Below are 137,343 nucleotides of genomic sequence, written 5' to 3'. Positions count from 1 at the left end.
CTTTCAGTAATTATCCATCTTTTCTTTTGAATGCCGGAGAGTGAAATATGTGAACAGTGGTATGCTATGCTATGCAGGCTTATACGGTGTATATATGAATCTAGCTTAGTATTCGACACAGCAGTTACCACGTGACCTTGCAAAAAAAAGTTTTTACATCCAACATGTTAATAAGTAAACTATGATGATAAAAGAAATCAAAATTACATGTTTTGCCAAAACAGTTTTAATTATATTATGTTAGGTTTATATAGGGTAAACTACCAAAATAGTCACTTTTGTTTGAAATGTTACGTTTTAGTCACTTATGTTATCACGTTGTAACATTTTAGTCACTAAGCCGTTAGTTTCTATTAACGGTGTAACAATAAGCGATGTGTACGTTAAATCATCATTTCAAACAAAATTCTAGGTTAATTTATACAATCGGTCCCCATATTTTTTCGTTTGGAGAAATTTAATTTTTTTCTTTTATTTTTTAACTTTCTTTTTTTCCATTCTCTTATGCTTCTCCTTTGTTTTCCTCCTTCTCCATTTCTTTCAACGTAGTTTTTCTATGTTTTTTTTTGAACAATTTAATTTTTTCGAGTGAGGCGAGCTTGTGGACTAGTTACAAATGGAAAGCATAGAAAAACTATGTTAAAAGAAATGAAGAAGGGAGGAAAATAGAGGGAGAAGCATAAGAGAATGGAAAAAAAAGTTAGAAGAACATAAAAGAAAATTTTTAAATTGTTGAAAATGAAAAATATAGGGACCAATTGTAGAATTTAACCTAAAATTTTCGTTTGAGATGATGATTTAACGTGCCGCATCAACTTACCGTTATACCATTGTTGACAATTAACGACTCAGTGACTAAAATGTTACAACACGGTAACGTAAGTGACTAAAACATAACATTTCAAACATAAGTGACTAAAATGTAACCTAAGGTAAAAAAAGTGACTATTTTAATAGTTTAGCCGGTTTATATATTTTGAATGACAAATGCTTGAATTTCTAAAAACGGTAAACCAGCTTCAAGTAACAACCCAAACTGAAAGAAATAAAAAAGTAGGTGTAAAAGGCCACGTGCAATGTGAAACGTCGTGAACCAAAATTCAGTGCTCTACTGCTGGTTTGGGTTCGGGGGGTTTTGCGGAAAGTGCGTAACTGCCGCTCTATCTTCATTAACATCAAACTTGTAATTAGATTTATATTAGATGAGCTGACAGTGTAAGTATATTTATAGGTTTTGACATTCTTTTTTTTGAACGGTAACTGGCTTTCCTTAAAAAAAGAGTGAGAAGAAATCAATAACGTTGGAAATACAAGTGGTAGAACCAAATCCATTGGTTATCACCTCTTTTTTCTTTTTTTTTTTTACATTTAAATTGCTTAAAATAAATTAATTCTGGTTAATAACATAAAAAGAATTTGTATGCTACGTGATAAAGTACTGTTCCATTAATATCAGTTAAATTGCTTTGGATAATTTAATCCATCAAAATCTTTAATAGAAAACTATGTTAATTTAATATTCTCTTTAGACTATTTTTATTCTTGTTTTTTTATAAATTATAAGAGAAAATAAAACTTTAACAATAACACGATTTGAATCCAGGCTACATTTGCATACAGTCAGCATGATATATTTAATACATCAATTATAAATTATTAAGTAGAATTAAACATATTTAATAATTTATATCTAAAAAATTGCATATAAAAACATATAAAATAGAACAATATGTTGAGCCGAGTTATCAAATCTAACAGTGATACTGACATGTGATTGGAGCAAGTAGAGCAAAAGGACTTGTGGACCATCCTATTACAGTGTAACATGCTGCACCATATCCTGGGCATCATATTTTTGTACTTTATTTATAGCAAAAATAAAAGATAGAAGAATTTCTTAAAAATAGATAAATGAATAAATAAAGAGAAAGCTAAAGGTTGATGTAACCAGCAAGAAAAGGTGTTAAGATCATGGTATGTCTATTCCTCAATTATTTTACTATATACTTTTTTTTATATAAATTTATTTTTGGGTGAAAGTGCCCTTCTGATTTATTTATCAGATGTTACACGCAATCACCTCTTCCTTTTTTCTTGGTTTAAAAACCCACAACTTGGAGACCTTCAAAACTTGAAGCTTCATTATTTCATCTTCTTCCTCCATCTCCGCTCTTTCCCTGTTTTACAAGCAGCAAAGCTACACTTCAACTATGGAAGATACTAAAATGGAGGACTCATCAAATCAAAGGGAAATGTCTCACGAAGAAATGCCTGAAACACACAGCAAGGGTGGCCTCATTACCATGCCTTTCATAATAGGTACAATGCATTCCACTCATAATTTCTTTTTGCATTGTGTTGCATAAGTGTTTGTACGAGGTTTTCACCATGCCTCTGGTGTATCATCTTTTAGCTTTTGCATTTGTTTTCAACCTTTGTTTGTCGAGTGTTTGCTAAAGCGGCGAAGCGTGGCATGTCTTTACTTTTTCTGGTTCATGCAAAAAGCTTAGCATCCACATCAGATACTTCTACTCAAGTTTTAGACGAGTTTTCATGGTGATTCTGGAACACTTAAATGATGGGTTTTCCCTGTTGAAATGCAGCGAATGAATCATTTGAGAAGGTGGCGAGCTATGGGCTGGTTCCCAACATGATACTGTACCTGATTAAAGATTATCACATGGGAGTTGCTAAAGGCACCAATATTCTCTTTTTCTGGCAAGCTGCTACCAATTTTACCCCTATATTGGGTGCTTTCGTCGCTGATTCATATCTGGGTCGATTCCTAACCATCGGCTTGGGCTCCATTTGCAGTCTCTTGGTAACATTTTATTTTCTCCCAAGTTTTATATATGATGTTTCCTTGTTTCTTGAGATATAGTCGTATGATTTTCTTCTTAATGGTCATTGTTTCCATGTTTAGTCTAGTTGGAAGACTAACTTGTAAGTGAAATAACCAATAATTTATAGATGTTGACAACAACTAAAACAAATATTAATTAATTAGGAGATAATGGCCAGCTTTAACTTAAGGAAGAATGTCCCTTGGGATCATGTTTTATTTTATTCCATTTGCTAAGTTAGCACCTGTCACAAAGGATTTGTCCCGGCAGCCCACGTGAATATAGGAAACAGCTGACCTTTTTTTTTTGGGGCTCTGGAGGTACTGCTATCAGTTTATCATTATTGGGGATAAAGCCTGGTGCTAAATAAATGAGTGAGGACCGAGGAGACTGCACCCTTCTCTCTCTCCACTTATTCGGTTTCTTGTTCATATATATTAGGTCTAAATATCTGCCACTCCAGCTAAAAACTTTGGTGGTTGTGGTGGGTGGATTTTGTTGGCTATTGGGTCTAGACTAGACCAAATTAATGCCCCCTTTTTTGACCAAGTTCCCTTTTTTTTCAAACATTATGACCAAATAATTTGAACAAACACTATAATTTGTTCAAGTACTTATGTCTATGGGGAGTGAAATTGGGAGGAATTTAAGAAGTTTCATTTTAGAAAGATTTGATGATCAAAACTGTCTTTATAATTTACTAGAACTCATCATCACAGTCTAGCTCAATGTTTCCTTCACTTATATTTTCAAAAAAGAAACCTGTGCATGGTCCTGTTAATGCCCATTATTCTTCCTTATTCCCAATGTGGACAGACTTTGCATTGTCTCTTTCCTTACTAAAACCATAACAACATAAATAGTCATATACACTAACAAAAATTACTAATATAAAGGGACGCTTAAGTTGAGAATGATTTCTAAAGGCTGTCACCCTTAAGAGTGCATGTAGGCACAAAAAAGGTGCGGGTCTTATCAAAGCGTCTTGCTTAAGGACTTGGGACTTGGGAGTGCAATTAGCTAGGCGCTTTAGTTGATCTGTATTACGCCTTGGAACACTGGTGCAAGGTTTGACAAAAATGCTACCAAGTTTCTACTGGTAAACCCCGATACCAGCTCTGACAGCACTTTTACCAAAGCGAAAAGTAATAGAGACATTTTATGGTTATCAGCACTGGACCAGTTTTACTTTTTCATCATCTTACTCTATTATTAGTTTACAGAAGAAAAATCTGTATGTATAGCGTTTTTCAACACTGGTCCAGCCTGCTCGCCTGGTGCAATCCTATTCGAGAGTTGGGGGGTGAGCAACTTGGCTTCTGAATCATATGATTAGGTTCTCTATTGGGGCCAAAATGAAATAGTGCTAGTTTGCACTTAAAGTTCTTTTAGAAACAATTTGTTAAAGGAGTTGTGGTCCGATAATTAAATCTTCCTAATTCTTAAATTCAGAAGAACAATATTTTTCCATTTTGTATTGTCTTTAATTCGTTTTGGTTAAATTTATTGTGATCTCAATCTTTTTGATAGAATTCCTAGAGTTAGATATGTTCAAGCATATTATTCCACATCTCCAATACACTATCATGAATTCCCTCGAAAATGCTTTATCATGCACTGTCATGAGAATAATCCTGACCTCGAATTTTATAGGGGATGATACTTTTATGGTTAACAGCCATGGTTCCACAGTCAAAGCCTCCACCCTGCGACCTAATGACCCAGACCTGCAGTTCTCCAACATCGGCGCAGATGACTCTATTATTCTTCTCATTTGTTCTCATTTCCCTTGGAGCTGGTGGTGTTAGACCATGCTCCTTGGCATTTGGGGCTGACCAATTAGACCGAAGAGATAATCCGAAAAATGTCAGGGTCTTGGAGAGCTTCTTTGGCTGGTATTATGCATCTGCAGCTATATCTGTTTTAATTGCATTGACGGGTATTGTTTATATTCAAGATCAGTTTGGATATAGAGTAGGCTTTGGAGTTCCAGCAATCTTAATGTTGCTCTCCGCTCTTGTGTTTTTCCTTGCTTCTCCCTTCTATCTTAAGCAGCAGGCAAGCAAGAGCTTGCTTACTGGCTTTGTTCAAGTAATCATCGTTGCTTACAAAAACCGAAATCTGACATTTCCACTTCCAAACTCAACTGCAAGTTACCATCATAAAAGGGATTCTAACGTTGTTGCACCAACTGACAAATTAAGGTACGAACAATAATTGCAGTATCCTTCACCATTTAAATGTCGTTCTTGAATTTTTTGACTGACATGTTTTATTTACCATGTTGCTGCCCTGCTCTTAGATTTTTAAACAAAGCTTGCATCATCAAAAACCCCGAACAAGACATTGCTCTGGATGGCTCAGCCGCAAATCCATGGAGTCTTTGCACGGTAGAGCAAGTGGAAGAGCTAAAAGCGCTAATTAAGGTCTTACCATTGTGGTCTACTGGGATCATAATGTCCATAAATTTAAGCCAAAACTCATTTCCTGTGCTTCAAGCTAGCTCTATGGACAGACACCTTACAAAAAAGTTTCAGATTCCAGCAGGCTCTTATGGAATGTTCAACATCATCTCCCTTGCACTATGGGTTATTTTCTATGATCGTGCGATCCTCCCCATGGCATCAAAGATCAAGGGTAAACCAGTACGCATTGGTGTCAAACTAAGGATGGGAATTGGACTCTTTCTTACCTGCATTGCTATGGTAGTTTCAGCCATTGTCGAGAACGCACGACGAAAGGAAGCAATTCGATCCGGGTTTCAAAACAACCCTACTGCAGTTGTGAAAATGTCTGCTATGTGGCTTGTGCCACAGTTTTGCTTGAATGGTTTTGCTGAGGCCTTCACTGCAATAGGGCAGACAGAGTTCTTCTATTCCGAGTTACCCAAGAGTATGTCAAGCATTGCCGCTGCCCTCTTCGGACTCGGATTGGCTGTGGCAAATGTGCTAGCTAGTGTTGTTGTGAGCATCATCGACGATATTACTTCAAAAGGCGGTAAAGAGAGTTGGGTTTCGAGCAACATAAACAAAGGTCGCATCGACAACTACTATTGGGTTCTTGCCATATTGAGTTTCATCAATCTGTTTTATTACTTCCTCTGTGCCTGGGCTTATGGACCGACGGGTCGACAAGCAACAAAAGTTAAATCGATTGCAAGATGATGATTTGTCTAATATAAGGACCAAGGTTAAAACCTGAAGTGAAATGGGTTGAAGATTGTAGAAGATTACACTGATCGGAGAAAGCCCTTATATTTGTTAGCTTGATGAGTGCTTTGGAATGACTGTTGCAGTTCAAAATTTGTCTACATATAAAATATAGTTTGGTGTTTAGTGAGTAGGAAATATAGTTTTTGAAACCATATAACATCTTTTATGCATATCATTTACTTGTGTGAATTTCTTCTCCAAAATCTGTGTCATATATATCATTCTTTACCCTCTTTTTACATTGTATTTTTATCACACTGCTTTAGTATTGCAGTAAATAGTGGGTGGATCTGAGTCTGATGATGCCTACATTTTCCTTTCTTGTTTATTTGCCTATATATCAATGTATGTATGTTTTGTAAACATCACTCTAGGAAAGCGTGTTGTATTTATGTTGTTGACTTTCTTGGCAGCCTAATTTGATAGGAAATAGTACAATTATTCACATTAAAGGTTGACCACAATTTATTGGGTTTTCTTTCTTGGAGTATTTTGTTGTCGTTGTACTATTATAAATTCTTCTTTGCTCTGCAACATTCAAATACAGTCGTCAATAATGGTGCCTTCGAATCATTTGAAAATGGAAGGTACATGTTGCAATAAACAAATCCAAATATTTAATAGTACAAAACTTATTGATAGGTGGTGTTTGTTTTTTGTTCGCAAAACCAGAAGTCCTTGAAAACCTCAATTATTGACACTACCAAGATTGTTTGCTACTGCCATGACACCATTGATGATGGACCATTTACTTACCAAGAACCCCATTGTCTATAGAATAAATGGACTACATCCTGGTACCATATGTTCATTTTATTTCTTTTTTGCATCTTCGATTTTTTTATATTACAAAAAACATATCCGAAGACTTACAAAATAGAATTAAATTATAAAGCATAAACAGTATGATGAGATTGAAGATCTCAACATGCGCATAATTAACTTTTGCCAACTATACTGAAATCTATATTCTCACTTTAATCAAAACAATAAGAAAATGGATCATAAGAGTTAAAAGTGAGAAGTTAGTCCCCCACCATCTCTATCGAGCCAACCGTAAGCAAAAGTCCACATTTCATTGTCCTTATACTAAGTTGGTACCACCACCATTGATTCTGTCCTTCCAACAAACATCCCTCCTCTACATATATATATGGATGCTGTTAATACGTAAACATGCAAAACTTAACCCTCTTCTCTCACCCCACCAACGAACTCATAACGAAAGAAAAACCACAAAAGTAAATGGCTTGTATTGTGGTCGGTGACACGATTCCCGATGGTACTCTCTCATATGCTGATGAGGCCCATCAGATTCTAAACGTGTCCGTACACTCCCTTGCTGCCGCTAAACAGGTCATTCTCTGTGGAGTTCCCGGTGCTTTTACCCCCACATGCAGGTAAAACGAGCTCCCAAATAATTCGCTTTTAAAACAAGGTCTTTGTTGGTATTGTCACCCACCTGTTTAAATAATGATCCTACCATTTATGTATATTTTATAATCGTTACTTTGGGATTTTAATTTTCTTAATGTTCACAATTACCTTTCAAATATTGTTTTCACTGTTATTTGATTAGAAAACTTTACAGATGGGTCCTTAAATCGCATATATGTTGTTTCTTTTCCAATTCCCGAGCAGCTTGAAACATGTACCAGGTTTCATTGAAAAGGCAGAGGAGCTCAAGTCAAAAGGCATTAGTGAGATTATCGTCATCAGTGGTAACACTCAACTTGCTAACTTTCCACTACTTGTTTAATTCATTTTAAAATTGAAACAGGCGTTAATTTAAAACAAACATTGATCATAAATTTTACGACCAAACAAGTTAGACATTGATTATTACGGAAAACAGGCAACGAATTTTGGGGTTTCTGTTGCAGTTAATGACCCATATGTGATGAGGGCATGGGGCAAGTCATATCCCGAAAACAAGCACGTAAAGTTCTTGTCTGATAGCTCAGGTGCTTACGTAAAAACACTAGGGCTTGAGCTTGACGTGTCGGACAGAGGTTTTGGGATTCGATCACAAAGGTTTGCTTTGTTGCTTGATGACCTTAAGGTGAAAGTTGCTAACGTGGAATCGGATGGGCAGTTCAAAGTTTCCAGCGCTGAAGATATGCTTAAGGCTCTCTAACTTTTAAGGCTCTCCACTACTGTCTTTTTGTTCTGCAATTCTACTGAATAAAGTGTGTTTTAGAATCTTCTTGTAATAAAGTTAACTTTTCAGTGTACAACGGTTTGCTACTTTGTTGTTTCTTTTGTTTCGAAGGATGAAATTCCATTACATAAATCAATTTCGCAGGTTGAGATAAGAAAAGGGATTGCTGCTTAAAAAGTCTGATTACATATAAATTGGGTTTAGTCCGATTCTGACCTATCACAATTTGTATCATCGGAAGTTATTCCATGGTCTTTGTTTATAATTAGATCTGTTAGCAAGTTGAGTAATTTATTTGATTTGCAAGTTTGATCGAATTTGAGTAAATAATTTTCTTTTAAAAAGATTTGGGTTTGTTTGGTCTGATCCAAAGTACATTATAAATACATATTTGAGTAGCCGTAAAAATAATCAAATCAACACAAAAGCACAAGTAAATGAAAATTAAAATATAATCAAACAAACACATTCATAACAACCGCATACAGTGATATTAGAGACCAAAATATAATACTTGTGCATAATAAAACTCAAATCTTAATACTTGAAAGGACTCAAAAGTCCTAAATTTTTCCGGCAATGTCAAAATCTCATTAACTTGTATGTGTGTTATTTTTGCATTATAATCTAAAATGATATACTTGATAAAAATTTTGACACATTTTAACACATTCATATATTTATTTGGTATTTGTATTTATATTATTTTTATCATATTATATCTTAAATATATATTTTTGATATGGTGTCGATGTAATGTATATAATTTAGTTCTATATCAAGAAATTATAAAAGTGACAGCAAAATGCATTGACAAGTACTAAATACTGTCAGAACAGGCGATATGTTACACAGATACATTTAAAAGAAGCATTCCAAGGGAGGTTAATGTTTCCAACATATTATAGAAGGACCCCAGGATGAAATACCAAAAACAATATGGTTTTGGCTTATATACATACAGAATAAGTAAACGGAGAGAGATCGATTAAAAATTGAATCTGCGATTCCACACACAAGTGTCCTGCTAAAGGAGACAATGCACCCTTTTGATGCAGATCAAGACTAATCCTGTTTCTAAACCGCAACAAAATTAAAGGAGACCTTGGCATTAAAGTTGTCAGAATTGAGTCTAATTAACAGATTAAATCGATTGAATAAAAAGTTAATTGATCCGTCAATTTAACTGCTGTCATAATTGAAAAGAAAAACTGTTGTTAACCAGTAAAATAATTAGAAACCAAAATCGAAAAATCGGGATAAAAACTATTTGAATTAATAATTTTTTTTTATCTTATTTGTTTTTCACTTTATTTTCAACTTATGATCAAAAAGTGACAGTGATTGGTCTAATAGTTTAATTTGTTCCATTCATTTAATAAAAAACTAATGATTTAATCAATTTGATCATTGATTTAACTTTTAAAATATAGATTACGAGTACAATAAGACAAAGTTAAAAAGGGGGGGGGGGGATTTTCGTACGGGACCAACCTCGATTTCTTTTACCCTCTTATTTTGCCCTTCGGTTACAGGTAACACACCACCATCACAAATTTCCTGGTGCTACAGACTCCCAACGATGGGCGGCCTTCTTAAATTTTTATTTTACTAAGATGAAGTAACAAATTCTTTTTTGAGCTAGAATTAAATTATAAGGTTTCAGAGTGATTAAAAATATAATTTTATGATTATATGAATTTAAATTTTATAATTTTTAAAAAATAAAAATATTTTTTTAGAGGTCAACTAACCATTTTAACATCGCATCAATTATATAATTTTATAAAGTCAAATAGAAATTTATGATTTGGGGATTAAAGTTTGTGCACTCCTTAGTGTCACATTTACTACTAAAATTTTCACAACTTACATGAGTCAATTACAAAGCAATCAATATCTATTTATTTTTTGAAAATATCAATATCTAAACTTTTAAATCAATAAAATAAATTTTGAGTTCATCATGGTATGCTGTCTTTATTCCTTAATTTCTAATAATGTGTTTTAATCTAGTCCACTGATCATGTATGGATTTCATTGGTGTATCAAAATACAATCTTTTAACTTTTTTTTTGTTATATATATTTCTAAATGAAGAAAAGAAGAAAACAAATTAAGTAATACATAGTTGTTAAAGTTTGCTAGGATGGTTTATCCATGGTGCCCTAAATTCGTTAGAAGCAGTCCATTGTTTGGCAATTGCAATTAACTCTCCATCGTCTTTCTTCTTCACCTCCACTCTTGTTGAGCTAAGCTTTCCTTTGTTCCCTACAACTTTTGCCACTATCTCTACTTCTTCCTGCAATTTATGTATATACACAGGTAAACCATCGAAAAGTTTATATATATATAAATGGAATTTTAAAGTTTTTAGGAATATACTTGAATTTTAGCCGATGAATAATATGAAATGTTGTAATCCATTGTGACATTGCCTCGAATTATAGCAGTTTCGGTGCATATGGCCATTGATGCAACGATGTCAACTATCGTTGCAATTGCACCCACTTGCCAGTTTCCATGTGCATCCTATTATATTTGAAACAATTTTTAATCAATTATATATATGAGTTTGTTTTTAATGTATAAAAAAGTAATGGAATGAAACCTAAGTTGTGAACTATCTAAAAAAAACTTCGGTTTAAATCACAGTTGTACAGATAAAAAAACATAGCAGTGAAATATTATATTAGATGAAGAGTTAAGAATTTAACTGATGCAGAAGGCGGTATGATGAAAGTACAGCGCACAAATCCCTTACGGGCATGATCGATTATCAATCCTTTAGCAGTTATATTTTGTAGCTCCACATGAGGCATCTCCTTGTTCAGATATTCCTGAATCCCTTTCCGGGAAATCCGCGGCAACTTTTCCCCCTCCATGGTTGGACCTTTAATCTTTCAAAATCATACCATCAACAAATGCTTAATCTAACCCTTGTTTACATCATTACCAAATTCAAGCAACAAAAACGCACAAGCGAGCGAGAAATTTAACGAGCTGTCAAATGACAATTCATTTAAAAAAATTAATACTAGTAGATTTAGCATATCACCACCAGAAAATTCGATATTTCTTAAGCAAGCGGAACCGAAGAACAACGAAAAATCATTATCAGCTGCTTGATTTATCAAACATAAATTCCTTAAAACAGTTGAATTAGATGACCTTTCTTGAAGCTTACCTGAATCGATCTGATCTGATGTGATCTCAGCACTTGGAACAAAAGCTATAAGAAACAAACAATTTTTTAATTTCCTTAGAAATCCAACGTGAGAGTAACCGTATTTGATCAGCTTTCATCTCTTGAGATATGGTTGACCACTATAGTTTGATTTTCGTTTAATAGCGAGATTAGTTAATTATTGACCGTTTGATACGGCTGGACAATTAGGGATCGTTGGATTTTTTTTCATTTTTTAAATTTTGTTTTAAGAAGGGAGTAAGAGCATTAGCGGAGTAAGCAAAAGGTGAAGGCAACTGGCCAGAGCGGGAGAGGGACCGAAATTTTTAGTTAATTTTCGTTTGGGTTAAATATAACATTAGTACTCATCTTGTCCATTTCTTCCAAATTAGTACTTACAAGGCTTTTTTTTGTTCTAAATTGATACTGAACTTTTTTTCTATCAACTAATCCAGTAAAAATATTCAGAAAATTAACATCACCAATAAAACCCTTAAATATTAACATAACAGAAGTAAAGGCAAAAACCTAATTTTGTGGTGCTGGAACTGACTGAACAAAGGTCTGTCACCAAACAAATGTAATTATTGGAGCAGCAATGGCCAGTGAAAACTAAGAACCAAATAAAAGCGTCCGATAAACCAACCCAAAGAAGTTTCAAATTCGAAGATCCAAGAAACAGAAGCAAAACCAGAGCAAGAATGAGGTAGGGTATCGTATACATGCATCGTAAAATTAACATCAAAAGTTATACTATTATTAAAGTGAAATTGCATTTTATCTTTACAGAAAAGATAGGGTATAAAAAACACAAGTCAGGCCTATAGTTGATTATTGGAATTATATTATATTTGCATCTGTTCCGATTATCTCACCCTGGTCACTATATGAGATTATTCACCAATGAAAGAAACTTCAAGGTCCATCAAGGAAAAGATAGGAAAAAAACCCATCACCAACCTCGCCATCGACTCCACAAGGAGGAAGGAGTAACACCTTGTGGAGGAGGAGGTGTGAGCAAGTCTAGCATAGTTTCCTTCTCCTTTGGGGTCAGTGGAACACCTCTAACAAGATTCAAAGCCATGATGTGCACGTTAGTCTTTTGTCTGTGTTTATTGTAAGCCCACATACCACCAGCAGCACCTGCAACAAGCAGCTGTCCCCAACATCCTTCTATTTTAGTTTAAATATGAAATGTGGGTACAGATTACAATACCACCAGAGAGGTCTTAAGATTTTAGACTAACCGGTGATAGCCACAAGGCTGCAGTCTGCAGATCAAACTTTGGGGCATAAAGTACCGTCTCACCGTAATCCTCTTCAAGCTTTTTATAAATCTCTTTGTCACTCTTTCCAGCTCGAATCTCATCACGAATTAACTGCAATAATAAAATAAAAAGTTGGAAGTTGCTATAAGATAAGCACAAAAGTATAGACAAACAAAAATGAAAGCTAGCACATGTTTCATTTTGCAACACAAAAGACAGTCCATAGTTTTAATTACTAAACAGAGGGTAGATGAAACAATACTAGAGTTCCATGGAATGCAGAGAGTTCGGAGTTTTAGAAATATTAGAACATGAAGAAGCTAAACAACACACAGAACAAGAAACGATCCAATTGCAGATCTACAGATTAGAAGAAAACAAAATATGATAAAACAACAAAGGCGTAAAAGCAAGCCATTAACCGACAAACTACTAGTTCAATGAAGTAACCATTTCACCATGTTGACAAAAACTTGATCAACCAGTTCCACCACCCTCAAAAAAGTCCAAAGTGTGCAATAATATTAGAAGTTAGGAATTTGAGAACATTTAAGTGATAAATTCTACCAAGAAACTATTTTTATTTTATTTAATGAGAGAATAGCACTGAAAAATTTTATTAACAAGCACCGATTTCATCTGGATGCAAATGCAGAAGGAAATAACTTGGCTTTTTACATAACCATTAGGAAGAGAACAAAAGAGTGTACCTTTCTGAGGAGAATTGCGATATCTGCTTGTGAATCTTCAATAGACTGACTCCCACATTCTGTACATCGCACGTTGTGGCTGATATTTCTTGCCCTGGCTTCCACGACTTGCGCCTTCTTCACTTCATCATCTTTGATTTCCATTCTTATTATAAATCACTACATCCCAAACAAACTATCAAAATCAGCCACAAGATAAAAAACATCACAAACGTTAGAATTTGAAAGGCTTTCTTTTTCAACAGTGAAGGATTTTATCGAACACCTCGCTCGACGAAAAGATGAAAGAATTTGAAAGGCCTTACTTTTTCATCAGTGAAGCATTTTATCGAACACTTCGCTTGACGAAAAGTTGGAGGAAGAAGGAAACATTGTAGAACGACACCATTTTTCGTAAGCCATTTCTAATAATCAAATGATTTAGTTTAACCCCCAAGTTGAAAACCCAAGTACATGTGTACGTGTAAATTTACTTAAAAAATAGTGGACTTAACATCAATAACCAGACCCTTTTTTTTCAACTAAAGCTAATAACTTTCTGCTTCTAAAAGTGAAAAAGAAAAAAAACATTTTCAGCTTCTTAGTGAGAACCCAGCACTTGGGTTTCATTTACTTGGACATTTTCATCAACTAAAATTCTCAAACTTTTTTTCAGTTTTGTTTTCCAATTTTCTGGGTGTCGCAAGCGAGACAAGGAAAGCCTGTGACGTAGTAAGGAAAAGAATAAATGAAGACAAAAGAGAATACCTTGTCGGCTATACAGTCAGAGTCAGTGAGTGTTTGGAGCTGGGGAATTAGGATAAAAGGTTTAGCTGACCAAAGGGATTCTGTTTCGAAGTAGGGGTTTAAGCTATAAAGCTACTTGATACGGGAGCTGCTGCCCTCAGCATATTATAAACTATGATGTTTATTTTGCATATTTTATGCGTTTAAATTAATAACATAAGGATTAAACTACCGACACTTTATCAAAAACAGTTAAAAAAGATATTAGATGGTTACCAGTTAAATATATCAGATCCAAAAGAATGGTTACAAGACTATTCATGGTTTTTTAGCAGTGCAATAGAAAGTACACCAACTTAGAACATTTCGCAGGAAAAGACATCACATATAAAAGTAGAAGACAATCTTGACAGCTCACGTGATGGTCTTAAACAAAATATTGAATAGATGGAGATAAAGTGTTACAAAGCTAAAAAATAAAAAACAAAGATGATAGAAGAACTGAACTCACTTCTGATGTTAGTACAGACTATGAAAGTGATTAGATATGATTAGATATTTTATTATTTTATATAAGTCATAAAAGTAAGTTTGTTTGTTATATGAGTAATAAAAGTAAGTTTATTTATTATGTAACTATCAAGTTAAATTAAATGTTGAGTTTAGACTCTTTCGAAAAGGGTGTTTGACCTTTATACAGGGTGATTTCTGCGACCCTCTAGTGCTCCAAGTTTGCAAAGTAGCTCTAAGGTGTATGAGCCCGCCTCAAGGCTTTCGTGATTGGATTATCTTTGGTCTCCTATGTCACTAAATAGTCTCAAACGATTGTTTTGCCTCTGTGGATGACTAAAAACTTAGGACTGTTGTTAGTATTTGTTGTGTGAGATAGTTGAAAATTTGGTCGTTTGAGTCCTTTTTCTTTGATCTCTTTTGTTGGCTTTTTGTGATCTCTCATATTAGGTCAAATTGTGGGCCTCTATCAATAGACTAGCAAAGTAGATTAGGTTGAAAATTTATTAACGAAATAGCTAAAATCGGCGCTTGAGGTAGCCAACTTTCAAAGTCGGTGCCATCTTCTATGTATATATATATATTTTAGGCTCAAATTAGAAATGGAAAAATATCATAAATAGTCCCTATGTTTTACCAAATTTTCATTTAACTGATTTTAATTATTTTCAGTTATAAACAAAATTTAAAAAAAAGGGCAGTACCCAGCTTTGAAGTCGGCACCTCCGGGTGCCGTCTTCTATAATATTATGATTTGTCCCTATGTTTTATCAAATTTTCATGACAGTTACTTTCAATTTTTTTTTTCAGTTTCAATACAATATTTATTAATAGGTTTTAAGCCAAGAAATTGGTTGGAACTACAAGTAAATGTGGCATTTATTTTATTAAATTTGTCTTTTTTAAAGAATTTATCTTGAAATTTTGATAAAATTTTGAGGGACCATTTGTGATATTATTTCATTTTAGTCCAGCTGTTCTAACGTCAACTAAAAGAAAGGAATAATTTCACAAATGATCCTCATGATTTTATCAAATTTTCAAGATAAATTTTGAAAAGAAGAAATTAATAAAATCAATGCTATATTTACTTGTAGTTCTCACCAAAGTATTGAGTTGAAATTTATTAATATTTTATTAAAACTGGAAAAGTAATTGAAAGTAACTAAAATTAATTATCATGAAAGTTTGATTAAAGATAAGGATTATTTATGATATTTTTCTATGTTAACTATTTCGTTGATTAATTTTCAACCTCATCTAGAACGCATGATCTTGAACTCTATACACTATCTAATAGTGAAGGGTTGCTGTAACCGCCGATTCAACTATTTCAACTCCAATGATTTGAATCTGAACCTTGAGAGCGTCCATCAGGTTGGTATCATGAAGGGACATGGTAAAATTAGGAAACAGAGTTACCATGGCCGTTCCTGAACTGAGAGTGGCTTCAACAGTTCCAATGCAAGCATCCTGGTAGCGCTTGTATCTAGAATCTAAAAGTGCAATCCTGGAAACAACAGGTTTGCCTAAAGTTCCATGATAATTTAAGGCCAATCGAACCGCTCCAAAATGGATATGAGAATATTAATGTTGACTCCATTCTTGAGGAAAATTAGGAGGGATTTCGAGAGTGACTAACTGTTCTTCTTAGCCACCATAAATAAGATGCTTATCAAACTTAGAGGACTGTGCATACTCATGAAATTTTTTTCTACAAATTATCAAATTAAGGATCTTAAGATTCTCTTCTCATCTCTGTAAACACAAGAGAAGAGCCACACTGTGTTCATGTTTCTAAGCAGAAACTTTTAAAGCTTTTACCTGAAAAATGGGTAACAACTATAAACAGATCCACCAACATGACCAACAGATCCGATTTACAAAAAGTCAGATCATCACTAGAGCTGATGGAACTAGTGAGATCAAGTTTGACTATAGCCATCTGAAGCAACTACCAACTCATTTTTTCTACTCAAATGATGTTACAACCAAATGATGTTACAAACAGTTCCTTTTGATGGCTCAGTACCAAATCTCAAAAGTAAAAAATATTCAAACCCATGTGGATGTCTGTGCGTAGGAATATCCAGCAGGTAAATGTGGTCACACAGTATTCAACAACAAGAAACAACAAAAACGGAAACGCTGTTTGGGCCTGTGGAGAGTGAGCAGATCCGAACATGTTTCATTTCATTACTTCATCCATGACATCTTTTAGCAAGCTTTGGATTTGTATTCAGAAATAAGTTTGATTCAAAAGAAATGACTGCACCGCACTGCACTGAACTCAACAACAACAACTTCCTATTCACCACCTCCCTGCACAATGGCCCAGAATTCAGGTGGGTTTTTGACAGAAATCAAGTTGTAAAGCCTCCCCCACTAAAACTAATATGAGCATTGCTATACGTGAAAATGTATTTTTCAAAAGTATTTTGGAGAAATTTGATTAAAGATTTTGTGTTTAATATTGTTACGAAAAATATTATGAAAGAATTTAAATGTTGATTTTAAGTAAAAGAATATTTAATTGATATTCAAAGTTATTAATATTATAATTTATATGTGAAATATCGATTTTAAAATTTTAATCAATTAATATAAATTATTTGTTTTAATATGTAAATTTGTAACTCTTGTAAATTAATAAAAATTCATAAGTGATGAAATATAATCGATTCCTGCAAAGTATCATTATTTTCTTATGTCTTTATTATTATTACCATGATAACATATTATTGTTTTTGTACTAATAAATATTCAATTTATATTATAGTACAAATATAATAAAATAAAATAATTTCTGCTAACTCATTATTAATACTATGATATATGGAATATAAAATTTTCTACAAGAAATTGAAACCTCTATACTGGTGGAAGAAGTGCAATTTCAATATCTTGAAGCGATTTTCCTTTAGTTTCCAACACATTTTTCTTTACAAATATTACAGCCAGCAAACAGAAGGTGGCGAAAATTGTATTCAGGACTAACGGTCCAAGCAGCTCCAGTAATCGCAAAAACAACAGACCCACTAAGGAATTTATCATCTGTTACAAAGACCACTAAGTTAAGGAAGGAAAACAAGAGAAACAAATGAGAGAGAGATCAAAGAGTCAAGTGGCTGTTCACCATTCATCTTAGTAAGAAACGCATTTGAAATGGTTGTGCGATTATTTGCACATTTAAGAGTCAAAAGCAAAGAATAAAAATTATAAAATCCTGTCCAGCCACAGGATGTTAAAGAGGGAGAAAAGTTAAAAACTGGTTACCCAGTGGACAGCCATGCAAATTGACATCGCCTTAGCCCTGACCCGACTAGGAAACATTTCTGATAGGAGGAGACCAGGCACCGGTCCAGCACCCATAGCAAAGGTCAAGACAAACCTGCATCCTCACACCATCAAGTTTGTGTAAAGAAACTGCCACACCCTAAAATGATGTTGCTAAAGTTAAATGTTTCCTTTAAATAGCCTTCATAAAAGTCTGTAATAATGTCACCTTAGACGCACCGTGGCAACCTACTGAATGAGAAAGATTAAGTTAACTAGCTTAGATAGACATATCCCTCTCATTCGCTAAGATAGATTTTCTCAGGTGGTACCCATCATACCATAATGAATGAAAAGGGAATTTTAAAATATCCAAAAAGTGACACAAAGCCTCAAGAGTTTAATAAGCTTATCCCACTATAGAAACATTTTGATGTTCAAAGGATTAACAACTTACAACAGCATGCCTCCAACAGAGAGATAAATTACACTGCTGCCTGAGACTAGGGAACTAGCTGAAGTTGCCTGAATAGTCATAGCCACTGCCTGAAACACAAAAGCATAAAGCAAAAAATCAAATAAATTGTATTAAAACAGAATATGATGATCTTTCCAAGCAAGAACAGGCTTATAGCCAAATGTCTATTCTATTACGAAGACCACCGGGTTGTGAAGCTTATCCAGGAGATGTTTTTTATTTGCATTCGTGCCTTTCAGAAAGAGCTGCTAAATCAAGTTTTCAATTGGGTGAAGGAAGTATGACTGCTTCACCAATGTGATTTCCATTACAAATGGACAAATATTCTTATCCGCTGATCTTTTCAATGCTGGAATAAGACCTGCTATTAATGTAGGGATTTCCATCTTCAGAGTAGGACCCGCGGCTCAAATAGCTATGAAACAAGTCACTGATAAATCAAAATTGGAATTGGCCCAATTCGCCGAATTAGAAGCCTTTGTGCAATTTGCTTTTGATCTCGATAAAGATACTCAGAATCAAAATGTATGTACCATAACATCATAAGATTTTGAAAATATGTACCATAATCATCTAAATTTGCCAAAAAAGGATACAAATTTTGTAGGTCCAAGAAATTCCAATATTGCTTATGCTTTCTCTAACAGAATTCATCATTTAGATGCCAAATTATAAATGCCACAAACAGCTAGGAAATATAATCATATTAGGATGTGATATATATGCTACTAGCATGCACCAAACATTAAACGACAAGCCAAATCTTTTCTTCTTTACCATGCCTGAAAAACTTGCAATGAGGAGAGCCTTCCTTCCCAGTTTATCCATTGAAACCAATGCAAAAAGTGATCCTGAAGACGTATAAACAGCACAATTAAAGAAGCATTCCAAGATGCACAAGGTAGATACTTGGTGAAGTATTATACCTAACAAATTGGCAATTCCCACACATATGTTTGCAGACTCTGAGGGTACACCAGCACTTTTAAAGACAGTCGATGAGAAATAGAAAACAGCATTTATACCAGAGAGCTGTTGTAAAGCAAAAAGGGAAGATCCCATGAAAACAACTGCAATGGAGAAGTTCGTAAGTAATCATTTAGAACGAAATGTACAGATACTCTGACTTAAAAATCATACTGAGAATTATTAGCATGTTCACCTTTACGATGACGGCCATAAAATAGCTCCGAGAGCTTGACTGTATCAGCCTCATCCCCTCTTTGTGACTTTGACAATTCAGCCATTGCACCCTTGACATATGGTCCTCCCAAAAGTTTCTCAAACTCAGCTTCAGCTTCAGCACCTCTTCCTCTCTGAAGCAAGTTTATAAAGTTTATATGAGGCTACTTAAAAAATAGTTAATTGAAGATAAACAAAGAGAAAGGATATAAAACTGCTTCTATCCTTCCTTTTTTTTCTAGCTTAATAGATATAGGGTGAAATTCACCCATGGTAAGAAGAGGTGAAGTCAGGATATAGTAGCTTCCATAGCTCAGAAATGAACCTAGCTTTTCTGTTAGTATGTTTTACTCTCCCCTTATCCATCACATTAAAATTTCAGCCTCACAGACTATATTTATAAAAAAAAAAAAAAAGGTCTGTTGTCCTATCTCAACACATAGAGCACCTGCATTATAGACACTTCTTAGATCTTAATTATCTACTTCACATGTAAACTCCTGCATTCTCGAATTTCTGTTCAGTTGAATAAATTTTCAAAAAGAAGCTTAACTGTACAATGGCCTTATCTTCAGATCCTTAAATCTAATTACAATTGAAACCTGGCTTATTATTTAAGTGATAGTGCTAATGCATGATATATTGATATATGTAAAGCTAACTTTTTGCAGTTCCAGAGAACATAACAATATAAAATGTGAACACAATATGAACTCGCTTTTTTTTATGACAAGATGAAAGTTAACGACGCTGACCATGTAATGGAAGAACCTAAAATTGTTGTCAGCGAACATGAAGGTAGAGAAAATTACCTTGAAAAGCCAATGGGGACTTTCTACAGAAAACTCCATAAAAACAGTAAGTAGAGCAGCAGGAGCAACAGATGCCCAGAAACACATGCGCCACCTGCACACATCATCAAGTTATAAAATATGTTATTAATATATGAGTCAGCAAAGCGCAATCCAAGTTCTTAAATGTTGTTCCAATGACCTTTTATTTTTGAAAAAGAGAATGTGGAACCAAGCACATCATCTTGTGGTGGCAAGTGGTGGTGCCATCCTAAATATTGCTTTGCTTCAAATAACTATAAACAACATAATAGAACAATCTTTTTGTTGATTACCATAATCATAGCTACTACTAATTCGTTCATCATTTCTTACCAACCCTCAATTTGCTTAGCAGGGAACCCGATAAATAGAGCACCCATCAATCCTAAGCATGTTGCAAGTTGACTACAGCTTCCATATGTACCTCTTACATAAGCAGGAGAAACCTGATCATGGAACACATTAATATGTGTAAAAACGAAAAGAAGAGAAAAAGCTTGCAGTATAAGTATAACACAAAAATAGAACCTTAGTCGTCTTTTAGATACCTCTGCCACGTAAAGAGCTGCAACAGGCGGGCCAATACCCATTCCAGTCCCAACAAATAACCTCCCTAGAAGCATGCCCCAAAGGTTTTTTGCCGTTGCACTGCAAGAATATATATTTTTTAATGAATATAATTTAAGTATGTAAAGTGAAGACACAATTATCAATTTAAAAGATTGCAAGCATGAAGCCAAAAACAACCCCCTAACTTATTCTCTATAATTTTATTTGCTTTATGAGAACCAAAGGAAAAATGTAGGAGTGACGCAATAACTTTCAACAAAATGATTCTGGAAATTAACAAGATGAATGCATCAGTTAAACTGAAATTTGGCCTAGTGAATATTCGTTTAACTAAAAAAAAAACAAATTCAGAACAAACCCTCCAAGACATCATAAAATATAAAAGCATTTAAACATAATGGAAGATTTTAAAAAATAAAAGCATAATGAACGGCCTATTTGAGATAAATTCGAAACAAAAATGCTAGAAATTAATATTGCAATTACCTCATTGAAGATCCAATTATCAAAGGTAAAGCACACAGCTGGAATGCCCTACGACGCCCAACCCCATCTGCGATCGAACCACTGAACAGCGATCCAACAAAGGCACCCCCTAAACATGTACTTACAACCAGACCTTGATTTCAACAAAAGACAACATATAAGAGTGGTTTCTCAAATAAGACGAGAGCTACAAATTCATTGCTCCAGTACCTTCAGCCATGGTATCCCCATGAAAACCAAGGTCATGTGACATACTCTCTAGAGTTTCATTAACTACTCTGCATTAAAAATAGCGAGCATTAAGAATTCATTGTCTACAGAATTTCTAGATATACCAAAAAAAGAATTGTGAACATACCCAAGATGATAACCAAATAAGAAGGAAGATAAGGCTGCCAGGAGTATATACGGGAATGATCGTTTCCAAGACGGGTTTCCAATATCTTTCCCCACTCCACTCAGCAATCGTACTTAAAAACTCACATAAAGAATCAGAAAACTATCAGTACCTAATAAAGACAACTTTCATTCAGAAAATACAAAATCATATAAATTAAGCAAAAAAAGAAAAAAGGAATTCAAGTCATTCCAAATAGATCAAAATGCATGAAGATAGCTGAGGTACTAAAAACCCAACATAAAGAAGCAAAACCAAAGCTTTGAACTTCATGCAACTTGCAATGATTTTTAAAAAGGTAATATAAATTGCTTCCTGATTAGTTTACTAACCTTTTTTTTATCAACTTAATAACTTACAACTTGCAGCCCAAGAAACAAATTAATAGTAAAAACCTTTGCTTAATAAATTCATGATATAACCAAATTTAATACAAAATAACATTTCTTAATACCAATTAAGGTAAAAATAGAAAAAAGATGAACCCCCTGAACCTTGTTCTTTGTCATAGTCATAGGTATTGATTACGTGGTCTCTGGTACCACGCTTGTACATGGAATAAGAATCGACATGTCGTCCCCGCATTTCGACGCTATTATAAACACTCTCCCCAGAACGGAACGCAAAACTCTCAGATGTTAACTGCAAACCAAATTGAAAGAGCAATTATAAATTAATCCATCCCAGCTTATAAGTAAATCATGTGCAATGACAATTGAGAGGTAAAAGAAAAGGAAAATAAAATTGTACGGAATCAGAAACTAAAAATATTGCTAAACTCCAGATCTAGTTACAGTTTTCTTTTCTTAAAAAAAAAAAACAGATTTTGTCAGAAACTTAATATTTCGCCTGAAACAACCGAAACGAAGCTAATGGAAACGTTGTCGTTCTTGCAGGATCAAGCAATAGAGAAAGAACAGAAAAAGAAAACAAGATGATAAATGATAGAGAAACAAAGGAGAGGAGGATTTAGCTCAAAAATGGCAGCGTTCGCTACAAGATCAAAATTTAAAGAACTCACCATTTCTAACATTAAAAAGGAAGAAACAGATTCTAGAAGAAACGTAGAAAGGACACATTTGAATGTTCTAATAACTACAGAATTTAAAGATAGAGAAACGTCGGTGCATATATATAAATGATAAGTCGATTAAAGAAGAAATATTAACACCTGTGAAACAGAAATGAGAACATTCGCTATTAGCTTTGAATTTTGAAATGCTACGGCAATGGCCTTTTTTTTTTTTTTTTCCTTTTATGATTGCTTGGATTTAAAAAGAAAATGATTGAGAACTTAAAAATGAGGTAAAGGAGAGAAACCAAAAATGGAAAACAGAACTAAAATGTGCCGGGATGGAAGGCGACTGGATTTTTGGGGGTTTAAATTTGAAGAAAGAGACCAACACCGGTGCATAAGGAGGGAGTGGGAAGATCTGTTTGTTTTTGGTGCCAGATGTTTCCCTTTTTAACCGCTTTACATGTTTGACACGTGGAAAACTACTTTTTCATTTATTTCTTTTTACAATTTAATTTTAGAACTAAACCAGGAATTTTTTTTTCTTTTATAATAGAATATCAAAATAGTTGGTGCGTCTAAATTAATTCAGCATGTAGTTATGTATATCGGTAATTTTGAACATTATAATGATATGCTTACTGTACGGAAAAATTAAGAAATAATTTAAAATATGAAAATATGATCGTGATAGAATACTATTGATGAATTGTGCAATAAGGAGAAGAATAAAAAGTGAATGGTGAAATTTAAGAGGTGGAGAGTTAGGGATGAACAAGAGAATAGAGTAATTGTTGGAAGAGAGGATAATTGCTCAGAGTAACTTTAAGGGATAAAAATGTCGATTCCTTCTTCATCATTGAGAGGGTATTTATTATCGAAGTTCTCTTGTCTGTTAGCATAACGTGATAGGTTGTTATAAAGAATATTGTTATCATGCAATACGTGAAGGACATGCATCATGGGGCTCATTCTGTTATGCCTTCGGTTAATGTTACCGGTCACAAATTAAAATCCGTGACAAATGCACGCAAGTCATCCCATGGAGGTCAACTAGTTAAATGGGTCTCATTTAGTCCAATTGAACTGCCACGATTCATAGAACACATGGATAAATCTATTTACTTGAAAGCTTGATGGCCCGGTAATTCAATTGAAGACTCCAATAAAACTAGAATTATCATAATGAATATTGTAAATTCTAAAGGATGATATTGTATAAAATTTAAACCTTTTAGATAGGTTTTAATCTTAATTGTCGAGGTAATTTAAACTGTACCATTAGATCTGGGTATACATTATTTTCTTGTGGCTTATTTTTAGTTCTTTGGTTACTCTTTCACTCTGAGTTTGCTTCCGTTTTATTTCGGTGTCTTAGAGAAATTCCTTTGTGAATTCTTATTTGTGAGAGTAAACCTGACTTAAGTGGATTTGAAATAAAGAAATCACTTAAGTGGCGCGGTTTACCAGACTAAAGTTCCAATTGCTTAAAATTAGAGGTTGTTATGGTTTCAATTACCTAGAGCCATCTGTCTTATTGGCATGTGTCGGGGTATAACACTTGCAAAAAATGAAGGGGATAAATGGGGGAAAATAACTGTTATTCACACCGTTGGTGAACAATGATTGATCTGATTTTAAGCTCTGGACATATCAGAGAATAAAGAATAACACGATAGCGAAAATTGTCGAGGAAAACCATGTTTTATCGAGATGGGAGCAAGATAATGGCTTGATACCGGTTGTTATTATAGGGGAAATGCATCGGTTGAACCCACAAACACACACACACACATATATATATATACACACACGTATATAAGAATAATTAGTATCATAAAAGCGAGTAAATCTAACCAGCAATTTTGTCTACTGTAGGTGGTGGATACACACATGAACGGGACCTAATCGCTTCTAAAGGTAAGCAGTAAGCTCCTGTCCTGTTCTCCCTTTTTCTTTCCCCTGTTTTCTATGGTTAGGACTTGGAGGTTGCTTTGATAATCGGAATGTACATCCAAAAAAAAAAAATACGAACATTTTGAGAAAGCTACCCCGCGCATCGTTTAGCTTATGATGTGGAAACATTAACAGTACTTTGCTAGGGAAAGAGACAGCTTGTAAATTGTGTTTCATATATTGAACACTTCAGTCTTAATCATATTTAAATGTACTGTAACTTTTTTAATCATATTCAAAACTAGATCTATTTGGTAGCATAGGAAAGGTTCTTAATGGACTTTAAATCTTTTTAATATTGCCATTGTAAATATGAAGCAAGGTATCATATTCTTCAACTTTCATTCAAATTTATTCTCTCCTCGTTAGCTCATCATCTTAAATATTGCGAAGCAGGATAAATGCATAGAAAAACCTAGTTTGAGTCGAACGATTTTACCTGTGCATTTGATTTAGTTTTTAATACACATTTAAAATAACTTGGTAGCGATTTCTTTTTTTTTTTTTTTAAAGGTGGAGGTGAAGAGTGTTTTCCTACATTATCTCTAACAGATCAAATACCATTATTTTCTTTTATCAATTATAAAAATATGAAGTTCAGAGAAGTAATGTCAAAATCCTAAACATAAATATGAAACCTATAATATATTTGTATTAACTGTGCTTTAATATATCATGTTTAATACACTATTTTCGTATGTATTACACCCGTTGATTTTAGTGTTGTTTCCGAAACCATGGGGCCTAATCTATAGACAGAAATATGAAGCAGGATTTCTGTGATAGATGGCCTGGACCAGCATGAGCTAAATCATATTCAACCTATCCCGCTTGATGCAGCACAATCAAGTTATTATATATATAATGCACATAAAATATCCCCTTTATTAAGAAAAAAGATATATAAAAGAATTAGGTAAAATAGAGTTGTCATGTTCTTTACAACAAACTACAATACATTGTAGTGTTTGACAAAGGCACCTCCTCCCTCAATCTCTCAGGAGCCAACCGTTTGGATAAAGCACATAGTCTTGAATGAAAGATAATATAAAAACAATAATTTTTTGAATGACCACTGCATTAACCATATCTACTTCAGCTGTACTATGCACATTGCGTCTTGGAATACCACCAAAAATAATAAGAAAAATGCTTACGAGGTGTTACCCGCTGAAGAATTCATTCTTTGGATCTGTCAACCACAGCCAGGTAGCTTTTAGCATAGCATGTAGAATCAGCAAAATAAGTAAGTAAATAGTAATGCTTACTTATAATAAAGAAAGTAAAAAGGAATAAAAAAGGTACCTTATTCACAAGCAAGTTAACTTGCTCTCTGTACATCTCCTTCAGGTCTACAATATCAGCTCGGAGTTCCTCTAACTGGAAAGATGATGCAACCACTTATGTATACGCACATCATGGATAACAACAGTATCATATAATGTTCTCATAACCAGAATAGGGTCAGAAATGCAACAATTCAATGAAACCGGATATTCAAAATGTTATTGCCTCTCTGAACATTCATTTTCATCATAATATTTAGTTCAGAAAAGCACATTTTGTCTCTCAGCTTTAATATTCTAATGATGCCGTACATGAAAATAACATCTATAAGCTTCATCACGCATCCTTGAATATGAAAATTTGTTTGCCAGCAATGAGAAAGAATCAAAATTAGAAAAGGCATGTACCTCCTCATCGCGTTCACCCATTAGCTCCAGAGCAGCGGAGTGTCTCCGCCTCAAAGCTTCTAGCTCTGTCCGGATTCCAGGCAACGTGGCAGCCTCTGCCTTCAACTTTTCACACTGCAGCAAATGAAGATAAGGTTAAATTCGGCAAATTGATGAAAACATAGAATATTATATCGACGAGTAAAACCTCTCTCGCATTTAACAAGGCAGCAGATTAAGAAACCCACCTGTGCAGTCATTTTCACCAACTCTTCGGATAAAGAGTCACGGATAGACTCCAAGGAAGTCTGAAGGGAAAAAAAAAAAAAGCAAAGCCAATAAATATAAGCTATTTAAATAGTAAGCAAGATATAATCCACACCTAAAATCAGGAAATCTCTGGTATTGAGCACACAGTTTTAACAATCAGTTACAGATATATTTGAATTAGGGAGCTCAAAGAATAATTCATACCAAACGTGACATATAGGATGCAAGTTCACCCTCCTTTTGACGAAGGGCAGATTCAAAAGCACTAGGTGTCATGCTCTTCATGTAGAGTGGACTTAATGCTGTCTCTCCAATATTTCTTTTTTCAGAGAAACCATCAGATGAATCCAAAGATGCTTGCAGATAATAGCTTTCCTCCATGCTTTCCATGCTGCTAGTAGTAGAGAGTTTCCGGGACAAGCTTCCTGTGACATGGTCACACAATTACTACAGAAGATCATAAAAGATCAACTATGTCATAACAGAAAGCACCATACCATTCTCCAAAGTGGAATTATGCCTTGCTATTGGAGCTAGCTCCGTAGATTGTACACGCACTGTCCTTTCCAAGTCTGCCCGAGCAGCTTTCTCCCTTTCTACTTCCTGTAAAAAATTAAAGGCTTCCTTACCTTAAACTGAACCAAAATATCAAATCCAGGTACTATCAGTTCAAATGGTTCCTATGTTCATATGGGCATAATAAACTTTCAAGGAATGCCTCATGTAACATCAGCAGATAATTTGAAAAATGTTTCATAATGCTAAACCATCTGTCCCTTCTGTAATCTGCAACCATTTTTGTAGAATACTAGATGGTCTCTTTTTTATCAAAGTTAAAAGGAAAAAGAATTCAAGAAAACAATTCATCCGAAGTGAGTTTTCTTTGAAGCTACAGACATGAGAATGGGAAATGATCCACTTGATCAACTCACAACCAAAGAGAATGAACAGTAATTTTACGCTAATGAATCTAAAGCAAAACCTGTTGTAGAAGTTCTCGATGCACAAGAGCATCTTGTAACTCTTGCTTATGTTTCCTTCTTAGTTCCCTAATTTCTTCCTCAAGCTGGTTTGCCCGAACTTCTTGTGTATCAGCTTCCTCCTTTGCTGCTAGGTATTCCTGTCTCTGCTCAGCAGCTCTCTGTCTCTCTTTCTCAAGGGACCTGCTTAGCTGTGTTTGTTCTGCTCTTAGACATGAAATCTGAAGCAAAGCAAAGGTTAAGCCGATATCCAGAAATGTTTCCACAAGTAAAACATACATCAGCCACAGAACTACAACCTGAGCTTCAATAACATTAATTCGTGATAAGGTTTGAGATAAGCGTTCATTTACAGATCGCTCTCTCTCTTCAGCAGCTGCTGCTTTTGACTCAGCTTCCTGTAAATTTCATATAGATAATTATGAGAATATACAACTTTATATGATATCATAAATGCAATAACATTCTAAACACCTGGAGACGAGAGTTTAGAGATCTCTCCACAGCAGCCCAAGCTTCTGCTCTTCTGGAAGTTGTTTCCTATTAAAATTGGAGCACAAAATAAAAATAAAAAAGCAAATCAATTTTTCTTTTTATCTTTTTAAAAAAAAGAGACCATAATCCTTGAATCTTTTTCAGAATGCACTAGAAAAACATATTTTACCTGCATGGCTTCAATCTGCCTTAAAAGTGGTCTTGTAGACTCAGGTACTTGTGTAATCAACTCCTCACACCGACGCTCACTTGCCTAGAAACAAAAATTAAAGTTGTGAACTACCAGAAACAAATTTCTGAAAGGAAATGTATCAAGGAAAGATTTAATATTATAGTCAGCATAAACTCAGAATACTTGATAACGTTTTTGAAGATCTTCAATGTCCCTGCGAAGCATGTCTTCTCTAAAGACTGCCTACATAAATAGAAAATAACAATAATCATACTTTTCATATGTTAGCATGATAAAATCTGAAAACTTATTTAATACAACGAAAACCTGCTGCTCCTTTCTGCTTAAGGTTTGCCTTAATTCTTCAAGTGTCTGTACTAGCATAGATTCACGTTCTTCAGCCTCTCTTAGACGACTCTCCAATTCAGTTCTTGCTTCATTATTGGCACGTGCCTCTGCTAGTGCTTCAGCCTCCCTTGCTGCATTCAGAGCATTTGTATAGAAGTCTTTCTGAGCTGCAAGTTCAACTTGGTGTTTTTCAATTGTTTCTTGCAGCAACTTCTCTGTAGCTGTCTTATCCTTCTTGATGCTCTCTACCTTGTTCTCTTCAACCTAAAAGCAGGACAAAGAGCATAAACTATCAACAAGTCAAAAGAACTTATACTTAAGTGGCAGAATTCCTTCTATGAATTCGAAGGAATTCAGGAACAAAACTATGCCAAAAAAATAATACATTCTAAAGGTCAAGAATAAAATACCCCACAGGTCTAGAACTTATTAGGAGATTTCCACTTCCTCTCAGGTCTTACTCGATTTGAGTAATATTTTTAATATGTTCAGATCACTCAGACAAAATGAAGTAAAAAGGAACATTAGTTAAAAGTAAGCAGTGTTTCTTTTTCATTTTTTCCCTTTCTATTTTTAAGTTCTGATACGTGTATAAACAAACCAGTAAGGCAGCACCAACAGCATGGTAATCCAACCACAAGGCTAACTGGGTCTAAAAAAATAATAGCATCCTGTATTTCTATGATGTTCTGTCTATTGAACCAAAAACCTCAAGTTTAAAACCAAGTATCCAAATGACCAAAGTGTAAATACAGCATAACTAAGAAGTATTCCATGCAGTTTTCACTTTTCACAATTATATTAAGCAACTACATGGTAATACAGAATCCAAACCTTGTATTACTATGGAAAAACAATTAACCTGGAAGGTGTTGTTTTGCTCAAGGGAGGATAAAAATAGAGCACAGTATAGAGTTTATATCTTGAACTCAAAAAGTAATATAAAGAACTTTTCAATTCTAAGGCATGCACTTGCCTGAAGCTTTGTAGTCAGACCTTTCTTCTCCTCTTCGAGCTCTCTAATCTAGTATGACAAGATATGCAAAGAAACATGAAAGTAAGGAAGTGAAGAAAAAGAAAGAGGAGTTCCAGAAATATAGATAAACAATCACCTGACACATTGCTATACCTGAGCCCTTAGTTTCCTGATCAGTGATTCTTGAGTAGCCTGCTTCTTTGAAAGTTCTTCACCTGAGAGGATAGACAAATATCTTGCATTAAGAATGCAAAGGAACAACGACACTAAAAAATGCACCCAAGAATAATCCTTTTAACTAAAATCCCATACATGGTAAATCATATGTCTCCCTTAAATTTTAGCTCCATTAGAAAGGCTAGGTGGGCAAGGAGTTGAAGAATTCTTCTATATAGAGAACCTATACCCTGCACACCTAACCTTCCTCTAGAATGTATTGCGTAATAATCCTATTCAAGTTATTTCTTAACAGCAAAGTGTGTCCCTATATTCTCCAATATAGGTGGGCTCTTTTGTTGCAGAAACTCCAATACAAAAAAATGATGTGAGGACTATCCAACAAGTGCCAACAAATCTAAGACAAGAAAAATATATGATTTTGAACAAGAAAAAGAACTAAAGTGCGTTGCATCAAACATAAACAAGAATTTTCAGGACTCACCTTCAGCCATTACTTGTTTAATTATTTCATCTTTTTCTTTCAAAAGAGCAGCAGCATCACTTTTTTTATTCTGCTCTCTTCGAAGAGTATCCCTTTCCTTAGTAAGGGCATAAACCTGGAATAACGTACACCAAGAGAAAACTGTATATTCAGCATAAAAGGACAACCTTTTCCCAGAATCTCATTCCAGTTATGATCAACTGCTACAAAAGCAACAACGCATTGGCACATTTTCAACTAATTGCAACCAGAGTGGGTAGAAATCAATGACCTCCTTTTCTAAACCACCCTAGATAAATCATATCTCATGCAAAATAACTACTTAAATAATGAAAATTACTTCACAGTTAAAATAAGGCAAAATATTATTGGGTGTAACCTTTTAGTTATAATAAGGGACTTCAAGCAAGATATCACATCATTATTGATGCTACTATGAGAATGAGAAAGAGAGAAAAAGTATCCTGAAAACTAGAGATCAATGCATGTATAACCTCATATAATACTTAAATCTCAAATATATAGTCAATAACACCAATTAATCCAATAGACAACAAAGATGCTATTTTTCCATCACAGTCAAGATATTAAAACAATTTAAATGTGCATGTCAAGATATTCCATAAAACTAGATTATAAATTTATAAACTAGGTACATGGTTACAAACAGTGCAAAATATTTAATAAAACTTTTCTAGAATCACTGTTGTCAAGGCGAGAGTCCATAGGCAGATGGCAAATTTTAAGAGATTGCTTGGCGAGTGCCAAGGCAATACAGTATACTCAAACTTTAAAAGCATGCATAGCATTTAAAAATATTTTATTTAGTTCAAAGGAGGACATCCCGATAATAAGATATGGGGCTTCTGCCAGGAAGGACCTAGATTTCAGTTTCAGGGATCATGGATTTTATGTGATGAAATAGGGCTAAAGGAGTCATGTCAAGCCCAAGTGATAGTTGGTCTTCCTACAAACCCAAGGATATGCTATTGATATCAGTTCATCATGTTCACTCATTAAGAAACAAGAAGTTTAATCATAACTCCTAACTTTTTGACAAAAAAGGTTTACTGATTCAAGCTTCAGCAAAAGGTCCTAAAATATCTCAATGATGGTATAGCAAGGAGGAATATAAACAAGAAATTAATACAGAAATGAAAGAAAAGAAAGAAAGTGATTGAAGACTGGAACGTACCTTCCTTTCCAGAGTTGAAACCCTTTGATGATATTCTTCTTGCAATGACTCCATTTCTGCTTCATTGGATTTTCTCTGTTCCAAACTTTCATGAGTTAAATTGCAATCCTTTATCATTTTTTTTATTAGGAGAGAGACGGTGAAGGATCCATCTAAATATCTAATTAGTAGTTATCACTTATTTCTTCAACTGCTAGATGATTAATGTAGAAGAAACAAAAAGGAATATGGGTAGAAATTAATTGACTTATATTTTAACAAAAATGAAGAATAAAAATTAGTAGAACACTTATGATTTATGATGTAGATTCCAACCATTGGAATGCTATATCATGGAAGCATGGAAGCATTGGCAATAACATAAAGTAGTTATTACTCATTTCTTGAAGTGGTGGATGATTGTAAGTGAGTGAGTGAGTGTGTGTGTGAGAGAGAGAGAGAGAGAGAGAGAGAGAGTGCTTTAACTTATAAATATATATATATTAAAAAAAGATGAGAAATAAAAAATTAGAAGAATTAAACTAAATGACAATATCATAACAGTTACGAATTAGGACGTAGATTCCAAAAACCTGACTGGTATAGCAAGGGAAGCACGGCAGTAACATAACAGAGTCAAATTACATATTTTTCCCATTGAAATGCGATTATAAGTATTTACAAGATTAAATTAACTCAATCAAGAACTGAACCACACACTCCCTGCCACCAATTTTTCAAAGGAAATTTGGCTATAAATATGAAACAAAGAGAATAATAGTCCCCCATCATTGAGAACAAATTGCATAAACAAGATTCCAACTACTGCTATGACCCACATTTATCATCCATATAAATCAGCATTTTACAGCAATCAAGATTATACAAAATGTATTAGAGACCATGAGGGCTCACCTCAAGTCCAATACAAACACCATGCAAATTTATATAGAACACAAATTTTCTCGACATGAGAGATTCAATCATTTTTCATCTATAAGATATCCAGTTCAAAAACTTTTATAGAAATTGATCATTCTAAAGTGTATACAGGTTTATGCTAAATTTTACACATGGAAATAAAACCACATTCAGACAAAAGAAACTTGACCACGGACAATAAAACAGAGGAGCATATGATAAGAATATTTGCACAATATATTTCTAGATCTAATCTAACACACTTGTACAGAACAAAAAACAATCAGCAAAACCATCTAAGCATCAATCAGTTTATCATGCATCAGCCATATACTGAATTATATGATAACCCATGTTTCTAGTCGGATCTTCTAATTGATAACTTTGACATTGTTCGTTTAATCTCTAGTGAGATGATCATTTTCATTCAAGAGATTAATGTGTATACAAAGCAGTACGCACTTGAAACAACAGACAGAAGAAAATAAATCTCTTAAGTGTCGCAATCACAGAATGCCAAACCTTGTTAAATATCTAGGGGGAAGAGAAATGCCTGTACATACCTTCAAATCCTCAATTACAGCTTTAAGTTGCTCATTTTCGTTCATCAGCTTTGCAATTTCATCAGCTTTTGCCTGATAAAGAAACAAATTGAAGTTAGAAATTCAAGAACCATAAAACTTAAACCAAAACAGATAATATAAAACAAGATTTCATTTCTTTAGTGCCCTCTCTCTTGGACAAATATAGCATAAGATACCATCATCAAATGCATAGAATAGACATTAAAGTTTATAGCTAAATAAATCAGAGGAATATAAGCTTCCCTTCTAAATTTAGTGGTAAAATCATCTACATATAGGAGGTAACGGCTGAAGCCTGAAGTTCAATCACAGAAAATTCACCTTGCAGAGAATGATATATACACTACCATCCACAACCTCCCAAACACTCCCCCTCTTATCTTAAAATCAAAAGAAATGCACTAAAAAGGTAATGCTGCTGGTGTTATGGAGCATCATAAAGGATCTAACCTAGTAATGTTATTTGTTCACACTAGGAAAAGTGATATGCATGAGAGAAGGAGAACAAGAAAAAAGAAAAACACTCGTGAGCTTCAGCCAATCCTAGAATGGCATCGGTCAACTTCCAATAGAAATAGTAGGATGCATCAAAGTCAATCTCACACGTGCATGCTTCCTACATAAAATTATGGAAAATTTGAAATACCTGAGCTTGCCTTGCAGCACCTTGCAATGCAGATTCCATCATTTTCATTTCCATCATCACCTTCTCCAATTCATGCATAGAATCAACTGAGGCGGGCATGATAGTTGCAGAACTCATGTGCATTTCTTCTTTAACATCAGTTTCACTATCATTGGCCTGCTCATTCACTTCACCTTTTTCAGTATTTGCATCATTTCCAACAAAAGCTGATTCAGAAACCGTCCCTTGAGCCTCGTATGAAGGAAGCACATTGGGCAATGGAAATTCCTGATCACTGTTCGTCTCCTCTACACTGATAGAATGTGAATTTGAGAGCACCGACTCTTCAGGGCAAGCACCGGCATAATCTTGCCTATCACTTGATTCCTCCGATTTAACTGGAGAACTTTTATCTGAAATCTCTTCCGTGTATGTCTTTTGTTCATCTTTACTTTCAAGTATGTCAACAGCATCACTTGACTTTGCTGGCACAGGCTCAGCATCCTCAACTTGGTCTACTTCTGCATTATCTAATTTAGCTTCCTTGGAGTCAGAGTCATCAGAAATGACCATAACAAAGCTTTCTTTCTGTTGTTCAGTGTCAGGGGAATCTGATGACCCAACATTCTGAAAGGTAGTTTCAGACGGCTCGGTAGAAACTGGTTCTGGTTCTGATTCAGCTTTACCAGAGTCTGAAATGGCTGTATCAGCTCTCTCCACAGCCTCTGAATGTTTGTTCTCTTTTTCTAACTTGACAGCTGCTTTATCATCTTCAACAGAGGTTTTCTCATGAGGATAAGTTGAACTGCCAGTTTCAGCCTCTTCCTTTTCCACAGCTTTGGGTGGATCCTGTGAAGATTCAAGTTTTCCTGATGACTCAACAGCATTCTCCTCACCTTTTTGACCCATAAAGGACATAACTGGATCAAAGAGTGCCTTTCTGTCTGAAGGCCACAATCCTGAAGCTGGAATGAATATAGACAGGAAGTCATAAGTATGATACAGGTGCAAAACCCACATTATAACAGGAAGTCTAAGCAGTTATTAGATAGCAAAAAGGCTTTATTTTCTAGTTATTCCAAACTCGAATAAAATAGTAAAGGATTAACCCTTCACAGGATTGTTTAGGTATATTAGCCAACAATGCAAACCTTTTTCATGAATTTTATTTTTTTGACATTTCTATCTCCAGCAATAAGATTAGCATGGGTAAGTAGAGACAATTTCCTAATTGAATTCCCACAAAAATGGAATCAAAGCAGCTAGCTTTACTAACAAACTTTACAATTCTAGGTTAAATGACCAAATAATTTACAACCACCATTACTATTCACCAAAATCAACCTAATATCTTAATCTGAAATTTACGGCAAACAGAGGCTTGCGCTAGGAATTAGGGTTCAGATACATAAAGATTGCACAAAATTTTAGGAACGTAAAACATAGAAAAAATATCACCTTCATTGCTGTTTGATTCAGACTTCTCTTCAAAACCGAGAGCGTTATCGAAATTCTTCTCAATATTCTTCACGCTCTCCTGGAATTTATTAACTGCCCCAGCAATATCAGGAAAGCCTCCTAAGGACACCTTCCCGCTAAACCAAGCCATCCTTTTCTCTCTTTTTTTCCCTTTTAACTCTATATACATAAAACAACTCGATCTGAAAACTCAAGTCCACCGTTTTAAGCACATCAGAACCCCTACATTGACATAGCGCCAATAAATAATCAGAAAAATGCCATGATCTCAAGTTTTCAAATCACAATCTAACAAGATCTAAATCGTGAATTGCGTATTAGGAACGAAATTAGGATCCATTCCAAGAAAGTAAAATACGACGCGAATTGAATGAAATTATGAAAACTTACTGTCGTAACTAATTAATTAATTAATTATTATAAGCAAATTAAAGAAAGTGAAAAAGACACCAGAACTAAGAAGGATACGCAGTTAAATCGATTTGAAATAAATTATATTCCAAAGATAAGACGAGATTCAAATTACGGAATTAAGAATTTTTTTTTAAAGCATGAGAGAGAATTGAACCTAATAAAAATGGGCGTGGATTTGAGGTATCAAATCATTGAATTTGAGACTCTGCTTTCAAAAAACAAAAGGTCTACGGACTGAAAGAGAGGTCCCATGGATCGAGAGGAACCCAAATGAAAACCAACGGGGTCCATCTACTTTGCTCCGTAACCTTTTCTCTTTTCTTTTCCTTTTTTCTTTTTAGTTTTTTATGGCTGATTGATACAAGACTATACGTCGTCGTCTGCTGAATGTCTTTAATGCAAGAAAGAGATTTCAATGAATTATCTATGAAATTCCATTGTTAGTATTTCTTTTCTTCCATTTATTTTGTGTACTTACATTACCTATCGTACAAGATAGCCCTCTTATTTAGCTGTTAAGAGGCATTGTGAACCCATTATTTATTTGTTTTTCCTTAATAAAGGGACCAAGACTTCTTTTGTATTTATATATGTTGTTAAAAATGATTTTGTAGAAGATTAATTATTGGATTTGTTTGGTTAAATACTTTGAGAAATCAAAAACTATCTTGCTTTTTATTTTTATTTTTATTTTTATTTTTATTTTTGCACATTTTTTTCGCAGAGTTAAAACTTAGGTAACTTGAAGGTTTAATTGCATGTACACCTTAATCCATTTCTTTATTTTTTTCTGAATGTTGATTGATGTAGTGGATATTAGGATTACAAATAAGTTTTTTTGGGAATACGGGTTGATCTTCCAATGAAAGGGGATGAATAGACGAGAGAACATGCTTCAAATAATAATAGAAGTGAGAATGTTGGTGTTTTTGTTCCAATATGTGTTGCAATACATGCTTAAGCAAATGAATTTAGATAAAGAGTAGGATAATTAAAAAGAAAATCATGCAATTTTTTTATACAAATATCATATTGCATGGGATTACCTAGGAGGGTTAATAAAAACTAGCATAAAAAAGAAGTAAAGGCAAATAAAAAGCTAAGGATTTTCCCCTGCCTATGTCTTTATAACACTTCAACGATAACATGTTCCTTCATGGTTGAGTGTGCACAACCTGAATTCATGGAACTATTCGAGGTCGCTTGCACTTGGCCCGTCTTTTCTAATGCACCTGAAGGCAATTTGACTTGAGAACTTTGCCCAATAACTTGTCTTTTGCCCATACCATGCACTTGATGACGCCCAATTTCAGCAGTTTCGCAAGTCCTAGACGCATGATGATAAGCTTCCTTGTCGACTTATTTTCTTGGTTGAAAACCCGGTTCTTCATCCACATTTAATGATTGTCTAGGGATTTTAGAAGGAATGCCCCTCCTATGTCCGAATTGCAGCGTTTTCAATCGATAAACAAGTAATATGGTTCCTATCATGCTCTTTAGACTGGATAGCTATTATAATTGTTTACCCATTAGCTTGTACGATCAAATTACGAGTCATTCTTTTTCAGGTAGATGTTATTCTCTTGAAAAAGTGTGACTAATAATACTAAAACATCATAAGCGTCCTTTATACCATTTTTTCTCTGTTCTCTCTATAGGACATGTGGTTTCGTCTTTAGCTCTCATCCTTTGTACTTTTCACCTTGATGTTTTTCTGTTGCCCAGTTCTTGAGAAGTTCGAAAGTTTCATGAAGCAAGGTGGAGTTTTTCATGCACTGATTATGAGCATGTTGCGCATGGCCTCTAACTTGGGCTGCCGCTAATAGTGACATGATTTGTTTTGTTAAAAAAAAAATTCTTTTATATTTGATCTTACAGTTCTGTCGTTCACTCGTTCTTCTTGTTTTGTTACAAGTTTCATCATATAATAAATTCAATGATATTTTCTTGTTTTGTTGCAAGTTTCATCGTATAATAAGTTTTATGATATTTTTTATTGTGCTGAATGTCACAACCATCACATCAGGCGAGTTTTGATAGTTGAAGCTTATTCATATCATAGCTTTTAAGTATGACCTCTGATTTTCACAATCATTCATATATACGTATTGAACTCTACCAACAAAAAAGAATTGAAGATTATATTTAGATCCATACGTAATTTCACTTTATTTCTTTGTTTGTTATCTTCTAATTTATGAATTTTTATTTGTTTGACTTTGCCTTTTTGAGATTTGAATGGGATTGTTAATCTCTTAATTTACTTGCTCTTAATGTCTTTTACAGTAAAATATCTTTTTATGAGAAAACAAAAAATCATTTAAGAACTTTTAGGTTTTATCCCAGCTTTGGGTCTTAAATATGAAAATATATCCATCCAACTCTAAAATTTATGCCTCAGCTGAAATTTTGTACCCCATCATTTGTCTGATGGATATTTGTAAATGAGATATAAATATCTACCTGCAGATAAGAAGTACAGATTTGAGGTGTATGGTCTCACAAATCTCTAGAATGAGCATATTAATGTTATTTGTTTATTGTTGTTTCCCTTAGCATCCTTTCTTTCACTGTTCCTAGGCTTTTCAACGAGACATTGACAATTGCCGTGGAATTATACAAGCAATGTACAAATGAAATTTAATATCATTTGACAGTGTTTGTAAGACAATGAGTAGAAATAGATCTATCAAATCGGCTAAGGGCTGAAAATTAAATTTTGCAGAAAATTTGAAGCTATTGTGCTACCTGTCACACATGCTCTGCAAAATTCATGTATCTTCCATTCGGCACTCGGCACAAGGCTGCAGCCATTGCTTTTTAGCAGCACGACTTAAACAAAGCATATAAATTATATTATATTAATAGGTAAATGTTGGATTCTTTATGCCTTCTTTCGTAAAATTCGACAAATAACAATCAATTTTAATACGACAATGAAAAATATAACAAAATTGGAACCCAAAATTTAGCTTACAAAGTATAGAATCTTTTAGAATTTTTGCATGCAGCAGGGAATGTTCCATTCTTCTGTAAGCTAGCTATTTCTTGGCCGGCACCGAAAGCCCAGTGAAAATTCTAGTTTTGCGTTTGCAGCTCTTAATTGGTAACATTTCTTGGATTCACAATTCACTCCTTTTTCTTTTTTTTTCTCATTGAGCTTTTTAATGGATAAATAAATTGAAAAGACAATTTTGGCAGCAACGAAAAGCAAATCCCGTCTACTTCTTCTCGTAATAAAGCAATAAATATTTACATATGAAAAATCATCTGCCATTGATTGATTATCCGCTTGGCTTAATAGTAATGAATATTTAGATGTGCGAGTTAGTTGTGGACTGGTGGTTGCCCAGGGCCATTAATTTGAACTGTCAAAATTGAAAGCCACCGCCATCGTTCAAACCAAATGCAGATATATATCCGGAAAAGACGACCGAGATTTGTAGTTGATGAATCTTGTTATATGTGTTAGGATTTTTCAAAACAATGTGAAAAGTTTCCAGGTTTTTGGCCTAACTTTAAGTTTACACGTAAAGCAATATTGTCCGGGCTGCGCCTCATTTTCATTCATCGAATCAATGTCTCCCCCCACTGTTTCTCCTTCTTTTTTTTTCTCGGATTTCATGGAAGAAGAGATCAAAATAGAATCATTTTGAGGCATAACTTCTACGTCTCTAAAATGCAGCAAAATCATAAATTTTTTATTTAGGTTTATATTTAGTTCCATTTAAATAGACAATAAGATGAGGGTTTTGTTTTTTACATAAAGTTAAATTATACAAAATTGATTTTGGAATCATTACTCTCTTATCAAAAACATGTTTAATAGGATATACAATACATCCATTTATATAAATAAATACCTTCTTTAAGATAAATTCAGTATACCAAACTTTTAAAGTGACAAATGCAACCTCACTAAATATAGTTACTTCAATTACTAAGAAGGGACAAATTGGATAGGCAAACTATTTCCCGATGAAAACTTAAAATGAGTGAGTGAGTGACGTGAAACTTTTGCAAGCAAACTACTTTCTTTCCTTTTTATGTCGTTAGCAATTATGTTCCATTTAGTATTTTCAATTTAATATATTGCATGGTAGGTTTTCACCTTACTTACAAAACCACCATTTTCACCTACTCTTCTACAACTAACTGTCACTAAAACTTGGATATTATACGAGTTTGAAGCTTCCCCTTCTTTTTTTCGGTTGAAGTTTGTTGAATAATATATATTAATAGTAAGGTTAAAATGTGCTACAAGTCCCTATACTTTTCTAAAATTAAGAATTTAGTCCTTGTACTTTTATTTCATGAGATTTAGTCCTTCTACTTTTTAAATTTCAAAATTCAGCTTAACTGTTAACACTGTTAAATATTTTTTTGTTAAATCAAAATTAATTACATGGTTACCAAGTAAGTAAATTTTTTATTTCAAAAATGTCTTAGTGACAAATCTAACAAAAAAACTAATAGTACTAACAATTAGACCTAAATTTTGAAATTAAAAAGTATAGAGATTAAATTTCATGAAATGGAAGTATATGGACTAAATTTCTAATTTTAAAAAGCACAAAACTTATTACATGTTTTAACTTAATAAAATTTATATTTGATACTTGGTACAATTTTATATATGATCGATGATAAGACATCATTAAGGATGAAATCATTTGGAATTTTAGTTGAGTGATAGCATACTTTAAAATCATCAAATATAAATCCTAACAATGACAGGGTTTATGGGTTCTTATTTTTTATTTCGTAAGTAATAGGTTTTGTGTTTAATCTACTGACAACGTACAATTATGTATACTGTCATGCAAATATAAATTCATAATAATTTTATTAAATTGAAATGAGCTTAGATTTATGCTTGTAATAAAAATGGAATGAACGAATAATTATTTGGGACTGCATCTTAAAAAGATAAAATAATAAACGCAGCCTCATAAACAAGAATATATTTACAAATATAAAAAAACCAAATATTTAAATTTGAATTTCAACTTCGAAAAGTCTAATAACATAATAAAATAAGCCGCAAATTATTTCAAAATTTTAACGACTTAAAAACATTTTATTATTAGAATTAAATTCTACAAACAGTATGGTAGTTTTACTTAAACATATCATCATGGCACCCTTATTTGGCTCCTCTTAATTGTCCGTGGTTTTATGACTTGCCTAGGACTATGGGGCCAGATGTATTAGGATGCATGGTTAACTTCAATTGGAAAATTGTAATCTCATCAATGTTATCCCATGCTAATTAGTATACTGAAGATGTTGATTCATTTCGTGCTTAATTGCAAGAGTTTTTGTTTTGTTGTGTGATAGTCATAAATACCTAAACAACATACGGGAAGATAAAAAGAAAGAATTAAATTGACATCAAATACCTTCGTTTAAGTTGATTTGTTTTTTTATCCCGTATCTAATATCAATGATACTTTAATTATTTAAGATTATCAAAAAAAAGATACTTTAATTATTTAAGACATGTGGCAGTATGAGATTGCAACATATGGCATTAAAGATATTAATTTCAACGACATTATCATCTGAAAATTAAATAAGTATAAAAAATTTATAATAAATTAAAATGAAATATATATTACAAAACCAAGAAGTTGTAAAAATAAGATACAACTTTAAAAAATTGGGTTTCTCATTCGTCAGTTATATTTACATTTAAGAATAAAAATATTCTTTTATTTCTATTTTCATTCTTAAATTCAATCTCAGTATAAAAAAAATCATTTATCTTCTCAAATTCAATCTCAATGACCAACAAAGAACCTAGTGTTTTAAACCCGAAATCAAACTATTATCTTCAAACTTTTTTTTATTGAAAAATAATAAAACTAAAAAACATAAAAATACTATAACTATCGTTTTATTCTAAGATTTCTCCTACTGGTTGCCCTGAGTCCTCATTTGACTCTCTGGTTGGATCCCATATTCTGTGAGTACTATTATCTTCAACTTTAAGCACAATTAAGCAACCCGGAATAAGAGCAAGAACAACCTAGTTAAATAAATAAATAAAATATAAGAATTCAATAAAAACCCTAAAAAATCCAACGAATCCAGTGAACAAGTGGGGAAATTCGCCCCTCGAATCTTTCGACCCTGAAATCCATGACTTCATCGTGCTGGTGCTGAAGATGGGTACAAAGAAAAAGAGAAAATTATAGGTTGGGATTTAGCTAATATATGTATATATAATTTTAGAAATTTTATTTTTCAATCATATTTATGTGTCGTAATTTCATGCTACCATCTGTAATGATAATACAAAATAAACTAAACTAGATGATGAAAGAAAAGTTTGAGTACAAATTTAAAGCACAGAAAACTTAAAGAACTAATCTGAAAATTAGAGGTCCCAAGGACCAAATTCATATTTAAATTTTCATTAAAAATAACAAAAGTATGAATGTTTTCTAATAAAATTCCTAACAGTTAATAAAAAATATGAATTTCTTAAAATGAAATACGCTCGACAAATGCAAGTTTCGTTACTCTACACGTGGTCGTTTAGTGTTTTTCTAGTTAGTTAGATTATATATTAACAAATTATTTTATATTTATTTATGATTTTTTTTGAGAAATCTTGAGAAAAAATCTAATATTTTAAAACAGAAAACAAAAACTAAAAAAAAAAAAAGCCACCACATGTAAAGCAATGAAACTCAACGTTTGTGGAGCATTCACAATTCAATTTTAAATGTAATTTTTTTAAATATGAATGTAATAGTTTTAATTTTATATTTTGTAAATTTATTTGATGAAATGTTTTTTGGGAAATATTTTTTATTAGTAGATTTGTTAATTATTAGTACTTTAATTAGAAAATAGTGTTACTTTTAATTTTAAATTAGTTTAAATATGTACTTTTAAAGCAAAAAAAAAATAAAACTTAGGAAGTAAGTTGAAGTAGTGCTTTTACATTAGGAAATAGTAAAAATTATTGTTGATTTTTTATTTGATGCAATTTATAATTTATGACTTAAAATGATTCACTTTAATCCAATGGTTGAAATTATATTAATATCCATTATTCTCATTATAATTTTCACTGTAATTATTGTAACTTCAAAAAAATGGCTAAAACAATAAATATTGAAGCCTAATTATTAAAACTAAGAATCCAACATTTATCAATAAATTAAAGTAGGTGAACTCAATTTCACATCCAAATAAGATTTAAGGTATGAAAATAGTACCTGATCTACCATGGTTATAGTTTCTTGCTTAATTGTTTATACTTTAATGATGTTTCTTTGAATGGTTTAATCATATGCTCAATTTTTCAGAAACCAAAATCACTTTGTCAACTTTTTAAGAATGCCATTTCTTTTTAAAGCATTTCATGTTTAAATACTAATTTGCAAACTATGCCGCTTTCTTTTGTAGCCTTTTCAATAACCTCATCATTCTAATATATTTTCCTATCATAAATCAATTGAAATTTCACATTATTTGGCTCCCCAAAACTTACATCATAAGAAATCTAACAAAAGAAAAAATAACTTTAGAAATTAAGAAAGCAAGATGTACACTTCATGGTTTCCTCCTTTTGCATTCCCCAATAGGGGATGAAAAATAAATAAATAAATAAATATAAAAAGAAAGGATAAAGGAAAAGAAGGAAATCCAAAAGAAACCTCAAATCAATTAATACTATACAATCTTGTTGTGTTAATATTATTACCTTTCCATATGGGGAACCATGTGATTGCCTCATATTTCTACCACTCCCAACTACCAAAGCATAAAAAAAGAAGCTCATATATATCTAAGTTGAATTGTAGATGAAACTTAATCATAACCATTTCAAACAATATGTTAATGATTAAGGCTAACAATATACTCAATTTTGTTCATAAAAACTATTCTTCATTATCAGTTAAAGTTTTTAGTTGTGAAAAGAAAAGGAAAAACATTTCAAAATCTATTTTCTAAAAGTGCTAACATATAAAAGCATTTCTAAATAATCATTGAAATTAGGATAAAGGTAAGCCCTCGTATTCATGCCTACATATAAAATTGAAAATCTACCTCTACTTTGATAAATTAAAAATTAATGGTTAAAAGTTTAAGTGTTAACTTTATTTAATATAAAAGATTGTAAGTATTTTAAATTTAAGGTGAGCTTTAGTACACTAACATATATGACTCCTTTTTAAATAGTTGTTTTTAAAAATATTTTACCATGCCCTTATAAGTAGTGGTGGAGTTAAATAGTGGTCACCGGTCAAAATTTTGAAAAATCTCATTTTTCCCTTGAAATTTTTAATTAAGCTCTCTTAAAATTTTCAGAAATTTCCATTAATTTTACAAAAATTTTAAGATTTTAATTAAAGCCTCAAATATATATATATATATATATATTTTTTTAAATCTTCATTTAACTCTTAAAATTTTGAAAATTTTACTAGGCTCTCCCAAAATTTAGTCCCAAGATTCGTCATGGCCTATAGAACACTTGTAAACCCTTAATCAAATAATTTCCTCACATTTATCAAATTATTTGATATATCAATAAAAATTAAGTTTTAAATTTTTAATAGTAAATCTTAATTTTAAAATGTATTTATTTTATTTAATCATATTAATATAATACTTTAAATAACTTTTGATAAAAGTTAAATATAATAAATTGAATATTTAATTTTTAACAAAAAGTGATAATTTATTTTAATATAAATGTTTAGATAATAAAACAACATAACATTTTCAGCATTAGTAGCTATTGATCTACTTATCCTAATCTAAGACATTTTTAAAATTTTTTATTAAATAATATTTCAATATAATTATAAATACATTTAATTAAATATTATATTATAATTATAATATTTTTATATTTTATCAAAATCACGCTTAATTTCAATTAATTTCCAATCTGTGAAAGAAAAAGAAAAGAAAAAAAAAAAAACTTTCCTGAAAGTTTAATGGCGACCTTAGCTAAAACCAGTTTTGTCGGAATTTAAGGGCCCATGTACTTAAAAGATTATCTTATAAAATAATAGCATGATGATTGATGACAATGCCATGGGATTTCGAAGACGAAAGGAAATTCTCCTTCATTCCTCTGTCTCTGCTTTTTTTTTTTCGTGAGTGATTTAGGGTGTTTTTGAATCAACGGTATATTTATTTTCGATAATATTAAAAATAGTAATGACGATGAAGTTAATTATTATAATTATGAAGTAAAATAATCTACTGCACCAATAATCCATTTGAAATCATACTAACACCATAAAAGCTTTTCATATTTTATTATCTTTTAGAGAAAGCTTTGTTAAAAAAGAAGAGTACTTTCATTAGTTTTCTCCATCTTAGAAAACCCACTTGAGGCCAAAGAATAACAATAAATGCATAAATAAACAAAAATAATCTTTGACTTTGAAGAAAGAAAATTTGGGATGGGAAAATCACCAAATTTCTTTTCCTATTGTCACCTCCATTAAGGTTTTGTGAAAAACCTTTTGTATTAAATATTTCATTTATTAATTGCAAGAATAAGAAATCCTTAAATATATATATATTTTAAAAATAAAATATGTTAAATATTTAAATACAAATACAATATTGTATTTCTTAAATATATTGCATTTATATCTGAAATATTGTATTTATACTTTTTCAAACATAAATTCATGATTAAATTATTCAGGAGATTACCGTATTATAAAAGTAAGAGTTATTTAATTTCATTCAAAATAAGTACCTTGGTTAAATGTTTATTTCTTTATAATTTCTAAAATTTATAACTTGAATTTTTTGAATTGTCTTCTTTCTTTCTTATTTTATAATATTTTCTTTAAAAAAACCATATCATTCACGCCAATATGACACGTTTCTAATTTTATAAGGTTTCTTGAATTTTCGGAATTCTTTTTAATTTTTATAATCATTTCAAAATTTTTAAAAATAATTTATACTCTTTGTTTTATTTTTAAAATCTCTATTACCATATAATTCATGTCAACATAACACACGTTGGCATTTCCTCGCAATTTAGGTTTTCTTTTTGTCGTCAACATTTTTTAATTTTCATTTTTACTCACTTTTGAATAATATAAAGATTAAAGTGCCTCATTCATTTAAAAAAAAAAGACTAAATTACTCAAGACCCCGTATTATAGGGACTTCTCGAATATTTTAGCCTAAATTCATTCATAAGTAGTATAATTGCATGATTTGACTATCCTCAGCTTTTTCACTATTTGGTTAAACCGAAAGTGGATTATTTGCCCAATAAGATTTTAGTTTGATGCTAAAAATTTTTGCTGTTAGAGGGATGTCATGTCACTTTCCCTGGTGGCCAATATTTTATTAAAAAAATATTATTGGAAAACAAGGGTTTGGCTTATCAAATAAATTTAATAATTAAAAAACAACAACATACAGTAATTCCTTGTTATTTTAACTTTCTTAGAAAAACAATGAACTTTATTAGATAAGCATTTAAATAAATAATAACAGGATTTAATTATCAAGGTCGTGGTTTCCTTCTTCGTATTTTTAGCCAAAAGAAATTCTCTTTTCATTAAAATTAATTTTAATAATTAGTGCAATTTGTTGAAAACAAAATTGCCCATATTTGATAGTGCGAGCTAAATGTTTTGTGGAAAACAATGTTATCGTATAATAAATTTGCAGTTATCTCCCTAAGTCTATATATTAAAATATCATACAAATGTTTCATGTTTGAAACATTGTGATAGGATTGTTTTGAAATTTTGAAAAGTTTGAGTCAAATACATTAATTGCCTTCACTTATTTCAACCCATTAAATTATATATATAAAGACACAGAGAAATATAATAATAAATAATCATAATAATTAAATAATAATAAACTTATTAATAATAATAAAAGAGTAACAGACAACTTACATAGCTCACAAACTTCACAAAAATATTCATATTCAATGACTGTACTTGTTTGACCTTTACTGATCAAGTGAAGCCGCTTCCTTTCTATCATGGCTCAGCTTAGCGGCTAAGCTAAGTTGAGCTTAGCTAATTCTTTATCTTTGGGTAAACTACACTCAAGGTTTCTAAACTATCAGTGAGTTTACGTTTTAGTCACCTAACTTCATACAATTACAAAATAGATATTGAACTATTCGAAAATTTTCATTTAAGTCATTGAGTTGTTAAGTTTTTTTTTTTAAGTCCGGCAGGCGAGTTCTAAGCGGTGATTCAACGATTGGTACGGTGCATCAATACTCATCGACAAGTACAATAACATACCTTAGATCCAAGTTAATTTTATGACCAATGACAGAGATTGGAGAAGATAGCTATTTGGATTCTGGTTCGCAGATTCGTAATGCTCAAAATTGTTTCATGAAAAAAAAACCTAAACTGTAGTAGAGAAGAGGAATAGAGCTTTTGATTGATGAATGTGGTGCAAACAAAAAAAAAGCTATACAATAATGATTTTAACAACCTAATAACTTCAATGAAAACGTTTGAATAATTTAGTGACAATTTTGTAACTTTTTGAAGTTGAGGGACCAAAATATAAACTTATTAATAGTTTAGTGACTTTGGGTGTAGTTTACCCTTTTTGACAGTGTTAAGGAATCTAATTCTTATATTTAAGCCCTTTACTAAGCTGGCGTCACTCTTAACTCAAGAGCGAAGCCAGAAAGTTTTTTTAGGGAGGCCGAATGAAATTTTAATTTTTAATAGTCTATATCTTTATAATTTTTAAAAGATTAAATCAAATTTTTATAATTTTGGGGGGATCAAAGTGCATTTTTACTTTTATTAATTTAAAATTTTTTAAAAAATTAAAGGGCTTAAATAGTAATTTTCCATTTTAGGGGGGCTGGGGCCCCTGCCAGCCCTCCTAGATTCGCCTCAGTCTTAATTGGATCACTAACTTAGTTATGAAATTACAGAAATACCTCTTCATCTAAATTTTAATTAATAATATTGTTATTATGACGCTTTTGTGTCTTCATACTTTTACATCATCTTTAAACAAAAGAATTTAAAATTACAAATTTAATAATTGGACACTTGTGCAATTGTCTTAAAATATAAATTTATTACCACTTTACCTATATTTGTTAGCTAATACTTACATAGTTGGTGTCACCCTTAACTAGATCACCACTTAGTTATGAAATTACATAAATACATCTTCTTTTAAATTATAATTAATATTATTATGATACTTTTATCTTTTCATATTTTTATATCATCTTTAAATAAAAATTACAAGTTACAAATTAAAGGATTGAACATACATTCAATAATATTAAATTTCAAGTTCATTACTCGTCTACCTATTTTCATTGTCAAATAAATTTTTAAAAATGTTTTTACATAAAGTATTTTCTTCCACCCACATTACGAAGCGTGACAAAATTTAATAATTTGTAATTATTTTTCTATACTAGAATAACTTATGGTTATTTTTATGTTTAAAATATTATTGGATTCATTGGATTTTAGTTTTTATTTCTTGAAGAAAATTGATAAATTACATTTATTTTATTCATTAAATTGACTTCTTGAAGTAGTACCAAAAAAAGTCAGAATATAGTAATTGAACTCACAATGTTATATTTGTTTGGTATCTCAAAACATGAAAAAAAGTGTAAAATAAAGTAACCCTAGTCAATTTATGAGTCGCTTTGTTAGTCTCCCTTTTCGTCCATTGAAAAGATAAATTCGAGAAAAAGGAATTGAGGTGAACACAATTTTTAACACGATTATCAAATTCAATTACATCAATACTTGGAAGATTTAAAACATTGACCATACTTTGACAACCAAGTTCAATCACAATATTATTTAACCTTTGAATGCGAAGTCATGATAGCACTCCTGAATAGCAAATATCTCAATAAAAGGGGATCCCAAAAAATTATTAACATGATCAACCAACCCTTTAATAAAAGCACGATTATGGTCCTAAACAATGGCCGCAAAACTTCAACACTACTCCTCACAAAATAAAATACCATCTACGTTACATTTGGGAATGCTGGTAGCTGATTTTTTCACATAGAATTCGTCGAATCTAACCAATGAGTAAACGTTGAACCAAAAACAAACTGAACCTCTATCCAATATTGCATAGTAAAAGTATCTACAAAATTAAGGGTGGGTTTGGATGGGCGGTGGGGGGCGATATAATGCGTTTAACTTACTTTTTGTCTCACGCTACAGTATCGCTATATTATCTAATCTCACCGCTACCACTATTTTTACACAAACCACAAATAAACACACTATCCATCCAAACTCACCCCCACATGCCAGGAAGAATGAGCCTCACCTTTTCAATAAAGCAAATTACGATAAAACTAAATAAGGTATCTATACCATTAATGAATCGTACATATTTAATTTATATTCTAAATGCATCAAATACCAGCTTTAAACTCTTAATTATTAAAATTTAAAATGCGAGAGGTTAATGGAATGCATAAAAGTGTATAAGTTTTAATATTATACGGTGTTATCAACACACGTTTTAAATATATATTAATATATTAATGGATTATAATTAGATAATGTGTTTTGCGAATATTTTAAGCAATCTGTAGATGTGTTCATTGTCCTCTAAAAGAGTATAATGTATTAAGACCAATAGGTATGAAATTTACAGTAACAAAGAAGAGTAGTTTTGATCTTCTTTAGAGGCAGCCAAAACAATGAGTGAAACCTGCTTCTAGTTTTGGTTTAATACCTTTATCTTTATCTGACATTAAATTTTAAAATAATAAATTATTTACAATTGCAAAGAAAAATAATGTAGGATGAGCAATTCTTGTGAAGTAAAGATGATTTTGGATTGGATTTAAATTTAAAAAATTAATACAAAAATAAAGTAGTTCAGGCAAAAAGAAAATGGTATGCCCTATAGTATTTTATCTCAAAAAAGTCAGTGATCATTACGGTACATTATGAGAGAATATAATCAAATTATGGATTACTCAGCTAAATAAGTTTTGGCTGGAAAAAATGACTTGCAGGTTTTTAAATCTCTCTCATGATGATTCGCGCTTTTCTCAATATGGATAAGTCTAAAGACGATTTTTCTTTTCAAAATATTACTATGTAATTAGTTAATTTTATTTTATTATCACCAAAAAAATGTATATCTCGACCAATAAAATTTCAAATTCAGACCTATAATAAATCATTATTCTTTTATTTTTATATATATAAATATTCTATTGGCATGTTGATATACTCATAAATGTTGGATTTGTCAATTTCTAGCGACACCTTTTTGAGATTCACTAAAATTTAATTACATTGCATTTAAATTTGTAATTACTGTTTAATGATCTTGGCAAAATCCGAAGTTAATTACTCTTTTATATATATAATATATATTCTATTGGAGCCCATAGTTGAAGCGAGCAAGCTGGAGCCATAGCATTATATATAAACTGAAAATACCGTTGGTGAGCTCAATCCAAGCGTTCAACAGCTTTAAAGTTAGTTGGGTCTTTCACATTACCATTTACAAATATCTAACAGTCAACTCCTACCAGCCTTTTTTTCCTTTTCTTCTCCTCTCTGAGCCTTACTTATGAACTCAACCATGGCAGAAAATCTCCTCACTCTAATATTTTACTATTTGAAACGAATAAATAAAATAAAATAAAAAGCGATGGGTGAGTTCATTTTTGTTTTATATCCTTAAAATCGATGAGACCCCACATTTAATTCCTCTCTCTCTATCCCTTTCTTCCTGCCCCTTAAAAACAACCATTTCATCAGCTCATCCAAATCCCATATTGCCATGGGCGTCGTCGACATGACTAACCCACCCACCAAAGATTTCTTTGCTTCTCCCGCTCTCTCCCTTAGCCTTGTAAGTAGCTTTTAACTTTTCTTCTTCTTTTTTTTTGTTTCTCAATATCATGTATATATATCTCATACGTATGACTAGCTAACTCCTTTTTCAACTTGTATGTGTTTCTTTTTCACGTCTGTGTTTTTATAAAGGCCGGGATATTCCGGGATGCCGGTGCTACGGCGGCAGCTCCGACTGCGAGTGCGAGTATGGAGGTGGAGGAAGGAGATGAAGGAAGCGGAGGAGGAGGAGGATCAGGTAGTAAGAAAGATGACACTGTAGAAATCAGTAGCGAAAACTCGGGCCCTGCAAGATCAAGATCCGAGGATGACTTGCTAGATCACGACGATGACGAGGATGACGCCGATAAGTCCAAAAAGAAGAAGAGAAAGAAGTATCATCGTCACACCGCCGACCAAATCAGAGAAATGGAAGCGTAAATCTCCCATTTTCATCTCTTCCCCCCCCCCCCTTTTCCTTTTATGCAATTCTCATAAGTATATTAAGGACTTGAAAGCAATGATATTTAGTAAATCTGAAATCCGAATCCAAGCTACAATGAAAACCGAGTTACTTTGGGTAATTTTAATTCAAATTCACCAAATGTTTTAATTACGATAAATTTGGTACATATGCCAAACTCTCATATATAGACATACACTACCATGCATGGAGTAGTTTGGAAATATTTTAAATTAATTCTGAGAAAGTTAGTGACATGCTTACAGAAGAAAACAAGATTATAAAGTTAAAGATGTCCCAAAGTTTTATGGTGACTTTAGTTGCCTTTTATAGCTTTGTTTTTACATGAAAGATTGATAATAAAATCATATGCACCAAAAGCCATATTCTTTGGTTTTTTTTGTTTTTTTCTTTAATCATGGCTGAAGTGATGTCTCTCTTGTTCTCTAATTGCTTGACATGAATTATTATCCTCATATGATCGAAGTTTATGATGAGATTTGTTGTATTTCTGTCTGTAACAAATTAAAGTACCGTTATTTGCCTTGTATGAAGAACTGAATGAAATGTAAAACTTTTTCAGGCTGTTTAAGGAATCACCCCATCCAGATGAGAAGCAAAGGCAGCAATTGAGTAAACAATTAGGCCTTGCTCCAAGGCAAGTCAAGTTCTGGTTTCAAAATCGTCGAACACAAATCAAAGTAATCCCAGTTTTTCTCTTCTAAAGTTTTCACCATACATATAGCTTTAGTTGAAATCAGAGTATTTCTTTGCTGGTGTTAATGGAGTTGCGCCAATTTGCAGGCTATACAAGAGCGCCATGAAAATTCGTTGTTGAAGCAAGAGCTGGATAAGCTCCGAGATGAAAACAAAGCCATGAGGGAGACTATAAATAAAGCGTGTTGCCTCAACTGTGGCATGGCTACCACTGCCAAAGATGGCTCCATTACAGCTGAAGAACAACAACTACGAATCGAGAATGCCAAACTCAAAGCCGAGGTCTTGAGAGCTAATAATCAATAGATTTTTTTTTCTCTCGTAAAAATCTTTATTTAATGTCCATAATATATTCAGTTTCAAAATATTTGCAGGTAGAAAAACTGAGAACAGTAATAGGAAAATACCCTCCGGGTGCATCAACGACTGGTTCATGTTCATCTGAAAATGACCAAGAAAACAGGAGTTCATTGGATTTTTACACTGGGATTTTCGGACTTGAAAAGTCGAGAATCATGGAGATTGTAAACCAAGCCATGGAAGAGTTGCAAAAGATGGCTACGGCTGGTGAACCGCTGTGGGTTCGAAGCGTTGAGACGGGTCGGGAGATACTTAACTACGATGAGTACGTCAAAGAGTTCTCTGTTGAAAGTTCAAGCAATGGGAGGCCAAAAAGATCCATTGAAGCCTCTAGAGAGACTGGGGTTGTTTTTCTTGATCTCCCGAGGCTGGTACAAAGCTTCATGGATGCGGTAAGAATCAATATGCGCATATATATAGAAGTCATTTCTATAGTTAACTGTAAATATGATTTTAATTTGTTCTCTTTCAATAGAATCAATGGAAGGAAATGTTCCCATGCATAATCTCAAAGGCTGCTACTGTTGATGTGATTTGCCATGGGGAAGCTCCGAATAAAAATGGTGCTGTACAGTTGGTAAGTTGCCTAATTTCTCTGTCCGCAATTCTTGTTGCCGTGTTTTTTTTTTTTTTTAATGTCTAAAAGCCAAAACACAAATATTTATGTTTTTTTCAAGTACTTTATATAATAATTTTGAATTAAACTATTTTAAAATACAATATTAAAGATAACATTATAAATAAATAAATATATTTCTAAAAAATTAGTTTTATATCTACATAACTTGATACGTTAGAATTTATGTTATATAAAATTTAATTTGTTCATATATATGTACACGTATTATCTTAAAGAGTTTTCTTTTTCGTATTAAATTTTACTTTATATTTTTCTTTAATTATATTTCTTTTATAACGTAATTATGTCATATTCAGCATTTCTAGATCTACCGTTTACGATGTTACGATCTGCTTTTCAAGATAATGTGGAGTAGCAGTTATATAGCATTGAAATAGTAACCTCGATAAATTTCAGCCATATTATAATATAGATTACATTGATATAATGTGAAGCCACTTTAACAACAATATTTCAAAGAATGAGAAGATAACAAGTATTAATGTATATAATAAGGAGCTGAAAATATAAATTTACTCAAGAAAATGTATATTTAATTTTATTTATAACTTTTAAATTATCTGTTCAATCATAATATTTATATGTTTATTATAATTATACTAATAATAAAGTTATGTTGTCGTTTTGGAACAACACAAAACAAAACAAAAAGAAGTAAAAAAATTAACAGAATTATATAAATATTTTACTTTGAAACTACTTTCTTTTATTTTTATGTATTATTTTTATAATAATCACCATATTAACTTTTACCTATTTTTTATTTTTATTTATTTTCATCAACAGAATGAATGTCGTATATATATATATGTTTTGTGAAGTACTGGTGATAATAAAATTGTTAAATAAAATTTTATTTTCAATTTGAGCTATCTTGTTATATACGGTTTCCTTCTTTAGGAGACAGTGGTCCACGTCAAAAGTCGAAACTTTTTTTTCCTTTTTTTATGTCTCTAACCTACAATAAACTAATCTACAATCGTACTCTAAACGCAGCGGAAGACCAAGGTCTTTTGACACCGACCCTTCGCATTATTAGTTATTTTTTCCAGTAATTAGGGATCCCAAAAAATATTTATAGTTTAGTCTTTTGAAATAAATAATTCTTACTAATAAATTTAGAATTTAACCATCACAATAAATTTGTTGAATTATTGTTGAAAGGAAGTTAATTCTTTCGAGATAAACTTTTATAGTGTTGATCATCGGGAGTTAATGGATCCAGTGAAGATTTTGTCTCTCAATCTTATAAAAACTCAAGTGTGATGAATATAATAAAATAAAAGTCTCTCGTTGGACGCTTTGAAGAGACAGATCATAAGTGCGTGCACAACCCTTGCTAAAAATATCTCTACATTTGTAAATATTGAGATTTCCTTAGTGGGTGGTGATTTACACTGCACCCAATAAGACACTTTCATTCTATAAAATTAAAATTAAAATTAAAATTTCAATATTAACCATCACTTTCGATCTGTTAATTTGTTCCGAAACTGCAATCTCCTTGTAAACAGAAAAAATAAAGTTAATGTTTTTAACTAAGTTTTACACATTGCATTGATGGTTGGTACTCTGAAATGGTTGCAGATGTTTGCTGAGCTGCAAATGCTCACACCCTTGGTGCCTACCAGAGAAGTGTACTTTGTCCGGTACTGCAAGCAATTGAGTGCTGAACAATGGGCAATTGTCGACGTTTCTATTGACAAAGTTGAAGAAAATATCGATGCATCCTTAGTGAAATGCAGAAAACGTCCTTCAGGTTGCATCATCCAGGATAAAACCAATGGCCATTGTAAGGTATACATACAAATGCATATAGCTCTTTTCGGGGAAATTCATGGTTTGCCAGCAAATTTAGAACTTTCTTTCTCGTTTCACTTGATAGAGTTTCATTTCGGAAACAAGCTTATGAATCCACTTTTTAACTAATTTTCAGGTGATTTGGGTGGAACACCTTGAGTGCCAGAAAAACACTGTTCACACGTTGTTCCGTACCATTGTTCGCAGTGGACTAGCATTTGGTGCAAGGCATTGGATGGCAACATTGCAACATCAGTGTGAAAGGCTCGTTTTCTTCATGGCAACCAATGTTCCTACCAAGGATTCAACTGGTATGTTTAAATTTTTGTCCATTGTGTCATGTAATTTAACAAATGGCATTTATTTTGTGTGCAAAGAAAATTTTCAGACGAATGCCTGTTATTAAAATTTTAGGTGTTGCAACATTGGCTGGGAGGAAGAGTATTTTGAAATTGGCCCAGAGAATGACATGGAGCTTTTGTCATTCAATTGGAGCATCAAGTTATCATACCTGGAATAAAGTCTCTACAAAAACAGGGGAAGACATTAGAGTATCTTCCAGGAAAAACTTAAATGACCCCGGTGAGCCACATGGGGTCATCGTCTGTGCTGTTTCTTCCGTTTGGTTGCCTGTCTCTCCGACTCTTTTATTTGATTTCTTGAGAGACGAATCTCGTCGCAGTGAGGTACTACTACATAGTGTAGCTTTTGCCTTAATGCAGTCACTAGAATAAGCCATTAGGGAATCTATAATTTAGCTCAATTAATTTATGCAATCACGTTTAAGAAGTCACAAATAACCTGGGATTTCTTTGTGCCAAAAAAAAATATTAGAATTATAAAATAAGAATTTCTATGAATAGTCATTTACCCATTTTTTTTCTGCAAACTCTAGTGGGATATCATGTCAAACGGAGGTCCTGTACAATCCATTGCAAACTTGGCCAAAGGAAAGGATCGGGGAAATGCAGTAACAATTCAAGTAAGTTCTTCAGGGTGTTTCTTTCCCCTGTTAACCGTATACAACATTCTAAGCTGCATCATGTTTTCTGTTCAGGCAATGAAGTCAAAAGAGAATAGCATGTGGGTGCTCCAAGATAGTTGCACTAATGCTTTTGAATCCATGGTGGTCTTTGCTCATGTGGATGTAACTGGAATACAATCAGTGATCACAGGATGTGACTCTAGCAACATGGCCATATTACCTTCAGGCTTCTCCATTCTTCCTGACGGACTCGAGTCAAGGCCATTAGTGATTTCTTCTAGGCACGAGAAAAGCAATGATACCGAAGGAGGATCATTGCTTACTGTAGCTTTCCAAATCCTAACAAACAGCTCCCCGACTGCCAAACTAACCATGGAATCTGTGGAATCTGTCAACACAATAGTATCTTGCACATTACGAAACATTAAGACAAGCTTGCAATGTGAAGATGGGTGATCAAATACCCTTCTTGATTAGGTAGACATTAACTGTAAAACTCATAGTTCTTTTTTTTTTCTTTCCCCCACAACTTGCAGGTTTAAGCAATGACCTATTTTTGTTATGTGGGTTTGTTTCTATTCCTTGTTTGGTTAGCACAGATGGTTTGGACACCAGGCATGTTTTGGAGGGCAAGCTGGATTCAGAGAGTTTGGATTTAAAAATCATTTTAGATGTAGGAGAGTGAAATATTCTCATGTATAGAATTACTATTCATTGATGCAATATTGTGGTTGTCTTGATTGCTTTACCGACTTATATATGCCCTGAAGGACGTTGATTTATCCACTGTTTTTTAAAGGAATTTAAGGTTTTTACACTACTAAAACTATCTCACAGCATGCCATTGCCAAGATGCTGCAGTCAACCATAAACCAATCTTAATTACTTATGGCTCAATACCAACAAATAGAACTATGACCTTTGAAGCATCAATCATCACGGAGAAGCTTACGTGAGGTTTTTAAGGACTAAATTTATTGGATAATCACTCACAAATTAAGTATTTTCATTTTGCATCAGCAATTGGAATGAGGTAGTATTGTTGCTAGGGCGGATCGGATTGGCTTCGGGAAAATTGGATATCCCCTCTCCTTCTAATAAATTGTCAAGCGTGGAACATCTTTGCATTGCTGCTGAAGTCTAGGACCCCAAATTAAATTCTCAAACCAAAACTACATCAGAACAATCCCAATGCAGCTTAACTTGATGATCCAAGTAAATCAATTCAAAAATATTTTATTCTTAAGGCAACACACATTATAGTGCTACCACAAATTATAATGTTGTTTTAAATTTCCTCGGCTTCTTCAATAGCATCTCGATCCTGGTTTTATCACTAGAACATCAATTTCTTAACCAATAAAGAAAAGAAACCCAATTCAAATAAACCAATCAAAAATAGAGCAGAGAATGAATGTCATGACAAACTCAAAAGACAATCCAGACCCTTGAAAAACGACAATTATTACATTAAGGAAAAGCAGTTTTTGAAACAGTGAAATCACTTGCAAAAGATCACAAATTTACCAACAACAAAAGGAGCCCACGCGAAGGGCTTAACACTAAGCCTGCGGCTGCTCTTGAGTCTGTTTAGACTCCAATGGAATCCCAAGCTCCCCTGCCTCCTCCTTCTCCTGCTTCCCATTCCTACTTGGTACAGCCACCGCAATGAAAGTCTTGGTCTTGCTAATAGGCCGGCTCTTCTCAAGCTGCACATAATCGCCAACTTTGAATTGGTTATCTGGGTCGTGAGCCTGAAACTTCTTCTTCTTCCTAACACGCCTCTTGTACTTGGGATGCGGGGCTAAACGCACCACTTCCACTGCCACTGTCTTGTCATTTGTGGCACAAACGACCCGGCCTTGCATGGATTTCATTGCCCTGATTGGAGGGAGAAAAGCCGGGGATCGGAGGGGTTGGTGAGGGGGAGAAGAGTTGGGTTTTGAGAGAAGAGGGAGGGAAGTTGAGCCATGGAGGAATGGGGATGAAAGCTTGAGAGATTGGAGAGAAAAAGTTATCGACATTTTGGGGTGTAGTGTCGAAGAAGAAGCGGATAAGGACTTGTGAGTTCTTTATTCTTATCTGTTATGGATTGGGCATGTGGGTTGGGTATAGGAGTTGAATGGTTGATAGACTTGATTATGGGCGGTTTATGCCCAGTTATTTTTTGAGCCCGGTTCTGTTCTTGGTTGATTCAATTATTGTAAAATGGGGTAAACTAGTACAGTATTCGTTTGAAGCAGTGACTATCATCATTATAAAATGTGATTTTTATATCTTTTTAAAAGAAAACTTCTTTTTAAGAATGTTTTAATGAAAAAGGATCTTATATTTGGATTGATATTAGTCTTGGATTCAATTTTTGAGTTTTTTTTATAGAATAATTAAATGGATTTATGTTTTAATAGATACCCAACAATGAGAATATGAAATAAAAGATAATTTAAACATAACATAAATATGTTTAATAAATTTAAATATAAAAAGAAATTATATAAGTTATTGGAAAAATATAGTCAAAATTTTTCCCTTAAATAATTATTAAATAAAAAAGTTTATACAAATGAAACATCTCCAAATGAGATTACTTACCTAATGTGTAGCTCTTTCCTGTAAATGCTTGAAACTTTGGTTTTTTCTCAGTTTTCTTTATATTTCCTTCATCAACCTCCTTATTTAGGTCGAAACTTTAGCTTTCTTTGAATTTGTTTCATGAACCTCCCTATTTCTGCCTAATATACTTTGACTTATTCTCATTTTTCTTTTAATTTGCTCCATCAACCTCTTTATTTTTGCCGATTTCAGCTGATATTAGGCAGATAAGTACTGCAACATGTTTATTCGTTTCTTGCCTAATATACTTTGGCTTATTCTCAGTTTTGTTTGATTTTGCTTCATCAAACTCTCTCTTTCTATCGATATTAAGCAGATAAGTACTGCAACATGGTTCTTCATTCAATTTTCTAGCTAAACCCATCAAATATTTTAACTCGGATTTTTTAGTTTCTTACCGCTTTTCTTCTTTCCAAGGGTGAAATCTACTTCACAATCTATATCGACAATACTAATAGCATCTAGGTTAATATAAAACCTTTTGCTACCATAATTGATAATTATGGTATCACTCTTTGTTAAGCAATAGGATTTCCATAAATTTTCTTCCAACACAGCTTTCGGGTTTGAACTGTCAATAAAATCACTTGTGATTCTATTCTAGCTTTTTGTTCTTCATATACATGAAGCATGTTTTTCTTCATCCAATACGGTAAGAACAATACACTGAAAAATTTCCTTTCGATTAGTTATGAATCTCACTCGAATTGTAAAGGCAAGTAACTGGATTTCCAAGATACGTTCAAAACTCATGGTGGACATAATAATTATATTACCAACAATTTCGACAAAGAGTGATTATTAAAATAAGCATGATTATTCTAATTATCTATTTGAGATTGATCATAATCAAAGTAATCTTTATCATCACCATCACCATCACCATCACCATCATTATCTTCCTTTTCTTCTAAAAGAAACTCATAATTATCATCATCTTTGTCGTCGATTTCTTCTGAAAAATTATTTATGTCGTTAGTATTACTATCTACAAATTTTTAAAGTGAGATTGAGAAATTTCATCAATCTTATCAAGATGATTTGAATCATGAGATGTTTCCATTATTTGCTTTCTTGTAGTCGGAAAACATGATTTTTGTAAAAGATTAAAAGAAAAGTTAAAACCTAGACTTAGGGTTTTGAGTATAATGATGTATTGTGAGATTAGATATTTAATTTCAAAAGAATATAAATGTAAGTAGGAGAAATTTTTCAAATGAGAGTATGAATGAGATGACGTAATTAGATATCTTGAAATCTATTCCGACGTTATCTCAATTTTATAAGATAACAATTTATGTATATTGTGAGATTTGAATATGAAATAATTGTGTTGATAAAAAATATTTGAAATTATGGTTTAATTATAAAGTATCTTATATTTTGATTGATATTAAGTATTAGATTTAGTTTTTGAAAGTTTTATTTTTTTATAAAGAAAAATTAAATGGATACTGCTAATTAATTCTACGTGGGATTATATATTTTAACATTAGATACAGAAGTATGAGAATATGATATAAAAGATAATTAATTGTCAAACAAGATACATAACATAAATATGTCTAATAAGAAAACATAACATAAATTTAAATATATAAATACAAAAATCTAAACATAGCAATATTTAATTTCTTATTGGTTCTTTGAGGCGATGAACGTGGCCCATTAGTTTTTTGAGGATCATAAAATGGATAGCCTTATCTGGGTTTGATCCACGTGGCAGGACCTAAATGGAACTCCATATCTCTCTTGAGAAAACCCAGTTTGCCACGTGTCCTGTTGAGATCCATTTCAAAGATCAAAAACCCAAACACCCCACTGCCAACTGAACTGAACTGAAAAAAAAAGGCAGTTAGGAACCAGAAACCAAGGCAATGGCTTCTCTTGCAACCTTAGCTGGTGTTCAACCAACGACCATCAAGGGCCTTGGTGGCAGCTCTCTCAATGGAACCAAGCTCTTGGTGAAGTCAACTCGCCAGAGTTTCAAACCCAAAAACTACAGGTAACCCCAAAAGCTTAATTTCTTACCTGCAGATCCCTACTGTTTAAATTCAGCCCATTTGTGTATAAATTTATTTTTAAAATAAAAAAAAAGTGTACCTCCTTCTTTGATAGGGCTGGTGCTGTGGTAGCAAAGTATGGTGATAAGAGTATATACTTTGATTTGGAGGATATTGGCAACACAACTGGGCAATGGGACTTGTATGGGTCCGATGCACCTTCACCGTACAACCCACTCCAGGTTTGACCCTTATTCTCTGTTTTGATGAATTTGGTATCTGAGAAAAGATTTGCAGAGTAATTTTATACAGGCCATACTGTAATATTTGGTGGCTTTCTTGCTTTAGTTGATTGATAACTGAATGAAGTCTGATGCTGTTTGGTTTTATTGATTGTGGAACTCAAGAAACGAATTATTTGCATTAACTAACAGAAGTATGGTCAAATGTTTGGAATTGCAGAGCAAGTTCTTTGAGACATTTGCAGCTCCATTTACCAAGAGAGGATTGTTGCTCAAGTTCCTGATCTTGGGAGGCGGTTCCCTCGGTCTTTACCTCAGTGCCACTGCTTCCGATGACCTTCTACCGATCAAGAAAGGTCCGCAACTCCCACCCAAGCCTGGGCCGCGTGGCAAGATCTAATTTAGTTAAACTCTTTAAGCTTTTCATTGTATGTATCTTGTTTCACTTTTCAAACATGTAATCCTAAAATGTGACCTTGGCTATCGATCCAATGACATTTGTTTCACGCTTAACTGGTGCATTGCTTTCAGCTTTAAAATTTCTTCTCTTTGACAACGATCCTATCCCTTCTGATTACTGATCTGAACTGTCATTGAAGAACTAATAATATGTCCATTGCCATTGGATTTAACAACTGCCTAATTCTCTGGACAAATTGTAGATTTGAATGCTGAATTCTTGTAATATATCAGAAAGCAGATCTGCACTACCAAGTAAGTGATACACTGTTTGAAAAATCTAGCAAAATTTGCCAAAATGTACAATTTCACAAACAAATAGAAGAAACAACCACGAAGAAACATGATTTCTTTCCATGGCTATGAATCTAGAAACACCTTTTGTCTTGGTTTCTAAAGGTATTAATATATGGAGTGGCTTTAAACTCCAGAGTTTTAGTTGTCTTCCCTATTTACAAGAGGAAGAATAGAGCATACATAATGAAACAAGCAGCCCACAAGTCAAGAGTAATCCCATTTAGGTTGAAAAAAACCTATAGTTGAAGGTCAAGCTTTCTCACACTTAATATTCCTCTATCTATAACACACACTCTCTCTATTCTCTATCTGCTTCCAGTTTTTATAGTCTCCTCTATTAATGGCGTTCCGTAGGGCTTCTTACTCCGGCCAAGCTCTCAAGATAGGACTTCTTGCTAGTGTTTGTCACTACGTTTAGCTTTTGCATGCTTGGTTCAACATCTATGGATCCGTCATCTGAGTCCATCCTATCGTCGTAGTCATTTTGATCCATGGTCCAAGTAAGTAAATCTGATAGGGTTTTTGCGTTCGCTGTTTCCACATCATATCTTGGACTTGTAGACACTGAATTAGGCTGGCTGTCGTCCTTTAAACTGTTGCGTTTGCATGGCTGTGGATTAGGATTTTGGGTAATATTATCAGCTTGGAGGACATCTTCGATTCTCGATAAGACTGTAAAGGCCAAGCTCTCCAGTATTCTCGAATAGCTCTCTAGGAGAGCTTGCCCAACATCCTGCGATCCAAACAAGAAATCCTCAAATAACTTGAACTGCCATTGATGTCGTAGGATACTAGGGAAAAAGCAACAATACATAACAATGATGCAGTGCTTAAACAAAGGGGGTCATCACAATGTGTTATAAAGTTTCTATCTGCAGTTGACGTACAAGTACATACCCGGTTGTATTGGATTTTACTGATGTCTAGTGAAGATTGAGGAAGTCCAGGGAACCGATGTTTGATAATGTGTAAGATGGTTTCAGCTCTCTCCTCGAATAGCTCTCTCTTCTCAAAGCTAACACCAGAACCCCAACCCGATTTTCCGTCCTTTTGGGTCATCTTTCTCTTCCATATGACTATTGATGCCTCAAGTCTGTTCTTGAGGTCTAAAATCTTGTGCTCGGACGATAAGTCCAGGGAGGAGAGAAATTGATCAGGGTCAAAGAATTCAACTGTGATACTCCTGTAAACTAAATCACCAAGACTAGCTCTCCCATTCTAGCAAAACATAAGTAAAATGTGATGAGGAAAGGGATTATGAGAACAGATTTTCAAGCAACATTGGATTATATTAGAAAATTTTTAAAGCTTTTACCTTAGGGAGGGCTTCAATGTAGTTTTCAGGGACCTCCATCTCTGAAAGAACTTGAGCATTAATTGACATTGCTGCTTTAAGCACTTGAGTCACAGATTCTTTTTGGCTCTGCAGATTTTTTCTGCTCTTATCTGAAAGTCCGTCTTCGGGAACTTTAACGGTAGGCAGCCACCATTTATCATCTTTTCTCTTGTGTTTTCCTTTCTCCGAGTCCGAGGCATCTTTTGACAAATAATAGAATTCATTCTGGTCCTTGAAGTTATCTAGACAATCCTGACCATTGTAAGTTATCATTAAATCAGGTTCTAGTTTGTTGCTTATAATCACCGAGAAAATCTAAGCTCAAATTAGCTTTAAAAAACCATAGACTCTATGTCCTTACAATCAGCATTGCATCAAGTTTCCGCAGGGCCGGAATGTTCATATGAAGATCTATACGTTGCTTTGTGACCATTATCTAAAAAAATTCAAGAAATAAAGATAGTTATAATAATTGACCCCAACAGAAAATGCATGTAGAGATATATCGCCTTATAATTACTCTGATGCTGGGGATGGGAGTTCGGATACCTCCATGTTGGATCCATCCTTGCCCTTCTGTTGGGAAGGAACAAGTTCAACAATGTGATCAGCGACAGACAACATCCAATCTATTTCTTTTCTCCACCTTAATTTCCTTTCAGGCGTCATAGGCTCTAAGCGGGATTGCTCACCAAAAACGGAAGCTGAAAGCCATTTAGGAACGAAAATCAAGCTAATTCTCAATTTTGTTATCATTCATATGGGAGAGACTATAAACATTCAGAAGGAGGAAATACCAGCAAGGTTGGTAATGGCGTTAGACAGTGCTAAAGCCGATGAAACTCCCTTCCCTCCACCTGACATATCCTCACCTAAGAGTAACTTCGCAAACTTTTCCTTCATCTGGTCCATATCTGAATTAAAAACCATTTCAGAATTTCTAAAACCAGCAAGCAAGCAATCATCTGTGCCAGGAACTAAAGATAGTTTATCTTAACCACTTTGTACTGTAAATATACATTAATGAGGACAACAATAGCAGTATAAACTAATACGGAAACTTGCCAGCTAAAAGCTGCTTTTCTCTGGCTTGGAAGGCAGCAGTTATTTCTTCAAAGGTTCGATTCAACTTGGGACACCTGTCGCTTTGAGGTTTCGAGTTGTGATCAAGAGCTGCTCCATCAAATTTAACAGCACTGTCAATGCTCAAACTCTTTGCATGTCTTCCTTTGTTATCATGTGAGTCCTTAAGACCAAACATATTAGACCAGGATCTGTCTTCTTCTTGCTGAACCATGTTCAAATGTTCTGTTTTTAGGTTTCAACAAGAACTTGAGGCCGAGGAGTCAAAACAAAAAGCAAGGAAGAGAATGGTATTGTGGTGGTGGTTTTTCGAGAGAGGTATGGAAGAGGGAAAGGAAGGAAAACATAAAAGTCCCCTCTTCCAAATGAATTTAGGGACGAAGTATGTTTCTTGGGGAATTTACACCTGTGAGTTGTGATTGTTTTGTTTGTTTTTCCATTTATGAGCAATGGCTTGAACGTGGGGTGCATGTTTTTTGGGACACTGGGAGTTGAGTAAAATGGTGGTTGCAAATTTAGATTATTCTATATATGTTGAAGGTTCTAGTTTCATTTCATTAATCTAAATTGGATGGTTCGTTTTCAATCTCTCAGTCAAATGTCTGCTAAATACCAGGAAGGATAAAACCGAATGCAAGCATTCACATATAGACACATACATTTTTATATTGATTGATAAGTATGGTTTCTCTTTCTATGATCTAATATTAGAACAAGCCCTGAACATCCCCACTAGGACCAGATGGATGGTTTTGATGGGTTGAAACTTGATAAAGGAATAAGTCCCAAAAACAGACTCAATTAACATACCAGATTCATCTAATATCCTAAAGTTGACTTGCAATGGTAATTTCACAATGAAAGTAAAATACAGATATATGTTTGACACGTATATATTTTATATACCAATATGTTAACAAGAACATGCTAGCCAGGGTGGATAAGAGATATATCACCTTGACTTGCAGAGTTGCAGTTGCTTCCTTTTCTCTAAAAACAGAGCTTTTCCTTGGCTGATGAAAGGCATTGGATTGTGGAGTCGAGTGTAGTTTATGATCCACTTCTAACCCACCAATTGGCCATTTACTCTAGTTTTGTTTCTCCTAAATCCTAATATTCAGATTCCTTTGTCGGGTGATGTTGCAGGCAACTAAATAAATTCGAGGGAAGTGTTGAAAAATGAAATAAGCAAAACAATGACAGGCAGGCAAGCTTAACAGATCCGTGAATCAACGCGATTGCCTAAATAAATAGTCACGGGTGTACTGTAATCAAATCTTTCACCTTTGCATTTATTCTTCATCATCAATCCTAATTATTTTCCTTCATATTTTCATATCTTTTAAGATTTTATCATCCTTATCTTAGAATATAAAAGAGTGAATTTCGAGGAAGAGAATAAAATTTTATTAAAATTTAAAATCCAGACCGAATCATTTATAGAAATAATGCAATAAATTCATTTTTGATAAACCATGAAACACATCAATATGATGGACACGTTCCTAAATAATAATAAAATATTGCTCAAATAATAATAATACTAAGTAAGTTTACATGTTTTTTTCAGTAAAAGCTTATTCGGGACAAATACATCAACCTAACAATCAGAACAAAATCAAACTGTAAAATAATCTAATAGTTGGAAAGAAAAGAAAACCCTTTTACTATCCATACCAGCCACCTGAGGTTAGGACGTCGCTGCAACATTTTCATCACTCAACTTTAAAAACTTACAAATCATTACTAAATTATTAGTAAATTTATATTTTAATCATTAAATTTTAAAAAATTACAAAATAATCACTAGAAATATTCAAAAATTCTCATTTAAGTAATTGGTTATTAAATTTATTGTTGTATGGCCTTTTTTATTCGTACCACCTACATCGATCAAAAGCTCTTGTTCCCTTTCTATTCTACAGTTCAATTTCTTTTCATATACAATTTTGAACATCATGAATCTACAAATTAAAATCTAAACAATTTTCTTTTTCGATCTATGACACTAATCGTCTAAACGACCTGGATTTAAAGTATGTTCTTCTACTCATCTTTAGGTATTGATCCTAGGTGCCAATCGTTGAATCGTTACTTAAAGCTCACTAACTAGATTTAAAAAAAAAACTTTAATAATCCAATGACTTAGAATAAAAACTTCTGAATGATCTAATAATATAATTGGATACTTTTAAACAATTTAATAATTATTTTATAAGTTTTTAAAATTAAATAACTGAAACTTAAATTTATTAATAATTTAGTGCGGTTGGGTATAATTTTCGGTATAATTTACCCAAGTAATCATTCATTTAAATCGGTAAATTAATCCAACAGCCCCACCTATCCTTTTTCTGAGCATTCTCGGCCTTTCATTTTTTCAACTGGTTCACAGCCCGCAATCAATCCCCATCGCTGCTCTCTTTTCACTCTCCAGGCTTATTGGACTTGGAAATTCCACCTTACTATCTCTCACAATTCAATCAACTATGGAATCCATTGGAGTTCTCATGGCTTGCCCCATGAACTCTTACCTCGAACAACAACTCGAGAACCGTTTCAAGCTATTCAGATTCTGGACAGTGCCGGACAAATCATCCTTTCTGGCTTCTCACAAGGACTCAATCCAGGCGGTCGTCGGAAACGCCTTTGCCGGTGCCGATGCTAAGCTGATCGAGGCGTTGCCCAAGCTGGAGATTGTTTCCAGCTTCAGTGTGGGGCTTGATAAGATAGATTTGGCCACGTGTAAAGAAAAGGGTATCCGAGTTACCAACACCCCTGACGTTTTGACTGAGGACGTGGCGGATTTGGCGATCGGTTTGATGTTGGCGGTGTTGAGGAAGCTCTGTGAGAGTGATCGGTTTGTGAGGAGTGGCAAGTGGAAGAGAGGGCAATATGTGTTGACTACTAAGGTTTGTTGGCTATTTTCCTTGGCATCATTGTTGAGTTTGGGTTTGCTTGCTTCGTTGAATACGTTTCGATTTTATTGGTTTTTATGTGTTGATGATTTTTATGATATTGGTATTTCTGTTGAATTTGTTCTTCTTGACTGTTTATCTAGTACCTTCATTTTGCAGAACTCGGTAATTTTTTATAGTCAAGAACTCAGTTTGTTTTTGAATCTCTAATTTGTGGGTTTCTGGAATAATTTAATCTATGGAAATGGAAGCAATGAAAAGAAGACTGTAGACTTGTATTGTTGGAAGTACATTTGTTATAATTGTTCTGCATTGAAGAGGTACATTTGTCACGAATCCTATTTGAAGTTCATAATGAATTAACTGCACATTCTGCATGCTGATAAATAAAAATAGATGCCGTTTTGTCATTCGTGGTTTTCAAGTTGAATCTGTATATATCGCATTAATATTGTATATAGGCTCTGGGTCTGAAAGATTCTGGGGATGAAAGTCTTGCTTACGCTATTTTTAGTGCATACATTTAGTTTAAGATGCAATTGTGTCCTTGTAATCACAATTGGTTAGTGGTTTCTCTAGCCCTCTCTAGTAATTGCTTTGTGGTGGCTGCATTAGTTGACTTGGTGTTTTCAGGTATCACAAATAATCAGTAGACTTTCTTATCTTTCTGCTCGATGATTATGCAAGCACTACTGCTGCATTACTAGTTTCCTCTCTTTGTACTTCAGCATGATCAGTACATACAGTAATTTTTAATTGTCTACAGTGATTTTTGGTCTTCTTAAAATTGAGATGCATTTGGCTTTTATCTCATGTTCACAGTTGATAGAAAGCACTAGTAAGAGTGAGGTTTTATGAGCAAAATGTTCATCACTTTAAACACTTATAGTTCTGCAAATTGGTGAGATATATGATCTTTTTTTCCCTTTCTATTCTTGAATTGTGAGTCTGAGCCAAGGATGTGTTAGTTTAAGTCTGGTTGATTAAATAAATCTGGTGTTCAGGCTGCCATTACCATCTTATTCATTTGAAAGATAAAATAGGCCACATGTAGCACCATAAGGCATGCATCTGTGGTACTATATCGCTTTATTGTTGTCCTATTTCTATCATATTTGGATTTTGGACATTGAGGTAGATACATGTTTGAATGCAGCAATCAGACATGAGTGACTATTGGACTTCTGTGTGATCTCTGATATGTATTGCAACTCGGAACGATACTTTGTAGTTATGGTTGTTCCCTTACTTATCCGGCTAATGAAACTCAAACGGTTTTAGAAATGAGCACAGAGGTGGTATAAACTGCTTAGGAGATAGGGTACAAACTAATTTTGATATTATTGATTCTTCTACAAACGGTCAAAGTTTTGTGAATTAGCTAAATGGATTACTGATTAGCTATTACGTCGTGCTTGATTCCTCCATTACATGATTATGTCCCTCATTATATTTCTTGCCATCGGTGTCTCCTGTTTATTTAGATAAATTAATTTCCTTTTTCAACTTAGTAGAAATTAGTGCAGAAAGCAAGGGCATTAAGCTACAAGTCCTGCAACTGTGGCCCTCACTCTAATGATAATATACCGTTTCTGCTTTTCATGAGGTTTTAATCAGTCTTTCATGCAAGTAGGACAATAAGTCTGTAGCTACTTTGTCCATGCTTTGTACTAAAAATCATTCATTTGATTTCCATGCTCGACTATGAGCATCTGCTTGAGAAGAGTACAACGGTGTGTGCATATTGTGTCGTTGAATTTGCTTTTTGAAGTGCTTTACTCACCTTTGAGAAGTTTCCTTCTCAACTTTCAAAAGAAGTGAAGTGTTTGCCTAGACTTTATTCGGTTCCTAAGATTAAGAATGATTGAATTGAATCCTTATTTACTTGGTTCTCCTTGTATATATGTCTGCGTTACTTTATATTTTAGTATACCAGATTAAAGGGTTCCTTTTTCCCTTTGTTCACTTTGTTTCCGTTCCTTTTTTAACAAGTACCATTTTTCAACTATTTCAGTTTACTGGAAAAAGAGTTGGCATTATTGGGCTGGGAAGAATTGGCATGGCAATTGCTACGAGAGCTGAAGCATTTAGCTGCCCTATTAGTTACTACTCTAGAACAGAGAAACCAGAAATCAAATACAAATACTATCCAAGCGTTGTTGAGCTGGCTGCCAACTGCGATATCTTGGTTGTTGCTTGTGCACTGACTACAGAGACCCACCACATCATCAACAGGGAAGTCATCGATGCATTGGGTCCAAAGGGTGTTCTCATCAACATCGGGAGAGGCCCTCATGTTGATGAACCCGAGCTGGTTTCTGCATTGGTTGAACACCGGTTAGGAGGTGCAGGGCTTGATGTGTTTGAACATGAACCCGAAGTACCGGAAGAGCTTTTTGGGCTTGATAATGTGGTGCTCTTACCTCATGTAGGTAGCGGTACGGTGGAAACCCGCCAAGCTATGGCTGATCTTGTGATTGGGAACTTGGAGGCACACTTTCTGAAGAAACCACTATTAACTCCTGTGGTTTAGTTGTGCTATATTAGTTGATTGCCATTTTCAGATCGGCGCCTCTCATTTATATTTTCATGATTATGAGGACATTGTACGGTAGAACCTTATTCCTATGGGGCATCAATGTTGATTGCAATTAGAATAAAAGTTTAACCATCCTTTGTTGATTAATTATAACTGATTACATATTACCAATTTAAACATAGAAGATGCCAAAGTTTTAGATCTCCATTGTCATGATTCGACCTGTTTAAGAATTGGTTGGATAGGTTTGTTCTGTTCGGTTGGGCCTTTTGACAAAGTGATTCGTCAATGTTTGAGTTAAGGATCCCTAAAATTACCTCTCTGATGGACCTTCCCTCGTTTTCCTCCCAAACAACCGTCCTCACCGACGAGTGGGAGCTCTGCAACGACGATGGATTCATCTACAAAGGCGAGAAACGCCACCGCGTTCTTACCGAACCATCTTGTTTCCGGCAGATCCCGAGGAAGAAGAGAAACGAAGGAGAGAGTGGAAGAGGAAAACTCTTATCTAAGTGAAGGAGAAGTAGAATAAAGAGATGAAGCAGTGGGAGGCTTTGGAGAACGCTTTGAAGTCAATGCAAGAGAAGGCTTTAGATTTTCAATTTCAACAGCAAGAAAGAAGGAAATCAAGGGAGAAAGAAGAGGAAAAGGGAATCGCGTCGTTCTCAGGGTCGGAGAACATAGATAAGGATAAGAAGGATAACGACTTTGGCTCTTTGGTTGATGAGCTTCTTTTGCTGGTAAATTATGGAATTAATTTTGTTACCCTTTTTTGTTAATAATCTTTGCTAATTTTAGTTAATTTTTCAAAAACTAAATTAAGTATTACTATGAAATCATTAGAATGTATATTAATTCTGAGTTCTTCTCCTAAATATGAGTTTCCTTGTAAAATCTGAATCGCAGACAGAAGCTCATGAAATGGTAATTCATGATGTTTCGAATCTGTGTGACATAGCAGAAGCAGTATGTGATGCACAGGAGTAGCAAATGAAGCAATCTTATTTCGATCTTCATGTTTGGGCATTGCTTTGTGATGAGTAAGTCTTTTAGGATTGTTCTTATCTGTTAAAAAAAGAACAAATTTGATCACGGCGACCCTCTAGCTATAATTTTTGTGTAACATATAATGTTGATAGATAGTAATGCTCTGAAAAGGCCTCATTTAATATAATGTTGTATGAAATTTTGCATTTTGTGATTTTCTTCATTTAAAATTTTATGTTATTTAGATTCATATAAGTGTTGGATATGAATATATGTCCAACATGAATATTTTTTAATTTTTTTTTATTTAAAGAAACATGCTTATATTTATACTAACTCGAAGTTTTATCAAGATAAATGTCTCACCCTCTATGTAGAGCTTAAAAGTTTGAAAATTAAGAAGTTTTGTTGGGTATATCTTCTCAAGGTAAGTAAAAGCCTTCTTGGTGTGCATTTGGGATGTTATGGCATGGTAAATATAGTTGTGCCATGTTCTGCATTTGGGTCATGATGGTACCAGCCAGGATGAGAAATTTGTGTTCCCATGCAACTTTGACACAGCGGTGTGATTGAACTTTGACACACGAAGAATGAGTTTGAAAAAAATTGCATTTCTCGTGTAAAATAGTCTTTTGCATTTTGCACACTAGCAATTGTATATTTTATAAACTGCAATCTATAAGTAACAATGCCACTAATTATAGAGACTATTGGAATTTAAACATCAAACATTTAAACATATATTTTTAAAAATGGTTGCATGAACCAATAAGATTAAGTTACGATTTGGAATTGTGTTGCTTTTTATCTTAGATTTTTTTTAAAGAATATCATCTTTACTTGGATCAAACATGCAAAATGGTGCTGAAATTCCATTGACACTTAAAAGAGGAACATGGTCGTAACACTTGTGAGGATGAGGCAGTAGAGGCAAATTTCTTTGCCTTCCGCTCGACGACGAGGCGTGCACACAATGACCGAAGTCGTTTCTGTATGAAGATTTGCATTTCTAAACATGCACCATTTCCGAGTTGTTTATTTTTTATGACAAGTTACTCGAGTTTAGTCTCTTTTTTTTTTTTTGGTCTGAAGAGTTTACTCATTTGATTCAGCCATATTTCATAATCTAATATTTACTATATTTTGCAAGATTTCGAAGTCTTTTTATACATAAAAATAGCGTTGACCATCCCAAGAGCCAAGATTTACAGTTCATTTCATTCCCTCTATAAAATAACTCAAATTGGTCCAATTTAATTTATTTAATAACATATAAATATTTTATAGATAAAATAAAAAATACTATAATACAAAAAAAGAAAAAATAGAGGAAGATATGAAGGGTCCACCAGTGTCCAAACTCCAAACTCGAAATAATTTCAGTTCATTTTTGACCGACAAAACTCTTTACAGTTACAAATCTCTCCTCTAATTTAGCTTCAGCTTCGCCTAAACACGCGCTATCCTTTAAAGCCTGTTTCTGAGGGAAAAGAAAAAACCCAGAAAAAAAAATCGCTTCCTCCTCAGATCTGATCCAAACCCTCAGATTTCTTAACCCCCATTGCAAAAATCTCGAAAACCCTCCTTAGAAACTAAATCACCATGCTTTTCTCCAAAAACCCCCCTTCAAGATTCCTTCTTCTCACTCTCACCTTTGTCCTACTACTCTCTTTTTCCATAAACATCAATGCATCTGATCCCACCAACTCTGAAGATGATTCTGATGACCTCGAACAGCTTTTAGCCTTGGATGAACAAGAAGATCAGCTACCAGAAGACCAAGACCAAGAGTCTAGCAGTAGATTTTCAGAAGCAGAGGTGTTAAGTAAAGCACAAAGGATAGTTCTTGAGCTTAACAGTGATAATTCCAAGAGGGTCATTGATGAGAACGAGTTTGTTTTGCTTTTGGGTTATGCTCCTTGGTGCGTTAGGAGTGCTGAGCTTATGCCTCAGTTTGCTGAAGCTGCCACTTCTTTGAAAGAATTGGGAAGTCCGGTTTTGATGGCCAAGCTTGATGCTGAAAGGTACCCAAAGGTGGCTTCTCTGCTTGATATTAAAGGCTTCCCTACTCTGCTTTTGTTTGTTAATGGCACTTCTCAAGCTTATACGGGTGGATTTTCAGCGTAAGTTGATCTTTTTTTCTTCGTTGAATTGTAAATAAATTTGGAGCAATTCATTCGCCTAGGAGGATTCATATAACAGACAATTGTGATTAATATATTGTTGGGCTGTTTTTCTTTTCAGGGAAGAAATAGTGATATGGGCAAGGAAGAAGACCGGTGTGCCTGTCATTAGAATAAACACGGTGACAGAGGCAGAAGATTTTCTTGAAAAGCACCACATGTTTGTGATTGGTCTTTTTGAGAAATTTGAGGTATGTTTACTTGAAGCATTTTCCGGATCATGTCTAGATATGGTTTATGAGTTATACAGTAAAGCCTGATTTGGGGCTATTAAATTTCAATGTCCCAGTTCTACGCCCTAATGATGCATCTTTAATCCTATGTTTTATGTAAGGAAATAATTTTCCTCTCTGAAAGTTGTTAGGTGAAGTCCTTGTGTTTCTCGACTATTCTGTGCTGCAGTCCTGGGTAATATTGAACCTATTGATGTTCTAATTTGGCTCTTCTGAAGTTGTCCTGTAAATTCCTATGTGATGGTTCTGATTTTAGAATAAGTTGATAGCATATGAGTACAAATTTTATGGCAAGATAAGTCATCATTGAGGCATTGCCTAGGTTCTCCTTTACTATCACTTTCTTTAGCCCATTCTATTCTCTTGTATGGAAATCTTCTTTGATGTGGAAAATAAGAACTTACAAGCAGTCATTTAGATGCATTGTTCCAAAAGATTTAGTTCCCGGAAAACCTAGTTTCAATTCTGTCGTACAAGTTGATGCAGACTAACAACCTCATTGCGCACAGTCACTTTGATGTCAAGTAGGGATGCAATTCTAGACTTTTAACGCATTCAAATTCAAATTCATATTGTCTTTTATTTTAATATTTCTTCTCACACTCCCCATTCTCCAAGTTGCATTGCTTATATTTACATATTATATATTAGATGTTTTCTACTGCATCGATTTTTGCTAATGCACTAGGGGAATGTACTTATCATGGTATTCTTGCAGGGATCTGATTATAAAGCATTTATAAAGGCAGCTATGTCTGACAATGAAATCCAGTTTGCTGAAGCAAGCAACATTGAGGTGGCTAAACTTCTCTACCCAGATATCAAAGCTACTAATTTCCTTGGGATTGTTAAAAGTGAACCAGAAAGGTACACTGCTTATGGTGAGTTCGCAATCTGGAAAACTGCTTTTTGTGAATGGTTCATTAGTTATTTAGCTTCTAATTTTACATCTCTTTCCTTTGAGTGGTTCATATTTGAATATGAAAATTATTGACTTATAATCAGTGATTGTCCGGAGTAATACCAAGCAAGACAGTTCATAAAATTATGGACTAATGACTTCCTCTGTTCTTGGCTTCTTTTTTATTTTATGTCGGTTGCTTATATTTATATCAGCCAACCAGAATTATTGATGAGATTAGTAACATATACGTTCGGTTTTACAGACGGTACATTTGAGATGGAGAACATTTTGCAGTTTCTGGACTACAACAAGTTTCCCTTAGTTACTAAATTGACTGAACTGAATTCTGTCAGAGTTTACTCCAGCCCCGTCAAACTTCAGGTTTCCATGCTTTGAACTTGACCTTATCTTTAGTTGTTTACTATGTTAATGGTTTCTTTTCCTTTCCGTATATAACTATTTCATCTTTTATTTTTTTCAAATACAAACTTAAAAAAAGCAATGGTATGAGAGTGAGTAAGTAAAGTGCTTGGATTTTGCATAGTGATTAAAATTTTCATGAGTGTCTATTTGTAAAAATATGTTTACAATTTGGCTAGTGTTACTACATCATTTGGCCTGATGAGTTGATTTGGGTGTAACTGGAAAAATCTGTATTGTTGTATTTTAAATATTCTACCAACGCTAATGTGCTGGGACGTTAATCAAGGACGAGACAATGTTATGGAAGTCAACGTGGGTTTGTTTTCTGATATGTACTCTTTTTTTTAGTTATCTTATGGTTGTATTTTCGCCTTCATACAGTTGCATAAAGTTTTCACCATTTCTCTTGGAAACTCAAGCAGTGTTGTGAATTTACCTTTCCTTACCCATCAGGTTTATGTCTTTGCGAAAGCTGATGATTTCAAGACTCTTCTTGAGCCTCTTCAAGATGTTGCAAGAAAGTTCATAACAAAGGTATTTGGATTTACTACTTGACAGTTTGAGATTTTGGTGCAAAAAGATTCATATCTTTTTCTCTTGTGATGCAGGTGATGTTTATTTATATAGACATTGTTGATGAAAACCTTGCAAAGCCTTTCTTAACCTTGTTTGGGCTTGAGGAATCAAAAAACACTTTGGTCGGTATTTCCTTTTGGCAAATGATCATCTTTTAACTGCAATTACATATCTTTTTGGTAAATTGATGAAATATATTTGTATCTGCCTGATAGGTGACGGCATTTGATAACAAAGGCAGCTCGAAGTACTTGTTGCAGTCCGACCCAACCCCAAGCAACATAGAAGTAACAATTGAGCTCTATAGATATTACCTTTAAGGAAATATTTATTCAGAAAACTAATATGGAGTTCCGAATTGGTTTTACAGGAATTTTGCTCTGGGCTTCTGCATGGTTCTATCTCAACATACTTCAAATCACAGCCAATACCAGATAACGTGAGGGTCAAGTTTTGTGTTTCTCTAATTTCTCTTACGTAATGCTTGGTGGATATGTTTAGACTCATCTGATTTGTAATTGTTCTGTTTGAAACTATAACTTCTATTAAAATGTACATGTATGCTTTTGAGTCTCTTTTTCAGTTATTTGAATTCACCTTTGAGCAGCATTATTCCTACGATTTTGCCATGCATTGAAAGTTGTCATCCTATAATCCTGGCATTTCTTGTGAATGTTGAAGAAAAAAGAAAAAATAAATGCGTCATCAAAAGCATTATGTTGATGCAAGAAGTTCCTTTCTGCGCATACAAAAGATATCTTCTGTCTAAGCTGCTGAAATTTGAATTTATATTTTATCCGACTTCCAACAAACTTTTGTATTTTGAAATTTGCAGAATAATGCAAGTGTGCTAGCTGTCGTGGGAAAGACATTTGATGACTTGGTCTTGAACAGTCCCAAGAATGTTCTTTTAGAGGTATCAATCTTCTGTACATCCCATGCTTTATTAGTATATGCCAATGAGATGTGCAAACTAACTTAATCCTTCTAGAGTTCCATCTGAAGAATGAAAATACAGGGTGACTGGATTCACTTGCATGCATGGCATCCATGTCCGTTTCTATTATATATATAGATAGATACACAATTAGATTGATGGTAGTAATTTGCAGCATTTTAACTATATCACCTGCTATATACTAATTTATATCTGGACTCGACAAGTTTGCTGTAATATATGCTTAACTCTAAAAAAAGGTCTTACTCTTTTATTGTTACAAAACAGGTATATACCCCGTGGTGCATCAATTGTGAGACCACGAGCAAGCAGGTTGAGAAATTGGCTAAGCATTTTAAAGGCTTGGACAGTCTCATCTTTGCTAAGATTGATGCTTCTGCTAATGAACATCCAAAACTTCAGGTATGCTTTATAAGAAATCGATCAGTTTCTATACCTTAAAACTGAATACCTGTTTAACTTTCCTCGAAAAGATACCTTGATTGTTGAAAGACTGTCAATTATGTTCTATGTCCATTTTTTAAACCATTCCTTGGGGGCATTCAGCCTTTATTATCTTGGATCAAGAGTCATAAATCAAGCCAAATTTGTATCTTATCTGAGCCTATCTCATGGATTTTGCTCCTACTTGCCATGTACCAATCTATTATGATTCTGTGCCTTAGATGAGATCAAAACTCTTGAAAGAGATATCTGTTCTTTTTCTAGGATCCTTAGCTCCCATATACTTCATGATTCTCGAGTGTGAAAAAAACAAAGGAACCAAATCAATTACATATGGAATTCTTTGATTGTTTTTCATTTACATTCAGGTTGCACATTGATGACACCAAGATTCTTGTCATTGTTTATCATTTCAGGTTGACAACTACCCGTCACTCTTTTTATACAAAGCTGGTGATAAAGACAATCCGGTAATCATTATTAACAATATTCACTTCGTCTTATTTGTTTAGCACCATCTGACATAGTGATCCATTTTACTTTGCAGATCAAACTTTCAACAAAATCTGGTTCAAAAGAACTAGCAGCCTTCATTAACAAACAAGTGAGACCCAAAGATCAAGCGGCCAAAGATGAACTATAGGACATATATAGTTAAGAATACCTAAACACTTTAATCGCAGCCCTCAAGGCCACCCAAAAATACAGGGAAAAAAGGGGCTCTTAAGTTTTGCAAACTCCCTTTGGTATATGTTAGGATTGGTTACAATAGTCAATAAGATTTAGGTCCTGAGATTCTTCCTCCTGTTGGGAAAGTTTGACAACTTGTAATTTGATTATGTTAATTTGACAAATTGATGTGTAAGGAAATTATACTAGTGTTATAGCAACATGCCTACAAGGAACAAGGCTTGAGTTTTATATTCATTAGTTTGAATTCTGGTGATTGGTGATAGATGCATTTCTATTCATTTATATGGGTTATATTAATATATATTAATTTAAAAGTGAAATAGAAATTATATTACTATTAGTGTAATTAAATAATAAAAAGGTTATAAAATAAGACTATATTAAAACACTTTTCAATTGGAAATTATAACTTTCTTTACGGAGGACCAAACACATTAAAAGAAATAACATTGAAGTTTTCTATTGTTTTCCTTATTGTAGGCTTATGAGTGTGTGTTACTTCATTAAACGTAAATTTATGCAGAATTGCTGTTTAAACTTACAGTCATTTCTCGGATACCATTCATGAAATTATAGAAGTGTACTACATACGTATCATAAAAATCATTATTCTAAAAAAAACAAATTGAATATTTGACAACACATTCTGTTTCTTGCTAAAAAATGGATCATGCATTATCATAATTTAATGAAATCTGATTCTCTTATTTTGGTAATGGAGGCTTGGCCTCGTAACACGAAGTAGTACATCTATAATTGTGATATGTCTTGTTGTACAGGGGACTTTTGCAGTTAAATTTTCACTACTCTTCCAATTCAAGCTAAGGCTGATAGGAGCAAATATCATCAAGTCCCATATACTCCTTTCTTTCAATCCGTTTGATCATCTTAGCAATGCCTATCCCACCTGTTTTATTGCCATTTTTTTTTACATAATTTAAATCAAATTTGTCATTTCAATAATAATAATGACAGCATTAAAGAAAAAGGCAGTTCTATTGCAGGAATGTGAGAGTTGGGAAAAAAAAAATACCTAGTGAGATCGCACTACCAAATATCATTCCAGATAGAATGAAGATAATTATAGATGCCCTTCCCAGTATTTTGATCACTTTTCCCACTACATGTTGCCCAGCAAATGCTGCTATTGTGGCCACAACAGCCAGGTAAACAGCTGTTTCAACAACAAAAACGGTGAATAAGTCTCCCCCTAAGGTTTTTCAGTTAACCTACCATTTATTCGGACTGAGATTATTATTGGATATATGTGTCAAATACGAGAATGCTTAAATTAAAATTTTAATATTTTTCTCACATATTTAGATCATCATTTCTCTGTATTTACACTTGAATATTTAGAAAAAAAGAAAGGAAAAGAATGAAGACATTGTAATAACTTTCCAACAACATTATACCATAAGGGACTGGAAATCTTTTCAGAAGATAATATTCAATCACTGACATCGATGCTGAAAAAAACATGGCAAAGGTGGTCGTTGCACTTGACACCTACATAAGATCTCGTAAATCAGGTCAAAGTCAGTAGCTTTACAAGATTATTCACGATTATTTATGTTATCATGGTCAATTATATAATAAATATTGACAACAAAAAAAACTGAAATCGTAAAATGGCGATGCTAAACATTTTGGAAGGATTAAGATATCAAAGGAAGCACCTGAGGGGGGATCCCCATCTCCAGAAGAAGAGGACCCAAAATAAATCCTCCTCCAAGACCAAGCATCCCACCAAGTACACCAGCCAACACACCAAAGCCACAGTAAATCAGTAGCTTGTGGACTCGCCAAGTTGCCGCAACATCCCCCTTTGATGCAATTTTTCTCCTCCCTTTGTACAAACAGATTGCCTCATATGAAGATACTCCAACAGCTACTGGGATCTACACAATGAATCAAACAATTTGTCAAACAAATTCCCAAGAACAGCTCTAAAGATTTAATAGCTTACATATGAGCTTGAAATTTGAAGTAACCTGCAACAAATTCAATACCCAGTATTCTACTGAACATGTTGTTGAATAATTCTGCAGGTGAAACATATAGGGTTTGTGTTAGTTCCTTCAGCCTCAAGAATGTTGTAAGAGTAAATAATTCGTGAAAGGAAATTGATTGACCTTAGCCATCTGTAAAGCAAGGATTACCACCCAGACAGCAGTTAGAAGTCCAAGCTCTTTCCAGCATATGTTATCAATAAAAGACACCTGTGAAAATGGAAACCATGATATGATTGAGATAAAGATTGTGGGAAAATATATTTAGAACTAGAGTTTCATGGGACTTACCTTTGATTTTTTTGATTCATTGCTTCCTGTTTGTTTGCCATTTGTAGTAACTTGTTCTTCATTTTGGGTTTTGACTTCCACTGCATTATCGTTAGTATTTAATTCCAGCTGCCTTCCTGCTTCCTAAGAAAATAAAGATGCAAGTGAGAGAAGGGCTGAGCAAGAATAAGTAGCACAGAAAATGAGATACAAACATATTTAAGCACCTTCTTCTTGATGGTTTCCTTTTTCCATGTTTGAACACCTTTGAGGAATGACTTACTTGACATGACTGCATTTATATACAAGCTTATCAGAATACTTGTCGAAGAGACGGAACATGAAGAAATATCAGACTTGAAAACATTTAAATTATACCTAAGAAGACAATAATTAGCAAAATTGTGATCATCCAATCCGGAAAGATCACGTTGAATCCAACTCCAATACTAATTCCCAAAACCAACATTGGCTGAAATAGAAGTGCTAAGTCATAGTCAATCAGAGGCAGTTCAAGTGATGGATGCCTTTGCCTTATATTGTAGCATACTGTTGCAGCTGCCGCACCAGTAACCATACCTAACCACAACAAAACAACCGATTTCATTTCGTCTTCTTTCTTTTTTCTCTATCAAGGTGCTAACTTTACTTGTAAAAATTGGTAAGGAAAGGATTATTCTTACATTTTGAGATTGCTGTTGACGATTTGGGATCAAACCCAATAATCAAGGTAAGCATGGGAACAAAAATACCGCCTCCTCCTACGCCTCCAACGCTACCAAAGGCTGCTCCAAGGAATCCAAGTATGGAACCCACCACAATTTTCCAACCAAATCTTATGTCCTGTAATTAAATTAACAAGATTTCTCAAATCACAAACTACTTTTTTTAAACTGATTGCAGACAGGAAAAGAAAATGTTCAAAATCTGGAAACGACATACGTGAAGATTGAGAGTTGAGACTTACAGGCCATTCATGTTCATGGCGAGGTTTATTGTTCTGTTCTAACAACTTAAATGCTTTTCGAACGTAGTTTTTCTCATTATAACCTGATTGTTCATGGTTCGAACTTGGTTCAGCTGTAACAAGCACTGAATCCACTGCAAGGAAACCGACCAATATTATTCCCGCCAATATCAATCGCCATCCTTTTGACGGAGCAGCCATTAAATGCCTTAAACCGATGAGCGTCTCTCTTTGTCTCTATCTCAATTATATAGGCATAATATGAACAATAAATACACAAAATTAATACAAATAAGGCAAAATAATTAATGGCATACAAAATATCAAATAGATGAGCAAAAAAACATTCCTTTAAAATATAAATGAAAACAAAAATAAATAACGAGTGAAGGAAATAAACAAAATTATAAAAAAAAATATAAATGATATAAGAGGTTTATATAATATATACATTGAAATTATGAAGAATAAAAAAACATACATAAGGATTTATACATACGAATGTGGATTATGAAATTAATAAAATATATAACGTATTTACGAAAATAAAGAAAATATATAAATATATAAATATATATAAATTAAAATATCTATTAAAAATATAAGTATATATATGCACATATAGATTATAAAATAAATATAGAGATTACGAAAATAATAATTACATATAAGTTATTTTAAAATAATAATAATAATAAAATAAATAAAAATTATAATTATATTGTCGAAACCATCTTTTGAAATTTTGAAAAATGGGGATTGACTTTAAAAATAAAATGGGAGTCGCCACCGATCTTTTATTGTGGTGTGATCGGATCACCTTGAAAATAATTTTAGGTCGGCGAATTTTGAGAAAACAGGTTCGAGAGTCGGTTACGCATGAGGACGGGTTAGCACCCTTGTGGCGCCCAAAATTGGTACCGAATTGATTGTTTAATGTCTTAATGTCGAAATTTTGAAAAGATTTTAAAATACGATCATTTGAAAAGAAAATTTGAGTAAAATGAATTGAATGATGAGACTCACTTATTTCAAAGAAATAAATTGTCACACTCAGTAAGTTAGAGTGCAACATCTTAAATCCTCAAAATTAAGTTTATCTCTTGACTTTTAAAACCTATGCATTTTGATAAGGATATCCGATTATTTGGGTTAAATTAAAAAATCAAGACCCAGTAAGTTAGGGCTCGGTTTCACAAAATTCTTAAATATCGAATATTGCCTTTATTTTTATTTGTTAGAAAAATCCTCGTCTCGGGAAAACAATACGTCATATTCAATGCGTTAGGACACAACGCGTCAAATTCCCGAGAATGAGCTTTTATTTATGTGTTTTGATTAAAGCATATTCTCGATTATTTAGATTCGACGAAGAGAATTGGAACCCAATACGTTAGGGCTCAATTTTCGAAGATTCCAAATGTCGAGTATTTGCTTTATTTTGAAATTTTTTTGAATAAAACGATTTTGATACTTAAACGATATTAGACGTAAACTTTTGAACGAAAAAAACGATTGAATAATAATGTACAACGCGAAAGAATAACTCATAATCCTAAAAAAAAACATGCTAATGAACTTGAGTAATCTATCAACATAAACGAAATGATATAATGTACATAACCTCCATAATCACATATCTCAAACCATGCAAACATAATTACCAACATTAAAAAAAAACCATAACATTAATAATTAATCCTTAAGTACCAAAAAAAGAGAATAAATGATAATCAATAAATTACAAACATCGAAATTTAAAAGAAATATATATGAACTTGTATTAGATTCCAAATAGAGTTAATAAAACATACTCTATATAAGTAATAGTTTTAAGGTTTACAAAAATAAAGTATGTGTATATATAAATGAATTGAAAGAAAATATATAAATGAATCTAAAGGAAATCTAAAGGAAATCAATGATATATATATAATAAAAATAATTTAATATAAATTGTATACATGAAAATATAAAATATTAAATAAGGATACTATCATATAAATCTTTGAAGATGAAATATATACAAGTGGCTTTTTAAAATATATTATAAAATAGAAGTTATTAAAATATATTGTATTGGATTAAACAATGAAATAATTCATCACAAACTTAAAATAATAATGTATGATAATAATAAAATAAAAGAATTTAAAATAATAAATTGCATAATAAAGTGATATATATGAAAATAATAATAATAAGTAACCGAATGTAACTAAGTATGACAATAATGTTAATAACAATAACAAACAATAATAATAATAATAATAAATTAATATTAAACTAATTAATAAAACAATGGACTAATTTGGAATTAAAACAGAAATCTAGGAATAAATCTGAAATAAATAAAAAAGAAAGGACTAAAATGAAGCGTGCGAATAACACGAGGGATCAAAAGGGGAAATAATCCCAACACCTCGGAACGCTGTGTTATGAGAAGGACTAAAGTGAAACAAAAATGAAATAAGAGGTTAAATTTAAAAAGAAATAAAAGAACTTGATTGTAGCGCGCAATAAAAGCGAGGGACTAGTGGCACAAATGGATCAATTAATGAAATTACGCGGATCCTCCCCGGGTCGGGTCACACGCGCGGGTTACAGGGCCAATACGGCACCGTTTTGGAGCCACTGATCAGACTCCGAACGACGCCGTTTAAACTTGGGCCCAAATGAAATCTGACTCAAATATGCGGTACAATTTAAATAATTGACGGAAATCCAATTGAAACAATACAAAACACAGAGGGGCTCGCTGCGAAAATAGACCAAAAAACCAAAATGCGCGGATCCTGCCCTCGGGTCGGGTCACCGCGCGGGTTGCTGGGGTTAGTCGGCCAGTACGACACCGTTTTAGGGCCACTAAAACAGGCCCTAAACGGTGTCGTTTTACGCACTATATAAGGCCCCCATAACCCTAAAATCAGCCTGATGAAATCAAACACCAGCCTCTACCCCTCTGCGCCGCTCGAATATTCGAGAGTTCTCCGATCTTTTGAACCGCCGTTCGACTCCGATCACAACGGAGCAAACAACGATTCCAATTAGGATAACATAGAGGGGCTGGAAAGGAAATTATCCCTTCTACTCTAAAACGGCGCCGTTCAAATAGGACTAAATTAAAAGTAAAAATAAATTAAAGGGGCAAATTTTAAAAAAGAAGGAAAACCTGATTGAGAAAACATTAAAAAGCGGAGGGGCTTAAAGTGCAATTTACACCTCCGTATGAAAAACACGCGGATCCTGCCCGGGTCGAGTCTGTTTCGGGTCGATCCAGGCCAAAACGATGCCGTTTTCAGCGTCTGGGACCACTCCAAAACGGTATCGTTTTGTTACCCTTTATAAACCCCCAAATTTCCAAAAAAACCATTTTTACCCTTTTCTTTAAAAAAACAAAACACCCTTTCCCCTCTTTTCTCTCAGCCCACAAGTCCGACCAGGGGTTTGGGCAACTTCCGATAGTCGACCACTGCGCCGACCGCTGATCTCCGGCGATGGCACTGCAGTCTGCGGTGGTGAGAAAAAGGAGAAAATCCCCTCTCGGTCCTTTCGACCTTTCTAAGCCCAAATCCGAGTTCAAAACCTTCAAAAAAATAACAAAAAATGTGAAGAAATCAAGAAACCTTTCAGTTTCCGGCCACCAATCCTCGGGGTGGCTCCCTCGACCGTCTCAACGTCATTTTAGAATCAAAAGAAAGGTTGTCTCTTTCTTTCTTTTATTTATTTTTATTTGTATGTAAATAAAAAAAATATATAATGATAACAGTAGATTAATGAAAAAGAAAAAACTGCTGATATCAACCTTTTGAATCGATTTCTGCTTTCTCAGTGTTGAACTCTCCGTTTGTATTTTCGATTGCTCTTTTTGTGTGAAAATGCTGCTTTTTTATTGATTTTCTAATACCCTTTTACAATATCTTTAATGGCTTTTTATAGCCGTAATAAAACAATAACATAGAAAGCAAATCTGTTCACATCGATTTGGTTCGCAATCTTTTAGTTTCCTTTCCATTTTTGTTGTTTATTTCTTGCTGTGCAGGTGTAGATTCAGCTCGTGCGGGCTAGGTGGCTGCGGCGCAAAGGTTTACCCTAGAAACCCTAAGGTTTCTGAAACTATTTTGGGCCACTGTAATTTTGGGCCTCTGTTTATTTCGGGTTTGGGCCTGTTTGTAATTCGGGCCTTTTTAGACCCGGGCAAAATCGGGTATTACACAAACTATAGTAACCTTTTTTTGGTCATTCTTCAGTACTGTTCCAATCCAACCTCTCACGTTCAAAACTATTTGGAGTAGACATAAACAGCTTGTTCTTGAGTGGTTTTGTTTAAGCTTTTATATGGATCACAAAGCAAAAAGAAGTAAGCAAACAAGGGAAAAAGAAAGGGGCTTTGCTATCGTCTTGAAAATTCTGTCCTTTAAGGAAGTGCTTCGTGGGCGGACAACCTAGCCATACATGTGTTCCATGCCATTTCCAAGCAGTAACACAACTAAACTAAACTATACCATAAACTCAAGTCAAAACTAAACTAAAGTTATAAATGAAGATCCTGAACTAAAGAGAGAGCATGCAGAAACCCCAAGTTCTGCAAAGCACATTAAGGGCGTTATGGTCATTCTTACTTTGCTGTTCTTCAACTCGAGAACATATCCCTCAAATGAAGCAATTTTTCCTGGAAACTAAATACAGAGATCGGGTTTTTGCGTGGAAGGATGGAATAGAATCCAATACCAGTAAATTGTACAAAAGAAAAAAAAAATCAATACTGGTAAAATAAATAAAAATAGTAGCACGTGGTCTTGGAAATGGACAAAATCTAGACATGGTCCATAGCAGATCACATTCCTTGCGATAAAAAGATGTTAAATGTTGTTTATGTTTAAAAATAAGTAATTTTTTTATGGGAATAAAAGTAGGAAATTATCTTAAAAATTAAGGTTTTTACTCATCAATAAAATTTTGTTACATCGTTAAAATTTGAAAGACATGAAATTATTATTATACACCTATCCATAGGGAAATTATTTTATGGACTCTTCCCACTATATTATTCATTATTCTTTTCCAATTATTTAATTACATTTAGATAATTTTTTTAATGTAATTGACACACGATTTTGATAATCTCAAACCCTAAACCCTATAAAACCCTAAACATGAACCCCGAATTTGTAGCCATGAATTCTTAAACTGGAACCCTGAATCTTGAACTCGTAACTCGCAACCCCTTAACCCTTGAACCTTAAACATAAACCCTAAACTCCAAATCTTTGAACCCTAGACCTAAACCTTGAATCTCGAACCCTAAACCTTAAATCTCGAACCCAAATCCTGAACCATGGGGTTCAAGGTTTAAGGTTTAAGGTTCAAGTTCAAGATTCGAGGTTCTGGGTTCAAGGTGAAATAATTACCAAATTTATGTGTCAATGACATGAAAAAAAATTGCACAACAATTATTGTTTTTTAAATTGGTTGCACAAAAATAAAAATATTAACTTATGGAAAAAATAAAATGATTAAATTTTGTAAAAGAAGAAAAGATTTGTTTATAATTTAAAAATTAATTATTTTAAGTAATTTAATTAAAGTTAAATTAAGTTGGAGAAGATATTAGATATAGATGAGTGGATAATAATACTTTGTTATCTTTAAAATATAATGACGTTGCACTATTTTATTGATGCCTAAAAACTATACTTTTAGCATGATCCTAATATAATTTATTTCTTTTTAAAAATTTTAATGCTTATTTATTTTAAGGATAAATATAAAAAATATATATGAAGTTTGATTCAATGTGCAATTTGATATATGAATTTTAATTTTGTGCATTTATACACATGAAACTTTGATTTTAGTTCAAATATATACACGAAACTTTAATTTTGATTCAATCAAGCATATTTAAAGAAAGAAATACATTAATTTATTTTTATATGGGATAAATATAAATATTTCGTGTGCAATATCAACAATTGTGTCGTGAGAATTTGATCAATAAAAATTCATTTATAAAATTACATAAAATCAAAATTCATATATATAATTGCACATTAAATCAAAGTTCATGTATTGTTTTTTTAATTTAAATACTTTTATATTAGATTATTTTGAATTTATTACTATAAATATTTTGAAAAGCATGGGTAAAATCGAACTAATGGGAAGAAGAGACATTTTGTTGGTTTGAAGTTGCTAGTAATTACTAGTACAATTAAAGATACAAACTTAGAGTTTAATTTATTTTTAGATAGTAGCATCCGATAAATTTAATTTTAATATCTGAAATTCTCATTTAAAAACATCTCGGTTTAAACGAGGAAATCTTGAAAGTCAAAACGTTTTCTTTTATATAAAAAAAGGAAAGAAAATAAAAAAATGAATTAGTATTTTAAATGTAAATCTCATTTATTGGAATATTATATTTTTTCGTATATACTCTGATATGATTATTAAGATTCGGCTTAATCCAACATATAAATATAAATATTTATATTAAAGTTTAATTGTTAACATTATTTTATGTTACATTTATATTGATTATAACCTTAGTTTTTATTAAATTATTATTAAATAAATGTTATTTTAATTTTAAAATGTTATTTTAATAAATTTAATAGAAAAATTATTTAAATTTTGAGATTGAAAATATAGAGAATAAATTTTAAAAGATAATAAAAATTAAATTTCAAATTTATAAAGATTTAGAATATATTTTAAATTTTTTCCCTTTATTCAAGGGATTCGAATATAAAACTTAAAATTTGACGGAAGCTCAATAACGTGGTCGGTTTTAATTAAAGGTTGAATGTCATGCACAATACTTGGGACATTAAATATTGGTTTTGAAGGCTGGAAGATATTAGAGGACCTAATGTAATCAGAAAATTAATTGGACAATGTTGCATTTATCATATAATATAAAAACGTGGAAACAAATTATTATGACAATATTTTTGTTTGTGCATATCTTCTATATACACATATAAATCGCATATGTATTGTAATATAATAATTTGGCATTTCAGTTTAATTTAATAATTACGTTTTTTTGTTAGATTTATTATTTTAAGTGATAAATCTTAAAATTATACATGATTTATGGTTTAATGTGTAATTGTATACATGAAATTTTGATTTGATCCAATTTTTATAAATTATTAACACAATTATTAATATAACATCATTTTATGTTTATATATTTATCCAATATAAAAATAAATTGATGTATTTATTTCTTTAAATGTGTATGATTAAGTCAAAATTAAAGTTTCAAGTATATATTTGAACCACAATTAGAGTTTCACGTGTATAATTGTACCAAATTAATATATATATATATATATATAATTGTACATTAAATCAAAGTTCATTTTAATTTTAAAATTTTTCCCTTATTTTAAATTTTAAAGTTTACTATTATAAACACGAAGATTCACAAATACATTTATATGTTCAATTAATTATAATGTAGAATATTATTAGTATAAATATATCCAATAATGAACCGAACAAAATACATACATAACATATGCATACGGTCGACGGAGATTCAAACATCAATTTAAATTTAAATAAATACATTTAATGGATGCTAATAATCTATCCTTAAATGTGGGAATATTTTAATCATCACGCAATGCAGTGGGTAACAGATAAGTATTATTACTTTTGACGTATTGAAAGATGACTCAAAAAATTGGGTACCAAAACACTAAAATATCAATAGTTAATGATTCTTTGGGGTGATTAGCTTAAAACTAATAAATGGGGTTTTATTTGTTTAAATTAATTTATTAATTGAAATATTTTAAATACATTTTTATAATAAAATTTTATATTTTGATTGTTTAAATGGTAAAGCAAGTAACCTGTTTTGAATTAGGAATACAATAATAATGGGGCAATAGATGGAGTATTATCAAGAGAAAAAAAGGTAAAGATGAAAACGAAAAACACGAGTGAGTGCGCGACCAAGTAAATGTGACTTTTGGTACCGAAAGTAAACGTGACTTGTGAATGTAGAAATTGGTGCGACTATAAATAACTTCAAATATGACAGTGAGAATCTTGATTATGAAAGTGTTCGGAAGATAATGTAATTAGAGGAGTTGGTAGGGCACGACTCTTTCTAAAATAGAATTTTTTATTTAAGTATTTTAAAATTTTTAAAATTTTAAATTAATAAAAATAAAATTGTATTTTGGTTTCCCTAAAAATATAAAAATTAATTTAATCCTTTAAAAAGTATGAAGATATAAACTATTAAAATAGTCAAATTACATATTTGCTATCCTAAAATTATAATTTAATTTCGACCCTCTAAAAAATTTTCTAGTTTAGTCCTTGAGTTTAAGTATATTTAAATGTGCTTTTCAATAATTTAAGGGTTTAGGAATGATTTGATTATTTTCATATTTTATTATAACATTTTCTTTCTTTTTATTGCAAGTCATAGAAGAGAAATTTTGTATATTATATTATTATTTTTAATAAAAAATTCATTTATTCTACGTAAAAGAAAGAGTAAATTCTCATGTCTTTAACGAAATAATATTAGATATGATATAATTATATGACACAAATAAATAAGTTAAATTAGACAAATATGTAATATATAAAAGACGAACAAACAAATTTCTAAAATTTCTAAAAATGTAAAACACTTTAAATAAGATTACGATAAAAGAATAAAGTAGACATATTAAATAGAATATAAATTTCAAATCTGATTCAGTCAAGAGACACAAAGAGTGATGTTATGGCGTTGTTAAGTTGTTATAGGCCAGCTAAACATGATTTCAGTTGGACAATAGAAGGAAAAGCTAATGTTTCACGTGAAAACATAGAAAAGAAGTTGTCGGGCTATGTTAAATAAAAGATTTAACCGCTGTTTGAATCAATTAGTTTTAGGAGTAATGGAGTCCAAATTCCGCAACCATTGCAAACTTGGGCTACAACTCTGGTAGCAAAATCCAGGCAAGAGGCCCAAAATTCAGTTTCCCCTACATGGAGGGCCTTGAAATAGAACTAGCCACGTATTTGAGAAAGGATTAGGGTAGATAGCACTATAAGATATTGGTTGGGCACGATAATTGGACGGGTCTTGGACTTTGGAGCCTTGTTTTTGGTTTCTTCATCCCAGCCATTTGGCTCGCAAGAAACTCCTCCATCTTCACTGGAAGAACCAAAGAGCGAGGGAGTATTTCATTCTAGCTGCTAAACCCTAAAAGAATTGCTAGCCCTATGTTATAAGTATTTCTTGGAAACCACCGATGAATGGATGGCAAAAACTCGACTCAGATGGGTCCTCTATTGGTCACGCAGACAGAGGGGATGCCGGCTCCCATATCAGGGACCATAATGGGCAGTGAATCTTCGAACTGGAAATCGAACTGGATGCTTTGGTTACTAGCTGAACTATTGGATACTACAGGACTCTCCTTATCAGGACCGAGATGGCACCTATCATGCAAATAGCAGTGTTGACGCTCTTGCAAGATGCAATTCCCTGCTAACTCAAATGTTTTGAACTTAAATGATTTCTTCAGTATTTGCATTGAACCTCCTGATTGCATTAAGCCGGTGTTGACAGCTGAAGCCACTGGTTCCTTAATTTACCCAACTTTGAGGTGATTATTTGCTATTTTGTATATGAATGAAGGCCCATTTTTCGAACAAAAAAGAAAATTGATATCAGTTCAATTGACGGACCATTCTTTCATTATAACCATTAGCCCAAAGTCCCACTGATAATGGGGGCGGGCGGGGGGCTTCACCCTGGCTATGCAAATTTTCCAGGACGAGCAATCCCTACTTTCTTGAGACTAGAGAGAGAATTTATGATTATATAGATATGACCCAACTGGTTTAAATCTGAATTCCAACAAGTTATTCTACTAAAAACCTTCCACGAGTTTGGTTAAATAGACAGCAGCGAGATTCATAGTAAAGATGAAATATATCCATGATCCTTAAACTATTCAAAAAGAAACAAACAAAAAAAAAAAGTGCAAAAAAGACAAGGAGCTACATTCTTCTTTTTTCTCTTCATCATTAAGCATCAACAAGCAGAATCTTACACAAAACCCTCAACCAGAATTGGTTTTTCCTTTTCCCTCTCATCATCATCCTCCTGATTTTGATTCTTCTTCTTTTTCTCTTCACCCTTAATCTTCAAACCCTTGAGCTCATCATCTAAACAACCCTTCCCATCCGCGGCTTCTCCACCATCACCACCCACAATCACCATATCCTTACCCTCCTCTACCTCTTTACCGCATCCCTTTTCCTTTACGCAGCCCTCCACAGCGTCCGAGGTTGGATCCGACGACCCTCCGCCAACCACTACCGCGTCAGACATGTCGGGACACGGTGGCGAAACAAGAACATCGGAGGAGCACTTACCCTTGTCGGGAAATGGGTCATCTAAGCATCCGCGTTCAACTTCATCTTCATCATCAGAGTGGAAGATGTTGGCTGCTCGTGACTTGACGGCGGAAGCGGCTTTGAGGAAGGCCTCGTGTATGGAATCTGGCGGAAGAGCGCAATCCTCGAGTCCGGCGTCTTCCAGGCGTGGAGGGAGGATCTTGTCTAGTAACCCTGTGGTTTCTCGTTCTCTCGTTGCTTCCATGGATTTTTACACAATGTTTCAGACACCTGATCCTTATGATTCAGAGAGAAGAAAAGCTTTTCTGATGCAGGAACCTTGGATTCAAGAACAGAGAGAGCAAAAATGGAAAATGGAGTTGTGTCTGAAGCTGGGAATGGTAAAAGTGGATATAGCTATAGTTACCCTTACCCGCAAAATCCCTAGAGGTTTCGTTTTGTCGGCCTACCCTCTCCCACACCCGAGCCCAAAGGAATATGAAAATTGGGGTTCAATGTCCAAAGTTCATGCCGAAAACCATGAATTATTGGCATGTGTCGCTGCTAAGTAGCGCTTCAATTTGACACCTAACCAGATGTACTTGCACTTTACCCTAGGAGAAAATAAATATTTAACATATAAATATTTGAATTCGTTAATATTTTTAAAATATAATTATATATTTATTATTTGTTTTTATAAATAAAAAGGAAATGGATTTAAATAAAAAATTTAAAATAATATATTTATTAACATTAATTAAAAATTATAAAAAAAATTTGAAACAATATGAAATAAAAAATACCTATTAAAATATTTATAAGAGAAATTTAATTTAGAACTCAAGAATGAAATTATAATTATTTAACCATCTAACTAAAAGAACTAATGTGTCAAAAATTATAATTATTTATGCGTTCTATAAGACACGTTTCTACTGACGTGGCTGAAAGAACATCCTATAAGATAGGTTTTCCTTTTCTCTCCAAAAACAATATACATCGTAAATAGAAAAACATAATTTCTCAAAAAACACATATTGATAAATTAGCCTGCATTTAACTTCAATTTAGTATTTCTCTTCTTCTTTTTAACTCATTTTAAACTTTAACAATTAAATCTATTTTAAAGAAAGTATTGAAACAAAAAATCAATCAATCAATTGAATCGATAACCAATTAATATACTAATTTAAACAAAAGAATTAAGCCGATTAAATAAAAACAGCTTGAAACTGACAAAATAAAAACAAAAACAAACAATCTATAGTTAAACAGGTTGAAGGAGTTTAATTATTATTGTTAGTCTAATAACTGAACCAGTTAAATCAAAAACCAATAATCTAATCAATTTAACCATGGAATTAGGTATTAAAACATGGTATCATGTCATGAATAAAAAATTATATAATTTTTTTAATTTTCAAATGATAATATAACATATTTTTATATTTTTTAAGCTCAAGAACAAAAATAATCTAACCACCAAAGTGAATAAAAATTACAAGACCAAAATCATCTACTTGGGCATAAATTATATTATCCCTAAATTTAAAGCCTCTCCATTTTTTGTAGGATAGATGGTTGTTTCATTCACGACATTTAAACTTCAACTCTAAAACATTGCGTCGTCGAAAAATTTCCCATTTTTACATGCTAGAGGAACATAGCAAGGACGGAAACAGAGCAATGACGGATATGAGCCTCTTAGCAACAGCGGTTTCTACAACATTAACTTTAAATACTACAAAGCACCGAAATAAACCCAGGTTGCAAATGTTCCAGCCACAAATAATGGGGCCTTTAAGGGGAAACAAATAAAACCCTAAATAGCTACCGATGTATGCTACTAGTAAACTGGTATCTTATGGCTTCCACCCTCAAAAATCAGCATATATGGAAGTGTTTTCTCCGAACACAATATTCGACTAGAAGTAGTGTTGATAATAATAAGCGAAACACAAATGACTTTAAATTTTAAACTATCTTGAAACAATATTAGGGCATCATTTATAACCAAAAACAAGAACATACATTAACTTCATCCCAAAAAAATGTATCAAGTAACTAAGTGTCAACCAACAATAGCCTTGTCCATCCTCGTTCAAAATTTGAAGCAACTCCTCAAAAATAAACTAGAGAAAAACTAAAGCATTCATCCTTGCTCAAAATTTAATGCAACTCCATAATCATAAACTAAAAACAGCTAAAGCATTCAATGTAATGACACCCCTCAAGAAAAATGTTCTCGTAAAAGTTTTCCTAAAAAAAGAAGGCTTCATCCAAAACAACCTCGTAATACCTCAAGCAGAAGCTGCTGCAACCTTCTTCCTCGGTGCTGCTTCAGTACCTAGACCATGATCCAACACCGGAATTGAAAATAGAAACAAAATCCAAAGATATGCTTTGAACAAAACAGAAAGAAAAGAAGCTTAAAATTATAAACCCGTCAGCAAAAAGAATTAGCAACTCATTACCTTCTCTGAAACCAGTCTTGAACCTGCGAGGGACATGGCGCAGATACCTCATCCTACCGGTTCCAGTGGTCTTTCTTCTGATTGCCTTCACACTCCAGTTATCTGAATCCCACAATAAAACAATTCCCCTTAGATTTAAGGACTAACACCAAATTACAATCCAATCGTAACATATAAACACATCAAAACACATGTTCATTCAAAGTACTTGAAGTATTACTACTGGTATAAGCACATTTCATGTAAAATTACAACTAACAAATCTATGGTTCAGGAAGAAAACACATTGATTCGAACTACAAGTCCATAGTTTTATATAGAAACATCTTAAAATTTTAATCACACCATTTTTCCCACAATATTCAGGAAATTGAATTCTTATCTGACTAAACGCATTCAAACTGAAACCCAAATAGATATTCATGTCAAAGATATTAGCTTTAATATATAAGCACATAAAGAAAGAAACCCCACTAGTCAATCCGAGAAATCTAGTTGCAAATTAGACTTAGGAACAAAGTTAACAACAAAAACGAAAAACACAATAAACGATCTTGATAACAAAGAAAAAGGGGACGAGGCACTTACATGTCCTCTTACGAGCAGCAGGGAAAGCACAGGCAGAGCAACGGCTCTTCTGGAGATGGAAGCTACGGCGGCCACATCTAACGCAGAGAGTGTGGGTCTTGTTCCTTCTTTTACCAAAACTCCCTGTTCCCTTTCCCTGCACATTACCACTTTTTTTTTATTTCATTTTCAAATATACAAGTAGATCAAGGGGTGGAAAAAGAGAAATAAAAGCAGGGTGTGTTGGTTTGGTATATTACCATTGGAGCTGACGCAGGAAAAACCCTAACTGGCTCTGAAGAAGAAAGAGAGCGGCGGAGGTTTCTAACAATACCAGTTGGAAGCGAAACAAGGGTTTTTTTAAGGCTGAGATGTGCCACACTTGGACTTAAATGGGCCTATCTGTTCCTCCTTGTTCATGCTTTTGGTCCAATTACTATCACTCAATAATTTGCTTGGGTTGGGCTAGCAGGAATATATGGTTGTTATTGAACTGGCAAAAACAAAATTGGGTAAATAGTGTTGAACAGGAATCAGGTTTTTTTATTTTGGTATTTAAATTTTGTTTTGGGAAAAGAATAAATAAATATTTGCGTGAAGTTTTTTTAAAAATTTTAAATATTTTTTGGAAAAGAATAAATAAATATTAAATGAAACTTAATTAAGTATTTTTTACATCTTTTCCACATTTAAAATTACTTCATATACAAGTGTCATGTGTCGATTATACATTAACTACTTGTATAAAAAATTAACATTTTTAGCATGTTAGAAGTAACTTATATAACTTTTATCAAATTTAGGTACCATATTGAAAAAAAAAATTTAGATATCAAATTTAACCTCTAACATTGATAAAGTTGGAATCAAGGGCGTTCAAACTACGGTTAAAATCGAATTAATCGACTGAACTTATCTAATTTGGTTAATCGGTTGGTGGCCGAACTTAGTTATCGATTAATTTGGTTAATGACTTTTTAGAATTTTAGTTATCGATTAATTTAATTCGAGATAGGGTAATTAATCGAATTAATTGAAATTAATATGTTTCAAGACTTAAAATTTCAGTTAACTTTCAAGACAAATGAACATTATCATTGTATTTTTTTATTTGTTTTATAGTTGTTTTAACCAAAAGAAGAAAACATATAAATTTCGGTTTGGTTAAATTTTTTTAAAAAAATTTTGATTCGATTAATACTAATTTGGTTGAATACCGTAGAATTGTAAAATTTAAAATTAATTCCTTTAGCTGAGGCCAGGGAATATTTGAAAACCAATCAATTAGTAGGTGCTAAGCATTATGAATACTACAATCAAATAATTGTAAGGTACATGTGTTGAGGGATATTTATTGTGGCCACAACTCAGAAGAAGGATGAAGGTGGGAATTTAATTCACTTGGATCATTGTTCAGTGTTCAGTTTCTCAGAACTGCTTCTGATACTCTTTTAATTGATTTCATCAGTCTCAGGTAGAGGAGAAATTGAGCAGATAAATGATGACCATGCTTACTTGAAACCTGTTCTTATGCATCACATTCTAATACGGTGCACTTATGCTCATTCAAAGCACATTGTATTATACACAAGGTAAAAATATCATATCAGACGTGAATTAAAAATATTACCAACACAATCGTTCCAGTGGCCTAACGCTATCTGAATGGGCCAATGTAGACCTAAACATAAGGGACCAAAAAGCTATCCTCTAACCATATCTAACGGCTTTTGCTTTTCTCCTTTTCATTTATTTAGGCTTTTTCCCCCTTAAGATTCTTACAACCATTTCGATTTTCGAACACTTCTGGGTTTGAAATTATCAGGTAAGAGCGGAAGGCTCTTCTTAAGCATACTGTTAAGTGAAGTTTGTTGGCTTGGTTCCTTTAGGCTTATCTTTATGTAAAAAGTAACAAAGGCTCAAGCTCCCTGTTTTAGGTTGGTGGAACGACTTTATTTCAGTGATGGCAACTGTGAGAAAGTGACTTCACCATGCAAGCATCAACATGTACCTTATCTTTGCATTAATATTGGCAACTGAGTTTTGGGTCCTTTAGATGCCATCCCCCCCCCCCCCCAAACAAATAGGACCATTTCTTACTTATGTTACTCGAAATCATGTATATGTCTGACATGGATATATTTCACAGTTTTGGATGATTCATATCTCAATACCTGTATCTTAAAGTGTATAAGAAACAAATATTGAATTTAACTACTTTATGAGTCAAATCAAAAGGAGGACTTGTAGATGATGAAATGATGAATGATGATCGCACCAAAAAATCTTAAAGAGATGTGGTGTCAAATACCATGTTGATATCAGATTGATTGTTGTGAAATTCAACAAAAAAAAGAGTTTAAAAAAAGAAAGAAAGTAAGAAGCAACAATATGGGTCCTTCAGTTTGGTCATCATAGTAAACCAAAAAAGGGTAGTAGTTGAAAGTGTGGACTATATCAGTTAAATTTCACCCAACCTAATGCCTTTTGCTTTGCATCTTAATCAGTAGCACTGCACTTTAAACAACAAATAGTCAAAAACAGAAAAACATTTGTGATCATTAGATTCCTAAGACCTCAATCTCTTAAATCTTTAACTTTCATTTAATTAATCTTTTAGCCCCAGATATTGGAGGGTTAAGGAGAAAAACAAGGAAAAGTGCAAGCGGTTGGGAAGATATTTGCACTTTTGGCTCCATTAGCTTTGTCTTGTGTTATTTTAAGTCTTCATTTTTCTAACATACTCATGTGGGACACGTACATGAATCAGAGACACACCCGAGTCTAAGTAATATAAGTTTTGTTTTTAAGTAACCTTTAAGAAACATCTCTTGTCTCAATCCGTCTGACCTGTATATTGGACACAACAGTTGGAGGAGAAGAAGAAGAAGCTTAGAGCTGGTCTTTAGTTGCAGATAGAGACATCAAAGAGCTTAACCAAGCCTTCCCCCATACAAACATCACTGGCAAAAAATGCTGGTGATGGAATCCACACAAAAGACCAAGAACATGTTCCACAAATCAGTTGACAACCTTAAATCTTTCTTCTTTGTGGGATACCAAAAGCTGTCCAAACCAACCCTCCCAGACCCCTTCTCATGCACTGGTTGCAGCAGGAGGAAAGGCCAAAAAGATCGATCCTTGGCAGACTTTTGTAACGGCTGGGAAGTTGGTGTAGAGGAATCAAGGATGGGGAAGAAAGATGCCGTCATGTCCATGTCGTTGAAAGAACAAATGAGGGAAGAAGAAGAAGAATGTAATGGAAGCTTGATGAACTTTTCAGATACGAGTGTAGTGAAGAACAGAAAGGAAAATGGAGGAAAAGAGGAGAAAAAGAAAGTGAGAAGCTCAAAACTGAGCAAAGGGGAGGAACAGTACTATTACAAGAGAAATGGAGAAGGAAGTTATGCATTGGCTCAAAAGATGAAAGAGCTGGAGATGATGGATGTTGGTGATATGGAACATGTATTGGATGTTGAAGAAGCACTCCATTATTATTCTCGACTAAAAAGTCCGGTCTATCTTTCAATCGTCGACAAATTCTTCATGGATATGTACTCAGAATTCTCTCTTCCACAGGCCTCTGCCAGCATCAGCCGTTCGAAGCGAAGATTTGGGTCGATTCGGCTGTAGATCCTTGTCTCCCCATACATACTCTTGTTCAGATGAACCTGTGTTCTTATCCTAAATACTTTTCTTTTAAATCTGTTTTGTGTGTGTGTGTGTGTGTGTGTGTGTGACTGCATTCTTCTGTTTCTCTTGGATTGTTAAAATTTGGTTCAGCATCCATTGTCATCAGTAAATCATAGAAGTTTCATATCAAGATTTAAGAAGTGTATATTTGCATGTAATTCGTATCATAATATCAAATATTGCTTTGAATAAACTTTGCATCAATAGAAAATGGATGTTCATAGTAAATTTGTTTGAGTTTTGGATGAAAGTGAAAACCAGTGACTCAAGGTCGTTGAGTCCAGTTATTAGAAAAGCTGTTCAACTTTTTCAAAGGAAGGTTGTAGAGTTGATTCCGATAACAGTATGTTGTGAAATGATGGTGAACCGTCGAATGCAGTAGGTGATGTTGATGAGTGGCTCTTGGGACGTTTGACCCCAAATTCAGAATCAGGGTTTGAGTCTGGTTCAGTCATCAATCCCATCAAAGTTATTATGAAAGAATTTGCGGTGCTGTAAGCACCTGGAAGTAAAAATCGAGAGGATCCAGTTCTCTTATATTTTTTATTCCATAGCTGATTTTAATGTATTAATTTCATTGTTAGTTTCATTACACACGACATTTCAAACATGAATTCTCAAAGTTCATAAGACTTTATTATTATCATAAAACCATCATTGGCCAATATTTTAAAGATGACATAACCTGAAAGGGAAAAATGTAATGAGTTAAAATATGGGTGACAAGTTCAAATAAATTTTTTCTTATAAATTAGAAATTTAGAATTTAGATTTCAAGGATAAAAAGTCCTTTAAAAGAATTAAGTTGTTTTCTTAGTCCAAAATATAGCTTCTCTTAGTGGATAATTATTTTTAAAATTAAAATACTTGATTATCTCTAATTTTATTTTATTTTATAATTTTAATTCATATCATATGCAATTTTAATTAACTAAATAAGTGTGACTAGCCCATGATACTAAACTTACTCACCCTTTAAATAAGATTAGATTGTTACGAAAAATTATATAATAAATTTATTAAAATTAAAATAATAAATTGAATGTTGTCTTAACTCAGTTAAAGTTCTTGTCAAATATTTATTTAGCATAGACTTAAATATGTTATCTCCATCTCTTATCCCTAATGTTATATGAGACTTTAGGTTAAACTCCCATTATCTATATATAATTTTTACCATTTTATATAATTATAAAAACAAAAATACATTCATAATAATATTTATTGTTTAATAAAACTAATGAGTATTTGGTAATTTTATAAATGAGTTGAATCCCAATTGAAGAACTCAACTAATCTCTTAAATAGTAATAGTATGGATTAAAAAATACATAAAATAAAGAGTGTTGTGACATATTCAAATAATGAATCCGATCACAATGCTGCTGAACTTTACAATAGCATGCTAAAAGGCATGTAAATCCATCACTTCCTTTGCCTATTGCTTGAAGGCTATATATATAATTTAAAAGAAAGAAGGGAAGGGTGTTATATGGCAATCAGTGAATCATCAATCAAACCCATGGTTGCACCACTCTGACTTACTAATCTTCATCCCTGTACACCAATAGCCAGAACAAGATACTAAAATGTTCTGCTCCTGTAAAGCTTCTCGAAATGAGCAATTTGTGTTTGTAACTGCACGACATCGTCAGCCTTCTGCGAAAAAATAGCATTCAGTATAGATATATAACCGTCCTGCTGCTTCCCAGGTCGGTCTGCTTCAACCAGCAGGTTCACCTCCTGTAATGTTTATGTGTACATTCAATAAACATGAACGTATCAGCTCAAACAAACGTAATTAGCATGCCTTGCCGAAGATAAATACCACTTTCTGAATTACGATAATATTGAATCAACGTGGAATATTCAGAGCTCGGATTCTAGTCAGGTGAAAAACAAAAAACTTGAACATGGAATGGTCAAATCGTTTACCTCTTTGACAATGTTCATAGTCTCCACCTGTTTTCTATGAGCATTTACAAGATCCTCCTCTTCCTGGGTGAAAGAAAACACTAAGGATTGAACATATGAATCATTTGCGCTGCATGTCTCTACTCTCTAACAATAGAATTCTATTACAAAATTACCTGTAGGAGGGTATTCAAATCATCATCCGACTTTGAATGTTTAAACTCGGATTTCAGTGGGTTCCTTCCATTTTGTCTGACCATTAGGCTTCCACAACTTGTCCTCGGAAACAGAGGAACTGTATTGATCTGGCTTCACATTTTTCTTCCATGTCATTTTCTCCTTCTCAAAAGGATCTTCTGATGCATCAAAATCATCTCTTTCATTTTGGTCAGCCCGTGTGCCATTAATATCGTCTTCAAAGGTTGATGCTGTTGGTAAAACCGAAGATAGGGGTTGAGCAATCAATTCTTTCAGGTTTAAGGTTGAAGATAACAGATCTTTCTTGGGATTTCTCCCTTCCGAGAGGCTCTTGACCCCAGATGTAGCTTTACATTCAATAGAAATCATAAATGAGTCCCTCACAACCTCTGTGACTCTGTCAGCTTACTGCCTCGGAAAGGTATGTGACCCTGATCATTGTCCAGAGCTCTTATGCACTCCTTCAAAGCAAGCAAGCTAAATTAAACAGACATAGCTAAATTAAACAAAATCCTGGAAAGAGCTGAACATCATGAACTGGAAACAAATTTCATCTGCAGGTGCATATAGACTTCTGAACAACATTTAACTTTGAAATGTTTGTCTTGATAATAAATCATTAAGTAAAATTAGTTAAGAAGATAAGACACCAACATGACAAAGAAAAGTTGAGACGATTCAGAAACTGTTGACTATTTGGCATAACATCTACTTTCCAATATTGTCTAACAGACAAATTACAATATATATCAGATACTAAAAACACTTCCTTTTTATTTCAGCTATAATCACCAGTGCATCAACATATCCAGCTCTGCAACTCAATCTGGTCTATATCATTTTGCAATTGAAAGATTTCTCTGTACCTTGTCTGCTTATCATTATCTGTAGCATCTGCACCTCTTCCACTTCCAGCCAGATCTATAAACGAGGATTTGCATAAGACGGGGAGGCTTTGATTCAGTACCATCAACAGATCTCTTGATAGCAAGCTTAAGTATGGCATGAGAACGGGAAGATTCCTCATTTGCACCACTGGTACCAGTACTTCTTGTGGCACTTCCTTTCTCAATAAGCTCCTTTATAGTCTCTACATCTGATACTCAGTAGTCAGTACTCTTGCAGACCTACCGTGTAAACTTGTTGCTTACCGTCCTCCAGCATGAAAAGTTTTCAGCAGAACAAAAGCTTAGCTATCAGCGAATAAAACAAATAGCACTGATTAGATGAAGAGAATGCTTACACCAACTTACTTCCTATCACTGAGGAGATCAAATAATTTCCCTCCATATATCTCAAAGAAGCTCACAAACAACTGAAACCCTTGGTTCCTGTAAGTATGGTGCATCAACCTCAAGATATCCCGAGAAGCTTTAAGGGGAAGTGGCTTTATAGTATAGGTTTTTCCACTCCCTGGACAAGAGAAATACCTATAAGTGCAAGATAGCTTAAAGCAATAATCCAAAAATATGAGATGACTTGATGAAGAAGGTAAATTTTAATGTCCGTAAGAAAAAATTGCAGTGGAAAAAAGACCATAAGGCATCCCTCAACTTTGCCAAATTTAGGCTCATAAGAAGCTAACAACCAACCATATAGATAAAAACAGTTATCCTCAGTCCTCACAAATGACAAAGGATATGCAAAAAAAACTTACTGATAACAGCATATATTCATAAATATTTACAAATATACAAATATTACAAATATACAAATATTACATTAAAACAAATAAATTCAAATTCTGGGTCATGCAAAACTAACTCCATAGTATCTATTCGATATTTTGGTAACAGCTATTCACCGGTTTGGTCATATGCAAAACAAGTAGCTTTTGTGCGCTGAAAAAATCATAGGAACTACGGGCTCGACAGTTTCACGATAAACCGACGGAAAATAAGCTTGACTAAGTTAAGCTAAAGAAAACAATCATTCTAGGAAATCCATGTCTCGTAATATATGCCTCCTTTATCCACCAATAAGCACTCAACTCATCATTTGAGACCTCCTCCTTCAGCACAGCATCAAAAACAAATTCATGCTGCTCCAAGTGCTCTGTTAGGTCAACCTGCAAAATATCAGGAATAAATTGCATCAAGAAAATGTAGTATGAAGATAAAGCAATACCAGAAAATGAGTGATTAAAGTATGTCAAAAGCCAAGTGATAAATGATGACAACATAAAAATAAAATGCTAGTTTTTTTTTTTTTTTTTGCATGCTATTGCAGGGAAGGGCAAACATAAAATATTCCTCAAGAAGACTAAAATAATCATCTTTGAGATTGCTCATTCCCGCGTGTAACTACTTCAAAATAATTAAATTTGAAACTCAAGGGATTCATCCATTGCAATTTTCTTAATTACCTCAGGGGGAAAAAATTGGGATAGACCAGATTCTCAGGGTTCATTTCGGATCCCTATTCATATTTCACCATTTTAATATGGTATAGTGTTGAGCTTGTAGAGAATAAACAATTGTTACCTTAAGTTTAGTCTCATGGACTACTAGAGAATTGGAAACTGTCTCTATAATATCTTCCTCATTCCTTGCTAACCCCTTTTTATTAAGAGGTCTTTTGCGCACCTGCAGGCAAAAACCAATAGAAACTCTAATCAGGGCAAAAGCAAATTTGACGCCATACAAAGCATATGCAACATATCTTTATGTCATTCAGCATCATATCCAGAAGTCCAAATACTCGCACAATTGAATCTCAAATGTTTAACCTGCATAAATCATGGGGGAAACAAAAGTATAAATACCTTTCAAGTTCATTGATGGTTTATATTTGACGAAGAAAAAAACACGACTTGCATTCATACGCAAAAATTTAACTATAAACAGGGTGCATATCGCACATAAAGATGAGCTGTTAAATAAAATATCCATTCCCTAAATGACATTAACTCTTTAAAGAAATGCCAAGTGAAACCAACCTCAGGCAGAAGCTCCGTAACAAAAGAATGCAGATCTATGAGACCAGGACTAAAGTCACTAGGTGATTCTTCACCATTCTTCCTCTGGCCTGACGGTAGAGAACTAAATGGAGGAGTCGTATGCTCCATGGAAAAGTCATTGCCCGCATTAGAACCCCTCCGGACATTTCTATACATTCTAGATCCTAGTCCACCTTCTTCTCCTCCTCCGCCGCCATATAAGGCACAATCCTGCTCTCAAAACAAATAAGAAACTCACAAACAATGAGTCTACGGGAACCTGAAGTGGAGGAGCAGAGTTGTTAGGAGAGTGAATATGCTGAAACCAGTAGACTGAAGCCAACTTCCGTATGACGTCGTTTGGAATAAATTATCCGAATGTTGTCTTATCTCTGATGGTGCACCTGTAAACCCGCCGCAGTAGATCTCTGCCCCTGTCTTCCTATTCCGTTCATCTCCCAACTCTCTCCCCCTTCTGAATTACTTGATATCTAATAAAAACCTCGACGCTTCGATCCAAACCTTCCCTTACTCTGTCCCTTCTTAAATCGACATGATCAAATAAGAAATCAATGAACCCAATTAATATTTAATCGGATCTATAATCGGGTTTTTTTTTAATTATCTTTGTTTCAGACAAGATTCAACTGGAAGAGTGAAAAATAAGAGGGATCGGCGGAAGAGATGGAGTAATTTGAAATTTGTGGGACAAGTGAGGGACGTGGCGCGGGATAACGAGGGGGAAGATTACGCGATGTCGCATTGAGCCTTGGTGGTGGTAGTAGGATCCAGTGAAATTTGGTAATTTGGATTTATTTTGAGAAAAGAAAACGCGCCTATCAACCATCACCGTCCTACATGGCAGGGGCCCACTTGGAGAAATTAATCCACTTTCGTTTTTGGGGGATCCCTCTAACTACACGACACGTTTCATCAAACTTAGTTTTTTTTAGGCTAGGAAGTTATTAATTGATTGGATTTTTTAAAATTTATGTGTGAGTTTAATTTTTATGTTTAATTTAATTTTAATATTCACTTTAATAATTGAATTTTTAATAAAAAAATTATGTTTTCTTTGTACTAAATTCATACTAGAGCACAAGTGTAATATTCATTGGATCCAACAACCTCTCTCAATCCGACTTTCCATTTCGTCTCCACCATCTCTGATTCCTACCATCGATTTGAGGGGATGAAAAATTGAAAAAAATTACTTCTCATTTTCAAGGAGAAGATAAATTGGAAAGAGATTTCAAGAATTTTATATTTGAAACTCAAATTTTCAAGTAAATAAATATCTAATAAATAATTAACAAATAAAAAGACAAAAGAAGCATGAAAAAGTTTTCAATAATTTTTTAAATAATCATTTTTGCATTTTGTTAATATGAAGAATCTATAATAATCTGCACTCATCTTTAAGCATAAATTTTATTGTAAATGTTATTTTCATCTAATTTGTTTCTAATTTATTTAGACAAAGATGTAATTTTCTGAGGGTTTTGAATTTTTTAACTTCAATTTTAGATTTTTTTGTAATATTTTTGTAATTTTAGATACAGATATTTTATAATTTTTAATTTCTTTTAGATTTTAAACTAATGTATATTTTATATATTTAGTTTTGAATTTAAATATTTTTTATTAAGAAAATTATATCATTATTAATGTTACGAGTCTGGAGTGTTCCATATTTAACAGGATTACAAAAGAAAATACCAATTCTTTTATGGAATGACAATTTGGATAACAATTTGAGAAAAAAATTTATAAATTCCAACTGGGAGAATTTGTTAGTTGGTGGGCTAAATGCAATATCGGAATCAAGCAAGTGAGAAAAAAAAAGTAAAGGTTAAAGGTAAAAGGCAAAAGGCAAAAGTTCGGTATATTGCAAGCAAGATTGTTTAATCCGAACGCGGAGCCAGAACTGGAGAAGAAGCCTGCATAAATTTCCTGTGTCTATGACTAATGAATGTTCATAGAAACTTCTCGAACTAACAAAACACCAACAGCTACCCCTCTTTTATTCCCTCTTAGGCTCCCACCCTTACAAGCAATCTACCAGACACCAAAACTAAAAGTCCGAAATACGCTTCCTCGTTGGCTACTTCCTTTGAAGCATTTCCACAAGCATTTGGCAGCCATGGCAGAAGACGGAGCCGTAACACTCTACAAAGCCACGTCCATAACCGACGCCAAGAAGAACTCCTTCTCTATCAAAGCGGGGCTTGCCCAAATGCTCCGTGGCGGCGCCATTGTCGAAGTCTCAACCCTCAGCCAAGCAAAAATTGCCGAGGAAGCCGGTGCCTGTTGTTTAGTCATCACCGAACCCAACCGCCAAGGCATTTCGCGCATGCCGGATCCTTCGATCATCAAACAAATAAAACGCTGCGTATTAATCCCCGTTATGGCTCGTTCCCGGGTCGGCCACTTCGTCGAAGCCCAGATTCTCGAACGAGTAGGAGTCGATTACATCGATGAAAGCGAGGTTTTAGCAATAGCCGATGAAGATAATTTCATTAACAAGCATAATTTCGGATGCCCTTTCGTTTGCGGCTGCAAGAACCTAGGGGATGCGTTAAGGAGAGTGAGGGAAGGAGCTGCCATGATTAGAACGCAGGGGGACTTGTTGGGGACCGGTAACATTGCTGAAACGGTTAAAAACGTCAGGTCTGTGATGGGTGAAATCAGGATTCTAAATAACATGGATGAAGATGAAGTTTTCGCGTTTTCGAAGGAAATTGCTGCCCCTTATGATCTGGTTGCCCAAACCAAGCAAATGGGGAGACTACCAGTGGTGCATTTTGCTGCTGGTGGAATTGTAACTCCGGCAGATGCTGCATTGATGATGCAGTTGGGGTGTGATGGTGTCTTTGTGGGATCAGAAGTGTTTGACAATGGCTCGGATCTGTATAAGCGTGTTCGGGGAATTGTGGAAGCAGTTAGGCATTACAATGATCCTCATGTTTTAGTCGAAAATAGTTGTGGATTGGAGGAGGAAATGGCGGGCCTGAATGTCAGTGAGGAGACGATGGAACCCTTTGGAGAAGGAGGAGCTTGATCAAGTAATGTATCTTCTTTCCTGTTGTTGAGATTCATATGACTGTTTCTTAGTTTGCTCTTGAAGTTGTTGTTCTTTTAGTTTTGCTGAGGTTTGTATGTTGAACTCCGTGAGGATATAATTACAGAATAAGTTGGTTTAATCAGTTCGTCAAAAGTGTTCATGTAATTACTTACTTTTCTCACTACTTGGTTGTTGATGATATCGATTTGGCGATTATTTGCTATTTAGTGATTACATATGCCAAGTATATTTTTATCTTGGTTGGATATCGGACATGGATATATTCAAAAAGAAAAACTTATGCTTATATTTGGAGAGATAGATTCATATCCATATCCAAATATGTCGGATACCAACACTTTTAGGAAAACTTAAAGGGTCAAAGCAACATAGGTTCCAATCTCATAGCCAATATAATGGATCATTGTCAATTAGTCGATAGCCTTTAGTGTGATCTTACATTTTACGGTTTACCATCACCTGGTCTATGTTTTTTAATGAAAACGTTGCGTGCTAAGTTTTTCAAAGAAATGCATCAAGTAGAGCTGTTGCAGTTAGGGAATATGATTCTGAAAGTCTCTGATTTGTGTTTGTCTATGTGCACATTAATGCTTCATGTTTTAATAATTTGTACATATAGGATGTTTGAATGTCGTCTGTCAAAACTATCACGTAGATGGCATAAAGATCGCACTAGCATTGTGCTGGGAACAGTCTAAAAGATACAATCATGTAGACGTGCTTTCTTATTCGGGTTTGTACTAATAAAAACCATATCCAAATATTCTCAACTCAACTCAACTCAAGCCATTGCACTAAACTAGGCTTATTTAAGAACTTCTTAATTTACTCAGTGATATTTTACTATGTAACTGAGCCGAGTTCTAGTTGTAAGAAGCTCCAAGCCTCCAATTCAACTCAATTTTGGAGCTTGTTCAGCTAAATCTCAATTGAGTTTCACTTTTACAACTCAAGCTTGATTTGGAATAAAATCAAATGCTTGAGTTTGCTCATTTATAAATAATGAATTCACTCTCATGCTTGACTTTAAATTCTATTATTAATTTCAAATATAAAATGGGCTTGCTTAATAGCTCGAGCTGTTAGAATTTAGCTTGACAATGATGGAATCAAATTCGATATATTTTCAAGTCAAATCTAAGTAGCTTGTGTCTCATCTGCACCTTAGTGGTATTTGCTCACTTCCTCTTTCTATATTTGTGCTTAGCCTATGAAAACCAGGGTAGTAGAGTTATAAAAGAGTAGGCTAAGTTGATTGCCGAAATAGCCTAATCTTTCGTCGTGCTTGTATAATTAGCAAACTATCTAAATTCAATTATGGATTATCGATACTGGATAAGACAGGTGTCTGGGCCGGATCATTGACCTTCAAAATTTTCTTTTGGTCCAAAACTTGGCTTTTGATTGAACTTTGTGAAATCAGAAATGCTTTTTTTTTTAATTTATTATCGTAAGGATTAATTTTTATAGGAAATAGTTTTCAAGTTTTAAGGATCAAATTGTAAAGATTATTGAATTCAATGATTAAATGCAATATTAAAGAAAAAAAAACGCATTCAATCAAAAGCGTCACTTTACGAATAACTAGTTTTTATTCCGTATTAGTCGTATGTTTTATAAAATTGTTATTATTTAAATATCGATATATTAATTAAAATTATTGATAAAACAATACTTAATAAATGTGAGCAAATTAAAAATATACTTATAAATTTTTGAAAGATAATATAATTTTAATATTATGAATATAACTTATGCTTTAATTATGAAGAAGAAAAGTGGAAAATAAAATTATTATAATAAAGTTTAAAATATTTTTAAATTTTTAAATTTAGAAATCATATATATCTAATACCTTTTTAATTTTAGAAACAAAGTTTAAAATAATTTATTTCAGTACCAAATAAAGTTTTAAATAATATAAAAGCATAAATTTGACCTACGAAAAAATAGTTCACTGATTTTTGTTTGTTTGAATAATTTTATAAAATTATTTAGGATAAACTATATCACAAGTCAACTTAAAGGATTAAACCGAGCTAAACATACCTACCAATGTAGGTAAAAAAATAGATGTTAAAAGTAAAAAATGATATAATTTAAAGGATAAATCATTAATAAATCCAAAGCATAATGATAAATTCTAGTAATAAATTCTATGTTTAATAGATTTGAATTCTAAATATTCTTTTGAACCTTAATTATTTTATTATAAATTCAGATGGTTTTTATTTCAAATGATAAAATCTATGCTATTTTTTACAATTTTATTTTGTGATCATCTTCTCTACAAAGAGAAAAAAATAGCATAGCTCAATTTTCGTTAAAACATGTCTATGGGCTTTAAAATTATATTTAATTAAAGTGATTAAAATGAATAAATTTAGGAAATCTAGTAATTATTTAATTAATATGTATGACTGTACTCATCTAATATACATTAATATAGTAGATTAAGAGTTGCATTAAGAGAAAATTAATAATCACTTGTAAAAATTATATAAAAAGTTATAAGTGATGAAGTTATTGTAAAAGAAAAAAATTAGAAAAATAAAAATAAAAATTCTTTTCATATTATCTTTCTCTTCAAGAATTCCCTCCAACTAGTATGAATATGGGATTATGTAGCTAGCCATTTAAGTTGACTAACAGGAGACCAAATATATTATTATTTGATATGTAGAAAGGTAGTTTGATGATCAACGTACCCGATGTGAAACAACTAACAAGAACTGAAATCAATTATTTTTCTTTTCCCACTAAACCAGTTTGTTGTGTAATTCAATATAGACCTAATCATGAATTCAATACGAAGGTGAGTCCGAAAAATGAGAAGTTTGAATAAAAATATAAGTTTATTTAGAAAATGAACTAAGTCTCGAGTAAATTTTTTTGGTTTAGGCTCAACCTTAATTTGTAAAAAAAAAAACAACAACAGTTGTTTTTTAGTATTTTACTACTATTTGCTATCATTTCATTATTATATTGTTAATATTTTATTGTTAATTTTGTTATTATTTCATAAGTATTTGCTTGTTAAATTACAGCTATCTTAATATTATTTAAGTATATTTTAAATTTATTTTTATATAAAAATATTTAATACAAACGAGCTAGGCTGAGACAAAATTTTACTCATTGGGCTAAGCCTCTAAAACGGGCATGAAATTTTATCACCCCTACTTCAATAGGACAAAGAAATTTCCATACTTGCAATCTTTTTATTTAGTCTCTAAATTGGTCTGCGGGATAATAAATACAAAGTTGATCTTCTTATCGGGCTTCCATCTCTGTAATTGAGAGATTATTTGGTGAAAAAATCTGCAACTCGCATTCCACTATCTCTGGCTCATCCCTGTTCCTGGAAAAGTAATAAGCTGGTGGTTTGGGCGTAGGTAGTTGGTTGCCTTCACTGTACATCATGGATAAGGCATCTAGAATGGTTGGTCTATCAACTGGGTTGTCTTGTCCGCATAGGGGACCTACATGTATGCACCTCATCACTTCATCCTTTGGATACGACTCGCCTAATGACGGATCAATTAGCTCCAAAGCTCTGCCCTCATTCCACGCCTCCCATGCCTGAAATAATCCCAGATTTCTCATATGTACCTTACAGTGCTTACATGACATGACGTTTCTTATATCAGCAAATGGGGTTAAAAAAAAGGGGGGGGGGGATCTTGTGTGATTTTGCTGCACTTACATATGCTACAAGGCTGAGAGGTCCACTGAGACTATGGAAACTATTATGCTTCCTGCCAGTTATTATCTCCAGCAATAAAACCCCAAAACTGAACATATCTGATCTCGTAGAGTAAATGCCATCCATTGCATACTCTGGAGACATATATCCACTGCATTAAAAATAAAAATAAAAAAAGAAAAGGGTTTGAAGCTTATATCCTTCATTTATCTTTAAATATTTGTGTCCAACACATATTTAGATAGGGATATGAAATATAATCCTTAAAGGTTGAAAACTGATTTATCCTCATTAATTTGATCGGCCTTTGGCATGTTTGCTAGTGGTAGATGCAATCTACATGTATGTATGTACTTACTACGTTCCAACTATCCTCTCGGTGTTTGCTTTAGAGTCGTGATGACCAAAAATTTTAGCCATGCAAAAATCCGATATTTTGGGATTCATGTCATCAAGAAGTAAAATGTTGCTACCCTTGAGGTCTCTGTGGATAACTTTCAATCTTGAATATTTGTGAAGGTAAAGAAGCCCTTGACCAACACTCTCAATGATGTTATATCGTTTTTTCCAATCCAAGACGTTCTTTTGTTCAGCATCTAATTAAGATAGATTGTTTATTTGCAGATTATATTGTAATTAATATAGATGTATAGATTGTTTATTTGCAGATTATATTGTAATTAACATAGATGAATGCATTCAACAAAGAAAAGAAGCAAAACTCACTGGATGATGATTAAAAACATTAAAAAGTTTTTGAGTGTTTATTATTCTAACCAAAGAGGAAGAAATCCAAGCTTTTATTGGGCATGTACTCATAGATTAGCATCTTTTCTTCTTTCTCAAGGCAGCAACCTTCACGCCTAACAAGATTTGTATGTTGCAGTTTAGCAATCAAAAGGGCTTCATTTTTTAACTCTCAGTTCTTGCCCAGAGCTGCTTGAAAGCCTTTTTACTGCTATTTGTTGACCACTGTGTAATTTCCCCTTAACCAGAAGAATCAAGTTAATAGCCAATTAGATTGGTCATTCATGTATTTGTATCGTATCGGTGTTATTTACTTTTCATGTTAGTAGCTACCTGAATTTTGATATGTTCAAGTACTTAAGTCGTGTTTGTATTTTTGTGTGTGTCCTATTGTGTGATTGGGTTGTTTCCAAAAGTGACAGTTCTAGAACTAACTAGCAATTCTCAGCATCTAACAAGCCCAAGGACTTTGTTGAGCATACCTTATAAACGGGTCCAAATCCACCTTCTCCAAGTTTATTTGTGGCTGCAAAGTTGTTCGTGGCATGTGCAATTGTTTCAAGGCTGAAAAATTGCAACTCCTGGTTTGTCTTGCCCTCTTTATTTCTCATCTCTACTTCTGTTTCATCCACTGTGTGCATATTGCTTTAATAAGATCAATACTGAGAAATAATGGATGAGTAATTGAAATTAGCCTTGAAAACTTTACCTTTCGATCTTATAAGTTCTTTTACTATGAGAAGAAACATAGTTGAAAGAAAGCCCAAAGCTAGAACCAGTGAAACCACCAAGAATATTGATTTGTCCAATTCTACATTAACAAGAAAGTAAAATCGTCATGTTCCATAATCTACAACCATTTTAAAGTACTTAAATGCTTGGTTTCTTTCTAAAATTTTAACTTCCAGCAGTTCTCAAGACCAGGAGATGAAAATTCGATGTTCTACTTGAAAGAACATTTGTTTACTAGTCAGGAAAATATTTTCGATTGTATGATATTCACCGCAGTTATGGTTGCCATAAATATTATGGTGTTGTGATAAATATTGCAAAAGAAAACAAAATACAAAATTTTAAAATTTGAACAAAGATGGTCATTTGAATCCTAAATTGTGAAAGGACCCTGCATGTGTAAACAAAGATTATATTGATCGTTGAATGGGAGAAAATTTATAATTATCTGAGCATGAACTTACCACTCGAATTGTCCGCAAGCATGAAGTAGAGCTGTGTCGTTTCTTTATAAAAAATGGGGTGGCTTTTGGAATTCATTCCTCTGCTCCAGACGTCGCAACTGGCGGTTCGGTCATCATAAGCAAATGCGACACAAGAATAATCGCTAGAGCAATTGGCATTGCAATCATAAAGGCTCAGATTGGAACTCTCCAAACTTGAATTTGCCTTTAAAGGAAGCTTTGCTATGCTTATACTGTTGGACAAAATACGTACTGCACTTGTGCGCTGTTGGCTGGATGCAACCGGTAGGAAGGTTATTGGATCTGTATAAACCGCAGCTCCGAAAAGGTGCTGCCTTTGACCTCTCCAGGATTTCACCTGAAGATGTAATGGAATATCCTGACATGGAGTGGTTTTTATTCGTGGAAAAGAAGTACCTCTCTTCCTCATTTTCAGTGTAGCTGAAGTGGTGGTCAGATTCATTTGACAATTCTGGGGCTAAATCGAAATGTTTGTCGCGGTTCCGCCAATACCCGCTGGTCCAATAGGGCTACCCTTTCCACGAGATTATCCATTGGCTTGCACCGCTGGGGTCTACACCAAGGGTAAAAGACCCATTGGCAGGAACGGCATCGCTAATCCATGAACTTAGTGATCAGTTGTGCCCAGTTTTGAAGTTAATTCCGAGTTTCATGCCAGGAAGAAGCGTGTCTGTGGGATAATCAAAGCTCTGCCACAATATCCGCTTGGTAGAACCATCTGAACTCAGCTCCCTGATTATAAAATTACCAGAATCGAGTAGCGTAGCGCTTACATTACTAGCTGTTCGAGCAGGAGAAGATAATACAAAGGGACTGCCTCCACCATGCGACACTTTCAAACTGCCAACCTCATCTATGATTAGGATTCCGAATTTTATCAAATAATGGGTTGTCTCTATTGGCAACCCACACCGCCTTTCTATCTGCAGGCTGAGGCTGGTTGTACCACATCCCTAAGTAGCGATTGTTGGAGGAGCCGGGACTAAAGAATCTTAACCTGAATGTCCCGCCAGCAGAGACCAGATACCCCGACTCTGCATCCTTCAGCTCTTGACCTGCTGCTAAACATATAATGCAAGTGAAGGAGCTAATAAGGAAAATCAGTTGTCTTCGTTTATTACCCATTAATCGGTTAAGCTTGGGGATTAAATCGATTACCTTGTAGTGACTGTCTAGGCTTAGATATTCTGTTCTAGTTACAGTATTGTTTTAAGTTTCAATCTTGAGGTCACTACGGTATTCATTTCTTCGACAGCGTTGGGTTTCGTTCTGATGAAATTTCAGAAATCAACACTGTAACCGGTAAACGGAGGTTCCTTTCCACTTTTGAGCGTCGCGTGGATCGGAAACTGTGAGGAAATTGAAATATGATCTGGAAATAGCAAAGAGGGTCAATCAACTTAACAATTATTTCAACTTGAGGGCTTGAAGTTTTTTCAAATTAGTCTTTTAATTTGACAATAGTTTTTACATTAGTACCTAAACTTTTTTTTATCCAAACTAATCACTCACGGTTAATTTAGCTAACAACAATATGATTGTGTTCTCGTTTTAGTTAAAAATTTATCTATGTATTATTTTTGGTCTAATATAATATATATTTGACAAATGTTAAATTGAAGATAACAATATTAATTTTTAGTGTTTAAAACAGGTTTTGGAATTGATTTAATGAAAATTCATAATTAGCTAATAATGTTAGTGATAAACTTTCATCAAATCAACACTAAAACTAGAATTAAATCACGTCAGTAAGACTATATTTGACAAATTAAATATAAAATTAAATAAGTTCACAATTAACACTAATTTTTTAAAAGATCATAAAAATTCAAAACCTAATAATATTAACAATTGATTTCATCAAACCCTATCTAATTAAACACTAAAGAATGAATACAGTCACTTTTAGGTATCTGAACATATAAGTTTGATCAAATATAAATATCATATTGAATAAAAATAACACAAATATCATTTAAAAAAAGAAATATGTAGCAAATTATATTTTAAGTTATGAATTAAATTTAAAAAATGTTAACCAATCCATACACGGTTACATGTAGCAGTTTCTTTTTAAATTCTAACTGCCATTTGACAAGCGACAATTCTTATAACCTCGAGATGGAAAATACTGTCTTATAGGTGAAAACTGAATTGAAATTATGAACTCTTTAAAGATTTCACTGCAAAAACCATGGGCTCCACTCAGTCATGCAGTTTTGTCAGCTTAACAAGGAATTTATACTTTATGACCCATTTGATGGAATCTCATTCGGTTTGAAAGTCTAGTTAGATTTTAAAACTTCTTTTCTTCTATAATTATTATTTTTAATTGTTACTTTTTTTTCTTTCCGATTAATTTATTTTTATAATGGAATTAACGTTGAAGATAAGTATTAATAACCCTTAGTAGTAATCACTTTTTTTAAACACTCAACCTTTTTAAAAATTCTTTTATCATAATTGAATAAAGCTAAGGAATTAAGTTGAGTCGATGATAATTTATTTGATTAAGATGATTTATTTAATGAAAAGATTAAACTTAATCCATGCTTGAATGTTTATCAGCTCATTAGTCGGTAACACTCCCACTACTTATTGGACCGAGAAACATGAAATCAAGACAAATCTATCAAAAAAAAAGATCAACATTATCCGAGAATTAAAACCATGTGTTAGCCCCATGTTTAAAGGGGTTCTGATAAACCCCCTGAATCAGGAAGTAAATACAAGCAAGCCGACGAGAAGGTGAATTTAAATCAATTTTTTTATGTTTATGAAATCGAAAAAGTTCACTGGCAGCAGAACATACGCATAAAACATCGAGGCCCGTCATTTGGGCTTTCTACTATTAATCCAGGAGCTTGGGTTGGCTCCTCAGTCGTAGCATTACTATAAGCCATTTTAACAGTTTGGCAGCGGATTTGACCCTGAGAGAAGGGTAGGTAAGAACATCAGCTGAAGATTGGCAGCTACGATTTCATCAGTTGTTTATCAACCACCCACATTTCTCATTTCTCTTCGATCCACTACACTTACCCATTGTCTATTTTTAATTCAACCTTCAATCTCCTCTTCACTTTACCACAACCGTTGGACAAATTTTCCACCGCTTTTTTGACACTGTAAAATCATGGTAATGGCGTAATGCACTCTTCCTTTCTTTGTTTTTATTTGTTTTGTTTTCAATTTTTGTACCGAATTTAAGTGAGAGTTTTCTTAAAACTGCTCTAACAAATGTGTGTATATATATATATATTATCATCTGCCATTGAATCAAGCTTCCCAGCGGTTAATCTTAGTGATATATATTTGTTGCAGTCTGTGATGACATTGATGGTACGGTCGGCAGCAATGCTAGTAACAACGCTAGTGAGTGAACCAACGGCCTCGTTCACAACGTTGCTTTATTACAGCGATCTTCTACCGCAAAACCTCAACTTAGAAAGACTTGTTCGGAGGGACTTGCTGGACCCAGAAAACTACTTGTTTCATTTTCTCATCAACCTCTTGAGATGTTTTTGGTAGTAAATTACCAATAACTTATTTTTCTTATCAATATTGCCTTTCATTTCTGATCATACATGGTTTACCTGTTTTATATCTAGGACTAGTGGGACGAGTAATAGTAACACTAACAGTCTATTCTGTTCTTTTGAAGTAATAGTAAGAGTCTTTAAACGTCTCATTTTTGTTTTGTATTTTCTTTCCCAGACCCCCTGAGATTGGATCATTTTGGTGGGAAGAGAGGGATAGCATCCATTGATGAATCCCAGAGTTTGATGTAGCGCCATACTCTAAACTGCATATTATGCATTTGGAGACAAGTCCTAGGTTAACGAGTAGACTTAGAACTGGGAACTAATATTGTAGGAAAGATGACTATGCTAATTAATGAAATTCCATTACCAGAGTTTTATTTTTCATTTTTTTTATGGTTCCTTGTTTCGTAAAGACTAAGAATGAAAGAGCTGGTGGAGATCGGAAATGAACTGTGCATGATGGGGGGCAAAGAAAATGACCCTTCACATGTCGGATGCCAAAGAATCATTTAATTTGGGATGTCACCGGTTAATATCATTTAATAATTCGCATTTTATGTATTATTTTGGTAATTCGAATTAGTTTATACTTTTTTAAATAGCTTTACTTTAGGTAAAATATATTTACTTTAATAATAAAATAAAGGGCTTTTATGAGTAAAAATCATAGATTAAGAGCTTATTTAACTATAAAATTAGGTTGAGGGCTTGTTTATTAAATAAAAAAGTGAGTTGAAGGGGAATAAAAAGAAAATAATAAATAAGGAAGGCTCAGAAGGCAATTATCCACATTTCAATTTTAGTGCGCCTCGCTGCAGCAATTCACTTTCAAAATCTGAAATGATAAATTTGCACGTCAGGTCCTTGAAACTGCAGGTGGTCACATTTTAGTCCTTTGGCACCATTGGTGCCGCCAATGTGATTGGCCTGATCAGGCTGTTGTCACGTTTTTTTTTCTGTTTTTTGTTTTTTTTGTATATTTTGGTAAATAAAAAAAGTTATAATATTTTAGTAAATAAAAAAAAGTTATAATATTTTGGTAAATAAAAAAAAGTTATAATATTTTGATAAAATTTTATTTTTTTATAATAATTTTGTAAAAAACCCGTGCAATTTGGTAGCCACCGAATTTGGTAGTCTAAGAACCGCGTTTAGTACAAAAGATGTTGGTTTTGCGGCGCAAGTCATCTACCAAAGGCAGGCTCACATGGAATGCTTTCCTGTTTTGCCGGAACAAGTTTTCCTTATATTATTGTTATTATTATATGTAATGCCGTTAACTGAGTTAATATCACTAGTCTAATTTTAATGTTTATTATATATAATATAGTTAATTTAGTTCGTGTCAAGGAATTGATGTCACGAATTAATTTAAAATTAATTCACTTAAAAATTATTTAAAAATTAATTTTAATAAAATAATTAATATTAATATAATGGTATTTTTGTTTTTTACTATTTTTATATAAAATATTTAATTAAAACAATTAAAAACTAAATAACTAGGCTTTAAACTTTAGAATACTAAATAACTAAAACTTTAATTCGGTTCAAATTAAATTATTATATTTTATAATTATTGTTTAATATATTATAATATTAATTTATATGAAACTACACCTGCTGAATTAATTTAAGATTTTTCTTTTTGTTATTAAAAAAACACGGCTATCCGGAACTGGGAATAATATTTGTTTAAGGCCCAGTGTGTAAAGTCGAAGACTTGGTGATACGTATTTGCAATGTTCATGTGAGTTGGATGGGGTGGCGCAATATTTTTCACCCGATTTGGTGGCAACGTAGCATGTGAGCTGCTAGCTAATCAGGCCCAAAGGAAAACTTCATTTTGACGCCATCCCCTACAGTTTTTATGACGATTTTTTTTTAGTCCACTAAAGCAAACACAACCATTTCACCATCACTCCACTCTATAGATCATGCTTTTCTCCCTGCTTCCATACCCAACTTATTATTGCCAGCTATCTCTATATCTGATACATGGCTATAAACCATTCATTTCATTTTCATGCATTAACTAATTATTTCTAAAGTGATATACCATTTTCAGATTATATACCTCAGGACGCCATTGCCCATTTACCTTCACCCAACTTCAATACACCAAAACAATGGGTCTGCGCTATTTATGTAAATAAATGTCCGATGATTATAATATTATCAATCATTGATTGACAACTTAATTTTTTATGTATTTATTAAAAAGTCTTTTTCAACATTTTTTATTTTGTTCTTTAATGAGATGATAATTTATAATTACGTATGTGCTATCAATACATCAAATATACCTATAATTATGTTTCACATATGTTTATTTTAAATCCGCATCCAAATAAAAAATATTCATACAACGCTAATTAATTAATTTGATTCAATTTATAAAGTTACCTGCGTTTACTTAATTAGCTCTAAATTTGAAATTTTAGCCATTTATCATATTCTATCGAAATTAAAACAGTAATTTTAAATATTTAGATGGTAATTAATTAATGACATGTTTAAAAGAATAAATTAAAGGTGGTAGAGAATAAAGTATAAAAGTATAGGCATAGAGGCTATATATCATGTGATTAGTGGGGTCCAAAAGCAATACTTAATCAAATTTTGAGTAGCATATTGTCTCTCTCAACCACTTATCACGAACGAAAATCAGGTTAGTGATGTTCAAATGGGCTCGACGTTCTTTAACAAAGATATCAAATTTTGATTTTGTAAATAGAAAAAATAATTCTTTGTTATTACATATAAAAATAATTCTCAATAAAAGTTTTAAGGTTTGAATCTAACTTAATTCAAAATCCTCTTATATCCATAAAAAAAATACATTTTATTTAACATGCATTGACAAATATTAATATAATATAAATTATAAAATAGAAAAAAAAGAGAGATAATATCATTTATATATCATAGAATTGTATTGCTTTTGTTTTTTTGAAAGGTGACCCACGCAGAACTTGCGTACCTTTTTGTGAAATTAATGTTGATCATAAATAATGTCAATTTTAATAAGAAAAAAGGTCACCATCTTCTCTTTCATAATCATAAAAATGTTAATTTTCATAAGAAAATATATTTAAAATTTAGTTTCCTATAAGAAAATAAATAATGGAAGTTGATGTTTTGTAATCATAAATAATATGTTCACAGATATTTCCCTAAAGAAATTGGCTACTAAGTTAACTAAAACTGCTTACTTACTAAAGAAGATTATGGGGCACACATTTTGATATTGTCAAAGCATTAAAGTGAAACTACTTTTCAAAAACTCAAAGTGGATCATTGAACTGCAACATACATATAATTTTATATTAAAATTGTATTTAAAATATTACAATTATTAATTATCAATAATTCGTATTAAATAAAATTAAGCATATTTCTATATTAATATTTTTTTAATACTTAAGTGGTAAAAATCAGCATTTTGTTTTGGCTTTTAGTTTTCAATCGACCAATTGGCTCATATAACAATTTTTCTAATGAAATGAAAAAAGGAGAATATTTTAATACTTGGCATGCAAGAAAGGACATTGGCATATATTTCCATCCACGTAACAGCTGTGCTCCAAAATCCAAAGACATGGAAACCCCGTTTTTCTACCGAGTTAAGCTTTGGAGTTGGACTTGTCTTATTTGGCTATATCCAATAGAATATGGACACGTGGATGTTAAAAAGCAAAGTTATTGACAGTTACTCATTCTAAAAGAAATTGGGGGTGAGTAGGTTATTCTTTAATATTAAACCCAAGTTCTAATGAGTAGTATTATTTAAGTTGTTAGTATGATTTATCCATTTTATTCTTTAAATCGTCAGGAAAATCTTGCATGACTATGTTCAGGTGATATATATATATATATAAAAGAGCGAGTAATGTAGATATATTATACTGTAAGTTTTTCGTCCAATAAAATTTAGATATTTTAAATATAATAAAATCACAACCACAGATCCCAAACTTAAAATAAATTTGCTTGAGATCCACATATGTTATTTATGCATAATTTATGACTCTAATTGAATGTTTAACAACTTAATGTTTCAACTTTACTCTAAATAAACTCATTACAACTTATAGATAGTTAATGAAAATAAATATGAGATTTAATGGTGTTTTAAGTCCTTAAACTTTTTTTAAAATGATCAACTCTCTCCCAACTTTTCAACAAATGAATAAAACAAACATCGCCAATGACACTCCTCAATCCATATGATAGTTTTTAGTTCACATCAGTTTTATAAGACAATAATTTATTTTGACAATTTTACATATAATAAAAATAAAAATATGATAACAGTACATAGATATAACAAATTCTATATAAATAATTATAATATATAATTTTTATAAATAGAGTACAAATACAAGTGATCAAATCAATATTTTGAAATTTGAATGATAAAAACATCGGATACAATATATCACATTGACGCAAGTTGACTATACTTGAAAATACTTTTAATATAACAGCTTCCACCATGCTCTAAGATGTTGGCTATTATACCTTATTTTAGTGTAACAAAAGATCTGCACTACGCTAAATTGGTTTTAATTAATCATTTTATTTCAATTTATTATCATGGAGTAATATTTAAAGTAGCAAAAAAATTAAGGGAATAGTTATATTATAAAATATATAATTTTCAGGCATTAATAAAAAGCATAAAAATATTAATATATACCCAAATATGTATGATATATATACTTTTTAACTTAATTTAATTTTAATTAAATTACTTAAAATACTTAAATTTTAACAAAATAAACTAACATGAATTTTAATCATTTTTAGTTTTTAATTTAATTTAATTCTTTTGCAACCAAATTTTTTAATTCTTTTAGTTTTTAAGTAGTCCTTTTTTCCTTTTTAAATGTTTAATAAAACACCAAAGTTTGATTCTAAATTTTTATTTTCAGTTTTTACTAAAGGTTTTTTAGTTGTTGATTTCATTTTTTTTCAATTTTATGCTTATGATTCTTTATCAGTTATTTTTAATTATTGATTACAAAATTTTCAAAATTCAGTTGTTTTAATGTGTAGTATACTCTTCTCTCTTATTTAAACATTCTTTAAACATAACCTTCTTCATTTTCTGCTTGAAAAGTTGAAAAACCTCTCAAATTCCTTTCGTTTTAGCTACTTTTGCTTTGCTATAAACGCACCCATTTTAGCTTTACCTGTCTCCTCATTATCTTCCTGCTCTTTGTTTTTCTTTAACCGAGTAACTTTCTCGGAAACTTTTATCTAAAATCTTTGCCTTTTGCATTAAAAAAGAGAAACTTCTTTTCTTTGCTTCTTTGGGTTTTTGACATACAGATTCCTACCTTCCTGGTGAAACTTGAAGAACAAACTTCCAGTTCTATGTTATCATAAACCCCGCCTCAAATCTTTCTCTTCTTTCAAAAAGCCATTTTCATTTTCATTTTCAAAAAAGAAAAAAAGAGCCGTCTGCCTTTCAAGTTTGAGTCTCAAGATGTTTGACTTCTTGTTGAAGCCGAATTTCTATACAAAATGGTTAGACATACAAAAACCTTCTTTTCTTTTATTTTTTTGCATGAAATTTTGATGCTTTGTTTTGTTTTTTAAAATTTCATTGTATTTATCGTTTGATTGGATTTTTCATATTTTGTTCGGTTAGCAAATCGGCTATAAAGATGATTAAGTTGAGACTGGAGACTATAAAGAAGAAGAGAAATGCGGTGGAAAAGTATCTGAAGAATGATGTTGCTGACCTTCTCAAGAACGGTCTTGATGAAAATGCTTACGGCAGGGTAATTACTTCCACTGTAATTCGTCCTTTTCCTCTTTTTTTGCTCAATGATTTACGCATTAACTTTTTTGTAGCAGAGCCTGAAACTTGAGTTTCATAATTACTATATATGATGTTTGTCGCCTATATTGCTAATTAGACATTGTTTCCTTAATGCACTTCTTCTTCACTCTCAAAAAATAAACTATTTACTGCTAATTTTTTTATTGTCTTTACTTTTTAATTCGATGAATCTTATAGCTCTGTATTTCAAGAACCCCAGAAAATCTGTTTGCTTGTTTAATTTTTGTTGGCACTTTGTGATGAATTTTTAATATTAGTTCTTTTTTTTTTTTTTGGGGGGTTCTTTAAGCACCTATTTGCTGTAATACTTCCGTTGTCTGCTTATCCTTGGATTCATGGCAGCCTAACAAGTTTTCGACTTAATCAACTTTGAGTGCCTTGTTCCTTGCTTCATTATTCGTGAATATTGGAAACATTTAGACTTAAGGAAACATTTCCACAGAATTTTACACCAAAAGAATAAAAGTTGAAATATTGGAGTATGTTACGGGACCAGATGTTATGCTTCGTGTGCTATGTTATGTTGTCTTCAATTGTCACGCTACTTCATTTGGCAGAATATATTAGTGTCTAGTTGTGAGTTTTGATTAATGAACTGTAATATATGATTGTTGGCGTGTCGATTGAGCATCAGCAGCTGTTCGGGATGTTTTTGTTTATCAGCATGATACTTTGATGACAAGGCAGCATCTTGATTTCATGACCTGAGCTACTGCTAGGTTTTTTGTGTTAGTGCTGGCATTCATCAGGGTTCATGTCCAATAAGCGTCTATATTGCTGATGTTTGCTCTCAAGGATCATTGGATGGTCTAAGCACCTTAAATTCCCAACATGAACCAGACTTGAGTGATAAATATGCAGACCGTCTTACACCTTTGTTTGCGTGCAATTTAATATGAGATTTAATTACTTGGCTCAATGTGCAACCAAGTTAGTTTAATAATTTATGCACGCATATTGACTATATCGAAATTTAATAATGTTTGTGGCCTGCACATGCAGGCTTCAGGTCTTCTGATGGAGCAAAAGAGAACAGCTTGTTACGATTTCATAGAGCAGTTTTGTGAGTGCATCTCAAAGAATCTCTCAGTCATGCAAAAGCAGAGGTATTTTGTGACGCTTGAATATGTGCTACTCCATTCGTATTTACAGAACGGATACCTCATCAAGTGCTTAAATCGAACATTTACCCCACTTTTCCATCTCTTAAGCTTAAGGATATGGGGAAATACTTGAATTTGACCCAAATTTTCTCTTCAATACAGTGAGTGTCCAGAGGAATGCAGAGAAGCTGTCCCTTCTCTACTATACGCAGCAGCCAGATTCGCTGATTTGCCAGAACTACGTGATCTCCGAACTATATTTACTGAGAAATATGGAAATTCCCTAGATTCTTACTTAAACCAAGAGGTAATAAATGGGTGACTTGGAAGTCCTATAAGATGTTATCTTCTCCTATGCTTAGGAATAGTGTCTCTTTACGTACTGATCTGGATAATTGCATACATACAGTTTGTGCAGAAGCTAAAGGCAGAGCCTCCCACAAAGGATACAAAGCTTCAACTGATGCATGACATAGCACAAGAGTTCTCTTTTGAATGGGACTCCAAGGCTTTGGAACAGAAGCTGTTTAAACCACCTCCATTAGAGCAAGTAAACTTCCTGCCTAGAACCTTGTAAAACCAGTATCTTGTTGGAACATGAGTACAGAACAATTTTGAATGCTTTTTGATGTTAAGAAATCTATAGTTATTACGTTTTAGTTACTGTAGATCTATTTGCTTTCTCGTACCGCTTGGCTTTAAAATGCTTTGATGCATTGGGGAATGCATTGGGCCTTTATTAGAAGGTAGAATAGTTAGGAGGTTCTAGGGACATTGCATATAGCTAGGCAAATTGTCTCATTACAGTAAATACTTGTGTCTTTGAAGATCTTTTCTAAGGCTGATACACTTTGTGACTTTTCTTGCAGAACAATGCTGATGATGATAGATACAATTTGTATAGAAGCAAGAACAACACGTTTGAGAAAAGCAACAATGAAGATGAGAATGGATTGAGCAACTTGCATAGGTACAGGAGGCAAAAGGGAAATGAAGCAGACCTTACTTCTCGTGGGAGAATGGAGGATACTGATGATAAATTCAAGCAGAATAGCAGCAGTGAAGATGAAGTTACTGATCAAGATATCCCAAAGGGTAGTTCTGCCACGGATGAAAGTGTTTCTGAGGATGGTATAGAAAACAGGAAGCCCTTTTATTACAGGTTTATTCCTCCTCCCTATGTCAGGCCCGCCCTGGGTAAAGACAAAAGCATCACAGAGGACCCCATGGCACCGAATGATAATACCGAGAATGAGAATAACAATAAATGGAATGAACCTGTTGCTGAAAGTAAGCCAGAACCAAGATCTGTTTGGAGGAGACCTTTGAGGCCACCACCGGGTTCCAAAGGTTTAAGTGGCTTTGGAAACAATGTAGCTGCAAATATGAGTCGGACATCCACACAAATGGAAGGTAGCGATATGAGGGATGAAGAAGAAAAGAGGATGGATGAGCTTTTGGTGCATTATAGTAAGAAGAAGTCGCCTTTCGAATGGGTGAGCAGATGGAAGACAGCAATTCTAGCACCTCCTCCTGGAAAACAAGAATCCGAAGGCACAAGTAAAGCTCCAGGCTTACGAAGCACTAAATCCAACCCCATTTCACTTCCAGGCAGAGTTGCATCTTTTTCCAAAGAAACAACAAGTTCTACTGAGAGAGCAGGAAGACACACCCGAGCTGCCTCAGATGGGTTTGCTGGGCATGTGCATCCTAAGCTACCGGATTATGATGATTTGGCAACTCGCCTTGCAGCTCTAAGGCGGCAATGAAAGAATATTTACACAGTATTATGAGAGTATAGATATTACCTGCATTTATATTCTACCTAGTAATTTTCAGATTTGAAAGGCATCTATAGGAAATTAGTTTGTTGTTTCATTCATTCATTACCATATATAGCTCTACATTTCTTTATGAATTGCTCGTTCATTCATGTAAAAGAAAAAGGAAAAAAAGCTTGTAAAAATAGATTCGGATACATATATAGATGATATTACTACGTGTTTATTTACATGCGGATTTTGATTGCTTCTCTGTAAATGATTACAACTTTTGGAAGATGAATTTCAATCTTCACCGTTAACAGGATATAAAAAATTGATATTGGAGGACAATTTATGGTGGAATCATTGAAGAAGGGGCTTACCATATGCGTGGTCCGTCTAGGATGATAATCAACTAAACAAAACCCCAGATTCTTTTAGGCCGGCCTCGGCTTTCTTCATTCCTGTCTGAAGTTTAAGGCATTCCCATGCTACGTTTTTCCAGAACGTTGCGAAAATGAAATTGATTTTTTCCTTTGAGGATAAAATGAACTAATTAGTTAGTAGTTTGGACTGCGACAGATAACATGGGATGTCTTTGCCATATAAGGAAGGGGACCATTGCTGATTGTTTCTCTTTGCTTCTCAAGATTTTGCTTGATACTTGTAAAGATTAAACGTCCTTGAAAAGAGGCCTTACCCGTATTATAAGACCCTTAAGAACTAAAAATTTAAAATTCCATTTCTTTAAAATAATTGTATGAATTAATTAAATTAAATCATATACCAATTTTTTGTTCCCACATTTTTACTGCAAGAAATTTTTATTAGAAAATTACAATCACAGCTTCCGCGTAACAATCAAATAACTAACTAATACAAGGGATGTTTAAAAAAAGGAGGGTACATATGAGGAGATAGAGGGTGGGTTTGGATGGGTGATTGGGTGCGGTGCGTTTAGCTTACTTTTTATCTCACGCTACAGTATCTAATCTCATCGCCACCGCTGTTTTTACACTAACCGCAAGTAAACGCACCGCACATCCAAACTTACCTAAGAAATATAAATACATCCGTACCTGACAAATAGTTTAAAATTCCCAACAAATTTAAAGCAGAAAAAACAACCTAACAAAAGAGCCAGGCATTGCAATTTTTGTAAAAAAAAAAAATTGTAATTATTATCCAATTGTGTGGCTTGTTTGAGTCGCCCAGAGTAGTCTGTCTTCTATTTGTTCTCTGGATTTTTTACATAAATAGGTTGAAAAAAAAATTTTACTGAAATAGGGTGTCAGAAAAAATATTTACCAAAATAGGTTACTTTTTTCATTGGAGCCTATTAGATAGGCGCCAATGAATAAAATAATAATAATAAATTTTTTTTGAATAAAATATAATTTTATACTTTTTCGGGTTAGTATAGAACCCGTATAATACATAGTATTGGCGCCTATCTGGGAGGCGCCAATGGTGGTGCCATTCTGAGAGGCGCCAATGGTGGTGCCATTCTGAGAGGCGCCAATGGGCCGGGCCGGGCCGGGCTTGGGCCTATGATTTTTGCCCGGGCCTGGACAAAATTTCAGGCCCATAATTTGGCCGGGCCCGGGCCTAGGAGTCGGGCCGAAAATTTTTTTGGGTCTGGCCCGGCCCATGGACAGGTCTAGGCGCCAATGAAGGCCTCATAAATTTAGGATTATGTTATAAATTTTTGTGTTTGTAATTATTTAAAATTTAATTTATTAGTAATAAATTACTAAATTACTAATAAGTTACTAATAAATTTATAACATAATCCTAATTTACTAACAAATTAATTATAAAATAATTACAATATTCATACAAAAAATTACAATATTACAATATATACCGACATTACAATATTCATACAAAATTATAATATTACAATATTCATACAAAAAAATTGCAATATTCATACTAAATATAGATAATTTATAATTAATAATTAATAACAAAAATATTGCAATTTTATATGAATATTGTAATTTTGTAATTTTGTATGACTATTGTAATATTATAATTTTGTATGAATATTGAATGTCGGTATATATTGTAATATTGTAATTTTTTGTATGAATATTGTAATTATTTTATAATTAATTTGTTAGTAATTTAAGATTATGTTATAAATTTATTAGTAACTTATTAGTAATTTAGTAATTTATTACTAATAAATTAAATTTTAAATAATTACAAACACAAAAATTTATAACATAATCCTAAATTTATGAGGCCTTCGGCGCCATAGACCTGTCCATGGGCTGGGCGGCCCGGCCCGATGGCCCGCCCGAAATATAGGAGGGTTCGGGTAAAAATATAGGCCCGAAATATGGGTTTGAGCAAAAAAATTAGGCCCGTTTAGAAAATGGGCCGGGCCTCGGGCACAACTTTTTTGGCCCGGGCCCGAATACAATAAATATATTTTTAATTTTTATTTTTAAAATATTTTTTTATTTTTAAAAATTTTTTGGTGTTTATTTAAAAAATGGGCCGGGCCGGGCCGGGCTTGGGCATATGATTTTTTCCCGGGCCGGGCCTGGACAAAATTTTAGGCCCATATTTCGAGCCAGCCTAAGAGTCGAGCCGAAATTTTTTGGGCGGCCCGCCCATGGACAGTCTAGTAATGACGCTCTCTATAAGGCACCTTCATTGGCGCCTCTATGAGGCACCTTCATTGGCGCCTACGATAGGCGCCACCCGACCCAACCCGACACTGTTGGTAGTATTTTGACCCGTATTTTTTTAAAAATTATTAAAAATATAAAAAATATTTTATTCAAAAAATTTATTATTTTTTTATTCATTGGCGCCTATCTAATAGGCTCCAATGAAAAAAGTAACCCATTTTGATAAATACTTTTTCTGACACCCTATTTTAGTTTTTTTTTTTCAACCTATTTATGTAAAAAACCTTTGTTCTCTTCTTGTACATGAAGATACGCATTCGAAAAAAGCTGCATCAAGAAAACGAAGTTTTACCAAAGCTTTGAGAAAGATATATGGAGCGATAAACTATCATTAAAATCACATTTTATATTCATTACACCGAATCTCAATTTTATTAGAAAATACTATGAAAGCAATACAATGGGAAATTTTTAAAAAATTATGTTAAAAAGTTATAATTAAAGGAAACGCTACCTTACTTAAATAATGAATCAGCGCTAGGAAAATCATCCATGATTGCATAACTAATTATGTCTTTTACATAAATATATTATTTATTTATTTGAATGCGAGGAATAAAAATGAAACAACAAAATTTTCCCGTCTAAAGCAACCATCATGATTAAAGGGGAAGCAAACAAAAAACCCACTTTCCTCTAAAATACTACATGATCTTCCTAATACAACACTCACTCCCATCTGGTCCAAAGTAACATTTCTCTCACACCCGACGCCAAGTCAATGGCTCTCTCAAAACTCGAACAACAATCACCCACACAAGAACCGCCGTCGCCATCCCACTGCTACACTGCCTTACCAACCCAATCTCCTGATGAAAACTACGTCGTTTTGCCCTTCTACTCCCCCGGGGGACGACTCCGCTGGTGCGGTTGCCGGATGCTATACACCGGCACGGCTTCCTTCTTCTTGTTAGCTACCTTGGTGTACATTTTCTGGCCCTCCGACCCCGACGTTAAGATCGTACGGATGCATGTGAACCGCATGAAAATCCACACCGTACCCATCATAGCGTTGGATATGTCTTTATTGATTACGTTGAAAGTGAGGAATTCGGACGTCTACTCCATGGACATCACCAGTTTGGACGTTGCCGTCGGGTACAGAGGGAAGATGCTAGGACACGTGACGTCGGAGCAAGGTCACGTGAAGGCGTTGGGGTCGTCTTATGTGGAGGCGGTGCTCCAGCTTAATGGGGTTGAGGTGTTGTCGGACGTTGTGTATTTGCTGGAGGACTTGGCCAAGGGAACTGTCCCGTTTGACACTGTTACGGAAGTCGCCGGCTCCCTCGGTCTGTCCTTCTTTAAGTTCCCTTTAAAGGTAAAAATAAACTTTTTTATTTTTTAATTATTATATTTGCTTTTCTTGGAACCTATCTTTCGTCCCCAGCAATATATGTTAGTTTAGGTCAAATTTTAATTTTAGTTCTCCTACTATACTGAAATTTTAGATTTAATCCCCATAGTAGGTTTAAATTTACAACACAATTAACGGTTGTAATAAAGTTTATTAACACTGTTAATATAATTTACAGTTAATTTGTTAGTACTCTAATGGAAAAGCTAACAGTGTGGCCTACTGATAACATTGTAAAAGTAGAAGATCAAAAATATGCCAAATTAGAGGAGATTAAATTCAAAGTTTGAATATAGTAGAAGGACTCAATCTAGAATTAAACCTTTCATTTTATTATAGGTTTCAATATTGCTTTAATTTTTAGATGGCTTCTTTACAAAGAACTATAGTGGTGCCTTCTTCTCGAAATATTTAGATATATTAAGCTTTAAGGTTTGTCTTTTCATGTTTGGGGTGAAATGTTGATTGACACAATAATTTTGTTTTCCTGGAAAGCAAAAAAAAAAAAGAGAAAGAAAGGTAACTAACCATTAAAGCTGTTTTATACCAACTTACCATTTGACTGAACAAAATGATGATTTATTATTGCAATCTTCTAAGCATGTTGATCTTCATCTTCAAAATTTTCATTCTTTAACATGACTTGATGATTGCTTAAGCTCGTCAAATTAACACCCTGTTTCGAGAAATACAAGGAAATGGGATTATTGGATTAACAAGGATTAAATATTAATGTTGTACTACTCTGTTTCATGATTTTAGTCTTTAGATTCTCTTCATGTGTGTAATAATATTGAACAGGCAAAACTCTTATGCGAGATTGTGGTACATAGAACCACTCAGACTATCGTCCGCCAAAATTGCTACCCTCAGGTACGGACGGAGCTAACAATTCAGGCATGCCTGTTGAGTTTCGTTTTATAAATATTGTACTCTGTTTTATAAACCTATTGTCAATTTGACCCTTGCATAGAAATAAAGTTGGAAGCGATGGGTACGAAGAATGAAGTGGAATGGATTGGATTGCTTGCGGTGCAGAAAAGCTGAAAGATTAACCAGTGTTCCACAGCCATCATTGTAAATAGATATTGAAACAGGTTTCTTAAACTTGTGCAGCATATTATTTCATGATATTGTAATTATAGCATATCCTGTTTCCATTATGCTGGACAAATTGGTTAATCTGTATAAAAAAAATGATTTGGATTTTCCCATCAGCCGCTTTTATGATTGTTAGATAGAAAGTAGTAATAAAATAGGAAAGTGAGGGATGGGAACAGAAACAGGATAGTAAAACAGGGATGGTTTGGAGGTTAGGTAGTGATGCCGATGGACGGTATTGTGACGGTGGCGAAAGATGATAAAAGAAGAAAAAGAGGCGGAGATTACAAAAATCGACGACGTGCCCGAGGTGGTTTGGGTTCCGGTGGCTGGGATTTGATTTGTGGTTGGTGGGTATCCTCCACTACAATCGTCAACCTGAAAACAAAATTGAAAAAATTGACCGTGAGGCTAATCAATGCCTCTGACACCATGGAAGAGATTTAAACATTTTTTACTGCTAAGATACTAATAAGTATGAACTGTAGAAGTGGCTAACCTTGTTATATGTTCACACTTACTCTATTCTTTCCCATATTTATAATCATAAAAAATTAAAGAAATCTAAAATGATAGAGAAGAGATAAATTACGTATCAATTAAAATTTTAAGTGGAACCAAATTACATATAAATTAAGAATCTAGTAAGCTAAAAGAAAAAAGATATAATTAACGAAATAGGAAAGTAGTTTAATAAACATAATCCCATTATTAATCTAAGGTTCTACATTTGAATATGAGTTTCGGATCTGTGGCAGCTACCCCTAATGGGGAACTGTTGTTTTGGGCTGCACCCATGGCCTAATACTCCCCAATCCCCATTTGAATGTATTTTGTTGCATCTATTTATTATTCCTTTTCGAAGAGCATCTTAATTAGTCTGAATAATAATGTTTTGAAGAGTTGTTGTTAAAGCATGAAAATTCAATTCTAAACGGTTCAATCAAGCAATTATGCTAACCCAATTATCAAATTAGCCAGTGCATGTAGCTGAATTATTATAATAATAATAGAACCAAAGGAAACATTAATAACTCACCATCACATGCAGCATAATTTCAGGATCAAATATTGTAAGTCAAATTAAGCTGAAATTTTGGTTTTCTTTTTTGAAAAATAAGATAAAATAAAAGAATTCTATTATTAGCTCATCACAGGATTTTGACTTTGGAAGCATGTTATTGCTTCGTATATAACTACCATACAGCATGAATATCCATAGGCTTTTACACTCTTGCCTCAACAAGATCTCAAATAAAAACCCACAATTTCTAGCTTCTCTTTCACAATGGAAGTTAGCAAGTTGTGCAGCTCAGGCATCCAGGAGTTGAGATGGAGAAGCAACCGTTATGACCGGATGCTTTCAATCAGTGTGTTGACGACCACATCAAAGGTGCCGAGGTGGAGGCTGCTATGGCGGAAGTTGATGAGGGAAAAGAAGAAGGTATTTGCTTGTACATCAAGGACTACTTCTGGGGTGCATAATGTTTCTTATGATCCTCATACATATGCACAGAACTTCGATCAGGGCTTGATCTCAGCTGATCCTGATGACTTCTCCAGGTCTTTTTCAGCTAGGTTTGCTGTTCCCTCAAGGGTTTTTGACAAGACTGGATTCATAGCTTGATCCATGTATTGTTGAGTTAAGAAAATAATATATAGTTTTTTTTTTTTTTTTACTTTGATATGATCAATTTACTATGTTAAGATCCACCAAGCTTTACATATTTGGTCATCTTAATTAATGAAAACATATCTACTCTTCTTACTCATCTCATCTTCTTGTGTGGCTTTTTTCTTCATTTAATCCCTCCGCCGCCATATTTCCTCTTACCTATCGGATGCCACGGACCGACTGGACTAAACACTGGATTTATTTGCTCATAAGAAACTGAAGATGTGTGATCACATTTCATGGTTGAATATTGCAAACCCAGTCTGGCAAAAGGAAACCTGTAGAGCATATTTTCATTTTGTTTTCTTTAGATTTTAAGTGAAACTTGAAATATATTATAAACATTAATGATTAAAAGGATTATATCAAAATAATTTTTAATTTTCAAATGGGTATTATCCTATTATTTTTCTGAAGATTGCAGGGATGTTTTATGGGAAAAAAAATTGAGGTAGTTTGAAAACTGAACATTCAACTTACAAGCTTTTATAATGAAGAATCACATTGTTGTTCCTGGTTTAGCTGTTCATTTAATCATTAACTAATCAACACTGCAAGCTTTCTGCTAATAAGAAAATTATTTTAATCAATTTTCATTAGTGGCACAGAACTTGCTTATATATATATACATATATATATATCATGCAACTTCCCTGTTAGGTTTAGTAACAGAAACATATTTTCTTTTTTCTCTTCAGTTCAAAGCATGAAATTGGGCTTTTTGAATCCTGGTTTAAAAGTCCTTTTCATACAGCTGAAATAAATTTTTTTAAAAATTATTTTTATAAATAAATCTTAACTTTTGAGATTCTTATGGTATGTATGGTTAATAGTATATAAACAAATGAATGGTGCAACCATATGTTCATACATATGGACCCAGATGTCTCACCAGTCACTAGTTTTTCCATTTGCAATGGTTCAGGTCACATCTTAAAGTCTTAGAAATGCAGAATAAGGCCCAGTGAGAGTGTCATTTGGTGCATGGCTTAACCCTTCTTTCAAAAGCTTGGAACCCCAGTGTTTGTGTTGATTTCCTCAATTTGCATGTAACGAGCTAGAACTGAAGAAGATAACAATTACAAATAATACGTGCATGATATTATTACAAAAATTAACCATTACCCTGATCCATATAAGCTTAGATAGATCCATTCAATCACCATAATCAATAAGTATGGTGAAAATGGCAAGAGAGATTTCACAACAAGCTTTATGAATAGATAATATGAGAAAATTTCCTAATTTCCAATGCAAGAAGCCCCAGCACAGGTTAAGATTTTGAGTTCAGAACAGATAATGGGCACTGCAATTCTGGTTCTTTTACCAAGTCATTCACCTTCACTTCTCATGTCCGGGCCCTATCTGTAACTTCGACAGACCATTTGATGGAGCCTAAACATCCACTAAAGGAATATATGATTCTATGTTCTTCAATCATCCAACCACAACATGTGGGCTGCCTTTATAAGTTGTATTATTATTGCAATCAGGGATGAATCTTGACCAAAAGTGAAATGAGATATTTCTTGAATGTCTCAAAGTTCCAAGTAACTCAAAATTGGTTTATCAAAATGTAGTTTTCAGCAGATTTATCTAAAGCTTGGAAACAGGTATTGCATCTCAAATTCTAATCACTCTTATAGTTAAATTTTAATTTTGGTCCTATATTATGCTTAAATTTGAGATTTAATTTTATACTTTAATTTTTATATAATTTAATACCTCAAAGTTTATAATGTCATCAGATAGTTTAAGTAATTTACTCTTATTAAAATAATTATGTGAATTTTAAAATTATTAACACCGTTGAATTCCTTTATTAAATTTAGATCGATTACAATGTTTTTTTTGGTCATATTTCTTCCAAGTGAGCTTCTTTTTTCTTGAAAATAAATATATGGGTACTAAATTCCAAAGAGAGTACAAAACTCAAAGCATATTGTAACTTTAAATTTTAGGCATAAAGTCAAATTTAACCTCTACGTTTACATCTTGTGTCAATTTGACCCTCATTCTTTTCTAATTGAATTTGTTCTTCAACTTTTCAAAAAAGTTGAATTTGACCTTAAACCTTTTAAAAAGGGTTAAATTATTATTTATTTAATAAAAATATCAATTAAAATGTTAGACTTTTAAATATAACTAAATTTAATTTAAAAAATAAAAATTAAATTGACAAAATATATAAATATTGAAAACTAAATTACATTACTCTATAATTTAGCATAAAATAATTAATGCAACATTAACAGAGGTTAAAAATCATACTATTTTAATCATAAATGTAAGGGTAGCTAAAAATAAACCGGTGCTAAGAAATTCATTGCTGTGATTACTTCGAAAGGAGAATTTGCTATCACAATGGTGTTTAGCATCTTTGCACGTCAAACAAGGAAGGTCGGAGCCACTTCAATAATTGTGGAGTCAATCTAAAAAAAAAAGTTTAAAAATAAATACTTTATAAGAAAAATAATTTCTTTCTCACTAAAACTCCAAGAATCTTTAATTTTTTTTTATTTTATCTTAATTTATTGTAATATTTATAATGTTTTAAAATCTACTTATTTTCTCACCCAATTTTTAAGACTTTTACATGATAAATGATCAATCTTTTAAAAAATTTAAGTGGGTATAACATTTTCTTTTATTTTTATTTTTATTTATTTACCTCTAGAAAATTAAGATTGCGACTTTATTTTTCATAGATTAGGACTTTTATGCAAGATTATAAGTGTTCATTATTGAATTGTTTTGAGATATTGATTTTGCATGAAATTCCTAACATCTTGATGGGGTGATAATTTTAGATGTTGATTAATACTAATCATGAAAGAAAATTAGGTTTGATTATCCTTATAATTTTTGAACATTGATTAAAATTTTAGCAATGTCTTTAGAAATTTTTGTTAATAGTGTGATTATTGTGAATCTTGTATTTGATATATTGTATTAATCTCATGGCACAAAAAATATTTAAATGGTCTATATTTTGTGAAAAAAATTAATTACCATTTTATAATCAATTTACATTTAACCATTTTATGCATTAGTTTATAGAGTGTTAATGTTACTTTTTAAACATTTAATTTTTCAAAATTTAACACTACAATAAAAAAAAACTCCTAATTTTACCTTTAATGACCTGCACATAAGTGTTGGAGGCAATACCTATACATGCGACTATGGTGGCAATTGCGCATGCAAAGAGATTTGGCCTGGTGACTTTGAAAGTCTCCAAGGGTGAAGGTCCTCTGAGTGCAGTTAGTGGGTTGGTAGGCTTTTGAAGCCTTCGAATCACTTTTAAGATACTTTGAGAACAAAGGGTTCGGATGTCCCCAATGCACGCGAGTACTAAAAGTGTAGGACAAGTTTAGAAACTTGTGGTGAGTGTTGGAACACACAAGTGAGCACTAAAACATTACAAAACATCGTAGGGGTGAAATTAAATATTGTATTGGTCCAATCCTAGGGAGGCCTATAAAAGATGTAGGGGATGCCTTGCTGACTCAATGAAAGCCTTTAGGCCGTACTTCCACCACCTCAACCATAGTCTTAAACTATATATTAATTGGCTAGTATATTTTGATCATGCATTTGTTGTATCATTAATTAGTGGATCCTATATGGGGTTTGGCCTATAAATGGGAGGCACCCACCAATGGAAAAGCTCAGGCGTACATAAGTTGTGTTAAGTAATATGAGCTTATAGCTTTCTCCTTCTTAGCATACTAAGTTACTAACTCTTGTATTTGGTATATTAGAGTGCCTAGAGGCTTTCTCGTGCATGTATTTCGTAGAATATTTAAACATTGAGTTTTGGCACGTGTAGGCATAAGTATTGAGCATAAGGGAGCACGACAATAGAGCTAAATTCTCGGCATGTGATAAGTGTTAAGTGAGTCATGTTTAATATGTAAATTTGTCACTACTTTAGATAGTAAATGAAACTTGCCATTATATTTTAGTTTTATTGATACTTATCATTGCACTTTTAAACTAAAGATAAATTTACCGCTTTATTTTAATTTTATATTGAATTTTGTCACTTCACTTTTGTATGATTGAATTATGAAACTAAAGTTTGATTTTTTATTATTAATTTTTTTATTCAATTTTAATTTAAATTAACTTAAATTGAATTTAATCAAGTTTTTTTTTCAAGAAAAGACAACTTCATTAAAATAATAATAGGAAAAAACAAGAGGGGCACTTAAGTCCAAACCATCAAGCTTACCCAATACACTCGAGCCTAACTCCCCTCATTAACATTTATATTAGCCAATCTCTCGGCGCTTACAATACCAACAATATAGGAGGGACAACAATGCATGAGCAACATTATTAACATCCTTTCGAACCCAATGGAGGTTAAAAGATTGAAACCTGAAGGCAATAGCAACACAATTTTTTAATAATAATCTTGAATCCGAAGTATCTACACGCCTCAAATAAACCACTTGCCAGAGAAGCTTGCTACCAATTTTCATGATAACACCATCCAAGTGCAACGACCTAAGCCAAAAAAGAGCCTCACGCACAGTCAAAATTTCAGCCATAAAAGGATCAGAAGAGCTGTTCATGAAACCCAAAATACATCTTATAAGGCCTCCTACACATTGTGCACAACAGCAACCCATCCCACATGTTCATTATCAACAAAAGTAGCACCATCAACATTACATTTGAGCATGCCATTAGACGGCTTCCTCCCAATCATCACCTCCCTCAACCCCTAGACACTTAACCGATTGAGAGATGTGAACCGTATGCGGCCCAACCAACAATGTATGAATTCATCAACATAAAGCACAAGCTGGTCTGTCGTCATAGAGATATGCTTCCAAACCAATACATTCTGGTTAAACCAAATACCCATAGCATCCCAAGCACACGCCTCCTCAAATCGTCTTACTGATTGGTCAGAATATGAACAATAAACTCCTCAAATATATAATAAATATATTTCGTTTAAATAATTAAAAACAATTAATTAACATAATATTAAATATTAATAAAAACTGTTATTTATAAAAAGATATTCTTTTTATATATTTTTAAAAAATTTCAAGTCTTTCTTCCATTAAATAACTTAATGTTGGCTGTTAAATAGAATAATTAAAATAATATTTTTTCATTATTTTTCAAATCATTAAGATGAATATTTAAAAGTAATATTTTATTTAAAAATAAAATTATGAAAAATTAATTAAAATTTATAGTTTAGTAGCTATTTTCAATAACATAAACGTGAAATGGTAAATCAAAATAAAGTATAACCCCTATTTCAAAACCCACGTTCATTCAGCTTCGGTAGTTAAAGGCCATACTTCTTTTGTTTCATTTCTTAAATTCATTAATGGACACATAATAATGTAGCTCCAGTATGTTTATTAAGTGCTAATTATTTTAGTTGTATTTCTCATGTTTTGAGGTGAAAAATAATTAAATAAATTTTAATCTTATACCAACAACCAATGAAAACTGTAAAAGTTAATGTATAAATTCATTAATGGTCAAAACAAATAACCCCATACATTAATATACCAGAACGAAACCTCTGAATCAATACAATTTTAAAATCTCTATTTAAATATTACTTTCCATAAAATCTGCCAAATTAAAAACAACCTAATAAATTAAATGCTTTTAATATTAGCATCCCAAAATGTATCCTAAACAAAGTAAATCTTTCCATGATTTAACAGCAACCCAAATCTTACCAAATATTTTTCACATTTCCATTGAAAATCTGGCCTCCATTAAGTAAATCTTTTCCACTATTTAATAGCAAACCATATTTGTCAAATCTTACCCAAATTTGATGAGCTACACAAGGTAAGTTTTCAAAGCATTTGTTTCTATTTGCTTTGTAAATATTATTATAATAACCCAACCTGAACCTGTTTATTCTTATGCTTTTTTATACTTTGATAAACCAAAGAGCTTGGAAAAAAAAATTATGTCCAAGAAGCTTCAAAAATCTCTCCAGGATTACGTCTCCAAGATCAAAAAAACTTCCCCAAATATTCAGTTCCTTCCTCCAAACTCACTCTCTTCTTCCAAGAAATGGATCCGATGCAAACACACCAAAACCCTATCTTTTGCAGTCAACCTTGCCGAAAATCATGGTCATCAAGGGAACAGCGATGATAGTAATGATGTTGCGGCGACACTTGCTGATGTTGATCGTTTCCTCTTCGAGAATTTCAAGTCACTGTATATTGAAGACTACGGCGAAATTAATGAAAAGAGAAGTGACGTTAGATTAGAAGATGATGAAGTAAAAGGCACCCGTGGCATCTTCCTTGATTCTCCAAGGTTTATTGATCTTCCCTCTGATCTTTGTGGCTCGAACAGGTTCTTTGTGTCGACGGGGTCGTCGGGTTCGCTTGTTGACGAGGCTCGCAGCAGTGCTGGGACCAAGTCAATGTCTGAGGAGCTGGGTTCAACGTCAAAGTCGTCAGCTTCAATCGATAATACTACCGCTGCCAACGGTTCTAACAGCAATGGCACCATCGGGGGTGATGGGGTCACTGTCAAGTCACTGAGCAATATTCCGAATGAGTGCATCGCGGTGTTAACGTATTCTCCAAACCCGTATGATGATTTTCGACGTTCAATGCAAGATATGGTGGAAATGAGGCTGAAACATAATTCCGATATTGATTGGGATTTCATGGAAGAGCTTGTGTTTTGTTACTTGAACTTGAACGACAAGAAGTGTTACAAATTCATTTTAAATGCTTTTGTTGACCTGGTCGTGGATTTGCGTCAACATGATATAGAAGTTCCGATGAAGGCTCGTAATAATGTACGAGATCATCAAAGATCAATGAGAACAAGGCACAACATAAGGTAAGGATATATATAAAATGTCATGTGTTCAAGAAATATTGTTAAAATTGTTATTATGTTTTTTTTTTTTTCTTTTCAAATTAGTAATTTGTGTTATTGATACAAACATATGATTTCTAAGAAAGAAGGTTTTAATTTGTTTATAATTTAAGCTATTGGATTGTTGTGGTATTCGGTAAGATTTGGTGGATGCTTGTGTTGACATTGTCCATTGCTTGTTCCCTGCTGATTATTTGTGTGTATATTAATATTAAATATAGAATTACAAGATTTATTTAAGGCATGGCTGACAAATCAACAATCGTATAGTGTTGATTTATTTTGGCAATGAAGGTCTATTGTGTCATGTCTAACATCTACCATTACAGATTGACACGAAAATGAGAATCTTGAAGGCTCTTGGTCATTTTCTGGAAGCCAACATTGAAAAAAGAAACAAAATCTGTTGGCTTGATGTGTGAATTTTTAATTAAAATTTTAATTATTTATATAATAAGAAAGTATATATATTATATGACAGATGTTGTCATTTGATTATAAGGATTAAACTAACCTTGCTCATCAAAAGCTTAAAGCTGTAAACATAAAGATGAATTTCAAACAACACAAACTATAAATTAGGCTTTTAAATTTTATTATTGAAAACTAACATTTAAACAAATTAATTTAATTAATATGTATGACAAATATATTCAGTGAAGCAACATTTCTATTATATTTATTTATTATATAAAATAAGTAAAATTAATATTATTATGTTACATTTTATTTGAAATACCATTTATTATTTTGGTATAGCGCATTTTAATGAAATAAATAATATATATTTATTCTTTGTCCCCATCATTTTGATTAAAAGGAAGTCTCCACGGGTAATTTACCATTAAAAGTCTAATTTTTTTAAAATTTATCGAAATGGGTTTGGTATTTTATTATTTA

At 33.1% G+C, this 137,343-nt stretch overlaps 22 protein-coding genes, 1 long non-coding RNA gene and 3 pseudogenes across 44 annotated transcripts; 13 read left to right on the top strand and 13 right to left on the bottom strand.

Moving 5' to 3' along the window:
- Positions 1–2,060: 2,060 nt before the first annotated feature.
- On the top strand, positions 2,061–6,418 carry LOC105769696 (protein NRT1/ PTR FAMILY 1.2). The gene is made up of 4 exons (XM_012590496.2): positions 2,061–2,319; positions 2,604–2,821; positions 4,497–5,047; positions 5,146–6,418. Exons 1-4 carry the CDS (start codon positions 2,211–2,213, stop codon positions 6,005–6,007), a joined length of 1,740 nt encoding a protein of 579 aa, XP_012445950.1. The 5' UTR covers positions 2,061–2,210; the 3' UTR covers positions 6,008–6,418.
- An 803-nt stretch (positions 6,419–7,221) lies between these two features.
- On the top strand, positions 7,222–8,375 carry LOC105765945 (peroxiredoxin-2B). The gene is made up of 3 exons (XM_012585232.2): positions 7,222–7,455; positions 7,697–7,776; positions 7,939–8,375. The coding sequence occupies exons 1-3, from the start codon at positions 7,301–7,303 to the stop codon at positions 8,190–8,192; spliced, it is 489 nt and encodes a 162-aa protein (XP_012440686.1). The 5' UTR covers positions 7,222–7,300; the 3' UTR covers positions 8,193–8,375.
- A 1,846-nt stretch (positions 8,376–10,221) lies between these two features.
- LOC105770789 (hypothetical protein) lies at positions 10,222–11,561 on the bottom strand. Of its 3 annotated transcripts, none has more exons than XM_012592129.2 (4): positions 11,404–11,561; positions 10,934–11,116; positions 10,602–10,748; positions 10,222–10,518 (listed from the first exon to the last, which is right to left on the bottom strand). In XM_012592129.2, the coding sequence occupies exons 2-4, from the start codon at positions 11,099–11,101 to the stop codon at positions 10,351–10,353; spliced, it is 483 nt and encodes a 160-aa protein (XP_012447583.1). In that variant the 5' UTR covers positions 11,102–11,116; positions 11,404–11,561; the 3' UTR covers positions 10,222–10,350. The 3 variants fall into 3 exon arrangements, with proteins under 3 accessions (XP_012447583.1, XP_012447581.1, XP_012447584.1); XM_012592127.2 differs by having other exon boundaries at positions 10,934–11,219; positions 11,404–11,557; XM_012592130.2 differs by having other exon boundaries at positions 10,934–11,109; positions 11,404–11,542.
- Positions 11,562–12,138: 577 nt separating this feature from the next.
- Positions 12,139–14,269, bottom strand: LOC105770790 (cytochrome c-type biogenesis CcmH-like mitochondrial protein). 2 transcript variants are annotated; one of them, XM_012592132.2, is made up of 4 exons: positions 14,129–14,269; positions 13,382–13,540; positions 12,651–12,782; positions 12,139–12,559 (listed from the first exon to the last, which is right to left on the bottom strand). In XM_012592132.2, exons 2-4 carry the CDS (start codon positions 13,523–13,525, stop codon positions 12,356–12,358), a joined length of 480 nt encoding a protein of 159 aa, XP_012447586.1. In that variant the 5' UTR covers positions 13,526–13,540; positions 14,129–14,269; the 3' UTR covers positions 12,139–12,355. The 2 variants fall into 2 exon arrangements, with proteins under 2 accessions (XP_012447586.1, XP_012447588.1); XM_012592134.2 differs by lacking the exon at positions 14,129–14,269 and adding an exon at positions 13,687–14,090.
- A 3,138-nt stretch (positions 14,270–17,407) lies between these two features.
- Positions 17,408–23,251, bottom strand: LOC105770923 (probable plastidic glucose transporter 3). 6 transcript variants are annotated; one of them, XM_012592291.2, is made up of 14 exons: positions 23,011–23,251; positions 22,334–22,481; positions 21,801–21,912; positions 21,653–21,720; positions 21,443–21,575; positions 20,935–21,034; positions 20,720–20,832; positions 20,366–20,459; positions 19,534–19,687; positions 19,298–19,441; positions 19,149–19,222; positions 18,351–18,439; positions 17,894–18,008; positions 17,408–17,671 (listed from the first exon to the last, which is right to left on the bottom strand). In XM_012592291.2, exons 2-14 carry the CDS (start codon positions 22,422–22,424, stop codon positions 17,489–17,491), a joined length of 1,470 nt encoding a protein of 489 aa, XP_012447745.1. In that variant the 5' UTR covers positions 22,425–22,481; positions 23,011–23,251; the 3' UTR covers positions 17,408–17,488. The 6 variants fall into 6 exon arrangements, with proteins under 6 accessions (XP_012447745.1, XP_012447744.1, XP_052486636.1 ...); XM_012592290.2 differs by lacking the exon at positions 23,011–23,251 and adding an exon at positions 22,861–22,998; XM_012592293.2 differs by lacking the exons at positions 17,408–17,671; positions 23,011–23,251 and adding exons at positions 18,123–18,145; positions 22,861–23,000 and having other exon boundaries at positions 17,880–18,008.
- A 2,424-nt stretch (positions 23,252–25,675) lies between these two features.
- On the bottom strand, positions 25,676–35,899 carry LOC105769368 (golgin candidate 5). 2 transcript variants are annotated; one of them, XR_008196074.1, is made up of 20 exons: positions 35,737–35,899; positions 35,148–35,390; positions 33,711–34,654; positions 33,044–33,115; positions 31,581–31,655; positions 30,386–30,500; positions 29,878–29,939; positions 29,725–29,772; positions 28,728–29,012; positions 28,584–28,643; positions 28,398–28,481; positions 28,208–28,273; positions 28,033–28,131; positions 27,736–27,954; positions 27,251–27,356; positions 26,958–27,178; positions 26,732–26,791; positions 26,505–26,618; positions 26,116–26,210; positions 25,676–26,023 (listed from the first exon to the last, which is right to left on the bottom strand). XR_008196074.1 is itself a non-coding variant. In XM_012589961.2 (20 exons), the coding sequence occupies exons 2-20, from the start codon at positions 35,335–35,337 to the stop codon at positions 25,964–25,966; spliced, it is 2,934 nt and encodes a 977-aa protein (XP_012445415.1). In that variant the 5' UTR covers positions 35,338–35,390; positions 35,737–35,899; the 3' UTR covers positions 25,676–25,963. The 2 variants fall into 2 exon arrangements, 1 of the variants encoding a protein (XP_012445415.1); XM_012589961.2 differs by having other exon boundaries at positions 25,676–26,002; positions 26,116–26,190.
- Positions 35,900–50,224: 14,325 nt separating this feature from the next.
- Positions 50,225–56,152, top strand: LOC105767919 (homeobox-leucine zipper protein GLABRA 2). Of its 2 annotated transcripts, XM_012587510.2 has the most exons (12): positions 50,225–50,450; positions 50,585–50,868; positions 51,478–51,595; positions 51,699–51,893; positions 51,986–52,363; positions 52,447–52,548; positions 54,199–54,408; positions 54,548–54,722; positions 54,826–55,097; positions 55,307–55,393; positions 55,469–55,873; positions 55,996–56,152. In XM_012587510.2, exons 1-11 carry the CDS (start codon positions 50,379–50,381, stop codon positions 55,850–55,852), a joined length of 2,277 nt encoding a protein of 758 aa, XP_012442964.1. In that variant the 5' UTR covers positions 50,225–50,378; the 3' UTR covers positions 55,853–55,873; positions 55,996–56,152. The 2 variants fall into 2 exon arrangements, with proteins under 2 accessions (XP_012442964.1, XP_012442963.1); XM_012587509.2 differs by having other exon boundaries at positions 55,469–56,152.
- Positions 56,153–56,844: 692 nt separating this feature from the next.
- Positions 56,845–57,476, bottom strand: LOC105767923 (30S ribosomal protein S17, chloroplastic). Its single transcript, XM_012587516.2, has one exon. The coding sequence runs from the start codon at positions 57,418–57,420 to the stop codon at positions 56,959–56,961; it is 462 nt and encodes a 153-aa protein (XP_012442970.1). The 5' UTR covers positions 57,421–57,476; the 3' UTR covers positions 56,845–56,958.
- Positions 57,477–59,832: 2,356 nt separating this feature from the next.
- On the top strand, positions 59,833–60,767 carry LOC105767924 (photosystem I reaction center subunit VI, chloroplastic). Its single transcript, XM_012587517.2, has 3 exons — positions 59,833–60,014; positions 60,128–60,254; positions 60,475–60,767. The coding sequence occupies exons 1-3, from the start codon at positions 59,887–59,889 to the stop codon at positions 60,652–60,654; spliced, it is 435 nt and encodes a 144-aa protein (XP_012442971.1). The 5' UTR covers positions 59,833–59,886; the 3' UTR covers positions 60,655–60,767.
- On the bottom strand, positions 59,862–64,777 carry LOC105767920 (rop guanine nucleotide exchange factor 12). 4 transcript variants are annotated; one of them, XM_012587512.2, is made up of 8 exons: positions 64,386–64,777; positions 63,412–63,634; positions 63,144–63,260; positions 62,896–63,050; positions 62,708–62,782; positions 62,326–62,598; positions 61,908–62,228; positions 59,862–61,743 (listed from the first exon to the last, which is right to left on the bottom strand). In XM_012587512.2, exons 2-8 carry the CDS (start codon positions 63,605–63,607, stop codon positions 61,348–61,350), a joined length of 1,533 nt encoding a protein of 510 aa, XP_012442966.1. In that variant the 5' UTR covers positions 63,608–63,634; positions 64,386–64,777; the 3' UTR covers positions 59,862–61,347. The 4 variants fall into 4 exon arrangements, with proteins under 4 accessions (XP_012442966.1, XP_012442967.1, XP_052486664.1 ...); XM_012587513.2 differs by having other exon boundaries at positions 63,412–63,519; positions 64,386–64,775; XM_052630704.1 differs by lacking the exon at positions 63,412–63,634 and having other exon boundaries at positions 64,386–64,775.
- Positions 64,778–65,796: 1,019 nt separating this feature from the next.
- Positions 65,797–69,033, top strand: LOC105767921 (glyoxylate/hydroxypyruvate/pyruvate reductase 2KGR). The gene is made up of 2 exons (XM_012587514.2): positions 65,797–66,341; positions 68,362–69,033. Exons 1-2 carry the CDS (start codon positions 65,919–65,921, stop codon positions 68,878–68,880), a joined length of 942 nt encoding a protein of 313 aa, XP_012442968.1. The 5' UTR covers positions 65,797–65,918; the 3' UTR covers positions 68,881–69,033.
- A 135-nt stretch (positions 69,034–69,168) lies between these two features.
- Positions 69,169–70,051, top strand: LOC105767922 (uncharacterized). Its single transcript, XM_052630705.1, has 2 exons — positions 69,169–69,626; positions 69,793–70,051. Exons 1-2 carry the CDS (start codon positions 69,423–69,425, stop codon positions 69,871–69,873), a joined length of 285 nt encoding a protein of 94 aa, XP_052486665.1. The 5' UTR covers positions 69,169–69,422; the 3' UTR covers positions 69,874–70,051.
- A 1,220-nt stretch (positions 70,052–71,271) lies between these two features.
- LOC105769665 (protein disulfide isomerase-like 1-6) lies at positions 71,272–76,549 on the top strand. Its single transcript, XM_012590440.2, has 12 exons — positions 71,272–71,996; positions 72,118–72,247; positions 73,008–73,170; positions 73,456–73,574; positions 74,070–74,150; positions 74,225–74,314; positions 74,408–74,479; positions 74,563–74,631; positions 75,028–75,108; positions 75,418–75,552; positions 76,011–76,064; positions 76,142–76,549. The coding sequence occupies exons 1-12, from the start codon at positions 71,476–71,478 to the stop codon at positions 76,235–76,237; spliced, it is 1,611 nt and encodes a 536-aa protein (XP_012445894.1). The 5' UTR covers positions 71,272–71,475; the 3' UTR covers positions 76,238–76,549.
- A 293-nt stretch (positions 76,550–76,842) lies between these two features.
- Positions 76,843–79,753, bottom strand: LOC105770314 (sulfite exporter TauE/SafE family protein 3). Its single transcript, XM_012591458.2, has 11 exons — positions 79,537–79,753; positions 79,253–79,412; positions 78,948–79,148; positions 78,797–78,861; positions 78,591–78,713; positions 78,423–78,509; positions 78,282–78,332; positions 77,967–78,188; positions 77,703–77,796; positions 77,321–77,461; positions 76,843–77,194 (listed from the first exon to the last, which is right to left on the bottom strand). Exons 1-11 carry the CDS (start codon positions 79,735–79,737, stop codon positions 77,109–77,111), a joined length of 1,431 nt encoding a protein of 476 aa, XP_012446912.1. The 5' UTR covers positions 79,738–79,753; the 3' UTR covers positions 76,843–77,108.
- A 9,652-nt stretch (positions 79,754–89,405) lies between these two features.
- On the bottom strand, positions 89,406–90,623 carry LOC105770315 (uncharacterized). The gene has a single exon (XM_012591459.2). It carries the CDS (start codon positions 90,167–90,169, stop codon positions 89,615–89,617), a length of 555 nt encoding a protein of 184 aa, XP_012446913.1. The 5' UTR covers positions 90,170–90,623; the 3' UTR covers positions 89,406–89,614.
- A 1,268-nt stretch (positions 90,624–91,891) lies between these two features.
- LOC105770801 (60S ribosomal protein L37-3) lies at positions 91,892–93,367 on the bottom strand. The gene is made up of 4 exons (XM_012592143.2): positions 93,209–93,367; positions 92,970–93,105; positions 92,382–92,483; positions 91,892–92,254 (listed from the first exon to the last, which is right to left on the bottom strand). The coding sequence occupies exons 1-4, from the start codon at positions 93,209–93,211 to the stop codon at positions 92,208–92,210; spliced, it is 288 nt and encodes a 95-aa protein (XP_012447597.1). The 5' UTR covers positions 93,212–93,367; the 3' UTR covers positions 91,892–92,207.
- A 2,340-nt stretch (positions 93,368–95,707) lies between these two features.
- On the top strand, positions 95,708–96,834 carry LOC105771156 (uncharacterized). The gene has a single exon (XM_012592567.2). It carries the CDS (start codon positions 95,922–95,924, stop codon positions 96,579–96,581), a length of 660 nt encoding a protein of 219 aa, XP_012448021.1. The 5' UTR covers positions 95,708–95,921; the 3' UTR covers positions 96,582–96,834.
- A 1,135-nt stretch (positions 96,835–97,969) lies between these two features.
- On the bottom strand, positions 97,970–99,917 carry LOC128031987 (kinesin-like protein KIN-13B; annotated as a pseudogene).
- On the bottom strand, positions 99,069–102,477 carry LOC105768810 (kinesin-like protein KIN-13B). 8 transcript variants are annotated; one of them, XM_052631318.1, is made up of 6 exons: positions 101,692–102,477; positions 101,237–101,338; positions 100,745–100,821; positions 99,997–100,166; positions 99,620–99,849; positions 99,069–99,214 (listed from the first exon to the last, which is right to left on the bottom strand). In XM_052631318.1, the coding sequence occupies exons 1-4, from the start codon at positions 101,866–101,868 to the stop codon at positions 100,127–100,129; spliced, it is 396 nt and encodes a 131-aa protein (XP_052487278.1). In that variant the 5' UTR covers positions 101,869–102,477; the 3' UTR covers positions 99,069–99,214; positions 99,620–99,849; positions 99,997–100,126. The 8 variants fall into 8 exon arrangements, with proteins under 8 accessions (XP_052487278.1, XP_052487275.1, XP_052487277.1 ...); XM_052631315.1 differs by having other exon boundaries at positions 99,620–99,908; positions 100,007–100,166; XM_052631317.1 differs by having other exon boundaries at positions 100,007–100,166.
- Positions 102,478–103,473: 996 nt separating this feature from the next.
- On the top strand, positions 103,474–104,897 carry LOC105768809 (pyridoxal 5'-phosphate synthase-like subunit PDX1.2). Its single transcript, XM_012588997.2, has one exon. The coding sequence runs from the start codon at positions 103,664–103,666 to the stop codon at positions 104,750–104,752; it is 1,089 nt and encodes a 362-aa protein (XP_012444451.1). The 5' UTR covers positions 103,474–103,663; the 3' UTR covers positions 104,753–104,897.
- A 3,312-nt stretch (positions 104,898–108,209) lies between these two features.
- Positions 108,210–111,572, bottom strand: LOC105768808 (G-type lectin S-receptor-like serine/threonine-protein kinase At1g67520; annotated as a pseudogene).
- LOC128032030 (G-type lectin S-receptor-like serine/threonine-protein kinase CES101) lies at positions 110,956–111,571 on the bottom strand (annotated as a pseudogene).
- A 1,855-nt stretch (positions 111,573–113,427) lies between the features above and the next one.
- On the top strand, positions 113,428–114,375 carry LOC105771112 (uncharacterized). The gene is made up of 3 exons (XR_001126400.2): positions 113,428–113,585; positions 113,771–113,973; positions 114,164–114,375. It is a non-coding gene; the product is annotated as an uncharacterized LOC105771112 (long non-coding RNA).
- Positions 114,376–119,107: 4,732 nt separating this feature from the next.
- LOC105770594 (uncharacterized) lies at positions 119,108–122,959 on the top strand. Of its 2 annotated transcripts, none has more exons than XM_012591868.2 (6): positions 119,108–119,526; positions 119,651–119,783; positions 120,848–120,951; positions 121,111–121,255; positions 121,367–121,498; positions 121,818–122,959. In XM_012591868.2, exons 1-6 carry the CDS (start codon positions 119,486–119,488, stop codon positions 122,715–122,717), a joined length of 1,455 nt encoding a protein of 484 aa, XP_012447322.1. In that variant the 5' UTR covers positions 119,108–119,485; the 3' UTR covers positions 122,718–122,959. The 2 variants fall into 2 exon arrangements, with proteins under 2 accessions (XP_012447322.1, XP_012447320.1); XM_012591866.2 differs by having other exon boundaries at positions 121,358–121,498.
- A 3,059-nt stretch (positions 122,960–126,018) lies between these two features.
- On the top strand, positions 126,019–127,987 carry LOC105771242 (uncharacterized). The gene is made up of 3 exons (XM_012592657.2): positions 126,019–126,734; positions 127,572–127,643; positions 127,744–127,987. Exons 1-3 carry the CDS (start codon positions 126,138–126,140, stop codon positions 127,747–127,749), a joined length of 675 nt encoding a protein of 224 aa, XP_012448111.1. The 5' UTR covers positions 126,019–126,137; the 3' UTR covers positions 127,750–127,987.
- Positions 127,988–135,384: 7,397 nt separating this feature from the next.
- LOC105770989 (transcription repressor OFP14) lies at positions 135,385–136,554 on the top strand. The gene has a single exon (XM_012592373.2). The coding sequence runs from the start codon at positions 135,509–135,511 to the stop codon at positions 136,406–136,408; it is 900 nt and encodes a 299-aa protein (XP_012447827.2). The 5' UTR covers positions 135,385–135,508; the 3' UTR covers positions 136,409–136,554.
- The last annotated feature ends 789 nt before the right edge of the window (positions 136,555–137,343 follow it).

This window comes from Gossypium raimondii, chromosome 5, assembly GCF_025698545.1.
Source record: "Gossypium raimondii isolate GPD5lz chromosome 5, ASM2569854v1, whole genome shotgun sequence".
Lineage (NCBI taxonomy): Eukaryota > Viridiplantae > Streptophyta > Magnoliopsida > Malvales > Malvaceae > Gossypium > Gossypium raimondii.
Note: the sequence above shows the minus strand (reverse complement) of the source record. Positions and strands in the feature narration are given on the sequence as shown.

Coding starts and splice junctions, on each gene's coding strand:
- LOC105767922 (XM_052630705.1), top strand. CDS start 69,423: ATGAAGCAGTGGGAGGCTTTGGAGAACGCTTTGAAGTCAATGCAAGAG. Junction 69,627..69,792: donor TTGATGAGCTTCTTTTGCTG/GTAAATTATGGA, acceptor TCTGAATCGCAG/ACAGAAGCTCATGAAATGGT.
- LOC105770594 (XM_012591866.2), top strand. CDS start 119,486: ATGTTTGACTTCTTGTTGAAGCCGAATTTCTATACAAAATG. Junction 119,527..119,650: donor CCGAATTTCTATACAAAATG/GTTAGACATACA, acceptor TTGTTCGGTTAG/CAAATCGGCTATAAAGATGA. Junction 121,256..121,357: donor ATTCTTACTTAAACCAAGAG/GTAATAAATGGG, acceptor GCATACATACAG/TTTGTGCAGAAGCTAAAGGC.
- LOC105769696 (XM_012590496.2), top strand. CDS start 2,211: ATGGAAGATACTAAAATGGAGGACTCATCAAATCAAAGGGAAATGTCT. Junction 2,822..4,496: donor GCTCCATTTGCAGTCTCTTG/GTAACATTTTAT, acceptor CGAATTTTATAG/GGGATGATACTTTTATGGTT. Junction 5,048..5,145: donor GCACCAACTGACAAATTAAG/GTACGAACAATA, acceptor CCCTGCTCTTAG/ATTTTTAAACAAAGCTTGCA.
- LOC105767923 (XM_012587516.2), bottom strand. CDS start 57,420: ATGTCGATAACTTTTTCTCTCCAATCTCTCAAGCTTTCATCCCCATTC.
- LOC105769665 (XM_012590440.2), top strand. CDS start 71,476: ATGCTTTTCTCCAAAAACCCCCCTTCAAGATTCCTTCTTCTCACTCTC. Junction 73,171..73,455: donor AGAAAGGTACACTGCTTATG/GTGAGTTCGCAA, acceptor TCGGTTTTACAG/ACGGTACATTTGAGATGGAG. Junction 74,315..74,407: donor AGGAATCAAAAAACACTTTG/GTCGGTATTTCC, acceptor TCTGCCTGATAG/GTGACGGCATTTGATAACAA.
- LOC105765945 (XM_012585232.2), top strand. CDS start 7,301: ATGGCTTGTATTGTGGTCGGTGACACGATTCCCGATGGTACTCTCTCA. Junction 7,456..7,696: donor GCTTTTACCCCCACATGCAG/GTAAAACGAGCT, acceptor ATTCCCGAGCAG/CTTGAAACATGTACCAGGTT. Junction 7,777..7,938: donor TGAGATTATCGTCATCAGTG/GTAACACTCAAC, acceptor TTTCTGTTGCAG/TTAATGACCCATATGTGATG.
- LOC105770801 (XM_012592143.2), bottom strand. Junction 92,484..92,969: donor TGCTGCTCGTAAGAGGACAT/GTAAGTGCCTCG, acceptor TGTGGGATTCAG/ATAACTGGAGTGTGAAGGCA. Junction 92,255..92,381: donor CAAGACTGGTTTCAGAGAAG/GTAATGAGTTGC, acceptor ATCATGGTCTAG/GTACTGAAGCAGCACCGAGG.
- LOC105767920 (XM_052630703.1), bottom strand. CDS start 63,643: ATGGTTCAGCAAGAAGAAGACAGATCCTGGTCTAATATGTTTGGTCTT. Junction 63,261..63,411: donor AGAAAAGCAGCTTTTAGCTG/GCAAGTTTCCGT, acceptor TTTTTAATTCAG/ATATGGACCAGATGAAGGAA. Junction 62,229..62,325: donor ACATTGAAGCCCTCCCTAAG/GTAAAAGCTTTA, acceptor ATGTTTTGCTAG/AATGGGAGAGCTAGTCTTGG.
- LOC105767924 (XM_012587517.2), top strand. CDS start 59,887: ATGGCTTCTCTTGCAACCTTAGCTGGTGTTCAACCAACGACCATCAAG. Junction 60,015..60,127: donor TTCAAACCCAAAAACTACAG/GTAACCCCAAAA, acceptor CTTCTTTGATAG/GGCTGGTGCTGTGGTAGCAA. Junction 60,255..60,474: donor CACCGTACAACCCACTCCAG/GTTTGACCCTTA, acceptor TTGGAATTGCAG/AGCAAGTTCTTTGAGACATT.
- LOC105768809 (XM_012588997.2), top strand. CDS start 103,664: ATGTTCATAGAAACTTCTCGAACTAACAAAACACCAACAGCTACCCCT.
- LOC105767921 (XM_012587514.2), top strand. CDS start 65,919: ATGGAATCCATTGGAGTTCTCATGGCTTGCCCCATGAACTCTTACCTC. Junction 66,342..68,361: donor AATATGTGTTGACTACTAAG/GTTTGTTGGCTA, acceptor CAACTATTTCAG/TTTACTGGAAAAAGAGTTGG.
- LOC105770315 (XM_012591459.2), bottom strand. CDS start 90,169: ATGGAAGCAACGAGAGAACGAGAAACCACAGGGTTACTAGACAAGATC.
- LOC105770923 (XM_012592290.2), bottom strand. Junction 21,721..21,800: donor TTATTTGGTTATCATCTTGG/GTATGTTCACAA, acceptor TTTTTAATGCAG/AGTAGTTAATGAAACTCTAG. Junction 18,009..18,350: donor TCTGTTGGAGGCATGCTGTT/GTAAGTTGTTAA, acceptor GTGAGGATGCAG/GTTTGTCTTGACCTTTGCTA.
- LOC105770789 (XM_012592129.2), bottom strand. CDS start 11,101: ATGGAGGGGGAAAAGTTGCCGCGGATTTCCCGGAAAGGGATTCAGGAA. Junction 10,749..10,933: donor TCATACCGCCTTCTGCATCA/GTTAAATTCTTA, acceptor CAAATATAATAG/GATGCACATGGAAACTGGCA. Junction 10,519..10,601: donor ATTCATCGGCTAAAATTCAA/GTATATTCCTAA, acceptor CATAAATTGCAG/GAAGAAGTAGAGATAGTGGC.
- LOC105768810 (XM_052631311.1), bottom strand. CDS start 101,868: ATGTATAGAAATGTCCGGAGGGGTTCTAATGCGGGCAATGACTTTTCC. Junction 101,339..101,691: donor TTACGGAGCTTCTGCCTGAG/GTTGGTTTCACT, acceptor TTTTGCCTGCAG/GTGCGCAAAAGACCTCTTAA. Junction 100,822..101,236: donor TCCATGAGACTAAACTTAAG/GTAACAATTGTT, acceptor GATATTTTGCAG/GTTGACCTAACAGAGCACTT.
- LOC105771242 (XM_012592657.2), top strand. CDS start 126,138: ATGGCTCTCTCAAAACTCGAACAACAATCACCCACACAAGAACCGCCG. Junction 126,735..127,571: donor TCTTTAAGTTCCCTTTAAAG/GTAAAAATAAAC, acceptor AATATTGAACAG/GCAAAACTCTTATGCGAGAT.
- LOC105771156 (XM_012592567.2), top strand. CDS start 95,922: ATGCTGGTGATGGAATCCACACAAAAGACCAAGAACATGTTCCACAAA.
- LOC105770314 (XM_012591458.2), bottom strand. CDS start 79,737: ATGGCTGCTCCGTCAAAAGGATGGCGATTGATATTGGCGGGAATAATA. Junction 78,862..78,947: donor GCTAATTATTGTCTTCTTAG/GTATAATTTAAA, acceptor ATATAAATGCAG/TCATGTCAAGTAAGTCATTC. Junction 78,714..78,796: donor AGGAAACCATCAAGAAGAAG/GTGCTTAAATAT, acceptor TTATTTTCTTAG/GAAGCAGGAAGGCAGCTGGA.
- LOC105770989 (XM_012592373.2), top strand. CDS start 135,509: ATGTCCAAGAAGCTTCAAAAATCTCTCCAGGATTACGTCTCCAAGATC.
- LOC105767919 (XM_012587510.2), top strand. CDS start 50,379: ATGGGCGTCGTCGACATGACTAACCCACCCACCAAAGATTTCTTTGCT. Junction 54,409..54,547: donor AAACCAATGGCCATTGTAAG/GTATACATACAA, acceptor ACTAATTTTCAG/GTGATTTGGGTGGAACACCT. Junction 54,723..54,825: donor TCCTACCAAGGATTCAACTG/GTATGTTTAAAT, acceptor TTAAAATTTTAG/GTGTTGCAACATTGGCTGGG.
- LOC105770790 (XM_012592132.2), bottom strand. CDS start 13,525: ATGGAAATCAAAGATGATGAAGTGAAGAAGGCGCAAGTCGTGGAAGCC. Junction 12,783..13,381: donor TCGCAATTCTCCTCAGAAAG/GTACACTCTTTT, acceptor TTATTATTGCAG/TTAATTCGTGATGAGATTCG. Junction 12,560..12,650: donor CAGCCTTGTGGCTATCACCG/GTTAGTCTAAAA, acceptor TGTTGGGGACAG/CTGCTTGTTGCAGGTGCTGC.
- LOC105769368 (XM_012589961.2), bottom strand. CDS start 35,337: ATGTATATAGAGTTAAAAGGGAAAAAAAGAGAGAAAAGGATGGCTTGG. Junction 28,482..28,583: donor ATCTTCAAAAACGTTATCAA/GTATTCTGAGTT, acceptor TTTTGTTTCTAG/GCAAGTGAGCGTCGGTGTGA. Junction 27,179..27,250: donor TAATTCCACTTTGGAGAATG/GTATGGTGCTTT, acceptor ACCATGTCACAG/GAAGCTTGTCCCGGAAACTC.